Consider the following 109,489-nt stretch of genomic DNA (forward strand, 5'->3'; position numbering starts at 1 on the left):
ACAGAACTGTACAGAACAGCCTTACTTTTACAGAGCAAAATATCTTCTTGAATTATATACGCAGCACCTGGAACCTTACAAAATGACAATATGAGTGGACTCTCTGTGTCTTTACCACAGCAAAAAGACTGATACTGATGAACTGGAAAAATAAAAACGCGGCTCCCTTCTTTGATTGGAATGAAGACTTACACAAACTCGCAACATATGAACAACTTGCATATAAATGCAGGCTTGCCATGGACCAATTCAATTATATTTGGAATCCATTCTTCCAAATACTGTAATAGGTTAAGATCTGGTCAAGTACAATAACAACTTTGTAAAAATATACAGTTTTGGTTTGTTTGTTTTTCCCGTCCCCCCTTTATTTTCCCTTCTGCATGGGTTCTGTTTCTCTTCATATTTTTCTCTCTCACCATGTTTAGTGCATATATAATTATGTACTTTTTGAATTTTCAATAAAGATGTTTTTAAAAAATGGCTAGCAGCCATTGATAGCCTCCTCTTCCATGAATTTGTCTAATCCTCTTTTAAAGCCATCTAAGTTGGTGGCCATCATTGCATCTTGTGGGAGCAAAGTTGTGCTGCATGAAGAAGAGGTTTCTTTTCTCTCTCCTGAATTTTCCAACATTCAGCTTCATTGGCTGTCCCCAAATTCTAGCATTATGGGAGATGGAGGAAAAAACTTTTCTCTGCCGACTTTTTCCATGCCATTCCACTTCTCGGATAAAATGCATACCAAAGCAATGCAAATCTTGTGCAGTTTTTTGTTGTTTTTTAAATTGCAGATTGATGCAGAAAGAGAACAAAACACACCTATAAATGAATAAATGTGTATGACATTGACTACAGACTGGGAACAGACTGATCTACTTTTCCCTTGTCTTTGTTTTCTGCCCTTCTCATCACCTGTGTTGGAGTAAAAGGTTCCTGGCATTGGATTGTGGGTTTTTGCTTCCAGAAGAAATGAAATGGGAAGATTTCACTTCATTACAGTGGAGCATTTTTTTTTCAAAGCTCAGTAATGTTTTGCCAGCACCAATCCCCAGATGTGTTTCTATCCAGATGAGGACATGGATCACAAGTGAATTACAGGCGTCTCCTATCAGCATTGGCCCATGGTGATCAGCTCGTGCATACGAAGCTTATGAGACTAATCTTATTGCTCAGTTCTGGTGCCAACCTAGGTGACTTATTCTGAACACGTCGGATGGCTGAGGAGTCTCAACTGTTATTTTTTTAAAAAAGAGGTGATAAGGTCAGGAAGGCAAAGAGAACCAGGACCCTTTGCAAATTTTATAGGTCAGTAAAAGGGATTTTCGAGCCATATGTTGCTTAACAGGAAAGCCGCATCAAGGGAACATGAGACTGGAGAAATATGATCTTGCAGCTCAAATCATGGTAACAATTCTGGCAGCGGCAGCGTTCGAAACCATCTGCAGCCAGTTTAGCAAACAATCTGGAATGTCACCAGGAACAAATTAAAATAGTCAATCCTGGAAGCAATGAAAGTCTACATGGGGGAAAGCATGTGGCTGGATGGAATGGTGTTCGGGGGATTTCTGGTCTCAAGCAGCCGTGCAGCAGATTTGAAAGCATCGCTAGGATTTTTCACCAGAGCTTTGTTATGAAGATGGAAAGCAAAAGCACCGGGCCAATGAGGGGAGAGGCTGGGAGAAGAGTTCCCGCCGCTTGCCCGCTTGTAAGCCCTGAAAGTCAATCAGCCTCTTACGGCGCTTGTTGACAGTCCCGCCGTTAATGCAGAGAAGCGTATGCCGCCTCCAGCTGACTTTGACCCATCTATTCTCCTGCATTCTGCTCCACATATGGAGCAGGAGCACTTGGAAGGAAGTGTGCTGATAAATCCCACTGCGAGGAAAGTGTGTTTAAAAAACACTGTACAGCGTTAAGGGCATGTGTAACACCTGTAATCCCAAGGCAGAGGGCTGCTGCAAGCATTAAGTCAGAGGTGGGAAAAGGCAGCCCACCAGGTAATTACAGGGTGGAAACTGGGTGTGTGGGTGGATGCATTCATTTATCGCTGTGCAGTAAATGGCTCCAGCGTGGCTGCTGCCTGGAACCGTGTCTTGTACTGGCCATCGGACACAAGGGGTTTTATGCAAGTTGTCAGCATGGGCTTCACATCTATCTGTTGCCTATTCTGACCATGATGAGACAGGTTGCTCATCTTAATCCAACAGGGGAAGCAAAGTGTTGTGTGAAAGAGAGGTTATGCAGGAGTTGTCGGTTCAGCCCCCAGCATCTGCAGATAAGGCTGAGAAACCTTGGGGAGGCACTGCCAGGCAGTGCGAACATTACTGAGCTAGATGGACCAGGAATGAAACAGCTTCCTATGAAATCAGATAAAACATTATGACTGAAATGCCCCATGTCCTGAAAATATGGATTCAGTCAGCAGATAGTGTTGTACAACAGTGTGACAGGACACAAGTCAAATTCAGTAAGCTTCTTCCTCAAAAAAAATCATCACCTTGTAGAGTCTTCACCACTTCATTCATCAACTGGTAGTTGTTGCCGGACTCAGCGCTGGTGTCAGGATGAGGCTGTAGTGCCTGAGAATGAATCTGCAGCCCTGCGTTCTGAAGTCCATTAACAGCCTTACCCCGTATTTTTTCCTTTGTACAAGTGTCTTTGAAAACTACTTTCAAAGGCATCACATTGCACCAAGATAATTGAGATGAAAAAGAGATAAAAATTTTTAAAAGAAAATAACAACAGTACTAGTCCCATGACCCCCCTTTTTCTGAGTAACAACCCATTTCACGTCCGGAAGAAACAAGCAAGAGATGAACATAACATGGAGCTGGATGGTACTGTAGTGATGCATTGGGTCTCTGGGGAAGCTTTGAATTAAAAACCCAAAACCTGCCCTCGGACATGGAGTGCTGCCTGACATCAGAACAACTCTAATTGATTTCAGTGGGAGTTGCATTCATGTATCCAAGGGCAGAATTTAGCATTCTGTGTGGTTAAAATGCAGTGCTCGATGCAATGTAGTGGGTTTTTTAAAAAGAAAGAGAGAAAGAAAAAAGAAAAAGAAAATGAATACGATGACTATAGGAGTCAGGTACAAAAGTGCCTATTGCTTCAGGATATTTTTGTCAAGAGCTAGCTTGATAGAGATGGTGGGTTGCATAATGTTTGGCATTTCTGAGCTAGGGAAAAATATCTTAAATATATATTGGAAATAGAGAACAGAAAGCACTGGAGGTTGATAAATAGGTTTCACTCCAATAAGCCCTGAAGGATGCAAGTATAGGGAACAAATAGCCTGCACCAATTAGGTGGCAAGGACACAGTGAGCTCCAGCCACTTGTCTCCATGCTAGTGATGGGGAAGACATTTGACTGGGTTCACATTTAAAGGCAAATCCATCTAATTTGCACTTTCTGAAACCATACGTAAACTGAAACGCAGCCATTCATTGAAATTTGCACTTTTCTGAATTTTTGCAAAGTAGTTCTCCATCCAATCAATGTGTTTGCAAAAATGCATATACTAGGGTGACACGTGCATAAAAATGCATATATTCCAACCATTCTGTGATTCTATGTTAGGGAACATAATCTGCAATTATTACTAGGCGGACTTGATTGGCAAAAATGTGTGCATTTTGGCAAAATTGCATACCAAAATGGGTATGCATACCAAATATTAGGAGAACAACACACTGAAATGCTGTTGAATGTGCACAATCTAAGATTAGAAAACGGGGGGGAAAGGAGAGAAGCTTAAATTGACAAAATTGTCTATCCTTACTCCAGGCTTGGGACCAGGTGGCCATATGCTGCTAGTAATCAGTGGAGAGATTGTACAGGCTCCTGAGTTGTTCGCTGTGTAGGAGGGGGAGTTTCAAAATATATTCTTCAGAACCTTCCTTGATCATCTTTCATAATGTGTAGGACACATAACTAGGCATTTCCTCAGCTGCAAGCAACATGGCCCATAAGGATGTGAATGATGATTGGGTCCTGATGTTGGGAATTTGTTTTACTTTCAAAGGTTAGGCAATACGCTATATGTGGTTATGTTTATTTTCTTTGATTGGTATCAGATGCTGAGTCAATAGGTACCAAATGCAACAAGAAGTCCTGTTTACTTCCTGTTTACATGCTGCTTTTTAGCATCCCTCGCAGGCAGTAAATTTCAAGCTCGCAAATGCCAGCTGTGAGTTTGGCCCATACAACTGTCTGTTGCTTCTCCTTGTGGTTTTGGCATGTCTGTTGTGCGTTAACTGAATCAAATGACTCACAGCTCCGTTTCCCCCCACAAACCTGTCACAAAAGCCCTTGTTTTATTTTAACTTTTAAGAAAAAAAATTCTGCTGAAAAATCACTTGATGAAAATGCTCAAGCACCTTTGTGGAATGGGATCGAGACTGTTCCATTTGTACTCTGACTATACTCATCAGATGGATTGTCACAGAATCACCTTTGGGCAATAGGAGCATGTAGGTAAGACCTCAAATATATGAATTCAGTTGTTTAACTAAATGGCACTAATGCATTTTGGCAGGACCAGTTGTTAGTGGTTTGTAGCTATGAGGCAGCTCATCTTATGAAAATTTAGAGTTCCTGATAAGTGCCAAGAGTAGGCGAGGGAAAGAAACCATCTCATTCTTTGGTGAACCGCTATTCGTATTCAGAAACATATCCCCAAAAGATTTTTCATCTCCCCAACAGGTAACCATTGACTGAAAGAATCTCAACCTGCATATCAGATTAAAAACAGATGGCCATAGATCTCTTTTTCGGAATAGTCTTCAACCACAAAATAAACTTAAGAGAATGTGAGAGCATGTGATCAGGCACCATTGCAATCAGAATCAGTGAGTGAATGGTTTGGGTTGTTCTTTTGTTCCTTTTCCCCAGCCCACGTTACACGAAATCACTTCTGTTAAAGCATTACGCTTTGAATGAAAATATTGCGTTAACTAAGATAACACATGTGAGGATAATGGAAGGAGGGGACCTTATAGACTGGGCACCGGTTAATATCTTTACTTTCAATGGCCACTATCCAACTAGCTCCATCTGTCCCAGAGAGTCTGGATTTGCATTTCTGGAACAGTAAGATCAGCACATGCTCACATGCCCATTTTGAAACTTGGAGGAGTTTCAGAAGTAGTTCATTACGTGGCAAGGGTGGGTGGCTGTTCAAAGGGTGGGAGGCATTTCAACACCAGATTTGGGGGCACAAAGTCTACCATTGCTCTAGGGCTGGATCTTGACAATGGTTACAAATAAATGGGTGTCAATTGTAAGGATGCAAATTTTCACTAAACGTTAGAGGAAAATCACTAACAGTGGTTTGATAGCAGAACAGACTGCCTCAGGTGCTCCCCTTTGCTGGGGGGGGGTGGACATCCGCCAGGGATCCTTTGTTTGCAAGGTTCCTGTATTCAACAGGGGGTGGACCAGAAGATCTTAAGTTCCTACACATTCCTACACATTTTTGTAGTTACTATTCACAGGACAAAAACAATTCTCTTTTCACTTTGATTGATCACATAAGTTGACAGTTTAACAGATGTAAACAGAGAGAGGGCAGCTAGCTGAGCTGGCCAGTTTCCCAGGTATGGAAAATAACTGGTTCATATACACCAAAACTCCACCCTCATTCCAGCATGCTGGCTGGAACTGATGGGAGTTGTAGTCCAAAACATCTAGAGGGCAGAAAGTTGAGGCAAGGCTGGTATGTAGTATCCCGTTGAGTTCTGTACTAGCAAAAAAAATGGTCCTTGTCTTTCAGCGCTGAAGAGAAGATAGCTTGGAACTGATGAACAGAGCACATAGTTTTTGAACTCTTGTTTAGGAGCTGGACAACAATGAAGGCCTTTCATGGAATCAACGGTTGAGCCAAGTTCACAATGCTTCTTTGATTAGACAAAATGATTTTTGTATGTTATGCCTTGGGATGTTTCTTCAAATTCTTCTCTTCCTTTTCATTCCTCCAGTCTCCCCCTCCACCCCGAAATCCCTTTCTGTTATTTGGCTTCAATAATACCTTATGTGCTGGCTTTTATTTCAAATAATGAATTGTATGGTTTGAATAGATAAAGAGCCTGATAAATATTTGTGACGCTATGGTGCTGAGGCTGGAGGTAGGCACAGCAGCCTGAAGGCTTCATTGATCGTTTCCCCCTCTTTCAACTGTAGAGCGATTCTACATGTCTGTTACGGATAAGGAAATCTCATCATGGAAGGAAATCTTACCAGAATCACCTCCATGTTGTGATACAAACAGCTGGCCACCTCAAAACCCCTCTGCTGAACTCTAACAGTGTTTGATTCTATATTTACTTGCAATGAAAGGTCCCAGAAGAAAATAAGAGGAGCTCTGCTAGATCAAACCCAAGGCTTTTCTGTTGGGTTCTGTTCTTACCATGGCAACCCAGATGCCCACAGGAAGCCTGCAAGCCCAGCATGAGCACAATAACACTCTCCTTCTCGTGAACTCCAGAAACTGGTACTGCCTCTGATACTGAGGTTTGGCAGGTGGGTTGCTCTGCCCACCTGTCAAAATCCCTTGCACTTGCAAAGCTCACCTGCCACTAATCCTTTCAACCTCTAAACCAGGCATAGGCAAACTTGGCCCTCCAGATGTTTTGGGACTACAACTCCCATGATCCCTAGCTAACAGGACCACTGGTCAGGGTTGATGGGAATTGTAGTCCCAAAACATCTGGAGGGCCGAGTTTGCCTATGCGTGCTCCAAACTGAAGATTGAAAGGGTCGGTGCAGGCAGGTTTTCCAAGCCTCAAACACCCCTCTTTTCAAGTTTTGCAGGGAGTCTGCCATGCACTGATCCAGTTTGAAAGCACCAGTGCAGGCTTTCTTCCATTGTTTACTCCAGCAACAGCACTGGGAGGAGGGTGAAGGGGAGAAATAATTATTTCTGCCACTGGTTAACATGCTGAGAGGGAGAGGTTTCCCCCTCCTTGAGTGTTCTCCTACTGTCCATCACATACCCTCCAAGTGTCCTGCTTTTCCAGGGACCATCAGGAATTGTGAAAGCCATCCTGGCTTCTGATTTGATCCCAGAATGTCCCTATTTTCCCCACCAGTGCTGCCAGGGTAAAGCTCAGGGAGGAGGATGAAGTGACACTTGTTTTCCGAGCGATGGCGATGGCAGCTGTGAGAAAGCATCCTGTTCCACATATAAGAGATGAACAAAGGAAGATTCTTAACAGCCAGATAACAGTTCAAGAATTACTAGAGGCAACAAAAAGTTCTAAAAATGGCAAGTCACCAGGCCCAGATGGACTCAAGGCAAAATATTATAAAAAATTAAGCGAACAATTAGTGAACCCACTGAAAGATGTCATGAATGAAATATTGAACACAGGTGAAATTCCAGAAACATGGAAAGAGGCTTACATTACAGTGATTCCAAAACAAGATGCAGATTTGCTGCAAATTAAAACTTACAGGCCTATTTCTCTGTTAAACAATCATTACAAACTGTTTACAAATATATTAGGTAGCAGATTAAAAAATATACTGAATGAGTATATACATCAAGACCAGGAAGGATTCCTTCCAGGTAGACAAATGAAGGAGAATAGAGGGGGGGAATATAAGGGGGGGAGTATTATATAAATTTAATAAATAGAATAAATAAGTAAAAAAGAGAGAGACAGAGAGAAAGCATCCTATTGTATCTCCATGCCGCTGCTGCTGGCCTTCTCCCTTGGGCAGCTCATAGCAGCTGCTGGAGAGCGGACGAGGAGGAGAAGAGGCTACCACAGACACCGTGGCTCAGTCTCACGTGACATGCTGGTTCTGAGGGGCAGGCAGAGGGCAGCGCCATCCTGGGCAGGAATAAAGAAGTGGGTGCAGAGCGCAAGTAGTCTTGTTTTGTTTTGTTTTGTCTTGCTTTGCTTTTTTAATGCTTTGTGCCTTCTTGTCTAATCTTGCCCCCTACTAAAATTTTATTATTGGTGCATTTTTTTTTCCTTTTTGTAAATCTACCGAAGAATAAAATAAAATCAAGATTAAGGAGTTTTCTCAGGACAGTATAGGTGTGCTGTGCCCCACTGGTATAGTGGTGGTGTCCTTCTTCTGATGTGAAATGCTTTGTGGGGTGAAGGACAAAAATGGCAGGCGTCAAGGAGGCTCAGTCAGAAAGGAGTGAGAAATTTCCCTATCCAAGGAATTTTGAAGGGTATGCCATCAGCTGATGCGTGGCTGGGAGAAAGCCTTGTTCCAGCACAAAGGAGAAATCAGGAGTCCATTTTGAGCTTGCATTTGTTCTGTGGATACCCCACCCTTAACTGCCCCATATGTGTATGATGCCAAGTGTGGGGGAGGGTAGGTGGGGCTCCCCAGAACAGCTTCATGGACTAAATGGGGAGGCCTGGCAGGCCATCTTTGGGCCACAGGCTGGAGGTGTCCGACCCCTGATTTAGGGTAAACTTTGTTTTCCTAAGCAAAATGTTTCATAAATTGTGCCTGGGCTAACAGTGCCTGTTGGGGGAAACTTATTCCCTGAGGGGACTGCTAATTATTAGTTTGGAATCCTTTCCCAGTATCAGCTATGGCTTGCAATCTCTGGAGTCAGGAAGTCTGCTCTCACATTTTATGTCACAAACAAGAGTGAGGGTCACAGAGGAGCTAACACCATAATGCAACGTAAGCAAGACGGATGCCTTGAGCCATCAAAACGAACCAAAGAAGAGTCAGGTCAAGAGTTTCCTCACCACACTGTTTCCTAACGATCCCCAGTACAGAATCCTTAGCATGGATTCATAGCCATGGTGTTTACAAGGACAAGTAAAGACAAAAACTGGACTTGCTGCATGGTAAGATCTCAGTTTTCCAGAGTCTGGAAACCTTTGTTGAGTTGAGCAGGCCTCCTTGATATGGGCAGTCACACTGTGCACTAGTTGGAAAGGGCTCAATTAAATTGCCTGCTTTTGATGCCTACATGTTGTTGTTGTTTAGTCATTTAGTGACCCCATGGACCAGAGCACGCCAGGCAGATGCCTGTTGTCTTTGTCCATGGAGTTTTCTTGGCAGGGATACTGGAGTGGCTTGCCAGTTCCTGCTCCAGATGGATCACGTTTGGTCAAAACTCTCCACTATGACCTGTCCATCTTGGGTGGCCTGCACGGCATAGCTCATAGCTTCTCTGAGTTATTCAAGCCCCTTCGCCACGGCAAGGCAGTGATCCATGAAGGGGGATGCCTACATAGGATGACCAAAACAGGGAACGGCCAGATCTCACTGGAGCTGAATTCCGGTTCCTCTTTGGTGGGTGCTATTGCCTTTATAAGAGAATAAGGGAGGCATTCATTGTGAGTTCCAGCACATCTTTTTCTAGAAAAATAGCATTGGGGGGGGGTACTGAATAGGTCACAAATAGGGATAGGCAAATCTGTCAGTTTTGATTCTCTTTGTTTCTCATTTTTCCAAACTTAAATTATGTACCTTTTGCAGCAATTTGCGACTAAAAAAAATAAAATCCTCATAAACATTCATTGCTATTTTGCCTAACATATCTTTAATGCAGTTTTGGCTAATAAACACATTTTTGCAAGCAATTTCCACTAATATAATGTATTTGTGTATGTCATTTTCACAAATTTGTGCATTTCTCCCTAATAATTGTATCTTTCTTTGGTTGGAGAACTGCACTGCAAAATTTGGAAATGTGCGTATTTTGAATGATAGCGGTGATTTGGCTTGCACATTAGTTTAAGAAGAGCAAATTAGGTAGTTTCTCATTACAATTCAAACAGAATTGAATTTCACCTCCATTGCAATACAAGCAACAACCATTGTGGTGGGGTTGTGTTCCTGACCCCTGCACATGTCAGCGGAGCCCCGCTCCAGCCCCTTTTCTGGCCACTTCTGGGTTGTGGCACTGTACCTGGTTGCACATCAATTGGATATGCATATATTGGTCATTGCCTGTATGTGGCTGTTGGTCAGGGTTTCATGCCAAAGGTCACAAATTATGGAAGCCCCAGCTAGGAGGTAGTGAGCCATAATTCTTTCAATCTCAGGATATACACTTTTATGCACAGGAGTTTGATGATGAAAAATCACACATGATTTAATTGTGTTTAGCAGTATGTAGTGCACTTAGGACTGCATGGTGAAGGATGGGCTATAAATGCACAAAAATAAATAACCTTCGGTGACCCTGGGTTCTAGCAATACAAGATGGGGGGAGGGGAACATTCCTCTATCCATTTTTTTCTCAGCATGCATTATCTTACACTCCTCCAGCGGCATAACCTTGTGTGACAAAGACCTGAAAGTATTTTTTTAAATAATGGGGGTTGCTAATTGGTATGCAGCCCAGTATGAATAAGATGGGGTTTAGGACTTGGATGGAAGAAAACATAGAATCAAAATACAGTGGTACCTCGGGTTACATACGCTTCAGGTTACAGACTCCGCTAACCCAGAAATATTGCTTCAGGTTAAGAACTTTGCTTCAGGATGAGAACAGAAATTGTGCTCCGGTGGCACGGCGGCAGCAGGAGGCCCCATTAGTTAAAGTGGTACTTCAGGTTAAGAACATTTACAGGTTAAGTACGGACCTCTGGAACGAATTAAGTACTTAACCCAAGGTACCACTGTTTGTTTATTGAGTGCATGCCCTCTCTGATATGGGTAGCAAGATTAAGACTGTGTGTCTCTCTGCATCTGATGACCACACATTCTTCCTGTTTGATACACCATCTGCCTGCAGGTGGAACTATCCCATTTTGGCCTGGAACTCCCTTCTGGTCATTGGAACAAAATGCAGGGCCTATCCTTAGGCTCACCTTTTCTCTGTGGTACAAAATGCAGCTAAAACTCACGTTAAACAAAAGAGCTGTTAAGCAAACTCAAACGTGGATGCTGAAGTCATACTTGTAGGGTGATGAAAACCTGCAATCTAAATATCTGGCAGGAGGACAGATCACAATTGAAAAGCCCATTGCACTGCCAACTAAGAACACAAAACAACGGCCACTATTTATCTATGATCTCGTATGTTTTATACTCTCTGGAGCCAATCAGCCAGCCGAGAAAACACAAATTAGCTAACAAACCCTGTCCCTGGGGATTTATTGACATCACTGATGATGCAGTCGAACCGAAGACGGAAGTTGGCAAATCAGGACAAATAGAAATCATTAGCTTCGGTGTCACTGAAAACATGGGCTGGATAAAAAGGCTGGACACAGATTTTTTTAAAAAACAAACAAACAAAAACTCCAACGTTTGACAAATGGGAAATGGACAAACACTGGAAAGGGAGAAAAATCTCCTAGATCACTAGTTTTTCAAGCTGTATTCTAGGGAACTGTGGGGTTCTTCAGAAGTTTATTAGGGGTTCCTTATACAAAGTACTAGTCATGCTAGACAATCTTTCCTAAAAGGAAACTTTTCTACCATTATATTTATTATATAAATTACCATTATATTTATAATTTATATTTATATAAATTTATATAAATTATATTTATATAATTTATATTTATAATTTATAAATTTATAAATTTATAAATTTATAAATATAATTACCATTATATTTATATCTTTATTTTGTCATAGAACTGAAGGAAACATATATGAGCCCGTGTGGTGTAGTGGTTAAGAGCGGTAAACTCGTAATCTGGTGAACCGGGTTCACTTCCCCGCTCCTCCACATGCAGCTGCTGGGTGACCTTGGGCTAGTCACACTTCTCTGAAGTCTCTCAGCCCCATTCAACTCACAGAGTGTTTGTTGTGGGGGAGGAAGGGAAAGGAGAATGTTAGCCTCTTTGAGACTCCCTCGGGTAGTGATAAAGCGGGATATCAAATCCAAACTCCTCCTCTTCTTCTTCTCTCACTGTTTCCTATCCAGCTCCTCCTTACCTACTTCAGATCTGCTTAGCCACAGGAAGGTGTCTGTATCATGTGTCCTCAGACTGTGCCCTCAGACCCTTACTACTCAAAACATTAAAATGGCACAGCTTCCGGGTAGTGCTAAGTGTTCTTGGGTCCCCAAACATTGTTGGACTACAATTTCCATCATCCCTGACCATTGGCCATGCTGGCTGGGGCTGATGGGAGTTGCAGTTCAACACCATCTAGGGGGTCAAAAGCTGGGAAATGTTGCCCTAAGGTCTATTCCCAGTTTGGTGAAAACTGTGGTGCAGCCTGACAGACCTGCACAATAGGACCTGTGCTGGTCCCGGGGGGTGTTACCGTGCGGCGTGGTCCATGTCCGTGTCCGGTCCGAGGCTGAAGCGGGGTCCAAGGCAGGGAGTCGGGCGTTGTCAGGAACTCTGGCAGAAAACAGGACAGGGTGCCGGCAGGAACAGGTAACCAATGGTGTTGCTCCTGCAACCTGGGACTGGGCGGGCTGGCCTTTATCTCTTCTGAGGCATAGGGCGACCCCGGTCCACAGGTTCCTCCCCTCTCCTGGCCTGGAGGTGAGCACTCCTCCTGTGAGATCTTAGTTCCCTCCGCCTCTCTGCCCTGAGCCTCTGCAGCTCAGGAGAGGCTGGAGGGTTACTGGACCCAGAGGCAACCTCACCTTCCCTTGACAGGGCTGGGAGAGGAGCACCTGCAGGCAATGGGTCCTTGATCACCTCTGGAGCCAGAGCGGATTCAGCTGGTGTCTGCTCCTGAGGATCCAGCACAGGTGAGGGCCCTTCAGGTTCAAGCCCCTGCCCCGGCTCAGCCGGCCCTGGAGGCGGGGACTCCTGTGCAGGCTGGGATTCCTCAGGTTCAGCCTCTGAATCAGATTCCACAGCACCCAACCTAGACTGAGTGTGGGGCCCACCATAGTTCCCAGAATTCTTGGCAGAAGCTTCCTGAGCCGATGCACTGATGTGAGAACAGTTTGTTGGAAGGGAGGAGAAGGTTCTCAGGGGCTACCAACTCTGATGGGTATGTTCTACCTCTATGGTGAAAGACCATAGGTATGCTTCTGAATACCAGCTGCTGGAAACCACAGGGAGGAAGAGTGCTGTTGAGTGAAGCCTTCTTACAGGCTTCTCACAGGCATCTGATCGTCCACTCAGGCTGCCTCAGTGGCATGGAATGCCTTCCATCAGCTTTGGCTGGTGGCCCAGCTGCGCTCCTATCTAGACAAAGCCTCACTACTGTTGTCTATGCTCTGGTAACCGCTAGGCTAGATTACTGTGACATGAAGGGCTGCCTCTAAATACAGGGGCCATTGGTTTGTTTTGGCTTTCTTCTTGTTTTTGTTATGTATATTGTGTTTTTATCTTGTCTTCTTATGCTGTGAAGCATCCTGAGATCTACTCATCATCATCATCATCAGTAATAAAAATAATGATATAATATACTGAGTCAGGTCAGCTGCGATAGCTCAGTCGGTAGAGCATAAGACTCTTAATCGTAGGGTCGTAGGTCATTCCTCTGTGTAGCTCAGTATTTTCAGTATTGACTCAGTTGATTACAGCGTGGTGCTGATAATGCCAAGGTTGCAGGTTTAATCCCCGTATGGGACAGCTGCATATTCTTGCCTTGTAGGGGTTGGACTAGATGATCCTCAGGGTCCCTTCCAATACTAGGATTCTATTACTCTATTCCATGGGTAGGCAAACTAAGGCCTGGGGGCCAGATCTGGCCCAATCGCCTTCTAAATCCGGCCTGTGAACGGTCCTGGAATCAGCGTGTTTTTTACATGAGTAGAATGTGTCCTTTTATTTAAAATGCATCTCTGGGTTATTTGTGGGGCATAGCAATTCGTTCATTTCCTCCCCAAAAAATATAGTCTGGTCCTCCACAAGGTCTGAGGGACAGTGGACCGGACCCCTGCTGAAAAAGTTTGCTGATTCTGCAAGGAGAGGCAGCAGCTCTCCAGGGTTTTAGACAGGGCTCTTTCCCAGCTCTCCCTGGAAATGTAGGCAATTAATCCTGAGACTTACTCCCTGTAAAGCAGAGGAACAGTCTCTGCATAACCTGTGATTTTGTCTATTGATATTAGGCTGATACCCATGCTATATTATTTTATATGCCTGTGATTTATCCTCCTTCCACTTAGCCTAGCCAAATATGTAATTTAGTCACCTATGTTCATTTTGAAAAGTGTATAGATTTTAATTTGTGGTTTAGTGACAATTACTTTATGTAATTTTAAATAGTTTTGTGGATTTGGGCAGGGGTTTATCTACAAAGTGCAAGTAGATAAATAGGTACCACTCCGGCGGGAAGATAAACAGCATTTCTGTGTACTGTTCTGGTTCGCCAGAAGCGGCTTAGTCATGCTGGCCACATGACCCGGAAGCTGTACGCCAGCTCCCTCGGCCAATAAAGCGAGATGAGCGCCACAACCCCAGAGTCGGTCACGACTGGACCTAATAGTCAGGGGTCCCTTTACCTTTACTTTACTTAACTACAATTTTATTACACACATCATGACCTGCGCAAGCCCACTTTACAACTGAGAGGAGAGCGGGCCTGGATTTCTGACATGAAAAGCCAACCCCCTTGGAGCAATGGGAGTGTTGTATTCCACCATATTGCATTTTGCAGAGAAGTGATCATCATTAAACTTCCATCAGGAATCCTTAGCCTTGCAAATGCCAACTGGAAGACCCCCTCGAAGCGATGGTGAAGGAAGGGCTTCAAGAGATGTGGAATGGATGCTACTTCTTCTGGTTTTTGTTTAAATTTAATTGAGGCAGACGGTATAATACGAAGCTTTCAACTAACGGCAATTTCAGCCTATGGATCTTTGCGATGTGGCTGATCGATCACGGGCAATGGCAGCATATGCTGCTTTCAGGCTCGAGTTTCCGAAATGCCATGAGAAGCATCCTCAATTAGTAACCGAGGCCATTTAACACATTAACTAAACTGCTAACTGGCACACATCAAGGCTCATTGTGTAGACAGAAGACCTACAAAGAAATCAGCACAATTCAGCATGTGGCAGGGAATGACGAAAAGGCAAAATAGTAAGGGTTTTAAAAATATATATATGTAAGAAAATGTGCCTGTGGTTCTCCATTTAAATGTCGAATCGGCATGTTTGTTGTCTGTCTCGCTCTTGCTGGCTTTGCCTTGGAGAACTGAGAGAGGCATTTGGCCTTTTGTGAGTCTGTGTCAGAACTTGTATGTCCTGAGGAGAAAAGTAGCTGTTTTGAGAAACTATAAAGCAGCAATGAACAGACAAATGGTTGGAATGGCTGAGTTAAATTTTATGGAACAGATGTTATGTCCCAGAGCAGCCCCGGGCTTTGTCTGGTGTCAGCCCTTTGGTAAATGGGTTTTCATAATGAATTTAGCTGCTAATTCGCACATAAAAATCTATGTTAAAGTAATGCTAAGGAACTGTTTCTTAAACCTACAAGGATGCATGGCTTCACCTGTCTCTGCAGGGCTCTTTCTTTCTGAAGGCAGGCCAAACACCTCATATATAGGGATGATTTTGGGGGGTATTACAGAATGCATCTTCACCTGTAACGGTAAGATGAGCGAGCGAGCTTAAAGTCATTTTTAACCAACAAAGCTTAAAGCAGTGTTTAAAGCTTCAGTCCACACAATTGTAATGACTAGGGTGTCCTTTTTATTGTGCATTCCTGATCGGTGCACACAATGGTATTGGCGCAGTTATACACAATCCTGCGTTCAGCATACCCCCTGCCAAATGTCCTTATTTTCCAGAGACAGTCCTGGAATTATGAACACCATCTGGGCTTCTGATTTGATCCCAGAATGTACCTATTTCCTCTGCCGCCACCGAGCTCGGGGAGAAGGATGAGCTGGCTCTTTGTCCTGAGCGGCTGTGGCTATGAGAGAGAATCCTGTTGCCTTTCCATGGCTGCCGTTGCTGGCATTCTTCACTGGGCATCTCATAGTGGCTACTGGAGAGGTGAGGAGGGGAAGAGGCTGTCACCCCTAAAAGCCACATGATGCATCATGTCACATGATGCGCCGGCTCTGCAGGACAAGGCTGTCCCCTGTGCAGAAAGAAAGGGGGAGTGGCGTACAAGGAGCCTTGATTATTTTTTTTTTAATGAAAAACATGCTTTGTGTGTCCATGTCTAATCTTGCCCCTTTCTAAAATTCATTTATTGGTGCGTGTTTTTCTTTTAGTAAATCTACCAAAGAATGGAATGGAATAGAATAGGGATAAAGGGATTTTCTCAGGACAGTGAAGGGTGTGTGTGCTGTGACTTCAGATCAAGCTTTGTTGGCAGTAAACAAACCAAATCTAAGCTGCTGGACACAATGGCAAGTCATGGTTTACTAAGTCAGTTGAGTAAACCATAGTCTAGTATTATATGCAAACCAGGCAGGGCTGGATTTAGGTTTGATGAGGCCCTAAGCTACTGAAGGTAATGGGGCCCTTTATATGTCCAGCTGTCCTTTGTCAATAGCAAATTGTCACTGTTTTTTGTGTTGAATGTCTGCTATATGGTAATTTATGGACCTAATAGGTATCTAAAGCCATTTGCACATGTTGCCATGCAACCCGCCCTTGCAGAATGTAGGCACCCTATATATAGAAATGAGAAAACCAGTGATATTTTAGGGAGCAGGCTAGCAGACGGGGCCCATTACTTACATCGTAGGAGCCTATACAACACAAAACATTGTTGCTGTATGTAGGTTTTATTTTATTTGTTTTTTATTTTATATTTTGGAAATGTACATCCAGTTTTTTCCCCTTTAATTTTTTTTGGGGTCCCCAAGAGATTGGGGTCCTAAGCTATAGCTTGTTTAGCTTGTACGTAAATCCAGCACTGGCTGTGACTTCAGCTCAAGCTTTGTCGGCAGTAAACAAACCAAACCTAAGCTGCCGGACACAATGGCAAGCCATGGTTTACTAAGTCATAGTTTAGTAAACCATGGTCTAGTATTATATGCAAACCAGGCCTACATCAACCCAAGTGAACTATATACTTAAAACCATGCTGAGAGTCAACATTCCTTTTTTGTGGAGTGGGTGACAAAGTAGTAGAAGGAATGTTTATACAAGATATGACATCCTAGCCTCTGGATGCAATCCAATGCTTTTATATTGCATCATCACTAAATTGTTAAAAACTCAGGACTGTTTAGCACAGGGCATTATTTTTTTTAGCAGTGAAAGAGAGAACAACCAATTCCTCCTCCAACATAGAAATTATCTACATGCCAGTTTATTTCCATATAAATTTATTGTTACATATGCTAATAACAAACAAGGGAAAACAAACAAAAGAGAAATGCATTGTTAAACATACAGAAACGAGCAGATTGTCCGATCCTTGCTAAAATCCATCAGATGGATGAAAGCACCATTTCACATCCAGTCTGGAAACGAACTTATTTATGAGAAACATTTTATTATTATTATTCTTTTGGCAGACAGAAGGAAGTACTCCTCCCAGGAAGTGCATTCTTTTCTAAACAACTCGTTAGTATTATTTTGCTAGCCAGTAAATGTCAAACAATCTTAACAAATGCTTTTTGGCACATTAAGGTTTTCATTAAACAAGGAAGGTATCTTACACGGTAGATTTATACCATCCAGCTCTGTCCCAGCCTTCAATAAATTATAACAAGGTAGCTAAAGCCAGACTTTGTGGCACTTAATATAGGGATTTAGGGGGAAATAACCTTTAAAAGGGAAAGCACAGGATGAACATTAGGGACATTTAATTTGCATAGCAATGATCCTAGCAAGTCTCCCTTATTATGTATTTATGTCTAATTTATCATTTTCACTAAGTTTCTTTTTAAATACTTTATTGACATTCTCTCTGTGTGTGTGCGCGCACACACACATACAAGAGTTCATAAAAACAGAGGTTGTAGCAGTGCAGGTTTGTACAGTCTGTGCGGCTTAATTTGCAGGACTGCAGAGAATTTATGGGACCCTGGGCAATAATGAATGAGGTCCCCATTAATGTATGTCAGTGTGCTTTTCTCTCCCTGAGCTGATTGGGTGAACTTGTGGGGCTCCCAGCTTGTTTTTGTCACATTTTATGAGTTTTGGAACTCAGGGCATCACTAGGTCCTTATTTTGGCACATCCAAATGCACAACATGTTCCCAATAATTCCAGTCAATCAACACAGAAGCCTGGAGAGCCAGATCTATCCTTAGGAAGCTGATTTGGGGTGCCATGAAAGGTTGATGTTGATCATACTGATCTGGGAGGGATCAAATGGTCTGACTCTGAATAAGGCAACTCCTTATGTTCCTATGCCAAAAATAACTTTGCTGGCCTTGAGTACTCTGGGGTGTATCTTGTGCTAGTCCTACTCAGAGGAGACCTGTTGAAATGAATGAACATGACTAATATAGGCCCATTCATTCCAGTAGGTCTGTCCTAAATTAAGCTTAGCGGGATACAACCCACAGCCACAAAATGCTTGGCCTGACTCTGCACACAGGTATCTTTTTTAGAGCACCAAAAACCTCCAAAATCCTGAAATCCTGAGCTATTGCTTCACTGAGTTCACCAACTTTTGGCACACTGTGCTTAAAAGAAAAGGGTGGGAACCCTCTGGAAAATTCTGCTTAAGGTAAAGAGAATCAATGCCAGCTGCATTGTTCCTATGGCTTCAAAGGTGCATTAAAACAAGGGTTACCAATCTTTTTTGGACCAGTGGTCACATTTTGAATTTTGAGAGTATCCTGGGAGTGCCAGCCACAAAATGACTGCTATAGGGCAGCATGTCATAACACAAAATTAGACAAGACAGCCACCCCTGACAACTGTCGTGGGAATTCAGCTATGTCCTATTAGTCCCAACTATGGAGCTAATTTAATATTGATTTTACGCACACACTGATGCTGTCTAATAGCAACAGGGAGCATTCCTCACAACACTCACTTTCATTTCACAGAAGTCACTTAGAAGTTACCTGCACATTTTGCCTTATAACTTTCTTTCTAGATGGACTAGGGGCTGACTTTTTTAAAAAGGCACCAGGGTGTCCTTTTGGGCACCAGGGTTGGCAACCTCTGTGTTTAAAAAAAAGTTTTTGCCCAAGTGGATTCTTAAAAGTTGTGTGTGTGTGTGTGTGTCCATTTTTTTTTAATGAAACATTCATCACATATTAGTTTGCTCCAGAACAGCTGACTTTTTTCTCCCAAACCCTGATGGCATACACTGAAGATATTCTGCACACCCAATTTTTAGCACAAACATGGGTGCACATCTCTTAAAGTCAGATTTTTTAGGACTGCTGCTAGATTTCCTCAGAGAAGATAGCTTGATTCTCGCCTTAGTCCTGGAGTGGCTACCTTTGTCCACCCACACCCACACCCACCCTCACATCGCTTGCAGCAGGGCCAGTTGCAAGGGATGGTGGGAGTTGTAATTCAGATACATCTGCACAGCCACAAGTTAGTCACCCTTGTTGCCATACCCCCCTTTGCAAGTTATCCTAGCCACACTTTTACTCCAGTTAAAACCCTCTTCCCCACAGTCAACGAAAGCTTGTAGCAGATTGAGACCCAACAGTTTTCCTCCATATTTCTTTTTTAAATACACAAATGTATAATTTAAATGACCCCTTCAAACTTATTGCTTCAAAGATCTGCCAATTTGGAAAGTGAACCCAATGTTCTGCAGACATCATCATAAACAACCAGCATAATCCAACATAACATGAGGCAATTATTTAAGTGTGATTGCTTGGAGCTCTCGGGGCACAGTGCGGATCTCCTGCATTCTTTGCAAATAAGCAAATCATAACCACAATAAGTGCTAGCAGCAGAAAATGGTAACACTGCACATTGCAAAATTATCAACCTAACATGTCCTCCTATTCTACAAAAGTTTGTGAACCATGTGATTTTAATAAAGGATTGCCAGCCATTCATAATTGTTATGGATTGCTTCTATTTATTTTTTTTAGAGCCAAGTCCATAATGTGTAGAAAGCTTGCTCATTTCTTTTGGGGAGGTGGGGGGTGGGGAGAGAGAATAACAATAAATTTTGCATGAATGATGAATTCACCACTTTGATAGAGATGCCATGAATATCAACCCCTGAAGCAAAAATTGTGTACTCGCTGTTTCAGACAAGTGTCCATTGCACATCTGTTTTATGAAAAGCCAATTGTGCATGCAATGTGTAATAACGGTTCAGATCTGCCTTAATTTATATGGCTTTTGAATGCAGATGATGCACAATTAAGGAAATTATGAAATGTGACATGCAAGAATTATTCCAATCCGCACTACTTAGAAAACACAGTTGTACAACTGCATATAATGAGAGGCATGCAACACAATGCAATGATTTAAATCAGCTTTGCAAACACTGCGCACCCACTTTTGTGGATTAGGATCCCAGACTCGCAATGCCAACATGTTGAAAGTCTGCAATATTCACCAAGAGAAAAGTGTCAGATTTTGCACACCCTGCACTTTCAATGTGTCTCCTATCTATACAGTGTAATTTACATCTCCATTGTCCTCCTATCACTAGAATCCATTGTGCCAGATGGAGAAATTTATCTCCTTATTTATTAACTGAAGTAATTAAAACTGTATGATTAGATATTAATAATATTATTTGGGGGGAGGGGGAAAATACAATTCTTAATGTCCTCCAGTTTTTGCCCAAACTTGGTTGTGGTTTGAATTATCTGTAATTAGCAAGCAAAAAAGATTGCAATCCCACTTAAATATCTATGACATTTGTCTAACTTTTGTGCATTGGGTTAGAAACACTTTCAATAAACTGTGCAGAATACTGCTAGTCAAAAACTATTTGAAACAATGGCACTTTTGCTTTCCACTTATCTATGCAGAATCTCCCGATCATTTTTTAGATGTAATACGAAAACATAATTTAGCATCCTATGCACGAACCTGCATCCTTCTCTTTTTTCAGTATGGCCATGAGAAGGAGACCGGCTGTTTAAAGCTAACAAGAGTTTGTTGCTTTGTCTAAACTCAGCACTGTGCTTAGTTTTATCCAAACAAGCCAGGATGAAAAACCACTTGTCCCAAAGTGACAAACGGCTGTTAACTTAAAATACACATGGATGCTATAGCTACATTGAAGGAGAATGTGCAGAAGGGAGAGGATGAGCCTCAGGCTCATGCATGTAGCACTACACTATGGTTTAGTGTTACATCCTAACCCACCCACCCCGCCTTTGTGATTGCAAAATCTGTCTGAGCACTTAGATCTAGAGCCACAAACTGGCCCTCTCTGTATGCAGATGCAGACCGATGTGAGCACATGCCATTCCCTGTAAAATGTGACACAGAATAACCCTCTGTTACAAGACCACCCCCCTGACCACTGTAAATTAGCACCATTCTACTTAATCCAATGGAGCTGTCAGCATAGGTCAAACCTAAGAATTTTACAACAAATGCTAAACCTTTTCACAACGGAAGGGAAAGCAGGGGCTATGTTCATAACTGGAAATATGTTTTTAAAATTCATGAGAAGATACATACGGCAGTGTAGAACATAAGTAACACTCAAAATAGCCAGTGACCTTGGTCGTTTTGATAGAATATCAAAGGGGCATGGTGGGATTGCTCTAATGGGTGCCCTGCGTATTTAAGAAGAAATAATCTGGACATCACAGTTTGTGTTTCCATGTAACAAGCTGTAGATCCTTGGAATTAGATACCAGCGACTGCAGAACAAAATTCAGTAAGGTTGTATTCTCTTGTGCACAAAATGATACAACTAAGTTACAATAGGACAGAGTTAAAAACAATATACACTACTGAAATGTCCTAAATTGCTTTCTAATTATTATTATTTATCTAAATGCATACAAAAATATGTAGCAATCAAATAACAATTTTATTTTTATTTTTATTTTTTTAAAAACTGCCATTGCTGGTAACTCAAAGAGATACCTCCAGGAACGTTTTGACAGTAAACACTGTTGATGTTGGATTTGTTAAATAGACTTGGCATACAATTATCACCATCAAAATCCCATGTTTGAAGATCTGACGAAACACCGGCAAAGTTCTTTCTGTAGGTAAGCGGTTCAATATATCTATATCAGGTCAGCTTCAGACCTCAGTGTGTTCATTAAGCTTGCAGAAATTCTAAAATTGAAAGAAGAAGGAGATTTCACCCTACAGCTAGAGTTTTCTAGAATGCATTAGCATGTAAGTCATTAACAATCCAGGCATTTAACAATGAAAATAGACCCAGGGCGAGAGACCTAGACTGTGAGTAACTGTATTATATCAACATTTCCAGAAGCGCTACATGAGTCTACCACATTTGCAAAGATACCATGATGTGGTCGGTATACAAAATGTCATTAGTATGATATGTAATGTAAAAGAGAATATCTGGACAGAACTGAAATTTGAGAAACCTGTGCAATACAGAATGCCAGGCATCCCATTCTTGATTCATAACCAAACTATCTTAGTAATGATAACAAACCCATTTGCAAAAGTGGAATTAAAGATCTGGCAATCCTAGATGTAGAAATTAACACCCCCTTATCACTATTGATTCCCTTCACATTGCATCACGATTCCCATCCTTTTACAAACCTGATAGAAAACTGATTGGTATGAAAGGAAAGGAAAAGGCTTGTACTGCTTGATTCACTTTTATGAAATTGACACTTCTCTCACAGCAGGGCAGATCATGGAAAGAATGGAGGGGTGCTGGGTGAATTGGCTATCTGTTGATGATGCATTGTGTCTCAAATTCAACAGTTAAATCTCAAGCAAATTAGAACAATGACACCATTTGAACGAATGATTCTGAACATCCAAAAAAATGCTATCAATTTTATATAAAATATTCACTGATCTAGCCATTGGACTATTAACTTGGTTATTAAACAAAATTGGGAAATGGACCTAGCCATAGCAATTGAAGCAGCATATTGGAACAATCTGTGGACAATTAACCCTCTAAAATCAACATCAAACCACATCAGAGATAATTATTTTAAGTTAATACATATGTGGCATTTAACACATGTAAGAGTCAGCTATATAGATAAAACATCCACTTTGGCACATGTGAGAAGCACATATCCTGCTGTTCTAGAAGGTTATTGTAGTATAACACAGGCACCAAAATTCACAAGACCGCCACTGCTAGCAATGCAAACCTGGCGTTTCATGGGAGTGTTATGTTGAGAGGTAATGACTTCTTAGCTTCGTGGAGAAGGACTCGTTTGTCTCACGGAATCCACGTTAAACACACTAGCACACATTAAACATAGACTGTGAGGAATTATGGGAATTGTAGTCCAACAACTTCTGGTGGGTAGTATGCTGGCCACCCGAGCATTAACGCTGACATTTGCCAGAGTTTATATTTGCCCAAGGATTCTGTGAACTGGCACTGTGTCTGCTCACTAGGCTAGGTCTCAAACCTTAGCTTGAGATCTGGAATCCCTGACAATAATGCAGCAGTTTGGATTGCAGGGGCTAATCTGGATGGAGTGCTGAACCCAAGGACTTGGGGGCGTGTTGGCAACTTCCAGCACTAGGATAGAAAGAACCTGCTGCCCCACTGTTTGATCGTTCCTTTGATACTAAGGGAAGCTTCAGAAAATTCATTTTTCACCCAGTTACAGATAGGTAGCCGTGTTGGTCTGCCATGGTCAAAACAAAATAAAAAAATTCCTTCCAGTAGCACCTTAAAGACCAACTGAGTTAGTTAGTTCTAGGTATGAGCTTTCGTGTGCATGCACACTTCTTCAGATACACTGAAACAGAAGTCACCGGATCTTTCTATATAGTGAGAAGGTGGGGAGGGGTATTACTCAGAAGGGTGGTGGGAATGGGTGATTGTCAGATAGCTGCGATGAGCCTGTTGACGACTCTTAACGACTGCAATAGGTCTAACTATGAGTTTACGCTATAAGCTTTTTCCTGTTAGACCTATTGCAGTCGTTAAGAGTCGTCAACAGGCTCATCGCAGCTATCTGACAATCACCCATTCCCACCACCCTTCTGAGTAATACCCCTCCCCACCTTCTCACTTTATAGAAAGATCCGGTGACTTCTGTTTCAGTGTATCTGAAGAAGTGTGCATGCACACGAAAGCTCATACCTAGAACTAACTAACTCAGTTGGTCTTTAAGGTGCTACTGGAAGGAATTTTTCACCCAATGAGTCATGATCTCTAGGGCCACCAAGTGAGAGGAAGCCACTGCAAACAGGTGGTCTGAAACCAAGCCCAGTGTCAGCACTTGCATGGAGGAGCCAATGGGCTTGGAGAGTCCACCACAGCTGACATTGGCTTCCTTATACTTAATTTGTTTTTACTTAAAATGCTTTTTTTTTTTTTACAGCACTCTTAAAAGATGTCCAAAGCCATCTAGAGAAATTAAGATAGTGATGATAGCTACAGCCATTTCCCCCAGCATTTGTTCTCGGCCCAGGGCTGTGTGATACCATCCAATATTTCCTGCTCTTTGGTGCAACCTGGCAAGTTTGTGAATGGGGGGGGGGAGCCCATCAGGGTGTTACTGAGGGGAGCATCTTGCCCAAGGCATCTTTATACCTGGCCACCACACTCTGGGCAAAGCTGTGAGTTGTTTGTTTACTGAAGCCAAGGTGAAGGAGGAACTCTGAGTGTGTGGAACCTACTTGCACACTTTAACTACAACAGCTGTGGGGGGGAAAATTCCCCCCAACACAACTTGCTTGTCCCATAAATATGTAAAAACTAAATCAAAGAGAGCGTAAGTTTCAAATAGCTAAAATACTGCATTTCCCCTGTTCGGCATTTTGCTCGACAAACACCGCCAGTTTTTAGTCAATCAGCCTAAAGCGATGTTGGAAGAAAAGGAGGAAGAAGACTTTTCTAATTGAATTAGCAGAATGTGCCTATTCACGGTAATGGGGGGGGGGTGAAGAAACAGAAAACAACAGCTTATTGACTAGTTTTAACTTTAATCTGTCTTGGAGGGGACTCTGTCTTGGACCCCAGCCAATGCTGTAGTCATGCATAAAACAATGGAAAGCCAAAACTCCATGCGTTGCCTGAACATTTGGTTTAATAAAAGTTACAGTGGAGAATCTTGCATGAGTTTACGCTATAAGCAAGTCTGCGCCCTTTGAAACCAGAAATGTGGAAACAGAGTTTATATAATAACGTTGGTTCCAATCCAAATACCCCTGAGCTGTGTCGTATAATATCGCCTTAACAGAGGCTGCAAGGGTGAGGCTGGACTTAGGCAGGTGTAGGCAGCCATGAATGAATGCAAGCAGGAATGGACAATCACACCACAGTAGATGACCCTCACTGCCGCTGTATATTGTTGCTTCCAACTACCTGCTGTTCCTGTTGTTGCACACACACATGTGCACGCGCTGATTTTAAAATGAAATGGCTACTATATGTTAAACGGGGAGGTCAAGGGGCTGTTTAGCTTAGAAAAGAAGAAAGGAACATAGGAAGCTGCCTTATACTAAATTAAACCACTGGCCCATGTAGCTCAGTATTGTCCACCCTGAGTGACAGCAGCTTTCCAGGATTTTAGGAAGGGTACATTTCAAGACCCATCTAGAGATGCCAGGAATTGAAAGTGGGACTTTCTGCATTCAAAGCAGATGCTCTACCACTGAGCTAAGTCCCTTCTCATATGTCTTTAGGGCTGAGGGGGCATGCTATAGGGTAGGAGTAGTCAACGTGGCACCCTCCAGGTGCTTGTGAACTATATCTCCCATCAGCCGCAATCAGTATTGTCAGAGATCATGGGAATTGTAGTCCAGAACCATATAGAGGGCCCCACTTTATAACCCTATATCAGACTAAGAGTGCAATGGACAGAATAAATAGGAAAAGCATGACTCACCTCTTTCAAGGCATAAGATCTCAGGTTAGCCAGTGAAATTAGCAGGTAAGAAAAACAAAAGGAAATACTTTATGACATAGCCCATAATTTGTGAGATTTTGACCAGCTTCGGCCCATCTGAAGCTGATACAGGCTCGTCTCATCTTGAGCCCAAGCAGAGTAGTCCACACAGCGGAAGGATAAGCAGTATGTGCCACATTCTTAACTGTATTTCCACTCTATGCTGAGAGAATACAAACATGCATCTTGCCTCTGAGAGAGCAGAGAAGCAACACCTCTCGGAAACAAAGAACACCGAGAGAACAGTGAAAAACAGGAAACCAGTGAACGTCACATCCAGTCTCCCATTCCCGTGGGAATCCAACAGTAACTCTGACTGTGGAATGCAAAACAATGTCTTGTGACTGCAGTTGCTGCTCAGTGAGGGAAATAGAAACCAACATCCTCCCCCTTTCTGTGAACATCACTGGGCAGTGTGTTCGTACAATATCAGTACAATATCAGATGCTGGTCTGTGACCGTAATAATCAATTCAATTCAATTCAATATCAGTACAAACCCAACTTCTGCACATAGGTACAGTGTTGATCCCTTGATACAATCTTGGACAATACATCAGCAGGAATTTCATTACCTGGCATATAGGACACCGTTACGAGTCCCTTCTGAACACGTTCCTTAGCATGTTGCAGTTTCAATTGCAAATGCTTCGTGCTTTGCTTACAACCTTCAGAATTCAGCAAAGCCAAACATGCTTTGTTGTCCTGGTAAACCTGGATTGGACATTTGACAGGAATTTTCATGTCTTTGCACAATTGTAACAACCATTCACAATCTTTAAGTGAATAAGACAGTGCATTCAGTTCAGCTTCACAAGTACTTAAGCTAACTGTTGTTTGCTTCTTGCATGACCAATCAAAAAGACCCTGATTGTACATGTAGCAAACTCCAGACGTGCTTTTCCTGTCTGTAGTGTCACTTCCAAAACTTGCATCTGCAAATATCTCAAGACCACCAGACTTCTGATTGTTAAATCTCAGTCTGTAATGCATAGTGCCTTTCAAATAGCGTGCTATGCGTTTCAGTGCTTTCCAATCCTTAACAGTAGGATTGTTGACTTGTCTGCTTAGCAAATTACAGCTAACAGCAATGTCAGGTCTTGAACATCTGGCAATGAAGTTTAGTTTGCCTAGCACACTTCTGTACAGTGTAGTGTCAGAAAATGCTTCTTCAGTGTCATCTACCTGATAACCTGTTGTCATCGGTGTGTCTACAGGGTTAGCATCCATCAGGTTTAGTTTGCTTAACACAGCAATTTTCCGTGACTGGTGTACTAGAATGTTACCGTCTTGATCTCTCTCTATTTCCAGAGATAGGTAGTTGTTTACCTCACCAAGATCTTTCATGTCAAAGTGCTCTTTCAGTTGAGCTAGGGCGTTATTGTACATTGTGACATCTTTCCAAAAGAACAAAATATCATCAACATAAAACAAGCAATACAGCTTCTTTTGCCCCTCCTCTTTGACAAATACACATGGATCAGCTTTCCCTTGCTTAAAACCTAGAGAAAACAATACCTCAGTGAGTTTAGTGTGCCAGCACCATGTACTCTGTTTGAGACCATAAAGGGACTTCTTCAGAGCACAAACAAATCCCTGTTTTACCTGTACGCCATCAGGTGGAAGCATATAAAGAGATTCACCTAGAGATCCATACAAAAATGCTGTATTCACATCGTGGTGACTAACGTGAATATTCTCTTCTGCAACAAGCTTGAGCATAAGCCTAATGCTCTCATACCTCACGGTGGGTGAGTAGGTCTCGTGACAGTCTTCTCCTGGTACCTGTGAAAAACCTCTGGCTACCAATATGACTTTGTGTATGACTATCTTGCCATTTTGATCTGTCTTCGCTTTGAAGACCCATTTGCTTCCAAGCAGTTTCATTCCTGGAACTACTGGAACTAGCTCCCATGTTTTGTTCCTTTCTAAGGAATCAAGCTCAGCCTTCATGGCATTTAACCATGGCTCAGCATCCTTTGAATCCAAATCCTGGATTTCTTGGAATCTTGAAGGTTCAAATACCTTCTTGGCGCTTTTAACAGCTGCTACTGCTGTCTTAGCAAACTCATCAGCAAATCTCTTTGGAGGTCTGCCTTTTGTGGCTCTCTGAGACCTGCGAATTAGCCTTAAGTCTTCAACACTCTCCTCTTCCTTCTTAGGAGAAAAGTGACCTATTGTGAACAATGGTTCCAATGGAGCTTGCAGAGGGTCGCATAGAGGCTTTCACACGCTTGAAATCCTCTGAATCACCCAATTCAGTTTCAGACTCAGAATCAGGACCTTCATCAGTGGGTGTGGGTTGTTGCGGCAGCTGTGGCTGCTGCTGCTGCTGTTGCCTATCCTCAGTTTCATCACTGTCATCAGGATAACATTGGAAAATTCCCACATTCTCCCCCCACTTGGCATTGTACTCAACACTTCTTGTGAGCCTAATTGTCTTAGAGTCAGTCATCATTATTCTGTAAGAACCTTTCTGATAACCTAGAAAGATACCATGCAATCCACGCTTGCCTAACTTGGAGCTTTGTGGTGTGTGAACCCACATGTCAGAACCAAAAATTCTCATGTGTTTGATGTATGGCTTCTTGCTAAACATCTTCTCATAGGGGGTACAACCAATCGCTGAAGATAACCTGCGATTATAACTGTAAACAAAACAAGAGAGAGATTTGGCCCAATAACTCTCTGGAAGATTGGCATCATGCAGCAAGGTTTTCAACCCTTGAAGCAATGTTTGATTTGCCCTCTCACAAAGTCCATTCTGCCATGGCGAGCGAGGACTAGACAAATCGTGTTGAATTCCTTTCTCAGTCAGAAAAGCTTCAAACTGCTGAGAAGTGAATTCCCCCCGCGATCAGTGAAAAGTCTTTATCTTCTTACCATGCACATTTTCCAACCAAGCACAGAATTCCTTGAACCTTGGAAAAGCCTCTGATTTCTGCTCGAGATTGTACACATACCTGGAAAATGCATCAATGAGAACCATGAAGTACCTGTTTCCACCCAAAGAGGGTGATAGTGGACCAACCAAATCAGCATGAACAACCTGGTATGGTTCTGTAGCTTGCCTACTAGACACCTTACCTTTCGCAGCCATTTTCACCTTGTTTGCTGCGCATGCCTTACACTTCATGTGGTACCTGCAGGGTTTAATAGTCATACCTTCAGCCAAGGGAGGCATTTTAGATACTGCCTCAAAATGCAAATGACCAAATTTCCTGTGAAAATCATGAATACATCCTGCATGCAAACTTTTGTTAGAACCTGCAACGCAACAAGTTTCATCCTGCACATCATCATCAAAATACAAAACAAACAAACGATCAACATATTCAGCATGCAATACATAATCGTTTTTCTTTGTGATGGTGCACTTCTTGTTCTTGAAGGAAACGTCAATTTTCCGTTCATTTAGCTGCGCAACGCTGAGTAGATTGTGTGCAGCATCTGGAATGTAGAGAACATCTTGTATCGATAAGTGCAAACTGTGAAGAACAACAGTTCCGTAGCCTTGACTGGGGATCGTGTGGTCATCCGCCTGGTGAATCGCACCTTCCTGCGGTGTAAAAGACACGAACAGTCGCTTGTCGTTGCATAAATGGTGCGTTGCGCCCGAATCCACCTTAAAGAAAGATCTAGACGTCTTCTGGACCTTTGCAACCTTTGGAGTGAAGCGTGAGACCATTGCCTTGTGCTGCGTTGTCCTGGCCTTTGCCTTTGCCTTTTCCACGCGATGAGCTTTCGGTGCGCTGCTCTGTCTTGGCCCTGGGAAATCTGCATTCCCTCTTCATATTGCCTAGACGTTGACACGAGTAGCATTTCACTGCCTTCAAAGCTTTGGCGCCATCTGGTGGTTCCACTGCATTCTGGGATGACGTCTGTGAAGACTCCCCCTTACCCATGCAACTAGCACCTTGCCTGTCTGCTTCATTCAGAATCATGGCAGTAACATGTGCTACTGTGATCTGAGCAGTTGGCTGAACAGCAATCTGAGTGGCAACGGACTCCCAACTTGAACACAAAGAATGTAGTATCACAGCCTCTGGAAAGGTGAGTCCTCTCTGTTGCAGCTCATGTCTCAGATTCTGCATCTCCATCAGATGTGTACGGACATCTGCACCTTCAGCAAGTGCCATATCATGCAGCTTGGCATAGTAGAACAAAGATGCACCAGCTTCTGTCCTCAACTGAGCCTCTCTCAAAGTGTCCCAAATCTCTCTGGCTGAGGTCTTATCACGCAATAGACAGAACTCTTCTGGGGAGACTATCAATGTAAGAGTTCCCCTTGCTTTGGAATCCTTAACTGCCCATTCATCTGATATTGGAGCTGGGGGGGTGTCTGTAATAACATTAAACAGACATTCTTTACGCAGAAGAGCCTCTGCGTACAGTACCCACTCCGCATAATTCTTCTTATTGAGCTTTGGAATCCCGAAAGCATCCCGAAGGGCCGCCATGACTCTGGCACTAGCCTTCTGCGTCATTAATCAAGCTGCGTCTGAGTACAGCTGCTTCCAAAAGCACTTGTAAAAGTACTTTCGGTTTTCAAGCCTCCCAAGCCTGTGAGCCTGTGCAGCGGCAAACAGCTTTAAAAGTTCAAAGTCCAGCCTTATAACCATTAATTAGGAGCTGGCAGGCTGCCCGGAGCATGAGCACATACCTCTCATCAATCTTCTTGACGCACAGAGCAGATAACGTCCGATCCGTCCCTCTGCCTCTGCCGGCATTCCGATCCTCTGTTTCTTTGTTCCTCTGCCAGCAGCCATTAGTTCAGTCCGATTCCGTTTTCCTGGGCCCGGAACCAAAAATGTGAGATTTTGACCAGCTTCGGCCCATCTGAAGCTGATACAGGCTCGTCTCATCTTGAGCCCAAGCAGAGTAGTCCACACAGCAGAAGGATAAGCAGTATGTGCCACATTCCTAACTTTATTTCCACTCTATGCTGAGAGAATACAAACATGCATCTTGCCTCTGTGAGAGCAGAGAAGCAACACCTCTCGGAAACAAAGAACACCGAGAGAACAGTGAAAAACAGGAAACCAGTGAACGTCACATCCAGTCTCCCATTCCCGTGAGAATCCAACAGTAACTCTGACTGTGGAATGCAAAACAATGTCTTGTGACTGCAGTTGCTGCTCAGTGAGGGAAATAGAAACCAACATAATTCACCTATGAACGTCATTGCTGCTGGTTACTGTGACTGGCTTTTTTTTTTTAAAAAAAAAAAAGAGGCATAGAGGAATAATATTCACTGGGGTAGTGAACAGCAAGTGCCAGAAATGCAGAAATAAGTACCCCTCCTGACTGCTGGATGCTGAAGATGAAGAATAAGGTACAGAGATAACCATCTCACCCTGTTTGTGAATTTCCCACAGACATTTGATTGGCCACTTTGCAGAGGGAACTTGAGTGAGGTAGAAAATCATGATAGCTCTCTTATCTTCTTCTGTTCTCGTGCAGTGAGACTCACCTTGTTCAACTGAATGGCACCAACAGCTGATGACACCGATTCAAAGAAGACGGCATTCTCGGATTCCAGCTTTCCGCTGAGCTTCAACGCCTTTATCAAGGAAGCTGTAGTAAGACAGGAATGTGCGCACTTTAAAAGAGAGGAACGACACCCGGGAAAGTTAATTTTTAAAATTTATGCTCACCAAAAACTGATACTTGCCTTTGCAATTTGCCAGTAAAACATCAATGTTTCTTTTTTTAGATTCCGTGTAGATCTGAAAGAATCCAAATATTTAAACTACCTTACTAAAGATGCTGAAGTATCACATTCAGATGAAACGATGCTCCCCCTCCTTCTTCTCTGTTTTAGATTTTGACACCTGGTTGTTGTTGCTTTCATTATTTCATATAAATGAATTTAACACAAATTAGCAAGGCCCACTTTTGGCTCAGGAAAGATGTCATTCAGTAAGAAACAGGTAGGGTACATACACCCCATATCTTTAAAACATGTTTAAAGCTCATTCCCCTCCAAATAAGTTGGGAATTGTGATTTATCCCTTGCAGAGCTATGGTTCTCAGTACCCATAACAAGTTGCAGTTCCCAGGATTCTTGGGGGGTGGGGGTTGCTTTAAATGAATTATGTGTGCCCAGCCTAAGTAATATTTAGCAAAAAAACATACATGCTAAATTGCAAGTGTCCAGCAGAGGGAACTGTTCCATAATATAAACATCCCCCTAAAAGCTAAAATCCATTAAGGTTTTGTGGTATGAAATGGTAAGCCTCAATGCCACATTGTAAGGACAAACACTGCTGTGATCCAGGAAGATTCTGCTTAAGTTCCATCTAGTCCAGTATTATGTTCCCCTCAAAGACTGGCCAGTTGCCTCCAGGAAGGCCACAAGCATGGCAAGAAGGCAATGCAACTGGTCTGAGCTTATTTTGACCAATGATGCAATTACAAAGAGAGCACAGACCAGAGCTTATATTTCATAGAATCATAGAACTGTAGAGTTGGAAGGGACCCTGAGGATCATCTAGTCCAACCCCCTGCAATGCAGGAATAGTCAGCTGGTCCATACAGGGATCGAACCTGCAACCTTGGTGTTATCAGCACCATGGTCTAACCAACTGAGCTATCCAGGCTCATCCATTGATGCATCTCCTGCCCTCTTCCCTTAGTCCATGACACATGCAGCACAGGGCAAGCTCACATGCACTTTGCTATGTCACGTGGATAAAGGGTCCTAACAGTAACACTGTGGTTTCATCGTTTCTTTCCTTAAAACGTAATGCAAATATTAAACCTATGTCAGTCACAACATCAGTACGGTTTTTAAGCATTGAATGTACAGTGCCCCAAGTCTGCATTCATTCCTAAAGAAAAAGCCTGTTTTCCAACTGGCGTGTAGCAGCTAGAGATTAAGGTTTCTAAAACCTTTTAGTGCCACTGGATCTCAAGGAAGCAGCTTTTGGTCTTTGCCCCTCCGTGAAGCCCTAATACAAAAGAAGCATATGGCATCTGCTTTCTTCTAACTAATCTTAAAAAGCAATGTGAAATGATCTATTTGATCTAGGACTAAAGGCATGTGATGTTATTCATGTGGTTTGAGTGCAATATTTTTCTTTCACAAATAGCCAACACACACACAAAAAACTAAGCAGGGCTGGGGGTGTCAGGGGATGCTTAAATCTTTTGCCCCATTTGATTCCTATCTGGATAGATCTAACCCTGTGTCTATTTGCACAGGCAGGTTTTTTCCATGCACATAGCAGGCACAGGGGGGTATCTGGATTGGGAACACAGGAGCAAACGTCTAAAGTCCCTCTCCCCTCCCAATCCAGCTCGCCTCCACCCACTCACTGGCTGTTGTGAAAGAAAAATTGAATAGTTCCAGTGGGATAATACTTCAAAGGAGATTGGCAAGTGGGTGATGCCACCCATTTGCCCAAGTTGGCCCACTGAGGTGGGAGAACATAAAGATCTGTCCCAATGGGCCAAAAAGATTACCCACCCTGGCTTAAGGGCAAATCCTGGCAGTCCCACCTGGTCAATGATTTCTATTAAGTTTGGTGAGTGCAATGTCCACAAAAGCAATGTCCAGTCACATATGCTGTGACTGGTCTGGTTCTCTGACCCTTTTCTCTCTTGTAATAATACTTGCATGTTTGACTCATGACTTCTGAACACTTGTTTTGCTACTCCGTAAAGTATCCGATTGTTAACAGAGAAGGACAGCCAAAGGCTTTGGATAGGATGGTCATTTCTATGGGGAAGGAGGGGCAGTTTCCGGGAAAAGGTGAAAAAAGAAGCAATCTGCATTTGGTCAAAAGGGGGGGGGGGGACTTGTCTGAGAGGAAACTTCCTAGGAAAAAAAGGGACAACTAGAAAGTGAGCATAGGACCCTATAGGAAAAGATATGGGAGACAAATAGTTTCCAAGCTGGGATCTGATTCCCATGTATGTGTAGGTCAGTTAATTTCACAAGATGATTTACAGTTTGGAGATTACTCCATTGGGAAGTATTGTATTTGAAGTGACAAAGGAGTGGAATTAGATGGTGTTTGACCTCTGAGGGCTTATAACCCACATGCTAGTCATCACTTGATGCTGCAGCCATCAAGTGACAAGTGTGGATGTATGAATTTGGTCAAAAAAACTGAAGAAGTGTGCATGCACACGAAAGCTCATACCAAGAACTGACTTAGTTGGTCTTTAAGGTGCTACTGGAAGGAATTTGTTTTGTTTGGTCAAAAAAAAATTTTTTTTAAAGGAACAGCACAAAGATTCGTGCCCATTCTGCAACCATCAATGCATTCTGCATTAGACGGTTGTGATATTCTTGAAGGAGGAATGAATGTTTAGGAGGCCGCCTGCTATCCTAGATTATGCCAACAGTATATACTTGTTGGAACATGTAACTGAGAGTAAAATGAGTAGGAGATTCACCCACAGAGCACACACACACAGGTAGGTGTATAGAATCATATAACTGTATAGTTGGAGGGATCTCCAAGGGTCCTGCTACAATGCAGGAATCACAGCTAAAGACCCCTGACAGATGGCCATCCAACCTCTGTTCAAAAAATTCCGATGAAGGAGAGTTCACCACCTTCCAAGGTAGTCTGTTCCTGCGTCACACAGGTCTTCTTAATGTTTTGTCAGAATCCCTTTCTTATAATCTGAATTCATTGGTTTGGGTCCTACCCTCTGGAGCAGCAGGAAACTGCCTTGCTCCATCTTCCATGTGACAGCCCTTCAAATATTTAAAGATGGCTATCATATCACCTTTGTCTTATCCTCTCCAGGCTAAACACACCCAACTTCCTCAATCCTTCCTCATAAAGCTTCTTGGTCTCCCTCCTCTGTGCACAGTCCAGCTTGTCAATATCCTTATTAATAGTTCTACCTAGAATTGGGCACAGTACTCTAGGTGGGGGTCTGACCAAGGCAGAATACAGTGACACTATAGAATAGTGTGGGATACAATAAAATGAACGTGGTGAATCATAAATACCTGAGTAAGCACAGAGATGCCAGTGTAGTCAAAGAAAGTCAGGCCACTGCAGTCAAGTATTAGGGAATGCCTTTCGCTGGGCCATTGCTGTAACGATGATTCACCTGTATGGTTAGTTAAAAGGTCTGTTATTTATTTATTTTATTTGTGGGCTACAGATAGATGCGATATCAATCTGAAATAAGTGGGGATTTCTATGTGGAATCATAGAATTGTAGACTTGGGAAGCCCAGAGGTCATCTCAACCAATCCCCTGCAATGCAGGAATCACAACTAAAGAATCCCTGGCAGATTGCTATCCAAGCTCTGCTGAAAAATCTCCACCAACTTCCAAGATAGTCCATTCCAGTGTTGAAGAGTTCTTACTGTGAGAAAGTTCTTCCTAATGTTAGTCAGAATCTCCTTGTCATTGGAACCCACTGGTTCGGGTCCTAGCCTCTGGAGTAGTACCTTTACTATGTTATCATGTTTGTACTCTAAGATTCCAGGCACATCTTCTGGAATATTATACAGAAGTATAATATTGTTTATTTTAACTCGCCTGTGGAAACAACTCAGAGGCTATTAAGAAGAAAAAGGATAACATCAAGAAGATTGGAAGATGGGACTGGTGAACATTAAAAGCAGCACAAATATGACCCTACTGAACTCGAAGCACGGGAACCCCCAACAAAATTTATAATTTGGCAAAATATTCGGATTTTAAGATTTGTATTGGTATAATTTGGAATAATTAATGTGATATGATTGGATTGTTTAATGGAAAACTTAATAAAAATTATTATAAAAAAGGAGTAGTACCAGAAAACAAGCTTGCTCCATCTTCCACATGACAACCCTTTAGACAGTTGAAGATGGTTATCATATCACTTTTCAGTCTTCTCTTCTCCAGGCTAACCATACCCAACTCCCTCACATGCTCTGTGTGCTGAAGGCCCCAGATTCAATCCCTAGCATCTCCAGGTAAGACGAAGAGGCTCCTGCCTGAAGTTCTGGAGAACTACTGCCACTCCATGTTGACATGAATGAGCAAGATGCACTATTGGTCTGATCTGGGATGAGACACCTTCCTGTGTTCCTAGACATGACTGGAGAGAAGCTGAGAAGACCAGAAATGAAGCCCCGTGCCCTCCCTATGGTGGTTTGATAGTATATTTTATTGTTTCCGTTCTTTATCAGATTCCCAGAGAGCTTTAAGGAAAAGCCTTACTAGTTCCTTAAAATAAATAATAATTCCACTTTTAGTGAAGTTCTTTAGTAAAGGTAAAGGGGCCCCTGACCATTAGGTCCAGTCATGACCAACTCTGGGGTTGCCTCGCTTATCTCGCTTCCGGGTCATGTGGCCAGCATGACTAAGCCGCTTCTGGTGAACCAGAGCAGCGCACGGAAATGCCATTTACCTTCCCGCCAGAGTGGTACCTATTTATCTACTTGCACTTGACGTGCTTTCGAACTGCTAGGTTGGCAGGAGCAGGGACCGAACGGGAGCTCACCATGTTGCGGGGATTCGAACCACCGACCTTCTGATTGGCAATTCCTAGGCTCTGTGGTTTAACCCACAGCGCCACCCGCCTCCGTAGAAGTTCTTTAGCTTCCTTCAAAATTCCTCACATGTTTTGCTCAGGAGGACCTCCTGGATTTTGATTCAATTTCTGTCGGCACTTACCACCCAAATTTTCTATTAGGGGAACTGATGGCAAGTTTGAGCGCAACATGGAATGTAAAGGAAACAGCTTCATAGATGCTTTCCAATAGGCAAACTTAGAATCATAGAATCTTAGAGCTGGAGGGGATCCAAGGGTCATCTAGTCCAACCCCCGGCAATGCAGGAATCTCGGCTAAAGCATCCATAAAGCATCCACTTCACTAGGTAGTTGCTCAATTCAGTTAGCAGGTGGTTAACCACTAAGTATCTTTAAACACTTGATGCTTCTCATAATAATGTGAGCTTTCTAAAAACATATGCTGAAGTTACTGCTTCTAAAAAGGTTCCATAGCAACCCCAAAGAACCAGATTCACAGGCAGTGCTAAATAACCATCCCATGAGCACAAGGATTTCCACTTGCAAGGCAGAACTTCTCCCCTCTTCCTTCCTGCAGCACAAAGTCTGCCCCCTCCTCAAATCTGCTCCAGATGGTTGGAGGAAACCCCAGAAAAGATTGAGGGGGTGTATGGTGGGGAGTCCTGCTGCAGAAGTCGAAATCCTTACACTGATAGGATAGTAACTTTGCACTGCCCGAGTTACAAACCACAGTATTTGCTTTCCACCCCATTACGGGGATCTGACCTACGGGACACAAGTATCATTTGCTTTCTTCTGTTAAATATTGGAAGAGAACTAACCTTCTAAGTTATAAACTACAAAGCACCAAACAAAAGGATGGAGATACAAAATGAAACGGTTTAAACTAAATAGTTTTGACAAAGAATATAAAGGGCTCAGAAATTCTTCAAGGGACTTAGGTGCTAACAATGTATGGATTTACATTGGCACTAAATCCTCTCAATGAGTAGCCAAAGATTTGGTGCTTTTTTTTTCTGTTTGCAGTTCTTGAGGTTTATTGGATTATTTAATTGTATATGCATAATGTTTTCCAAATAGAGCAAAAGAGAAATTAATATCAAAGAAAGTAAACTCCAGCCAGACAGTAACTAAAAATAGATTCAAGAGAGCTGCTAGGCCTTTAATGCAATCCTCTCCACAGCCCATACAAAAATACAAAAATGTCAAAGAAAATCTTTGCCCCAGAGAGATAATGAAAGATCAGGAATTATGGGAGAATACATCAAAAGCTTGGAAAGTTCTCCAGTATTTGTTTTACCTTGTAGTTACTGATTTACCTGAATAGAAAAAAAACATTGCTGGCATTTCAACGTCTCCAGGTGGTCACATTGCCCCACAATATACAGTACTTTTCCGTGTATAAGACTATGTTTTTTTTACTCTAAAATAATGTTCAAAATCTGGGCTGGTCTTATACACGGATAGTATCTCCCCCCATTTTCTTAAATTGGGGTCCCCAAAAATAGGGGGCATTTTATACATGGGGGAGACTTACAGGTTTATTAATAGGTTTTTTATATCATATAAAGTTCACAATGTTTGTATCTTTGTTGCAAAATACAATCTTTGGACATGGATTTCAATGGGGAGTGAGTTAAAGGATTCTTTTGTATTTAAAAAGCCTCCTGGCCCCCACCTTAGCATCACAATTAAATGAGAAAGTCAAGACATGGAACAAGAGATGGGGAAGAATTTGTTGAGTTTGCATTTTCATGAAAACTACTTAATTTGCACTTTCCCCAAATAATATGCAAGCTCAAATGCGGATACTTCTTCAACTTTTAAAATTCAGTTCTCCAACCAAATAATGTGTGTAGAAATGTGTATATAACATGCATATATTAGAGAAGATAACATTCAAAATGCAGTATTGTAGGAGAAAGTGGTTGAAGAAATGTGTTTATCAGGTAAAAATGCATATAAAATGTAAATTGGGAGGAATGAGCAGTAAAATGAGACTTTTTTTATAAACCGCTTTAAGTTTTGCTTTGTTTTTACAATCAAGTGGAATACACATTTTATAAAATAAACAAAATACTGATTAATTTAAGTGAAGCCTTTTTTTTAAAAAAAGAAAAAGAAACAGAAAACTGATGCAGAATAGTGGAGATGAGAACATAAGACTATAAAAATGAGAAACTGAAACAGACAGATTCTTCCAGGCCCATCTAAGAGACAGCCTGCTCTGCCAAGCTAAGGTTCCATTTGCACTATACATTTAAATCAGTATACCAATTTAAACAGTCCTGGCTTCCCCCAAAGAATCCTGGGAACTATGGTTTGCTAAGGGTCCTGAGGGTTGTTAGAAGACACCCCCGCCCGGGGGGGGGGGTGCAACATAGCAGGCTGTTCTGAGTCTCTTGTCCAGAGATGAAGGGGGGCGGCAGTATGAAGACCAGGACTGATTCCTGCATTGCAGAGGGTTGGACTAGATTACCCTTGGATCCCTTTCAACTCTACAGTTCTGTGATTCCCCTCACAGAGCTGCCAAGGTGGTTTAACAATCAGTCCCTCCTCCCAAGGAACTTTGGGAACTGGAGCTCTGTAAGGAGAAAGGGGGGGGTCTCCTAAGAGCTCTCAGTACAGTGGTACCCTCAGGGTTAAGTACTTAATTCGTTCTGGAGGTCCGTTCTTAACCTGAAACTGTTCTTAACTTGAAGCACCACTTTAGCTAATGGGGCCTCCTGCTGCCGCCGCGCTGCCGGAGCACGATTTCTGTTCTCATCCTGAAGCAAAGTTCTTAACCCAAGGTACTATTTCTGGGTTAGCGGAGTGTGTAACCTGAAGCGTCTGTAACCTGAAGTGTCTGTAACCTGAGGTACCACTGTACCTTTAACAAACTTTGCTTCCCAGGATTCTTGGCGGTGGGGGGAACCATGATTGTACCATAAAAGTAGCCATAAAAGAACCATGATTGAACCATAAAAGTAGCTAGTCACTTTGAATGTATGGCATAGATGGGAGCTAAATGTGCTGGTTCTTGAAGAAGAAGAGAAGAAGAAGAAGAAGAAGAAGAAGAAGAAGAAGAAGAAGAAGAAGAAGAAGAAGAAGAATAGTTTGGATTTGATATCCCGCTTTATCACTACCCTAAGGAGTCTCAAAGCGGCTAATATTCTCCTTTCCCTTCCTCCCCCACAACAAACACACTGTGAGTTGAGTGGGGCTGAGAGACTTCAAAGAAGTGTGACTAGCCCAAGGTCACCCAGCAGCTGCATGTGGAGGAGCGGAGACACGAAACCGGTTCCCCAGATTACGAGTCTACCGCTCTTAACCACTACACCACACTGGCTCTCACCATACTTGAGCTTCAGGAAAGTCATCTTCGACCCTTTTAACCACCCTTTGGCCAGTTAGGCATCAGGAAAGCTCTTCCCTTTCACCTCCTCGCTGGCAGCCATTTGTATACATCCTACAGAACTCATGCCTGCCTGCCTCTAGCCTTTTGGGTGATTCTAAGTGACATCACATCATGCTCCTTGCCTGGACATGTAAGCATCAGGCACATTCATGCTACCTTCTCTATTGCCATCTCTTAGGACATACACTCAAGAGAAGCCCTGCATGTAATGGGAAGCTCTTGCTTTGGTTTCGGGTCCTGGGTCTTGCAGTCACAGCACACACAAACAGCTCTCTGCGACTGGCATGCGGAAAATTGAGAACAAAGCTCTCAACGAAGGCACAACACCACAATTTGGAGCTTTTGTAGTGGAAAGGTGCAATGCCGACAGGCAAGTATATTCATTTGAACTTTAGATTCTAAAGCAATAAAGAACCAGGGGGGAGAAATATGACCCAATCATATAATTTTATGGTATTCCACTGATCTCCAAAGTGGTGCAAACCTGGAAATCTAGATCACCTACGTTTGGTAACTGTCCCACATGTTTATTTTACAACACATTTCGAACACCTAGTTAAATCAACACACTCATTCCAATACATTCACAATCTTCAGACCCTTCACCTCCTGCCATGTCAAAGGGAAGGTATGTGGGGCAGTGAGATAAGTTTGATTCCTGATCAAACTTTAACTGACATGGGTCCTGGAATATGATGGGGGTAATCTAAAGGCCCGTCAAGTGTTTATGTCTTAAATGATAAACTCACCATGGCAATTTCCATTGGATAATGGGCTGAGCAATGTGTTCTGTTCATACTGTAAGAAATAGAAAAAGGAAGTGATGAGAGAAAGAATTGTCCCTTGTTTCGCTGCCTTAAAAGTTTTGCAAATCCACCGTACGCAAAGGTAACTGAAGTTACATTGTATTAAGCTCTGTGTTTCTTTACTGGGCCTGGAGACTCAGTGCTTTTTGTGAGGCAACTACAACCCAGCCTCAGCAGCAATAACATCCACACTTTAAAAGGGGTGTGATGTAAAGATTAAACAATATATAAATATTCCTTAATACGGTACATTTATACTCAAACTCTCCATTAAAAATGCCCAAGGTGGCTAACAGTAATACCCACAATAGAAAATAGCTAAACCATATTTTTTAAATAAAAAAAACCATACACAGTATTACAATAAACCTAGGGATGGCCCTAAATTTGCCTCAAACTACAGAGGGAGAGGCTCAAGCACACGAGGGGAAGGCATAGGGAGAGAAGAGAGTACATGAGCCCAGAAGGTGTTTGAGCTGAGGACACATTTATTGTACTGCCATAGCATGGTTTGGCTAGCAATGACTCAACAGAATAGCAAGATGAGGGAAAGTGCAGCGGTGGTGGCAGCAGCAGCATATATACTAAAGCCACGTTATATGAGCCATAAAATAACTTTGGTCAGCTTAGAATCATAGAATCATAGAATCATAGAGTTGGAAGAGACCACAAGGGGCATCGAGTCCAACCCCCTGCCAAGCAGGAAACACCATCAGAGCACTCCTGACATATGGTTGTCAAGCCTCTGCTTAAAGACCTCCAAAGAAGGAGACTCCACCACACTCCTTGCCAGCAAATTCCACTGTCGAACAGCTCTTACTGTCAGGAAGTTCTTCCTAATGTTTAGGTGGAATTTTTTTTCTTGTAGTTTGGAACCATTGCTCCGTGTCCACTTCTCTGGAGCAGCAGAAAACAACCTTTCTCCCTCCTCTATGTGACATCCTTTTATATATTTGAACATGGCTATCATATCACCCCTTAACCTCCTCTTCTCCAGGCTAAACATGCCCAGCTCCCTTAGCCATTCTTCATAAGGCATCGTTTCCAGGCCTTTGACCATTTTGGCTTCATTTATGCATACATTTGCCTCTGTATCTTAAGAACATTAAGAATGCTGCTGGGATAGACTTAAGATCCTGGTCCAGAATCCTATTTCCCATAATGGCCAGTTAGATGCTGTCAGAAAGCCCAGAACCCAGGCATAAAGGCAATATCTTTTTCTCTGAATACTGCTTCTGAACATGGAAGCTCTATTTATCCATGATTGCTAATAGCCATTCATAGATCTCTGTTACATGAATTTGGCTAATCCTCTTCTATGCTCGCTGAACTGACACCACACACACACACACAAGCCCACATCACACTTGTAGAATCCTTCATTTACTGTGCACAACTCATTTTCTATTTTTGTTTGGTTTAAGTAGCAAGCAGTGTGTCTGTGTGTGCGTGTCGAGCATCAGAGCTACCTGGCATAACTAGTTGGCACACGGTCTACCCTGGATCCAAGCACTGGCTTTTGGATTGCTAGCTCTGACTAGGTCACTGTTTTCTTAGGCGTGCTTTGAGTCATGCTCCTAGGTTTCTAATCTGGATCAACTCCATAGCTTCGAATGCTGATTTGGTGGAGGGGCAGGGGAAGTGGCCAGGCACGGAGTATTCATATAAACAAAGTCTTTGTTAAGAGTGATGGATGGACCACTGTTCTGAAAAATTAAGCTTTTGCTTTCTCAATCATATCTAACCAAAATCAACAGAAGGACTCCACCACTGTAGCGCTGGAAATTGGCTTCTGTGTTGCCATATCACACAGCCTCACTAAGCGGGAAGGGGGAATAAATAATGTTGTGCTTTCAATTTCTTCAGCTATGGAAGGTCCCAGTGTAGCTTTGCATGGTCAGTTTGCTTGAGAGAAGTGGGAGTCCTGGAGACAGCTGGTGGTTCTGTAATATCCAGTATTGGCTTGCAAGACTCACCAGAGCAATCTGAGGAGGGAAATCAGTCATTACCAGAAACATTCAGGAGTTTGCGAGAGAGGCAGAGGCTGTCTCATTCAGCACCATAGTGACATATTAGCTAGGAACCCCAGGCGCAGAATGCTGACATTGGTGGGGGCTGCCAGTCAGCCAGCAACCATGCACTTGCATATAGGTGACTGAGACACCTCCTGCCTTCACTGCTGCCTCTCAAATGTCTCAGGTAATGAGACAATTTTCCTTTCTGCAGCCACCACCAATGGTGCAAGCGAACCACAACACTGGCCTATACAGACAATATCTTCTCATAAGCAAATACATTGATTGAGCAGGTTAAGAGGACAAAAGGCAATGAGATATCCAAATTATCATTGCCCTCCCGCCCCCTGCAATTTAGTATCAATAGCTGATTTCTCTGGCAAATTCAAAACTGCCTTCCTCCCCCTGTTGCTGCCCAGACTCCACATTCAGACAAGTTAAGCCAGTTTCACTGCTTCTTCTCACTCTGCAGGTGGGTGTCAGCTAATTATCAAAATAGCTGAGTTGACCTGCTGCCTTGATCATCCACAATAAATTACACGTGGAGTAGCACATGTGGCAAATGCCTGTAAAACGAACTTAAAACCTTCTTTGTTGTTGAACTCTTTTACCTGCAGAGCATATTTGCAGGTGGTTCAATGCCCACATTTAAAGAAACCACATGGGGGACCAGACAACATACATTGTATGGGTGCTGATTTTAAATCTGTATGCACCAATATATCTTTTAGTGACTTGGTGCGTCATTTGGCAAAAAGGGGGGTATTATCACACCCAGGGATATCCTTAAGAATATGTCAATGACTTTCATTCAAAGTGAAGACGATCAATTGTTTAAGGAAGATATGCTGTTACTTAGTTTGTCAAAACAAAAAGTACGTTTAGAAATGCACGCAGCAGCGTTAACTGGATATGTAAAAAATAATGTAATCCCTAAGAACACTGCCGGTTACGTCTCATGTGTTTACTGAGTATGCTTTACGTGACCATAGGTTTGTTTGTTGTTGTTTTGCTTTGATCATCCATGCATGGTCAGCATTCATGGTTAAGCAGCCATGGCTAAAGGGATGCTCTGAAGATTAAGACAAAGTGGCTGCTATTAATAATCCTGAAATTTGCTGCTGCATATTTGCTGTAAGGTTCCTCCATCCAGCCATAAAGGAATGGATTGTCAACTTTGATGGTCAGTAGCAAGGTAAGTGCTTTTCCCCCCCAGTCAGAGCACACCAAAGCCCCTCTCAGGTGGGTGTCATTGTGGGCCAGTGCTCCCCCAGCAAAACGAACATTTCAAGCCAAAACAGAAGCTGGCCAGCATGTGAGAGTCTACACTTTTATTTAGATCTATGACTCCACCTGGCTACTAGCTGCTACATGGTGGAGCCAAGTCCTCTCCTTCCTTTTCCTCAACCCGTCTCCTGTGTAGCTACAGCAGGCTTTAAGCTTTCCAGCCAGGCCTCTACTGTTGCAGACATACATGTTTGTGTGAGGGCCCTTCCGACCTGCCCTAGCCACCTACCTGAAACTAAGAGAACAAGGCGGGGAGGGAGGCACATTTACTTGACCTGTACCAGAACCAGGGGAGACTCCCACACCAGTTAGGGAGACAGCCTGCCATAGTTTTTAGACCTCCGCGGGTGGTGAATGCAGCTGTTGTCAGAAGTGGCATTTGTTCAGGGCTGCCCTTAGTCACTCAGTGACTTACTGTGACAACTTTGTGATGAGTTCTGGAACCAATTTTTCTAGGGGGGAAAGTGCCAAGCAAGATCCAGATCCTGTTTCCCAGTTAAGAAATTTATGTCTCAAGCAACAAAAGGTTTTATTCTGCTTATTTTAATTCTTTTGACTAGATTTGCCAGAGACCAAACCTGACAGCTCTGTAATAGAGAAAGCACATGATTTGCCTAGAGAATGACCCAGGACCCAATCCTTGTATAAAGCCTATGAAGAGCCACTGACAGTCAATGTAGACTGCTGAGTTAGATGTGCCAACAGTCTTACTGGGGATAAAGCAGCTATCTCTGTTCTAAAGTGTGTTTTCTACCCCTGAGGCGTTTCCTCTTGGCAACAACACAAAGTGCAATCACCATGCTTTGAATCTGCAGTACAGTTTGAATTTTCTCTTTGCAATACGAGCGGGTGGAATGAAAATGTGAACCAAAAGTACAGAAAAACACAAGCAACCCTCTCTCCGTGAAGAAACATGCCTTACCTTGTTCATATCTTCAGGTAGCTGCTGTGCACACGTGCTTTCCTTCTGGATTATTTTTAATATGTCCATGTGAAACTTCTTAGCATTCAGAAAGACGAGTGGGTTATTCACTGAGACAATTTTTACTGGTTGTAAGGACTCCTTTGAATTAAAATTAAAAACAGTTTAGCAAATATAGTAATGCTTGTTAACCAGCAGACATAGCATTCTTTACAATAGACTAATGGAGTTGAGAGTTGCAAACTCTATAAAGGCCATTTGAGTTCTAAGAACTTCCTGCTCAATGCAATGCAAGATCTACAATGCAGCCACCCAGCCTCTAGTAAAATACCTTGACCAAGAGAAAGCCTACCACATACTGCCCCACAAGCAGTGTGCATAAGTTTCTCCTCATGTTTAAGTGAACTCTGCTTTCCTGCAATTTTCCGCCTTTTGGTTCTCGTTCTGCCCGCTGGAGCAGTATCTTCTTCATGGCAGTCCTTCAGATATCTGAAGACAGCCATGCCTCCCCTTAACCGTTTCTTCAGGTGAAACATACTTAGCTCTTTCAACCACTCCTCAAAAGACTTGGTTTCCAGGCTCCTCTGCAAAATCAGGTGGCACCAGGAGTCATCCTTCAGGCTGAGCCTTCTAGTAGGCCCCACAGCGGACAGGAAATAAATGTATGGAAACTGAGAAGTCTGAAATGTCTCCCAACGTTTTTTAATGCCACTTAAAGCATTCTGCACCCTAGACTCCTGAATGCCAAGATGATGCCAGGTTCTCGTTAGGTTGTGTGCAACAGGAATAAGATCAGGTCCCTCCTGCTACACCCCTCCCCTGCTGCTATAGGTATAAGCAGTTTCCACATACACTCTGAGGAAGTTGAAATGGACACGTGTCCAGCAAGGACAAAGCACAGAGGAGGAGGAAGAGGGCAGGGATTCCCCCATGCTGAAATATAACTCCCTTTGAATGAAGAGAGAATAAGAAGACTAGGCTTACAGAATCTGCTTCTGTTTTGAATCTGCATTCCACTTCTTTCATATGTTTCAGGCTCAGAGTCGTTGCTCTATAACAGATATGTGAAAGCAGCATATATAAGAGTGCACACTGTGACTGTAAATGCCAAACAAGCTTTTGAAAAGTGAACATTTTCCAGGTGGTATCTGGCTATTCACATGTTCCAGATTCTGCAAATTACTTACTTCATACATTGGACAACCTGTGTTTGTTGATGGGTGCTAAAATAGAAAGGGTTCTATAGCTACTTGCTCTCCTACTTTTAAAAAAAGTCAGGCTCAATCAGCGGCATAGTGTGAGGGGGCCCGGGGGGGCATGGCCCCAGGTGCACATTTTTGAGCCGCGGCAGCTGAGGCGCGGCAGCAAGCAGGTTGGTCTAGTGGTCAGGTGGATGGAGGCAGCAGGCGAGCAGCCTGTTGGAGGTGGGTTCCGTTCACTCTCCACATGGACTCCACACATGCCCTTCCCCTGTATGAACCCCCACCCCAGCTGCCCAGTTCACTGGGGGGGGTGCAACACTTGCCCCGCCCCAGGTGATGGCAACCCTCGCTACGCCACTGGGCTCAATAGTTAAATTAAATTAACAGGATTCGTTCACCTATATGTAGACAAACAAAAAAGACATTGGACAGTTTTTCCAGACACATTTGCAAGGCAGCAAAAATGAGCAGAAGACAGGAATTAACCCATCCCCAACTACCAACTGGCTCCTGCTAACAACATCCTCAGACCCCATATTCGTTTTACAATGGAAACATAGGATTGGGAATCCCGTTTTCCCCTTACATCATGCTTATTTTAATCCTGAAATTGGTTGCATAATCATAGCCTATGCTCTGAGCATTCTGTGACATGGGCTAGGAATTTGAACCTTCAACAGACTACAATTCCCATGATTCCTGGGAGGTAGGAATGACAGCTGAACTGACATATAACCTATGTAAGTTTGCAATGTATTTTTGCCCTAAATGCAATAGAATGATATATTTCACTGTTGTGGATACAAAATTCTTTGCCTCTGAGAACACTGTAGGAATGTCTCACCTTGGGAAACGGAAAACCACTATAAGTATTGTGCAGACTACGCCGTACAGCAATCCCACATTAGCAGCAAAACAAATTGTAAATATGTAAGTGCTAACCCATATACTCTGTAAGGAGAAGAAGAGAAGACAAAAAGGAATTAGTTATACAAACTTAGCAAAAAAAAGTGTGTGGGAAGAAAGGTTATTAACCCTTTCCCTGCAAGCTGATTTTTGTCCAAAATATCCCTTCCCCATAGGGATCACCCTATAATATTTTTCTTCTTTGGGATAAATAAGTACACATTTATTGTAGCACACTGGTCACACTACTGGGAGCCAGCATAGGCTTTTCCTAGGCCCTGGTCAAAGGACTAGAGAAACATTCAGAACCAATATGACCACAGCAGTGGCAGGACAAGGGGGGAAAGAGAAAAAGAAAGAAAATCAGTACCATGGACAGTTACAGATTTATCCTACCACATGCAGTGGTGTTGTGCTTCCTGTATAACAAAAGTCATGCTTCTTGTATGATACAATAGAAGTCAAGCAATGCACACCTGTGATTACATTTTGATAGTCCAAGAAACCATGACTAATAAATGGTTGGATTTGGTACACAATATAGCCTAAAAGATCTCAAGCCCTGACAACGAGCTTAGTGAGCTATTTTACATGTTGCTGTTTACAGGGGCTGTTATAGCATTGTGAGAGATCTGTGTATTTAAGTGCACTGGTACAGTGTATGGAGATCATCATCAGTGGGAGTGACTTTTAAAAGATATAAAACACTTATCAAGATGGTGACACCTGATGGTAGGACTCCAAGCTTGCGGATCTGTATCACACACACGTTTAAAGAGAAGTGTTATATTTTATTGATCACGTTTCTTTCTTAACATGCATACAAGGATCACAGAGAAGTATATAAGAGGTTCCCCATTTTATTCTTACCAAAAAAAAAGCCTTTGATGTAGGTTATGCTAAGAGATAGTGACTGATCTGAGACAACCCAGAAAGTTTCATGGTTGAAACTCAGTTGCTGCTCTGTCCCATGTTGTAACCAAAGGATTTCTGCAAAAATCTACAATCTGTAGCAGAGCAATCACTCTCAAGTCTATACACATATACAAACTTAAAAACCTAATCCAAAATATAGTAATTTTATATTCAGCTTCAGTGCTAGCACTGAAATCTCATAACATTCTGATATCTCATTGACTTCTACTGGTTTGAACCAGAATACTGACGTATGGAGGGGGCAAGGGGGAGAATGATTGCAAAAGGTTTCCTTTTACAAAATTTGAAATTAAAATCTGTTCATCTTTGCATTTGTGTAAAAAGATCTGGCTGCTTCTTAATTTTACTGAATGTCGTTCTCTTGCTTATTATTTCTAAGCATGGTCCAATGCTGAAGTTTTGCTCCTCAAAAAAAGTAAGATTTATAGTGCAAATTGAGAAGAGAACAACGAGTAAAATATTAAACCCAAACCAGCAAAATGTATATGTATGTACAGGGAAGAAAACAGAAGGGGGGGGCAGGATTCAGGACTGGGGAGTTGCTTTGTAAGAAGACGGATGAAAAGGTCTTTTTCATCTCTATCATGTTGGTTGTAAAGAAAGCCAAAATGATGGAAAATTATCCCCCGATGACTAATTGGTACCTGGCTGAAGCAATTTGATTACGGTATTTCAAGTTCCTTCCATAGTGGTTGTGTTGCTACATAAATCATACCACAATTCACATCCCTTAGAACAAATTAGCCAAACTGAAATTACAATCTCGTTTGGAATGAAATGGTTTCTTTGTAATAGCATTGAAGCACACAGCCTGGGAAAACTGCTAGCTCAGCACTTGCTTTTGAAAACGATGACTCTGAATTCCAAGGAGAAGGCAAGGGGGAAAGAAAGAAACGGGCAGGACAATGCTTTATACAAATCTTGAAGAGCAGGAAACAAAGGTAGGTGGTGAGAGGAATACTTTGGATCCAAGGAGAATTTTACCACCCAGACAAAGAAGATCTTCTCTAAACAATGAGTGTGAACTCCAAAACATTTCTGGGAGAGCACTGTTCTCAAACCAAACCCCTAATCCTAAGAGGCCAATGATCTCACTTGCATCAAAGTGCCCATCTGGCTGCAGCAACTACGGGCTTGATAGCTGCTACAGCCAGCCAAAGAGCTTCCCACCTGCCTGCCTTCTTAGGGTCTACACTTCCTCTTATCCCATGCTGAGAAAGCAAGGATCTGAGCAGTTTTCTGCTTGTCCCGTGCTCTCTAGGCATGGGTCTGAGCGGTTTTCCATTTGCCCTGCCACTTTCCCTTGGAAAACCCACTCTTCACCCCAGAATTGGAGTGAACATCAATCCATGGGAAACCCAACTGAGGTTTGCTCCGATTCAGCAGTAAAGAATGGGTTTTCCCAGGGGGGAGCAGTCCCAATGGGCAACAAGACCTGCTATCCCTCACAGCAGTGTCTTTCTGTTGCTGTAGAAGAAAAGTAAGCAAGTAGAGGTGGCAATAGCAGTGGCTGTAATAGGGCTCTCCAGACACCATAGCAACTATTACAGGCAAGTAGAGGTTTCTCAACACACAAGGGCTAAACCGCAAGCTCCTTATAACTGACGTATTTGCTTCTACATAATAAGATTTGGCATGTGACAAAGAATCATATGTAACTGTTTCTATTTCCTGAATTCATTCTTGTTCTATTGATGTTCCACTGAGAGTCCTATGGAGTTTTAAACATCCAACCTAGAATGCAATTGTAAGTATAAAACCAATATTTATTTCAAGAAGGCTCCTCCTTTGGCAATGGGACATCTTCACTTCAATCATAATACAAGGCACTAATGCCTGGGAAAGGCTGGCCAAGACAACCATATCCCCACCTGTCAGTTACCCTTTCAGAGGTTTGCTATGGCTCTCTGTCAGAACTCTTGTTAATAAGGACGTCAATATGCCACCCTGACACAGAGTGAAGCAGGTTTTCTTTTTATCTTCCAGCTTTTAAAGGAAAATCATAGACAGGAACAAAGTTCGGTAAAGACATTACAGAATATACAAAGAGTACTTTGGCAAAGTATTTTTATAAAGACAAGTAAGGCAACTAATAGAAATCAATACATCATCAGCTCGTCAAATAACACATTTAACCATCACCCAACTTAATTATTTGTTCTAGGACCTTTTCTGGTCCTAGAACATCAAATGAGAAGGTGGATTCTTGAGAGCACATGACAGAAGAGAAAGGTGCTTTGTTAGCAGGGAAAAAAGAGTAAGGGAAAGAAACAGTGGCAAAACTTTAATTCATATGTAAAAGAATGGATCTTCCTCTCAGTAAATTCCTACACAGTTGGCTGAGGGACAGCAACAAAAGGGAAGACTTGGTAGTGGGGGCATTTAGGACATTATCCCATACATTGAAAGGCCTGGAGGAGGGGAATCCTTAGATTCAATTTCACTTACCCAGTCTATTTTATCCACATTCCAATACTTTTTTAAGTCACGGAACTGCACCAGCATCCCCTTCAGCCCCACCACAATGATACTTGCTAGAACACACTGCAATGAAAGAATCCTTTGTCAGAAAGTGAATTCAGCATTTTTCCCCCAAACATGCAGGGAAATAGATTTTGGCAAGTTAACTGGCAAATTCCCAGGAAGCCTGAAGACACCTCTTCACTACAGTTATCAACGCCTCCAAATATAAATAATGCCAAAGAGAAAATATCTTACATGTGCCTTTTGTGGATTCTGAAATTGCAATGCACTATACATTTGGGTGGCAACTAGAAGGATAAATTCAAAGAGTCTTTGAGATACCAGGCATTTTTAAATCCAAAAAATAATAAACACGGAGCAATGGTTCCAAACTACAAGAAAAAAGATTCCACCTAAACATTAGGAAGAACTTCCTGACAGTAAGAGCTGTTCGACAGTGGAATTTGCTGCCAAGGAGTGTGGTGGAGTCTCCTTCTTTGGAGGTCTTTAAGCAGAGGCTTGACAACCATATGTCAGGAGTGCTCTGATGGTGTTTCCTGCTTGGCAGGGGGTTGGATTCTATGATTCTATAACCAGGGACAAGAACAGGCTGTGAGTGAATATGCCACTTTCATTTCTTCAGACAGTAGAAAGGCCTCTTTCCTTGCGTGGAGAATAAGGGTTTTCCCCCTTACTCATGGGAAGAAGAGGGTAAATTATCCCTTAGCACTGGTGCTAGAAGCCCTGGCTCCAGTCCTATGACCTAGTGCAAAATTATACCCTAGGTGCAAAGATTCAAAACTTCTGCAATAAGTTCCATCGAAAACAGGCAACCCAGTTCATATCCAAGCAAAACAGAAAGAAAGACTCCCCACTCCCTATTTGTTCTTGGCACATGAAACTGGTGTGTTCTCTCCCTTCTATGAGAGCATTAATAATCATGGAATCATAATGAAAGGCGGTGCAGTCATTTTCAGAAAGAATAGTTTAGTCTATGAAAATCATATGATCGCAAATAATAGTAATTAAAAAAAGAACTGTACCATGGGCAGCCAGTATAGCATTGGTCCTACTGCATAGATGACCACAAGCACCAATATGCAAGATATTAGGCAAGCCACCTAAAAACAATGGGAAAGGAGAAGCATAAATAATCACATTATTCAAATTCTAAAGCATGTCTAAAATGAAATGAAAGTGCTTGGTTTGCCGAAGTTGCTGAGCATAACAAAACACTGCAGACACATAAAAATTCTAGGAGCCAGGAAAGGGGATTTTGGCTCTCACATGGTCTGCAGATTGGAAGCATCTGAGTATAATTCAAGATTTGACCTGTTGTGGTTACCCTTAGCCCACCTAAAGAACAAATACATGTATCAAATACCAATATACACAATATACAAAAGGGGTGTTACTGTTTGATCCCAAATATGCAGGCAGAAACCACTGAGCTTCTGGAAAATGTACTTTTGTGCCTGTATTTATTACACAATGGTTGCAAACCAAAGAAATTCATCCACACCCAAGTCACACTGATTTCTATGAGATTTAGGGTGGGACTACGTGCCATCCACATACCTGTTGGTTGGCAGCTTCTCCTAAGGGGGAACTGTGGCAAGGAAGTGGTAGCTGGGGAAATGTTTAGGCACTTTGTTCCATCACTTGTCTCCTCCCAAGTTCCTCTCAAACCTGATTGCTTTATTTATCCCAACTTTCCTCTAAGGATCTCAGAGTGGCATACATGGCTGGCTTCTCTTCACAACAATCCTATGAAACCAGTTTGGCTGAGAGCAACTGGCAGAAGGTCACCCAGTCACTGGGAATTTGAACACAAGGCTCCAGCATCCAACAGTGGAGAACAAGCAAGCATGCATGGATTGCTGGCTCTTTCTGAATCTTTTGCATTTCATTATGAAAGTTGCCCATTGCAGTTTTTTTCCCCATTCTACATGGAGGGATCTCTAAGAAGCCTTTCTTTTGTCCTCAGGGATCTAATACTGCAATTACACATTACAAAACATGCAGGACTGACACTAAAAACAGCAGTGCTCCCAACTCTCCACCTCAATCTCTTCCTTTTCTTGCATATAAATGAGAATGTGTGACACCACACCTCTAGTTTTTGCACTAATAAAGCGGCACAAGTGCAGAAAAACTTGAAACATGGTACCATTGTGTCATTCATTCTGTTTTACTGCACAGCGGGAGGAAGAGAAGGAGAAGAGGTGCAGAGAAGCTACTTTCAGCAATAGCCACACATCTCTCATAAGACATTGTTCCAGTCTAATGGAGAATTGCCGCAGGATTTGTTTGCGTGGAGACCAATTTGTGGGGAGTGATTGGATCTGTTTCTTAGCCAAACCACGACCTGCATGATTTTTAAATATTCTCTATTTTGTACGTATTACTCTCCTGATTGGACCTGTGATTCTTCTTGGGTGGGAACTTTTTTTGTCTGTATTTGTTGCTTTGCTTTGCTTATTTTATGTCAGTCTGATGACCAGACTTGGCTTGAGATAGGAATGTAATAGTTCAGTTTTGTTTCCCAAAATGAAGGACTGTTTGGTTTGTCAGGGACTTTTGTGTGTGTGTTTAGTGTCTGTGTCTAGTCTCTAAAATCACTATTGTCATTTGCTTTTGTCTCCGTTGATATTTTCTATGGATAGCTCCAGCGGCTGATCATACACCCTTACGTATTCGCTGGTCGGTACAAATGGGTAAGAGTTTTGGTTTGGTTTTCTTTGGCCGTCATCAAGAGAAGGAAGACATCAGCTGCTTGGGTCTAGGGATACTTTCCAAATGAGCACAGACAGTGTCTCAGGAAAGGGCAAGTACTATTTCCCTTCCCCCACGGAACATGACAACCTCACTTCAGAAACTTCCAGTTTGGTAGTGTGGGCAGGCTGTTTTATCACCTTTTACTGCTGTTTGAAGGGATCACAGCACTTATTCCACACATGTTCTAACTGAATGGCTATTTTTGCATTTCATTTTCATCTGATGTCACTCCTTACAAATCCCATTATCCCCTATGTATCATACACCTGCAACTGAAGATTACACCATGCATCTGATCAAACGGACTCAAGTCCACAAAAGCTTATTCCATAATAAAAATGGTTAGGGTTTCAAAGCACCACACAACTTCTTGTGGACTGTAGGCAGAGACAATCAATACAATTGGAGGCAGGCTCTTACTGCCCAGCAGTTATTAGTCTGATTTTCTTAAGGTGAAACCAACACTCTGACTGTTAACCTTAATGTTATATTTATATCTTTGCTAGGTATTGTAAGATAGTTTAAACATTACTGTTTTTTCCATTGGGAAATGTAGAAAAGAACATGTGCTAAAGGTAAGGTGAAGATCCCAGGTTCATCTGCTGGCATTTTCACTAAGAGGGTCAAAGGCAGAAGAGCTGGGAGAGACTTTTTGCCAGGAGACCTGCTGCTGGTTAGGATAGGGCAGCCTTCCCCAGCCTGGTATCCCATAAACTCCCATCAGCCCACACCAGCACAGCCAATGATAAGAGATTATAGGAGTTGCAGTACAAAATATCTGGAGGCCATCAGGTAAGGGAAGGCTAGATAGCCCTATTGACCTAGACAGTCCATTGCATCAGTTCAGTGTAGGCAGCTTTTAATATATTTTCATTCTGGGATCATTGCCCCTGTATTTGATTGGTCGGTATTACTTTTCTGAAGCATCTTAGGAGAGTTAAGCTCGCTTCCTTTCCCTTTTCTTCTGCCAATGTAGCAGGCACCTGTGCCTACAACATTCCCTTGAATGGTTATGAAGGATCTCACACCTCATTTTCAGCATTAATTACACTGTAGTGCAGGAGATGCGAGTAAAACGGCCAATATTTCTATTCTGCCCTGACAACACAAATAGAGTTACCTGTGTTTTTGCTCCAGTGCTGAATAGGAGAGCAGTACGGCCCATGGCTGCTGCGCTGGGTATGCAGAAGAAAAAGGATGGGATCACGTTGCTGAGGCCGTGAGCCAAGAACTCCTGGAAAGTTTTGGGGGGAAAGAGCATAAGAACCAAAGTAGAGTCCTGCTAGATTGGATCATCTCAACAAGCATCCTGTATCCCAACAGTGGCCCACCATATGCTTCTGTGAAGCCCACCAGCAGGGATTAAAGGCAACAGCCCTTGGCAAGTGGTATTCCACCAGCTATATTGGAGGTTCCATATAGCTGTGTTGGCTAATAGCTAATGATAGGGCTGCCCTTCATGAATTTCTTTGTCTAATCCCCTTTTAAAGCTGTGTAAACCAGTGGCCTTCACTGGGGCCATGCTTAACTGGCATCTCATTCCTACAATTACTGTGGGCTACCAGGAAGGGACAGCAGCTGCTAGGTTGGTGTAGTGCAAACATACCAGTGGGAAAGCCAGATTGGACTCACCGGTTGGCTAGCACGGCACCAGCCTCACGGCCACCGCACCTTTCTCTGTCTCTCTCCTGGCAAGCCACAGCAACAGTGGTGATGGGAGGTCAGATGAGCCCTGACACCCTGCCAGCTGCTACTGTGATTTACGCAAGTTAATCATGCATTGTGTGGATAAATTGTTTTGCCTGTTCTAAGCTCACTGCCCATCAGTCTCACTGGGTGACCTACCCAAGCTCAAGTGTTGCAGAAGAAGGAGAAAAAAGAAATGCTCTCTATCCACTGTCTTCTATCCACTACTACTAAGACAAAAGAACTCCAGAAGCAGCCCTATCGCCCAGGCCTGGATATTATCTGACCCATTTCCAAATTTGGTCTTGTGAGCTCAGTGGGTAGAGCATGAGACTCTTAATCTTAGGGTCATAGGAGCATCTGACAAATTTGAGGTGGGGGTTGCTTTCCAAAACCAGAATCTGCGTAACTATCCAGTGTAAAGTGAGGAAGTCTGTTCTCTTGTTCAGCGGTGGAAGATCTACATGGAAAAGCCCACACGTGCTCTGATTGTAAGCGAATTTGCTTAAACCTGTTTGCAAGCTACTTTTCGCTATGCAAATGGCTTTGAGAACATTTTGCCAAAAGCTGGAAAACATTCTAAATCAATAAACAATGCCATGCAATAATTTTACAAATCCTTCCCCTTCCTCCCATTGCCTGCATACCCTTATTGTTTCTTCACTGGTAGTTTAGAGGTTCCCTTGGGATACCAAACAAATGCAAGAGTGATCAATAGCCCTTTAATATAATATTGTAAATTCGCATGACTTTGGAGCTGAAGGTCTTGAGAATGGACATTGGCCTATCTCCGTGGCCTACAGGAAGCACAACAGTTTATCCAGAGTGGGTAGAGATAGCAGGAGGGACATGGTAAGGTGTAAAGCAGTGGTTCTCAACCTTGGGTCCCCAGATGTTTTTGGCCTACAACTCCCATCATCCCTAGCTAACAGGACCAGTGGTCAGGGGTGATGGGAGTTGTAGGCCAAAAACATCTGGGGACCCAAGGTTGAGAAAGGCTGGTGTAAAGTCACTAGCTGTGTGGAAATGAGGTCATCACTGCAGCAGGGTTTATAGGCTTCCTGGCGTGCCTAGCGTAACCCAAGGACCTAGTCTGGAAAAAAATGTCATAGTTTGAACCAACTTTCTCAATTATTCCGAAGTCCTTTTGCAAATTAATCAAAGGACTCTCACTTGCTTTTGGAGAATTTCAACCAGCTCTAGCAGAATCATGGCAGTAAAATTGCACCCTTAAGACTAATTGTAAGCATGTCATGATCCTGGTAGGTTTCTACTTGGAGCATGTTCACCAAAACTTCATCAGCAGAAAACAGTGTACAAACATTTACCTGGTTATCATCCACAGAGTAGTTGAACTTCTTAGCAGAGGCCTGGGCGAGGGCTAGTGAAGCTACATAGCCAACCAATGCCACTCCAAATGCCTCTGTGATGACTTCAGGGAGGATATTCATGGGTGGAGACCTTGGCAGTGGTATGCTGTAAAAGTAAGGACAATCCTATGTGGTGGAGGGTGTTATGCATTAGAAGGCAAATGTGCCAGTATCAGATCAAAACTGTGAATTAAAAAGTTCCCATTAATTCAGGGTAGGCACAGAAATCTCAATTCTGATGGAATTTCCTCATTTTATAGCCGCAACATCACAGTCTATTCCAGCTTTTCAACTTTAAGTTTAGTTTGAGAAGGGTCACTTTTAGGAAGGATTTGCATTCTTCAGTGCTACAAAGTCTGCCAAATACCAAAATGTGCTGTCTGGCCTGCTGTTATTTAACAAAGCTGCACTGATGTACTGAAATGATACATATTGGAGGTCTTTACCTCAGATAGCTTATCAAAGCTTCTTCTCAATATCTCTACATTTCACATAAATAGAACCAGTGCATTTCTTCCAGGGGGAAAAAGGTGCCTGTACTCACCATGAAGTTGTTTCAGTAAGTGTCACACTTTTAACCAGTGCTTTTATTCTAGAAAAAATGGCGCCAGTGCTGCGGGCCCTTGAGTACCCTTGGAAAACAAGCACTAATGCCAACCAGCTGTAGCCCTTATTCAGAGGGTTAGCAAAAATCTCAAACATGTGAGCAGGAGGAGGCATCATGGCCACTATTCTGGATCTCCACACATGGCCAATTTGTTTGTGAACAGATATGCATATGCAAATTGTATGTGTATAGGTTGCCTCCTTAGTAGGATTCTCAAATCACATGGTATGAGCTTAAGTTCATACAACTTAAATACTTAACCTCTGATTTCAAAGGAGTGGCTGCTTACGGAGGTTGATGCTAGGACCAAAGACACCCTTCCCCTCTTTAAATCCACAAGTTTAGTATTTTCAGATTTCGATCATCTGAAAAATGACTACATGTAGTCTCACAAGCCCAGGCATAAAAAGAGGCTGGACATTCAGTTTGTAAAAACCAGTCAACATAAAAATAGATGTGTCAATTTAGTCTTCAGTAGCAGCTTTAGAAAGAAATAGGGGACAAAATCAGACAACAAAGGACTTGTGGTTCTTATTCTACAAAATAAAGCAGCATTCATATTCATCAGAAGAACTGGACCTACATTACCTACACAGTGTTCTCAGTCTGCTAGCAAGTGGATGAGTTTAATGTTGTGCAACACAGGACTCCAATATAACAGTTGCGCTAGCAGAAGCTTGTTGCGCAACAGATTCCATAACCTGTTGTGCAAAAAAGTTACCAGCAACCTGCTTGTGCATTCTCTTATGCAGCTATGTTCCACTGGTGCAAAACATTTCACCAGCAGAACAAGAGTATAGTGCTAAGGGATTTTAACTTGGCACTTCGTTGGATACGACCCACAGATCCCCAGTATCTGATGTCTGGTTCTATATAGGTTCCCTATTCAGTAAATCAGCCTTCTGAAAACCAACTTTGTTCTTATCATCCTTATTAAGGCAGAATTCATGGTTTCATTTTCATTTTTCATCTGCTGACCATTTTATTGCACAGGATGAGGGTATGCAAACAATGATTTTAAAATGCAAAAATCCAAAACATACTGAATATACATATTTATGTATCAATACATACAAGCATATAAAGAACACGTTACCCTTCTGGAATATGTCCCACAACTTCCATGCCATAGCTGTGCTCCATATCAGCATAGTAGCAGGCAGCAGAGGTAGCAACTATCTATTGGTCAAGCAACAACAAAGACTTAGAGGAGGAAGGCAATAAACACTTCACACTTTTTAAAGAAATCTTTATGTTTCTTTTGGCACTGGGCTCACTACTTCAGAGAACAATATGAGTGGAACCAATGGAATAGAAGAAATATTGTTAAGTTACAGAGATGAGACCATTGGGTCAGCTTCTTCTCAGATGGGGATTGCCTAGGTTCACGTATAGTTGGGTTTACATGATAGCATATAGCTACACAGAAGCTATGTGAATATTGGCTCTTCTACACACCCTCAATTTATCTACGGTTATTACATTGAATTAACAGTTGAGAAGCATGGAATATATTGAAAAGGAAGGGGATGCAATTTCCCTACATTAAGAGAGTATGTGTTCCCACACATCTCAGGTGTATTGAAATGAAGGTGAGGAGCACCCTTCAAACATACCTCTGTATCCTCCATCTAGATAAGTATGAAGATTATCAGCATCCAAGGACACATTTCAGTCGGGCAACGGCATTTGGGGTGCAAAGCAGAGCCAGTAAGGGTGTGGCCTGGGGAGAGCTCCAAGGGCAGATAGAGAGGCCTGGAGTGCCCAACTTGGCCCCCAGGCCGGGGGTTCCTCACCCCTGCCCTATATGTTTTCATCTGGCACATGTACACATCCAGATTCAGAGTCCTAAGTGTGTACTCCTATGCACACAAGGCATTCATGTGTCTATAAGCAGACCCTATTGATACAGAAATACGCAATCAGCTCACATTAAGGTGTGCTAATGAGGCCTCATCCATTGAGATTAATTGGGGGGGGGGGGGTTGAGATCTTGAATCAAGCTCCCACACCTGTAAGGCTTCTTTGCATCACAGCCACAGTATGCATTTACAAAGCACAATCCCAGAATTCTTTACTATAAAGACAGTAGGCCAATATACCTCATTACTACACCATTTTGAAAAACAGCTGGGCATTACAAAAACTAAACATCACAGCTGAGACACCAGAAGCTTGCATGGCTACAATTAATGAGCCCAAACAATGTTTTTAAACCTCACAACTGAAGCCAGTCTGTTGCCATTTTCCTTTGTGCGGTATTTGCTTGATATTATACTTCTATCAAACTTTTCCGAGAAACAGTACACCTGAATTTATCTAAACTGGTCACACCATTATCTAAATGGCAAAACCATAAATATTTGCCCTGCATTGCATTAACAATGAGACCACCGGCTGCAGCAGATTAAGTAGTGCAAAACAGTCCTTGTGTTTATACTTACCAAAACCAAATCAATAGGAAGAACCACCTTGATTTTCCCTTTAAACTTTTCGTTCAGTTCTTTAACAAGAACGAGAATCACAATGCTCATAACAGAGAGCAGCAAAGCTTCCAACTGAATGGACTTGATGTTTTCAAAGATGTAGGCATAAATCTATAGTGGAAAGAAAATCAGAAGGTCAGTTGAATATCAAGGGTGTAAGTGCTCAAAGAAGCAGGTCCACAGTTTTGGAACTTATTGCTGAATACAGTGGATTGTATCTAGACATGCCTTTCAGCAAACGCAAGAGCTGCTTCCATGATATATATTCCATTTATATTCCAGGAGAATATAAACTAGTTCTTTTCTGAACTCAAAAGTCACCATCAGAACATTTATATCTGCTGTTTTCTTACACAGAATGGTAACAAAAAATGTTGACTATGTACATGCAAAAAGTTACAGAGCAAGTTATGATCCCACTGTCCTAGAAAGCCACAATGCCACAACTAAGGTCATCATGACCTAGTCTAGATTATTTCACTGGCGGACATTTGTCACAAAAACAGGGATGCAGCTTTTCCAGGCTTCATCTAAGATTGTGGGGGGGGGGGGCACATTTTGTACATGAGTCAGACATTTGGAAGGATGGGCAATGAAACCACAACCTTGACCCACATGTTGTCCTTATATAATCAAACAATGAAGATGTTATACTAGAGGGCTTGGGATTTGGCAACTAGAAAGCCATGCCTATCCAGAAATGTGCGTTGAAGACAGCATGTGGCTTTGGCTCAGCGCCCCACCAGGAGCCAAGACTGACTAGGACAAAAGACAGAAACTTGGAATGCCATGTCAGGATGTCAGCACAGTGAGCAGCACAGGCTCAGAAGCTACCCAAAGCCAGATCCAAAGAGCAGCCAGCAAGCAAAATGAAGAGCTGGACTAAATCCCACCATCAACTATTTAAATATGACATACACAAAGACTTGCAAATTTTATTTCAAACATCTGTCTTTTGTTGAACATAGGCTGTGTTTGCCAACCCATTCTGATACACTATGCTGTTAAGGCTTTATTCTGAAATAACAGGAATTGATTCGGGAACTCGCAGACAGTCATTTTTGTGGATCATCACTACCCAGTTTGGTTTTGTTAGCCATGGATTACCATGACCCATTTTGCTGTGGTGTGCTACTTGTTTTCCCATAGCAACACACATGGAGACCAAACTACTTGTCTGAAGGGCCTAGTCAGGGGCATACCCAGGGATTGGCCAGGTTGGCCCCTGCCAAGGGCAAAGGCCCAGGGAGACACAAAAATCGTGCCTCTCCACTCTGGCTCCAGGTGGCTAGGAGCTCGCCTGCCTATCAGCAGGCTCCCTGGGACACTCCCCTGTTGCTCTGGCCAGCCACATCTCTTTGCCAAGGGTGCAAGGGAGGGACAGGGGGCACAAGGGGGCTTAGGTACATCTCTGGGCCTAGTAGAACCTTGTGTCCTCCAGATGTTGTTGAACAACAGCTCCCATCACCTTTGAGTCAGCATGGTGGAACAGTATTTGTACCACCAAACATTCATGCTACATAGTAGCATTTTTCTGAGATATACTTTTCACTTCACTGCCAGTTTATTACTGGCTTAACTGGCTGTGGCAAATCTACTCCCAAGGCACAGTTCAAGAAGTTCTCCCGAACTGTACTCAGAACTCTATGGAACTGATAAATGTTACATTCCATATCTCTAGAAGGACCAATGGGATTAGATAGATAGGAAAGAATGGATATAATATGCACTGCTATAATATTAATAGTCTTGCATTTTAGTAGATGTTTATCAGACAATGAACACTAGGAATTACCAACTCAATCACTTAATCTAGCATACCATGTATTAAAGGTGCAGGCTCTGAAAGAAATTTCAGGGGCTCAATGAAACCAACCTCAAAAACTCTTCCCTAATTCAGATTTTGATCTAAGCTGGAGTAGACTGCTCCCCTCCCAAGCACTCTCCTCCATCCCCAGCCTCTCTTCAAGCACACTACCCTACTCTGGGATCTCGTGGATCAAAGCTGCTGCACTCAGTCCCTCTGGGGGGATGTAAAGAGGCCACAGGAGGAAATTTGGGGATTGAGGTGAGGAATGCATGTGGGGTGGAATCTACCCTTGGTGTGAGCCCCATCAACTTCTCCCCATGGGACCTCTTCATTAGGGTTTACTGGGGTTGGCTGAAGATATCATAAGGGCAAAGTAGGGTTGGGAGAGGCCAAGTCTCACATTCTTAAACCAATTTCAGTTTCCAAACAGTTCTCACATAAGAGGGCGTTTGAATCATTTTATTTTAAGGTTTCAAGAGTATCAGGGTAGCCAAATGGCCAATTCTCATGAGCCCTTAATCAACTTTCATTTACAGGAGTATAAAAAAATATTGGGTGACACAAGTTCATTGCCTGATCGTTATATGCACATCTAAGTGAAAGGCTGCCAAAAACCTCTGATGCACTTTTGAGATAGAACATACATTTTAAGAACCTCAATTTACCAAGATTTCTTGGAAAACGTGAATACAATTTTCTGATTAAAGTTTTCCCAAAAGACGTGCACCTTCATCCGGTGACTCCATGGCACCCATGAGGTTTTCTGGTGTCATGGAACTCTTCGCAAGCTGCATCCTCTTTGGTGATAAAACAGGGATGGCACAGAAAGAACACTCTCGGGCAGAAAATGGGACTCTCATCCACTACTGACATATAAACTTGAGAAAGTACATTGGACTGCCAGATTGCAGCCATATAATGCAATGGTGCAAAGGACAGACGTGCTGATACATCAGTAAGTTAATATGTCAGCAAGTATAACTGTAAAGGTAAACGATTAAGGCTAGAGTTCCAAACAGGCACAGCTATTAAAATACACAAATTAGTCAAAATACTAGAGTATGTTCTAGGATCAATCCAATTTTACAGGCAAGAAGTCTCTATTAAACTGCTGAAAAGTGCTTCTTTCCAACAATTGGCTGCCAAATGCAACACGAATTGGGAATAAAGTTGCTTTACAAAAACAATTCAAATCTAATACCTGGACCATTTAGTTAGGAAACTTGTTCATAAAAATTAAGAGACCCAGATTCTAAACAAGAACATTTAGTTTTGCTTTCTTATTTTCTCTCTTTTTCAGAAAACTTACCACATGGCATTCCAACCCTCAGGTGGCATCTTGCCACCCCTTGTTCTGAAAAGTAGGTTTGGAAGCCGGAGGGTTTTTTTTTAATACTCTATTTGCTGCATTCTTCAAGGATACGCAGGGAGCTGAGTACAGTTTGAGGTAGCCAGTTTGAAAAATACATGTGGCATGATCCTTCCATGTGTGGGTGAAACACCAACACACGAAGGGATCGCCAGAAGGAATAACAGAGCCCTATATATACATGGGCACTCAGAACACCAGGCCATTGTGGGAATATGCTGAACTTCATCAAGGAATACGAGCTCCAAACTTTAATGGAGTGGAGGAAGTGAGCTAAATGAGATGGGGGGAATGCACGGGGGTGGGGAGGAATGGGGATGGGAGAAGAAACTAGCCATCTTGTAACTCTGCAGTACCATAGGTACATGGATGGTAGAGGAAGAAATCTAAGAGGCTGTCATATACCAAGTCAACTACTGAATTTGGGATCTTCAGGCTGTTTGTTTCCTTACTGCAAGTTGTACAAGGGAGTTGGGGGGGGGGAGTCCCTGAAATGTAATAGTTGTACAAAAGAGCAAGTATTTTACCAGGCACAATTGATTGTGCTAGGGTGAAAAATGCTATAGCTGCCAAAATTCCAATTCTACACCCCTGTGAAAAATACAGAACTCCCCCCTTTCCTTCCATCCTCACATAGTTATCACTTCAGGCCCATCTTGTAATGGGGAGCCAAGCAATAGCCAGCAGGAATTCCCTATCTGAGATCACACATCTACTACAAAATTCCGAGTAATAATTGACATTGTTAATAATGCCAATAAAATTAATTTTTTAAAACCCCAGTACTGAAGGCAGAGTTAGTGGAGAGGAGATAGCCATGTCAGGAGCTTGTCCTATTCTCGAGTAGTACCCTGGCAGAGACACATGCCTGACTGGCATGTTCTCTCCCTCCTGGTCGTTCGTTCGGGAGCTTCAAAAACTTCCTTCAGCTGAAACATCACAGCGACCGATGCCAACAGACACCGGCACACTTAGGGATCCGCAGAGTGTACACAGTTTGCTTAACAGTCCTCAGCAACTCAGTATTTTGGCTAATCTACTTTATTTACATATAAACGCACACGAAGCACTGCAACATGGCTCCCCCTCCCTCTAGCATCAGACAGAAAAGAGAAAAAACAAAGGACAATAGTCCCACTTCACGGAACACAGTAGCACAAACATCCTGTCTCCGTCACTTCCCACTCTGTGGAGTCAAAACATACACCATCATGTGACAGATAACAATCCCATGACTGCAATCATGGAACAGGAATTCTAAAAAGCCATACCATCAGGCAGAGTGAGGTTGCAGTCTTAGGTGGCAGATTTGGGGGGACAGGGCAATAGTGGCAGCCCTCAGCTGCTCTTCTGAAGGTGCCCACCTGTTCCCCTCTGTTGAAGAACCCCTTATTGCCCTCAGATGCTTGGAAGGAAACTGTTCTATCCTCAATGTCGAATTAAGTGTTAACTGCTAGTTAAGTTGGCCCCTGTGCATGCAGTGCAGCTGGTCTTGTCCTCAGACAGAAAATTGCCTTGGTCTGGTGGTATTGTGTGGGTTCTCCCAGCCTACATACTGTTCCTTTCTGCTAACTTATGAAGTACCTTAACTAGTGAGAGGGTCATACTTCAGTGGAAAACACATGCGTTGCTTGAGGAAGGTCTTTGTTTCAGTTCCTGGCAACTACAGGGAAGACTAGGAAATATTTCTGTCTGAAATTCCTGGAGAGATGCTGTCAATCAGCACAGATAATACTAACTTGCCATGTGGCAGCTTCTTATGTTCTCCCAGTTTCATCCAACAGTGAATGCGGCATACGATGCCCTGGGAGAGGCATCACTTGTGCAGCAGGCTAAATGTGTGGTTAGAGGAGCAGAAGGGCAGAACTTTTTGCGTGGCTCTCTACCCATGTGGGAGCAACCACAGAAGAGGTGGCAACCACACTGAGCATTTATAACAAGTCTTATATTTAGGGAAACCTTGATTGGACAAAATTCTGGCTTCATATAAATTGCAAGCTGTAACGCTTTTGTGATAATTATGTATCTCATGGGATCCTCAAAGTAGGTTGGTTCTCTCATTTGCTCATACTGAATTATGATCTCATTCTATAAAAGAAAATGTTTCATTGGCTTGTTTCCTTATGACTCTCTTACTCCACTTTATTAGCAGACTGGACTCCTGCATTGCTCCACTCACCCCTGCCCTGGGTGTCGAAGCCAAAAAAAGAGAGAACTGAGTAAGTTGAGGTTGTGAAAAAGAATATAAAATGAGGAAGAATTAGGCAACAGGCTAAACTTACAAAGGTAAACGTTTTAAAAGAAAAAAACAAAACAGACCAATGAAGTGGCTGCCAAATTTGCCTTTTGCAGTGCAGTTGTGCCTGCTGAGCAGTGCACAATTACTTAATTCTATTTTTTTTCATATAAAACTACTACCATGGCAACACAAATGATCAAAGTTATTGCATGGTGACACTGGCCCCTCTTCAAAGCAACCCATGTGTGGAGACATGCACATGGATTTTTTGTCTAATTTTTAAACAGCCCCTTTAAGAGGGAGGGATCTTCTCTAATAAAAATTAAGCCACCATTTTAAACAAAGATGTCAAATATAATGCTCCGTAATATGTCAGTGTGGTTTTTAAATGTTATGTTTGGAGGGGGAATGCAAGGTGCATTGACTGTTTTTGAATCTTTTTGCAAACTTAAAAAAGAATCAACTAGGATGCAGCGGTTTGCAAATTGCATTCTGGCAAACTTGTTGGGGTTCCTCAGCGAGAACATCAGGAATGGTGCTTTGCTTCTCCAAATTATAGCTTGTCCATCACTACTCATTTTCTCCTGCAATGTTGGGTGTGCTATTGGTCAAATTCTTGGTTCAAGTGAGGCTTAAGATGGTGTTGCATGCAAACCGTGCGTGCAACACATAATATTCCCGTGTTGCCTGGTGGATACGTTAATGTGGAAATGACTCCCCAAATGTAAAGTATATGAAAACCATTGGATGAATGTGGAAAAATCACTATCTATCTGCAACCGTTCTAGCAAATAACATAAGTCTGAAGAAGAAGGAAAAGAAGAGAGGAGCTGCTGTCAAATAGAGAGCCTGGGTCGATTGCTATAGAGTCTCGATTTTCTATAATATAGAAAATTAGCAGATGACATAAAACAAGGAGGCTGAAAGTATTAGGAGCCAATGGCACTCACAAGAAATGTTAGAATACAGGCAAGTCTGGGTTAGAGAGATGAAGGAATGTGGGGCAATACATACATATCATTTTTAGCATATCATGCAATCTAGGGTTCCTTGGCTGCTGCATTTAAATATCAGTATCAACCGCCAGATGGCATTGCCTATTTCCTTGTAATTTATATGGAAGGAATGGTTTACAGGTGATAAAGGTTTACAGTACACTGAAGTAAGTTAATATGCAATTAATAATATTAAGAGAGAACAATGTATTAGTAAAACATTACTGGGTCTTGAGATCATGCTTTCTATGTATCTGTTTGGAGTACTAATGAAGACCATTTTAAGGCTGCAATTCTATACAGTATATTCTTACTTAGGTATAAGTGCCATTGAACTCAACATTTTTATGCTAAGATGTTTTTACCCTGCCATAGGCCACAGAATTTAACTTACTGTCAAAAGCCCAGACAAACTGGACAGACCTATCTTTTAGATAAACAAGGCCTTTATCTTTTAGAAGCTATTGATGCTGATGCCTGAAAAATTTGACAATACGATAGCCACCACAAGAAAGGCTCTCTTTCAAGCAGCTACCCACCTAACTTCCAAAAGTTGAAGCACCCAGAGAAGGGCCGTAGATGAAAATCATAACTAGAGGGTAGTTTAATATGGGAACAGCTTGTTCTCCAGATTCTCTGTCCCTGGACCAGTCAAAGTACATCAAGTGCACCACAACAGCACTTCACACTAGTCACATTACAGGTTGTGTAAGGAGGTTGGGAATTAATTGCTGAATAACCATGATATACTTGCCCCACCACCCCAGTCAGTCACAGGTAGTAAAGATGGGAAAGGACAAGAAAGAGAGGGAGATACAACTGGATTGGTTCTGAAAAGTGAAGGACAATGGAGTTTCCAGAGCCAGAGTTGCAGTTGGACTACGGGAGATTGTAGGAAAGTAACTGCATTTCAGTCTAACATACCCCACAATATTGTTTTGAGGATTAAAATGGGGTAATTGCATGCATTTATTTATAGACTGAGACACAGCAATAAAAAACTAACTTTAAAGGACCGTTTAAAAAAACAGTATTAAACAATTCTAGCACTGGGTATCATTAAATGCAGCCAAGTCCCTCATTTTCTCAGTTCAGATTGAAGCTGATTCGAACCAAAACACATCAAAATGAGGTATTTGCTAACGAAGAACAGGATAAATTCAGGACAGATATGAACTGTGGCTAACATCATGTGTACACCACTTCCCAAACCAGTGGCGAGAATGCACTGGATGCAATGGGATTGTGTACATAGCCTATGTCAGAAGATGTTAAAAGCTTGTGAAAGTAAAAAGATCTTTGCTTAGCACTAAAATACATGAGTATATGGACGAGGCATGAGTCCGATAGGAGGGTGTATTCCACAAACAAGGCACCACAACAACAAAAAAGCCCTCTTTCTCATCACTGCTGGCTTCATCTCAAATGCCAGGATACAGAGATGGTAGCTGTGCATGGATGGATTGATGGAGGGAGATGTAGCCTTAGGTACTCAACTCCCAAGTCACATTGAGGTTTCAAAGGTAAGCTAAGCACCAGCACTTTGAATTGTGCTTGGAAATGGACTGGGGACCAGTGGAGCTACTTAAGCACTGGAAATATGTCTCTGGCAGCTCTGCAGGTACATTACGTGCAGTCTTCAAAGGCTGCCCCACATATAATGCATTGCAGCAGTCTAGCCTGGAGGTTATCAGTACAAGGATAACCATGGACAGGCTCTCTGTATCTGGGAAGGGTCTCAGTGGGTGAAAGGCACTTTGTCCCACAGACGACATTGGGGCCTATGATAGCAAAGCAGATTTGATAAGGATCCCCAGACTGTGTACCTGCTGCTCCTTTGATGGGAATGACCTGCATCCAGAGTTGGATTTAGATATACATTGGATTTAGATATACAAGTTGGATATACATAGACCCAAACCCCACCAGGACACCACAGTGCCTAGGCCTGGGCCTGCATCTTGAGCGAAAATGCAAACTGTGAGCAACACGGCCGAGCCAATTTTCAAGAATGAACTTACATAAAAGAACCCCAGGGGTCCCGATATATACGGCATTTTCATTCCCAAGAGGTACTTGACTTGTGAAGTTACGACGTGCGTAGCTGCTCCCGTCGTCATTGCGCTTATCACCGGCTCCGTGAGCAAGAAGGTGGCACTGCCCAAGTGCAGCACAAACATTGCTACCTGAGAAACCAAAGATATATTAACAGCGATTACATGTGAATATGGGTACCAAGGCTAATGTAAGGAAAAGATATGCCCACCCTTTTAACATAAAAGGGACAAGATAACACCACGAGCTAATCAAACAGTGAGGGTTTTTTTTAATTATGCATTGCATACCATGAATAAACTTTCGACACATGTCCACTTTCATACATTCATTATATGTTATCTCTCCCCTATCACTGGTTTACCAGGCTCTGGGTTAAGATTAGCTATAATAACAGCTGGCTCTGCCAATGTGTATTTAGTACGGTGACTTTTCTGAAGCATTGGCTCGAATGTTGTTGTTTATCAGTTACTCCAATATATAGGCACAATAAGCTCTGCAGGGCTTGCGGGGGGGGATTAAGCCACGAAAGTCTGGCTGAAGCTACTTTTAAAAAACCATTCCATTCATACCGTTCTCTGTACAGTGTCTGACAGATTTAAAGTCACAAATGGCCAGGATTTTAGGCCCCACAGGTTTAAGTGGAAGGAGCTATGCCTCTCAACCACGTTTCTATTCCTTTGAGATATACACCGCCTGGCCTAAGCAGACAGAACTAAACAGGCAAAATAAAGTTGTTATGTCCTCAGCTTTGTACTGACACCAAAATCTTTGATGGCTATCTGAGGGCAGTCTTCTGTTTCCCCTATTATATGCAGCTTTGTACCCATTATTTGGTTTGAGAACTGTATCACAAAATTCAAAGACTAGCTGTGTTTTGGTTTGTGTTGGTTTAAGAAGTGTGCATTGCAAACTGTCTCCTGCCCACTTCTTAATCTGTGACTCTCCTCTTATTCCATAGCTGCTAATGTTTCTCAGGTGTCTTTGGTGAGAAACTTTGTAAAACTTTTCAGAAAATCAATGCATACAATGTCAACTGGATCACCTATATCTATCTGTTTGTTGACACTTTCAAATAACTTCCAGAGTCCTGGATACTCCTTCAGATATATAACTCCCTGCACAAAGGAAACTAAATCAGGAATATGGGTTCTAGCCAAGCCTCATTCCTGATATGCCTGTTCTCTGTATGTAACCATGCCAGTTCCCACAGGGAGTATTCCATAATGAAAACCCTCAAAAGCAGTCAGGTGCAATGAAACATGGTTATTGTCTCATCTACTGTTTTGTCATAAGTAGGCTGTAGGCCCTGCTAAGGAACAACCTCATATGGTGTGAAACTAAGCAGGATATTGACACCCATGTTCCCAAAACGGCTTTGTGAAATAAAGTTAAGTTGATACCTTGACAGGGGGTTGAGCTCAGACCAGGTCCATAATGGAGCCAGAGGGCAAAACTCAGGTTTTTCAGAAGGGCTCAGCAGTATGAAGTCAATAGCTCAAGGTTTTTGAGTGGAACTTTGGGCGAAAGACGTCTATTCATATAAAAGTGTGTTGCTGGAGAAAAGAAAAATGGCTAAACAGATGAAAACCACCCTTTCCTTTGTTTGTTTTTTGACCATGCCTACAAAGAAACAAGAAACAGCCATCTCTTTTCCTGAGGGAATGGCAACTCCAACTGGAGAAGCCCTCCTAGGAGATGTGGAGTGTTGTTATGGAAACCATGAACCTGTTTTCTAGCCACCATCTGGTTTGTATGGTTAAACTTGACCCACTGGGCCTCTCCAGTTTTCTATTTCCTTAGTAGGTACACCTGTGCCCCTTTCACATACTGACAGCACCAGAGAGCAAACATGAATCCGCTGGCACTCCCAAAAAATACAATGAAGTTCAAGAACACTGTGACACTGAATCATAAAAATATCTTTGCCACAGTCACTGGTTTACTTCAATGGCCAAGGCAAGAAACCAACTCTCAAAGGCATTCCTAACTGAAACCATCACCAGGATGATACAATTTGTGCAATTTATGCAATTTATGGTAGGGACATTGATGCTGTTTTCTGATCACAGCCAGGATATCCTGAAGAATAAACACTTCCAATGTCTATTATTTAGAGTATAACGGCTAATTGGATTTTCAATTTTATTGAACTATTAGCCTGAACAACATATCCTGCTGCAAATAGCTTCAGAGAACGTATGCTGAATAAAGACAAACTTGCTTTTACTAGCCCAGTCTTTTTGCCTTACATTGACTGTGCTGAACGTGCATTATTTTGCCGTTCTTTAACTGTGACAAAGACTTTTAAAAAACATTTCTATCTGTGTTCTTAAATTTGCTCTGCAGTTAATTACTTGTTGCGCTGCAATCTAGATAACATTTTGTATCCCAAGTCATTCAGCACCGTCAACAAAGTGTTGCTCCTGACCTACTTTTACTTATTTCAGTTACAGTTTCACTATTCTAGTGACTGGAACAAAACTTGTGTCTATTTTCAGTGTCCTGTACTGACTACAAGTCCCAGCCCATAACTTTCATAACTGTAAAAATAATCAAAGTTTAAATGTTAAAACTAGGGCTGATTTGAATGCTTCAAAAACATGGATTAATGCTTTCATTTTTTTGTGTGTAACACATGAAAAGGCAACCCATACATTTCTTCCAGAGACCAACATGTGGGCTCATGTAATTCTCTATGGGGGAGCTATGGAAGCGGTTTACACAAGAAACAGTTTCTACACTGGAAACCATCCCCTTCCCCACATACTGCAGCTAATAGTGGAAGGAATATTCCAAATGAGAGAACAGTGCAGGTAGATCTCAAAATGCAGGATGAAATGTGTATACAAACAGACCCTCTTTGACCAAGAAGACAGAGGGACATAAAGACATGCACATTTAATTCTGCATTTTGAGATCCAAAGGTGACAGTCCTCTGTCTTTACAAGCATGCCATATTTATCAAGGAGACGCATATAACTAGATACAGTTGGTCTTTATTGCAGTTGATTTTAACATGCCATTGTAGCAATGGTAGGCAGAAACCTTCCACACGCTGGCGTTCCTGAATATGTGGGGCAATCAGCAAGACCACAGCCTAGCCAGGATTGTATAGAGACAAACATATCGAAGGAGAGTGCAATGAGGGATACATCCCATAACATGATAAATGGGTGCGCACAAAAGTATAATTATATTCATCAGTGGAGCCACTGGCCACAATCCAACACAATAGTTGCCAAAGCCCCTTGGAATTAAGCATGGTTAACTCTGTTGAACTCCAGGCATCTCGCAGCAATATGTAGCCAAAGGTGAAACCACTTTAGCACGGCTACAGCCACAAAAAGGGAAAGATTGTGAAATAAAAAGGAACAAGTCCAAGGACAAATGGACATGGGAAACGCACAATGTCCTTCCAACATCAGCAGTGTGAAATAGAAATGATTTGTTAAGATGAATATCTGGCCAAGAGCCATCCTGAAAAGGAAAGGGCAGGGCTAATTATTCGAAAATATGCTATATTCTACTAGGGCGTCACTCACTTTGACAAGCCTGTTCAATAACATTGGTCTTTGAATGGCCTGAGATATGCTCTTAAATTGACACTACTTAATGAGGGTCAGGAGATAAGACAGAAGTCACATCTTGGACATTACTGTTATCTGGGTGGAGACGATTTTGGCTATGTTAAATGATGCACAGAACTGCATCAGTCTGTATTATGAGAACTCTCTTTCCAGCAGCAAGTTCCTTTAAATATATTTAAAGGAATGCAATTGGATCAGTCGGAAGGAATCAACTTTACTAGTTAATGTTTATACCATAATAATGTTTCATAGTTTTAAGGAGTCACAAGACACTTGTCTGATTTTGCTGCATCAGGCTAGCATGGCCATCTCTCTGGAAGTGGAGTAGGAATGTGGTACTAGTGGGTGGGTGGGTGTTTTCTTGTGCCATTTGCCCAAACTAGGGACATTTATGATACCTGTATGTTTTGCCAAGCAAGTCAGACAAGAACTTTGCAAGGGTTTCATTGATCTCCTGCATTCCAAACAGTTTGGCCCTTGGAGAGGACGTTTTCCAATGTCAGATTAAAACAAACAAACAAACAAGAACTGGTAGGCAAATTCATTATTTTGTTGGGGGTGGAGGTCTTAAAGGAAAAAGCAAAGTAGTGGAAAGGCAGAACAATGTCCAGAGTTGGAGGCTAGCAATTAAACATAGAAAAGGTTATTTACCTATTTACTGTCTTTTGTGGAAAGAAGCCTAAAGTGGAGCACTAACTAATGGAGACAACACAAGGAACTGAAGAATGGAGTGCACTAGCAACTTAAGGTACAAATCACACAAAACTAAACATGCTAAAGATATAGCCCAGGCATAGGCAAATTCGGCCCTCCATATTATTTGGGACTACAACTCCCATCATCCCTGACCACTGTCCCAAAACATCTGGTGGGCCGAGTTTACCTATGCCTGATATAGCCAATTCATAATGGAACGTTCTGCTGGGTAGGGGAAGGTTAGGGTCAGGGTGTCACCTTCATTTGATTTGCTGTGATTTAATGTGAATTGCCTGGAGCTGGTGGAGAAAAAAGAGGTGGGGGGAAGGGGGAGAAAATATGACAAAAAATATTAAAAAGTGAAATCCTGCCTCTGTTGAAAAACCGAATAAAACAAAGCTTTGAAGAGGAAAGACACAAGATTTTCCACAGTTCAGTAGCTATTGTGTGTTGGTTCAAAAGCATTCCTTACCTCTCCATTAGATAAATAGTGATTACAATAGAATAGCCTGATTAGCTTTTGTTGCCATGCTAAAGGAGAACAAAAGATGTTTTCTTTCTGATAGTGTCCATTGGCAACTAATAACAAGATCTGTCAAGCATATGACTGTTTACAAAAGACAGCATCGAAAAGTATTTTTTTAAAAAAAGTTACATGATTGTAACATAACTCAGGGGCAAATGTATATGCCATGGGTCCTGACAACCACATAATACAACATCAATTGCAAGAATCCAACATGCAGTTCATCAGGCATGGGATGCATGCCCATCACTCTTGTCACACGTGCAAATGCCCTGAATCATGAACTCTCTCCTGTGTACATGTAACAAAACAGACACATGTGCAATTGGGACTTAGGTCTCAAATAACTGAAAGCCCACATTCTTCCCTACAGATGCTCTTTGAGTGTTAAGGGCAGCAGCTGGAGCCATGTTGGTAGTTCCACTGTCCTCAGAAATTCAGAGGGTAGTGGCCCAGGAAAGGGCACTCTCTGTGGCAGCCCTTCAGTTGTCAAACTTCCTCCTTACACAGCTGTGCTTGGCACCTTCTTTATACAGCTTTTGTCATATGCGTATCATCACCCTGGTCTTGGACACCTGAAATATATATTTCTAGTGACTGTAATTTGTTTTAATATGTTTTTAATAGTTTTTAATGGTAGGCCAACATTTCGGGGGGGGGGCACCGAGTTGGAGGAGGCTACACTATGGTCTTAAATGTCTGGGGTACACCAATATCCAGTTTCCACAATGACAAGAAAACTAAGGCATGTACCTCACCACAGAAATGCCCCAAAGCATGCAGTAACATAAGCATCATATAATAAGGGTACATTTACAGCAATGTACCTGAGTGCAATAACTGACTGATGGTAAGGAATTCTGAATACTCTAGTTAATAGCTGATTCTCAGTATAGGCCATATTTCAGTTCAAATTCAGTTTTGTGGATTCAGCTATTAGCCATAACAACAACAGTCTACAATGACAATGAACACTGGTTTGGCACATGCTCCAAAAGATAGCACTTGACAAAGCACGCATAAGCTTTGGCCAAAGCAAAAGCTAGAGAGGTTATTTTACGAGTAGCAGCCATATTCCAAATGGCAAGAAGGAAATCTGTCTTTGGGAGTTTTGCCAGGTATCATTTAAAAATATAAATCAAAATAAGTGTATCCACTGGGCACTGAAACAACAAAAGAAATACTGATTTGAAAAAACCAAACACCTCAATTTGGATGTTTCCACAGACAAAAAAAAAAGCAAATTATTATGATGATGATGATTATATGGAATTGCATGCAGCACTTAGATATCTACCCACTAATACAGAAGCAGTCATTAACTGAAATGTGATCGCAATAAAGAATTTTGTTTGCAGTTCCCTCCACTTCTTTTTTAAAAAATCGTTTTACGTAATTCCTATGCACAAAATACCATATACAATCATTCCATCTATGGGCTCCTTATAAATTTTGAACAGTTAAAGGTACGTCTCATAAACAAATACATTATAAAGAGTACATGCATAATAGGGGAAAAAAATAAGATATCACATTTTTTCATCTCCGCCAAGCTAAGCAGTTGGCTCCTTACCTCTCTCGCCCTGACCTAGCCACTGTGATCCACGCGACGGTCACCTCCAGACTGGATTATTGTAACTCGCTCTACGTGGGGCTGCCCTTGAGACTGACCCAGAAACTCCAACGGGTGCAGAATGCCGCAGCGAGACTCCTTACGGGGTCTTCGCTTAGAGATCACATTCATCCGGTGCTATACAAGCTGCACTGGCTCCCGGTGGAGTACAGGATCAGGTTTAAGGTGCTGGTTTTAACCTTCAAAGCCCTATACGGCCTAGGGCCCTCGTACCTACGGGACCGCCTCTCCTGGTATGCCCCACAGAGGAACTTACGGTCTTCAAATAAAAACACCTTGAAGGTCCCAAGCCACAGAGAGGTTAGGCTGGCCTCAACCAGAGCCAGGGCTTTTTCGGCTGCGGCTCCAACCTGGTGGAACGCTCTGTCACAAGAGACAAGGGCCCTGCAGGACTTGACATCTTTCCGCAGGGCCTGCAAGACAGAGCTGTTCCACCTGGCCTTTTGTTAGGGCGCAGCCTGACTCCCTCCTTTGGCAATCTTTTCAAGACTTTAGCTTATGGTTGCCATTAATTTTGTTTTTAACTCATTTTTATAATGTTTTATAATGTTGTATTGTTTTAGTGTTGTTAGCCGCCCTGAGCCCGGCTTCGGCTGGGGAGGGCGGGATATAAATAAAATTTATTATTATTATTATTATCTTTCCTTATTATTACTTTTCACTTGTATTACAGTAGCATGAGGTTTGCTCCAATCCCAGCTACCTCAAGTTCTTTTCTTCTGTATTGCACTACCAGCCTCCAATCTTTTGGCCTTTCTTTATTATCCCTTATTACAAATAGATGTATAGCTGCCCAGTGAGAGTAATGTCTTGCATCTTATGAAGTCCACAAAAGCTTACACCTTAATAAATGTGTTACACTTTAAAGTGTCACAAGTTCCCATGGCTATTACAGACTGTAAGTCTTTTTGAAGATCTTACAAGCTGAAAAAGCAGGAGACAAATGTTTCCAATAGATAAATTAATAAAATACAGTCTGCCCTCTGCCAAAATTCTGCAAAGCAGAACAGGGTGGTTCCATCTATCCATTGCCACTGGACTTTCAGTTTGCCCCTTTTAAAAATTAGTTGCCGCTGGTGTTCCAGGGCATGCTCTCAGTTTGCATGCAGCCTGTTGGGCATATCAGCTGTGCTATGTAAACTGAGAGTGCCAACATGAACATACCTGGGACTCCGCTTAAAGTGCATTAATAATCAGATTTAAAAGAGTGGTGGAACCAGCTTTCTTGGTTTAACCTGAAAAGCGGCAGGTAAACTTAGACGGGTATGTTGAAGCCAGAGCAAGCGATGTCATGTAACTTTGCACCAAACCTGCCAGCAGCTTTCTTAAGGATAAGGAAACAATTGCCTGTGCTACATGAAACTCCAGCTTCCTCTCTGGCCCAGATCAACTTCATTTGCAAGCTGAAAACAGTCACAGTGGAACTGCTTGCCATATGACTAGATGCTGGGAGATGCAAGAGAAGGGATGCTGGGAAATGGTCACTTGAAGACTAGTTCCAATGTTGTTATGCCATGTACACCATTGTCCCCCAAATGGCTTCTTTATAAGGATTCATCATGTAGGATGGGGAGCCCGTGGTCCTCCAGAAGTTGCTGGACTCCAACTCCCATCAGTCCCAGCCAGCATGGACAATGATCCAAGATGGTGGGAACTGTAGTCCAGGAACATCTGGAGGGCTACGTTAGCCACCCCTGATGGAAGCGACTATAACATTTACGTGTCAATTAGCATGTGATTTGGCCCACCCACAGGCCCATGAAAGTAGGCCTAAACACATGGTAAGCCACTCATTTTTCAGCAGACTCCCATCTTGATTTGGCAGAATTAGCTCCCAGTTTTTATTTCATGGAGCAGATAGGAACCCTGGTGGATAAAAGGGAACATTTCCCCTTATAGATAGGTAGCCGTGTTGGTCTGCCATAGTCAAAACAAAACAAATTCCTTCCAGTAGCACCTTAAAGACCAACTAAGTCAGTTCTTGGTATGAGCTTTCGTGTGCATGCACAAGTTCCCATGTGTATCTGAAGAAGTGTGTGTATCTGAAGAAGTGTGCATGCACACGAAAGCTCATACCAAGAACTGACTTAGTTGGTCTTTAAGGTGCTACTGGAAGGAATTTGTTTTATTTCCCCTTATATTCAGTAAGCAGCAGCTTAGCTGAAATACTGATCATGTTTTACATAAACCTCAGCATGTTATGAAATGTATATTTCATTTTTAAAGATCGTGTACAACTGGCAGCTCCCTCTGATCTTGCTTTTGAGGCATCAACACTACAGCAGTGGGGTGTCTTCCATGCTACTTAGGCCACATCAAACTCCAGAGCATATGGGAGGACTCCATGCTATGGCTCCATCACAATCGAGTTTTGCTTCTTCTAGGGGCTCTGGATGCATTATGGTTTACTGCTAATCTGATTTTCTATATGTATTGGCTATTAAGGGATACCTACTTGAATGAGTCCTCCTAATAATGAAACTGCTGCAGCAACTCCAATCCTCTGCATCTCAAACTCAGATAATCCCAAGAACGTGGAGTTATTGTTTGCTGTGAAGTTGCTGCTCATGGGAGGAACAAGACGCTCGACAGCATTAGCTGATATCAAGGAGGTCAAAGCAAAGGTTCCTGCAAAAGAAGAGACAGTTCAGTTTCTGTTCGGTAGAGTTCCAGTTTGTTTTGCACTGTGCTTAAAACGAAGAAAGCGCTATTGAAATCTATTGACTGGGTGCAGACTAAGTCATATTTCAAGCAGAAACCAATGAGTCAAGTAAGTCATGACGAACTATGGACGTAGCCAAGGGGGGTGGGGGCAGCTGCCCACCCTAGATCAAGTAAAACAACAGAAATACTTAACTAACTGAACAACCATGGCATTTCTGCCCCCCCCCACGCCTGCCCCCCTAACAAAAATTGTGGCTATGCCCATGTGACGAACTTAAGTATTATTGATTTTCAATGGGATTAAATTGTGAACAACTTAGCTGGGATCCAAACCTATGAGTGTTGTGTCCAAATGATTGTGCTTAAAATGTGCTGAAAGTTGCCTTGCTGGCTCTGTATTCAGATAGTCCAACTACATGTCTGTTCTCCATGTGTTGTTTTCTGCACACACCAATTTTAGGCATCACCTCTTACCAGGAAAATGTATTTCTCTATTATTCGCTCATCTGGGGCACAGCGGCTGGTCCTGGGAGGCCACCATCTTCCTGTGTAGTCAGGGGAGGGGGACTGCTACCTGGTGCCACCCACCTCTGGTCATGCTGGACCTTCCAGTTGAGGTGAGTCTTACCCGCAAGGTCAATTGGGGCAGAGGCATGGGGGCTGTGCCCTGCCTGTTCCTGGTGTATTTAAGAGGGCTGCCAAGCACAGGCCACCCTCTTTGCTGACCGCAGTGGGATTTTCCACCCATCTAGTCTGTTGGGGGTCTGCCTAGTGGGGGAGCGGGAAAGTTAGAGTATGGACCTTGCTATATTCAGGGCCAGGAAGGAATTTTCTCCTGCAAGCTGGCTTGCCAGTTTTCACCTACCTCATAGCAACTGTCACAACTTTGGTGGATAAGGATTTGGGCTGGATACTGAGTGGTGCAGATACCCTGTTAAAGGGGTGCAGGAGGGATGAGATTGTCCAGGAGTCCACATAGGGACTGATGGTCCAATACACCTCTCCCAATGGCGGGCTGTGCAGGGTTGTGGCACTCGATCCATGTTGGGGGATGACTCCCCAGCACAGGGTCGACCCCACTGAGTTCTTATCAGGCAGCATGTGAGCTGTCTGATGCTGGATACATGCCCAATGCCTTAGCCAAACATACTCTTTCCTGTTACAGATAGGTAGCCGTGTTGGTCTGCCATGGTCAAAACAAAATAAAAATTTTTTTCTTTCCAGTAGCACCTTAAAGACCAACTGAGTTAGTTCTAGGTATGAGCTTTCGTGTGCATGCACACTTCTTCAGACTCTGAAGAAGTGTGCATGCACACGAAAGCTCATACCTAGAACTAACTCAGTTGGTCTTTAAGGTGCTACTGGAAAGAAAAAATTATTTATTTTGTTTATACTCTTTCCTGTAATCAATAAAGCTCTGGCCTAATTTGACCCAATACCAGGCTTCTGTGTCCATTCCTTCGGCCCTTCCCACACCAACCACAAACATCATGTGCGTGCGGCAGCAATCAAAGTTACATTTGTGTGTTATTGAAATGATAAACAAAGGCTGTTTATTCAACTCCTGCTTTGTGTGTATATATGTGAGTCATCCTGCTAAATGTACATGGGATCCTTACATAAATGCTTGAGTGAAATATATATGAAATGTTGTTAATGGATGTTGTGATAGTCACCAACCCATTGGAGAGATCTGCAGCAAAGGAGTAACTTGTACAGTTAGGGGAAATATAAATTGTATGTCTTGGATCCTAAGGTGTACTTTAACATTTATACTTCTCTTTAAGGTAAATGTTATAAGAAATATTTGGGGGGTATTAATAGCATTATTGGAGGCATTATAGAATCCTTTCAAAACTATAAATTCACCCAGATCTATAAAAGATTACAAATACTGATCACAGAAAGAAGATACTTTACAATAACTACAAAGCGTTTTTTTAAAAAAATGAACGCCAAATTTCTCCACTGATCAAAATTTTCTAACCAAACACTCTACGCCTTCATTCTGGAAATCTTGTTTCATCTAAAAGCAACATGAATAGCACAGAACGTGCATCAATTACGCTGCTCAGATATCCCAAACCCTTTAAATATATCAAACTGCATCCAACATTTATTCAAATTACCAGATGTCCTAAATGCTTTGCTTGAAGAAACCAATAGTCCAGCTTGTCCCTGTTGGGCAATTACTACACTTTAAATGAAGTAACTACGTAATGTCTACTTTGCTGACTCAAGAGTTATGATCGCTTCCAAGGAACTTGCCACAAGATGCAAATCCAACTTGCCAGTAAGTTGCAAGGGGCCTTTGACAATAGGCTTTGCATACGTCCTGATGCAAATTCTATGTACTTTGGACGGAATGCTGCTTTCCCAGCAGACCACATGGCTGCTACAGAGCTGTTAAATGTAGCACTGAAAGCACATTTTGGCACAAAGACCATTTCCAAAAAACCACGCAATTACTCAAAAGACAATGATTGCTCCTTAGAAAGCATAATAACAACCAAAGGGAATGTGCATATACTTGGGCTTTTCAAACCCCGAGGGGATAGCTTTGTGTGTGGTTCCACGCAATTCAGAATTTCCCCTCCCCTATATCTGAAAGGCTCCCATAGCTCTTTCCCTTCCTCCATCCTTTCCAACCCGTATTATCTAAAGGGAGGCCATGACCCCCGTACCCAGCTCCATTGTTTTCTGCAACCGGGACCAGATGTTCTCTGTAAAAACCCTGCTTCTCATTTTGAGAGATCAGTTCTCAAATTAATATCTTAGGCGGACCCCTTCTTTGGTTCTGAGTAAGCATCACTGAGATGCCCATATGAGCTTGAAAATTACCTAAGACCGGGCTGGGCAACTGGTGGGTTCCCAGATTCCCATCAGCCCTAGCCAGAATAGCCAATAGTCAGGGATGATGGGAGCTGGACTTTCTAGATACAATCACCTCTGCAGCAGGAGGAGGAGGAGGGGAAGGAGCCAGCTACTGGAGTTGTGCCATGGTCGGCTCCACACTTTTCCTCCGTGATTTGTGGGGTGGGGGCCCAGTCTTACCCCCAAAATGTAGGGACCCCCAAAAGGACTCAGCCCCCTGGAGCTGGCACTCTGGAGCATGATCATGATCCCCCCAAACTTGTATTCTACACGTACTGTCAAAGAGGAAAGCAGACTCTGGTGTTTACAGAGTGAAGTTTTAAAAATTTTGCTCACCATCTAATTAAATAATAACAATAGAGCAATTTTTTAAAAAATAAAATCATCAGTAAGCACAGGAGTCTGCTCTCCTCTCTTTGAGTCGATGTTTTCTGCACATTCAAAGCATTTAGCCTTAGATACTGGAGGAAATATAGCTATCCTGACTAACAGACATTGATGCTGTTGTCTGTAAGCTCTTGTTATTTTTAAAGCACTGTCACAATTGAGTGAATCAAGTGCTTGAGGTGAGGCAGTAGAATGCGCACTGACGCCATCCTGACTAAAACCCGGCCAGGAATTGCTTAGTATGAGAGTTGGGCTCCAGCGCCCTTTGTAAGGGATGAATGATTTGGATGATACAGTGCAGCTGCCTAGAAGAATGGCAAAATGTCTGATGCAGGATTGCCCTTTCTTGCTTAACTATTCTTCTGTTGTACATAATATGGATTTATATGTTTACATCCATACATAAAAAAGACCTTTATGTGTATGTGTGAGAGAGAGAGAGCCAGGCAGGGGACACACAGGGGGGAGGGAAGACAGATTATCTGGATATGAGTCAGCCAAACGATAACAACAATCTCTTCTGGTTTAAAAGCAAGCGAACATTGTGCAGCTCTTGTTTTTTGTTTCTGGAAATAAGCAAATAAACTGTCTTTGGCTGAGCTCTCCCAGGTGAAAGTTTCATCTTAGAGCAAATTTTATAGAGCATTATATATAATGGTATAATGTATTTATTTTGTTTATTTTTGAAACTTAAGAGCCTGCACTTCATCAAAAGACCCCAGGGAAGATTATAGCAATGAAACAATAAAACAAACAAGAGAATACAAACAAAACAATACAATACAACACAGTTAACTAAAACTACACCATCCATTCAAAGGCCAAAGGCCAAACCTTAGCATCCAAAGGCCTTCTGAAAGACACAGACCTTTAGCAGGCACCAGCCAGGTCTCGAAGTGGAGAGTCCTTATGGAGATAGTGTTGGCACAATATTAATGATGCAGATACAGTTCCAGATTGATCTTCATCATGCTTCCCCCACCCCCAAATAGTTTTATTACACAGGAAAAAAATGTAGTTGTAAAAGAAATGCACCAAAAAAATACCAAATTCATTTCTGGAGGGTGATTTCTATCTTCTCCAAGCTGCAAGAGTTCAGAATAGTCCAAGTACTGAAGTCCACAAAACTATTGCCGAATTTGAGTGTCACAGAGAGCACAACCCATCAAGCGCTGCTGTTACCCAAATTCCATTTACTTCCGCGGAATTTACATGGGGTTCCTACAAATGAATGGAGTCTGAAAAGTTGCAGAGCTTTGTGCATTGACCCTCGGGGACTCTTTGATTTTCAGAGAAGCCAAATGGAAGCTAATTCTGCATTCTGACCTTCCATGCAAAAACAGCTTGTTTAATTTTTATTCATTGTACACTGCAAGCTATACAAAACACTAACCTCAAAGGCAGCATTAAGAGAGAGTCAGCCAACAGACCTGTTGAGTTCTTGGAACTGGTCCTCAAGGATCCAGAAGCACTTACCTGTGGCAACGTGGCGTCCCATTCCAAATATGGCATAAATAATAGCAGGGAAGAGAGATCCGTATAAGCCAAACACAGGATGCACTGAAGAGAGAACAGCAAAGGCAAGCCCTGTAGAAGAGGTAGATGGAAATTATGAAATAAATCAGGTTACGTTCTGAAGGACTTTAAAAAGGGATTAGAAAGGTTCATGGAGCTATCAGTGGCTATTAGCCATGATGACAACATTCTACCTATGCCTCTGAATACCAGTTTCTGCAAATCATGAGCAGGAAGAATGCTGTTGTGCTCAGGTCCTGCTTGTGGCCTTCTCACAGGTATCCAGTTGGCCACTGCGACAACAGAATGCTGGAGTAGGTGGGCCATTAGCCTGATCCATCAGGCTCTTCTTATGTTCTTAATATCAATCTGTAATCAGAATCTCATTCTTTGACCATTTTTAGAGGTGGGGTAGCAAGATACATAAGAACACAGGAAGCTGCCCTATGCTGAGCCAGGCTACTTGCACTCCTGGCCCACTGATTTCTAATCATACCAAGACAGGCTATGCCCATGTTCCCAGGATGTTGAATCTATGAAGCACATTTTGTTACACTGTAGTCTGTATAAAGGGACGCGGGTGGCGCTGTGGGTTAAACCACAGAGCCTAGGGCTTGCCGATCGGAAGGTCGCCGGTTCGAATCCCTGCGACGGGGTGAGCTCCCATTGCTCAGTCCCAGCTCCTGCCAACCTAGCAGTTCGAAAGCACATCAAGTGCAAGTAGATAAATAGGTACCGCTCCGGCGGGAAGGTAAACGGCGTTTCCGTGTGCTGCTCTGGTTCGCCAGAAGCGGCTTAGTCATGCTAGCCACATGACCTGGAAGCTGTATGCCGGCTCCCTCGGCCAATAAAGCAAGATGAGTGCTGCAACACCAGAGTTGGTCACGACTGTACCTAATAGTCAGGAGCCCCATTACCTTTAGTCTGTATAAACAGGTTAGACAGCACTTAATCAATTCAATATTAGCAGAGCACCCTGGAATGGCTGACTCTTCTCATATCGAGGCTCTCCTTGAGGATAAGCTTGATACTATTATACTGGCTGTAGCAAAATTCAGTATGTACAAGCTAAAGCTCCTCTGTTGGCTAACAAGGCCAATCTTACACCTGGATAACTGAGATATACTATTGTACCGTGTCCTTTTGGTCTATGGACCGCAATAAAGCTGTGTGTGTGCTTTCTAATCTACCAAGCATCAGCTCTGCAACGGAGGACTTTCCCATCTTCTTCAACCTGATCCTTTTATAGATGGAGATGCCAGAGATTGAACCAGCAACCCTCTGCACACAAAGCAGACTCTCTACCGCTGAGCCACAGTCCCTTCCCTATGGGAATTCCATCTTAGCCACTGTACTATGAGGAAGTCTCTGGTTTGAATCCTTCATCATCACAACTGCCAATTAGTGGCCAAAGACCTGTCCAAACAAAAAAAGCTTTTGCCTGCTGGTGAAAGGAAAGCAGAGGGGCTTTCCCTAGTCTCCCATGGGAGTAAGTTCCAGAACTTGGGGGTAGCCACCAAGGAGGTAATCTCACAGGTCCTCCTTGCCAAACATTTCCTTAAAAGTGGTGAGACTGAGAGAAGGTCCATCCCTGAAGATCTCAAAACCTAGGCAGGTTCAAATAGGAAGATACAGTCCTTTTAAATGGGTGTACTGCATTTAAAATTTAGTTAACTACTCAGTCTATTCCAGGTGCAGAATCTGGAAGTCTCAGATATTTCACATCACCAGCTACCTGGTTCTTTTTTAAACCAACAAACAAATCTAGAAATGGCAAAGCAGGAGCCCGGGACCTTCTGCATGCAGTGCATGTGTGCTATCAGTTAGCTGCTGTTTCTCCCATAGAGAGTTTACAGATTGTTCCTGCTGGACAAATCTACAAATCTCAAAAACACAGGTCTTATTCACACCTGACTTTTAAATAGGATCAAGAGGAACGTAAGATAATTTTCTTGCCACAATCTTTCCTAAAGTCAATACAACACAAGGGAAAACAAGTAAATCATTAACAAGAAGTAACAGCCTTCACATTAAGGTCACAATCCAGTCAAAGCTAAAAACTTTGAAATCCCATTGGTTTCCATTGGTGAGATGCGCTTGTCTTGAAATAAATGGGACTTGAAAATGCATTACTTTGGCTGGATCATACATTCTATCATTAATGTCCGTAGTGCCTTACAGAGTAATAATGAACCCTGAGCTGTAACATGAGCTCTGAGTGGAAGAGCAGAGTTCTGTTAAGGTGCTAACTATTCTTCAGTGTGAAGACCAAAGTCAAGTTAATCATTTTGCCAGATTTAGAATGCATGAGTGGACAAATTACATAATATGGCAAACGTATGCGACGGGGGGGGGGGAGAGAGAAGGTGGTGATGGAAAACAGATTAGATTAGGCAGTTTTTGTAAACTTTCTGTACCTAAAGCTCAGTTTCAGTGTTCTTTGGTGTCTAGCTACAAAACCTGCCATAGTCTAAACTGTGAGATAAAGATGCATGATCAAAGTGATTACTTTTACCGGTAAATGTGTTTTTTTTAATGTATGACTTATAGCCCTCCAAACTCACTGCAAAAGTCAAGGCATTTGAGCACTGAATGAAGTATGAAAAGATTAATCCTCAGTTATTGCCTCTTTTTCTCATTAGCACCACTGTCCATCAAGCCATTCTCTCAAGTAGTTTTGTCTAAGAGCCCTTGTTGAGAATTGATTTATATTTATTATACTTCTCCCACATCTTTTCAATGGAACCAGAAATGGGTCACCAAATGGGATATAATATTCCAAATGCGAACCTATCAGAGTTATATAATAGCATCATAGTTGGCAGCCTCAGGATGTTTCAGGTGAATGAAGCCTTATGTAAAGCACCTGCAAAGTCTAGGCAAGAATGTAGTCAGAGAGCACTGTGTACAGTCACAGGAAGAATTTTTATTCTTGGCTCCGTCCAACGATCCCATAACACCAGGCACGATCGTTGCTAAGCTTGAAGGACTACATAGTTAGCCTTCTTACCTGCGCGTTTTTTTACTCTGTGTGAGAGAATTCGTATTTTCAATTTCATTGTTCTGCATGGGACAATGACAATAAAGATATTGTATATTGTATATCGTACTTAAAGCAGGAAATCCTATTCAAAGCCAAGCTGATTTATTTTACCTTTTAAAATAAACAACTTTTTTTATTTAACAATAAGAACATTGTTGTTCTTAAAGATGAATGCTGACAGGAGTGGAAGGGCTGCTTTAAATAAGAGTCCACCCCTTGTGTAGATGAGGGCCAGTGTGGCATGGCAGTTCAAGTGCTGAATGAGAGCTGAGGAGACCCAGGTTTGAATCCCCTCTCAGCCCCAAAGAACTCAATGAATCACCATTAAGCCAAATTAGCCACTATGTCTCAGCCTAATCTACTTTACAGGGCTGTTGTTATGAGGGTCAAATGTAGAGGGGAGGGATCATATATAACAGAAATCCTTGAAGGAAAGACAGGTTATAAATTAAATGAATGAATGAAATGGGAGTGCTTATAATAAATAAGCGTGCACAAAGAAAAGGGAAGATAACTTTAGCAGTTTTGGTATCTGGCCACAAAATCATTGACCCAAACATCCATTTTGTAACTGGTGCAGAATTCAGCAGCCAGATTGCTGACCAGTGCAGGATGGTCCGAACGTACAAAACAAATTCTGGCATGAAGGTACTAGCTACAAATTAGTTTCCAGGCTCAGTTCAAAGTACTGGCTTTGATCTATAAAGCCTTATGCTGTTCAGGACCTCAATACTTCAGGGACCACTTCTTCCCACATAAACCGATGTGGAGCCAGCAATCATCATCTTGACCTTCTTATTGAGCCCCCTCCATGGAGGTCCAAAGGGTGGCAACATGAGAACAATCCTTTTCAGTGGTTCAAACTGGGTTGAAGAACACACTTAGGCTGCAATCCTATACACACATTTACCTACGAGAAAGTCCACCTGAACTCACCTGGGGGTAATTCATTCTTGGTAGGCATGCATAGGATTATGCTGTTAAGCATATAAACATAACCAATTTCAGAGAAATGTAAGCATTCTGGGTGATGTACCATGGGACAAAGAAGCCAGCATATTTAACAGGAGTGCTTGCATCTACCAAGAATGTTCCTCTGCATCTTTCAAGTTTAACTGATATCCTTAGCCTTCTGGAGTTTCAGAAGTTGCTGGATGGAAGACTCATTGAGACACATGATCCGTCTTTCTGGTTTTTAAGTACAAGTTTCAATCATGTACACCAGCAGCCTAAGAAAGACTGCCAATTTTTAGGTTTTTTGCCAGCTCATGAAGTCTTAAGTTTCTTGGCTTTCTGAGAAACCCACAAGCCAAGTACAAAATTTAGAACTACCTTAGGTAATACATGGGCTTTGTCCCACAGCCCATGGCTCTAATCCTTTGCAAGCTAGCTTTGTTTTAAGAGCAATGATTCCTCTTGTTCTTCTGTTTAATTATAACTCCACAGTTCAAGTTTAACGGCCATTTTTATGTGAGGCAAATGAGTTAGTAAAAACTACATAAATCGTCAGCCTCATGGGAAACCAAGGATTAAAAGCAACTTCTCTACCTGGCACTTGTGGCCAAAGTCTTGGAGACGGTGGTAGTGATATAAGTAGAATAAAACATGGGAAGCGTGGGACGCTATAAAATCTCTGTCCTCAAGCCAGAACATCTGGCTAGATCCTTGGAGAAATTTGAGCTATTAATTTGTAATTAATTAATAAGCCTGTAATCGCAGATTGATAAGTGATGCCAAGGCAAAGGATATGAATCTTTTGAAGGATGTGCAACCATATAAGCAAAAGAGACATCTCCCTTTGCCAAATAGGATGAAAATCATGAAATGAGTCCTTCCAATGTGTATTCAAAGCTATTTCAGAACACTGAGCTGCCTAGCAGTTCTTCTTCATCCATTCTCTCGTAGTTCCATGGCCAGTGGTGAGACCTTCTCAACACCATCCAGGCTTTTAAGAGCTAGCCATACTGTCAGAGCTCCTTGGTTTTCCTTCTCTGACTCTAAGGACCAGCCATTAGAACCTAATAGAGACTTATCATATTTCTAAGCTCTCTAATCCAGCAATGGACTCACTAGATTCCTCCTATGTTTCCTTCCACTGCTAGGAATCTTTGCTTGCTACTTTCCCTCTCTACTTTCATTTGACCTCCCATCTTCCTTTTATTTTATTCCTCCATCCCCTGAGCAAATTTATCCAATTATTCAACCACAGCAGTGGTAAAATCCCCCACTCTATTCCAATAAACCCTCATCCAGAAACAAACTGGTGCTACAAAGACCAGGCCATGCAAAAGCATAGAAGGTCTCAAATGCTGCTAAGAGGTCCAGGGAAAGCAATGGGATTAAATTTCCCTGTCTGCCCCACTGAGCTATGAAAGCTGTTTCCATAATATAACCAGGCCTGAAAACAGATTAATATGGGTCTACATGATCCCTTTCATCCAAATGGAAGGTCCACATAGCGGTCATGAGTAAATAGCCTTTGGTCGATTTATCTTCTATGAATTTGTCTAATCCATTTTTTAAAAAGCTATCTAAGCTAATATATACCTCTGTCTATTTATAGTGTCAGGTAACAGAGCTCTGTTCTCTTCAGGGAATACAAAAAGAAAACACGCATCAGTGTTGCATCATCCATCAGTTCAAATACAAACAACAAATTAGTCTTGCAATTATTATTCCTCCTACAGTGCTTATGAAACCAATTGAAGGATGGATTTCTATGTTTCTTAAAATAAAGTTTAGGGCACTGGAGTAGGGGGATTAAAATGGATGAGAAATTGTGTTAGGAAAAAGTCTCTCCAGATCCAGTCTAAGCATGCACTAAACAAATATGGCATTCCTTTGAGAATTGCACCATTTCAGATGTTCACGTACAACCCCAATGAAGCAGGAATGAGGATGGGTAATGGCTAATAAATTTAAATTCAGTACAGGTAAACTGTCACTTATTCATCCACATCAGTGACTGAATTCCCCCACATTCTGACCAATCCTCAAGTAGTTCTGCCACAGCTGGACCCATAAATGTACTACCATGTGATCACTTTAACAATGTGGCTCTCTGAATTGGTTTTAAATTCAATGAAACCTTTTGTACAGGCAAGACATACAAGTAGATTGAGAGGCATGAGCCATATGAGCATCAGAAAGAGTAGGGGTGAGGAACCTTTTCAGTCCAAGGACCACATTTCTTTCTGGTCCATTTTCCAAGGGCCATGTGCCAGTCATGGCCTGGGCCAGAGCAAGGGGCCAGAGCAACAAATGTATATTTTGCCTTTGTACAGTAGGCTAGTTTCTTGACATGGACTGGTTGGATGCAGAGGAAAGGTGGAAGGAACCGGCTGGGGAACCCCCAAGAGAAGAAGGCTCAGAGTCCAGGGAGTGGTGGTGGGATGAAAATGAGGGGTAAGAGGGAGAATAGGGAGAAGACTAGGAAAAGGAGGTGTCAGAAGCTGAAGGGGTTAACAGGGCTCAGTGAGCTGTGACAGTCTATGGCAGAGAGAAGTTTGGAATCAGAGGCAGAAGCTGAAGCAGAGGAGGAAAGAAGCCAAGAGGCCTGCTGTGACAAGCTCCCCTCCCCTCTGGTCTCCCAGGACCAGGAAGGGCTTGAAAGGGGTGGAGGAGGGATTGGTAACGTGAAGACGCAGTCTCTGATTGCTTGGGGGGGGGACCCCAGAAAGGAGGGGACTTAGGCAGCTGTGAGGAGGTGGATACCATTATTATTATTATTATTATTATTATTATTATTATTTTAACTACTTATACCCCACACATTTCACTGGGCTGCTCAGCAACTGCTTCATGGGGACAAGGCCAACCAGTGATGAGTTGCTCTGTTCATTAGGCTTGACACTCCTGTGTGGATCAGGTTTTTGCTAATAAAGAGTTAATTCCAACTTGAACAGTGCGATGTACTGCTGGCTCACCTCTGACATTTCTACATTCTCACACTCCTCTCTATTCTCCATTCAGACAAGCAAGAGGCATTAGCAGGGCTCAAGAACATATTCTAGCCACGCAAAAATATCAGGGGTGTGAAACAGAAGCTGTGAAGGGTGTGGGCTGGAGAAATTTCCAAAGGCCAGAGTGAGAGCCTGGAGGACTGCATTTGACCCCTGGCCTGAGGTTTCACACCTCCGAGCTGGACTGTAAACCTCCTGCCTTCAAAGTTTCTATGGCAGACTATGGCACTCTTAGCTCACTCCACATAAATTACTGACCCATCTGAATAGCTAGGAAGCAAAAGGATTCGCCTATCAACAGCGCCCATTACTACAATATCTTAAACATCAAACTCTTTGCCATCCTTTTATATTAGCAGCACAAGCATCAAAAAGGACAGAGAGTGCACTATTGGCTATATGCTGACACGAATCCAAGAGAGATAGGAAGCAGTTGTCTGTAGCCAATGGACGAGATGTTTAGGTGCCATGATTGGTGAAGATAGCTGCTTTGGAGTATAAGAGGATTTTGGAGGGCAAGCAGTGGTATGTGGACTTAATGGCACTTCCACATGGCAGTTTTGGTGCTGCTCAAACATTCAATTTTTTTGCCGTGTTCACACAATGCCATCCTCATCAAAATGATATCCTACAACATCTCCTCATTTAATCCAGACCATTTTCATAGGTTTTGCTTTCTTATCAGATTTTCTGCGTAAATCATGGTTAAATAGGAAAATAACACAGGGCAGCATTTTGATGAAGACAACGTTCTATGGATGCTGAGCAAAACTTGCATGCAAAACAGTGCAGAGTCCATAACAAACTGCAGGATGGAAGCACTCTAAATGATAGGAGACTTAGAATTGCAAGGAGGTCTTAAGGTCTGGGTGGAAACTGGTGATTAGGAGCAGCAGCAGTGTTGATGAAAGGTTTTTTTTGCACATTGGGATTGGATGGTAACGCGTGTACTTAGTAATTAACTACTGGTCCTTTTATTGCCTCCCACACCCCAAATCAAATACTGAAAACTGAGTGCAGCCCTTGGACATCTTCTGAATGAAGAGTTTAGACTCCAGTTTGACACCCCTTCTTTGTGTGTCTGCTATGGGATTAACATCCATGCTATCTGATTCTGTCCCCCTCTCAACTTTTTGAATCAAATCTCTCATTAGCATTTAGATATTGCACAAGTTTTTAAAGAACAAAATCATCCTGTGCCAGGGCAGAATGAACTGTAAAGCTTGACAGAATGGCATCTGAACATTCCATAAAGGTAATGATCCGAAGTCAAAAGGTGGAAGGAAACGCTTGGGCAAAACCTGTTTGGTTAACAGAATAATTCCATGGCTCAGACAGCCATTTATCCTGCAGATTCCAGCAAATATCAAAGCAGATGTAGGCTGCAGATACCAAGATAGTGCTTCCTTCTCAGAGAACAGTTACCAATGGAATAAGTTGCTTAGGGAATTGTAGAATCTCCTTTAAATGGAAGCTTAATTGGAATCTGCTTTATATTAAAGCCTCGCCCTCTTGTATGATCCTCATGATTTCCTGCGGTTCCTTTCTACATCATGATGATATCATGATAAGCTCCTAGCCACATAGGAAAAGCTAGATTTGGGTACCCAAATGCTATGTTATCCTGTAAACTACGACAACATGGGATTTTGCTACATGACCTAGGGCTTCTGACATTCTCTGATTGGCACAGGAAGCAGCCACACTGCAATGGCCACCGTGCCACAAGCAGAAGTGGGGCCAAGAATAGACTGGGTGAGAATAAATATATATAAATATATAGATATACACACACACACACACACACACACACACACACACATTCCCATCCTCCTTGACCACTGGCCTTGCTGGCTGAGGCTGATCACAGTTGGAGTCCAACAACGTCCTGAGCTAGAGAATGCTGCTGTACTAATTTTTTAGAAGACTAAATGAAATACTGTGCTGACAGCCATTAGCTTAGGCAGCTTTAAAAGAAGTTACCCAAATTCAATGAGAGCTATCAGTACCATTAGCATAAGGTTACCAGACGTCCCCGTTTCCCAGGGATAGTCCCCGGATTTACAAATCAGTCCACATACAAAATCAATTGAAAAGTGCCCCTGGATTCATTGAAAAAAATCTGGTAACCTTACATTAGCAATAACAGCCAGGTAGAATCACTATGCTCCAAAATAGAATACCTTTGCATTCACAGGTGCTGAGATTCAAAGACTAGAGAATGCCGTTACCTTCATCCCCTGCTTGTAAACTCTTCTTGAGCATCTGATGGCCTCTGGTGGAAAGAGAATAATGCACAGGACAGACCTTCGGTATAATCTAGTGGGTTTTTCTTATGTACTTATATTTGTTTTATTAAAATAATCAAGGCCATAGCTTCATGGCAGAGCACCTATTTTAGATCTCTGGCATCTCTACTATATTAGATATGATGGATAGCAGGTGATGGGGGAAAGTCCTCTGCCTGAGTCCTTGGGGAGCCACTGCTGACGGGAAAATATTGGGCTCACTGGATCAATGGTCTCACCTGATGTAAAGGCAGCTTCTTATGTAATGGAAATGGTAGTTTTCTTTAGCATCACCTGTGTATTCTAAGCTGTAGACAATAAAGTCCAAGAACTCTTTTGTGGAAATCTAAAAAAGAAGGCTGGAGAAAAGTACTACCTACTCTTGCCTGCCTCTTAATTCAGTATTTTGGTTGGCTTCAAACGCGCCATTGTTAGCTGTGTTTTAATTGCAATTGTTGTCTATGAGTGTACCAGTGAAACAAGATCCTTTACAGTACTACAGTATTAAGGTCTTTAAAGTTAAATCATGCCAGCGCAGATGTTCCTAATTACTCCAAAAGCATAAATACTTACACAAACCGGTTGGTTCCAGCTGCAGAATAATTCAATTAAAGGAGCACTTATAATTTTCAATGCATGAATGAGGACTAAGGCTAGCTGTTAGGAAATCTGTAAAAGAACAGCTATGACAAAATGTTTGCCTCTGAATGATCTTTCAGCTGTTTTCACAATACACTGAATGGAGGATTTTTCTGAAATATCATACGTAACATGACAGAAACCTTAATTTCTCCAAAAACTATTTAAGCAGTTTTGTACTTTTCACATCTGTCGTCCCCCCCCAGGTATCAGCCAGGGGGAGATTTCTTCGCACCTATGGCAACCAAACTAAATTGGAGCTCCCCCCTTATTTTTATTACAGCTTTCAATGGTAATTTGCAGTACATCTCAGAAGACAAACATGCCTGCAAAAGGCCACAGTTTTGGCTACCATGAGAAACATGTAACAAGGTACTATTTTATGTGCTAAACTCTTTGTGGCTTGTTGGCTGTTGCTGTCAAGGAAGTGGCAGGCAACACTAGTGGGTAATGCTAATGTTTGTCTGTCTCTTCACTGTTTCTCTCATATGAGCAGGGGAAGAGAAAGATGCTACTTTCAAGGTGAATTGCTAGATTTTTCATAGAATAATTATAATAATACTTAGCATTTACGTTTCAGTTTATGGCATTCAAAATACTTCACAACCATTATCTTGGTAAGCAGTAACCCTCACAAGAACCCTGTAAGGTAGGTCAGTATAAGTGTGTTGTTCTCATTGCAAACATTGTGCAATAAAGCACAGCAACAACCAACAAAGGAGGGTAAAAGCAGATTAGTAAAGGGTTAATGCTACAATCCTACTATACATCCCACTGAACAGAGTGGGATGTACTTCTGCATCAGCATGCATAGATCTGTACTGTGAATTTCACTTCATAATTAAAGGGTTGTGCTGTGAGTAGCAGTAAACCTCTCTGCACAGGTATAATTATTTTTTAAAGGAGACAAGCAAGAATCGCTCTTATATATGCCATCGGATGGCACCCAATTTATATGCCATATGTACATGCACACACAAATTCTGCCAAACATATATTGCTATTGTTGTGTGCTTGCATGTTCAAGGCGAGAAATGCCCATTGATTTCAGCAAGGTTAAGGCACATTTAATCTGCGAGCAAGCCCCCTCGAGCACAGCGGAATTTACTTCCACGTAAACACACGTAGGCGTCCGCTGTAAGTTACACCAAATGGGGCAAGGATAAGGAAAGGGGATGGGGGAAATCAGTTCTGGTAGGAGACAAGCACAGGCTTGAGCAGTTAAACCTGTACACTAAACAGCTATCGGAGCCCGTTTCCAGCACAGTACCTTGAGTCACCTGCTGAACAGCCAGCATCATCCCAGAAATTGTGTCAGGAAGCAGGTCTGCTTTCCAGTTGTAGTTTGGCGCCCACTCCAGAACAGGGAGCCTCCTTACACACCACAGTTTGAAGTCTTCGTAGCGAAGTGCATGGATCTTTCTCCAGATGGCATTTTTCCTTTTTCGCTTGGCCCCTGCCATGCTGTGTTCCCAACTACCCCTTTCCTTCACAATGTTCCTTCTTCTGTAGCAGAAGAAAATAATAATAGAAAAGGGGGGGAGAAAACACTGCCTCTGTTGAACTGCACCCAGTTGGTATGAAATTCGCTTATTCTTCTGTCAGGTTATACTTTCAGATCTGTGAAAGAAACACCCGTTCTTTTATCTCCCTCCCTTCCTTTCTTCCAGTGTCAGAACCTTGCTGAGTATGTTTTGCTTTCAACCATGCAAACTATCTAAAAGGCTGTTCATGTTCAGCACAATATTTTTTCTGCCCTAGCCAGAGATGTGGTCTAGCCTTATGACAGTTTATGGTTCTCTTTGCAGTCATTCTCCTCCTTATATTCAGTGTAGTGCTTGTACGTTTGGCCTGGGTCCAGCATTAAAATGAGGTAGTGCTGGGCGTTTGTTCGATGTGGGTTGGGCTATGCTAATGAAAGCAGGAAGTGCCCAGGCAGACAGGAGTCTCCTTGCCAACCACTTAAAAAAAAAGAGAGAGAGAGAGAAGCAGCAATTTGTCTTTTTTTGCGAGGGAAACACTACACAGAACTTCTCTCCCTCCCTTTCTAGCCAGAGGAAAAACTCATCAGTGCATTAAAAAGTTGCTCCGAATCTCTGGTGCTGGCAAACATGCTCAGTGAATTTAGCTAGACCTCTTGCAACATGACACTTTAATTAAAACATTCTCTTTGGAACAGCAGCTCATGGATTAGACTGCCCACACGTCTTGGCACAGTTGATACCAGCCGAAAACAAACAGGGAGACCTTTTCAGGTAAGCTTGCAAGCTTACCAATTGGCTATGCACAACCTCCCTGATTTAGCCTGTTCCTTCCCCTTTAAGAAGGGTTTTGATATGCAGAAATGATCAGGTGAAGCTTTTTATAGCCAGTATGGTCTACATTTTGTGACTAGGAGCTAAATGTGATCCCCACCTGCAATTGCTGCAGATTAAATCGCTGTTAAAGGAACAGCTAGGGAGGCTGCATCAGAAACTGGCCATCATGGGAACATTGGGAGCTGCCGTCTATTTGGCCCCAGTACTGCCTATGACTGGCAGTGGCTCTCCAGGTCTCAGACAAAATACCTGCTATGAACCTCTTTAATGCAGATGCCAAGGACTGAACCTGGGACCTTCTGCAGTCAAAGCATGTGCTCTGCCACTCAGCTATGCATGCCTTCTAAGGGGTTCTACACACATTACATTTCTGAGGTGTGACACATAGGGTTTTTACAATAGATGCCTAGAAACATAATGTGTGGATGTGGCAAAGTGGTATGTGAACACACAAGCATCACACAAATGCAGTCTTCAGAGCACCATGCTGACTGCCTTCTTCTCCCTCTTCGATGTATCACAGGCAGCAAACCCAGGTTGCTGCTGGGTAATGTAAGCTCCCAGTGTGGTGTGTAAAACAAAAGTTGCAGGGCATCCTCAAAGAACCAAGGTGCTGACCAGGTGCTTGCCCTCCAAGTGGAAACATGGGCAGTGCACACTCACACCCCATTTCCCCAGTAAATTCATATGCCTGGTATGAGTTACAGGGAGATTGAAAGAAACCCAACGAGACTGTTCTCATCACAATGGAAAAATTGGGATCTACATGCCACCATAATGTAGCTAATTGCAGCGCTGCACTAGATGGTATGGTGGTTTATCTAGTTCTGATAAGTACAGCTAGATATCTATTCAATTCCTAATATGCAGTTTGTGCTCACCATCCACATTTTACAGCTGTTTAATCTGCTCTCTCCTATTGCTGCTGTTGGCAGTTTATACAGCTAATATGCTCTCTATGGAGACTAGTCTCTAAATATTTGTAATGCCTAGTGATTTCTTATTGTTCCTGTACTCATATTTCTTTTTCCAGGTGCTCAGATGCTACCCTACTGAATATATTACTGTTATAAATGCCTAGGTATTTAAATATCACACATTTTATAATGGCATCAAAGAAACGGGGAAATAATGCGGGGGTTTTTTCTGTTATAAGTATATATTCTGCATTTATGAGTCATGGAAACCATTAGGCAACAAGGTGCTAGTCCACAGTGGATATAAAGCATTATGAATTCCCCCCTGCCTCGGCCCCAGAGAGTAATGAGTAACATTCAAGCTAATCTCCGCTGCATAACGGAGCCATTCATCTCTTTGTAACATGGGGTTTCTAATTTTGAAACCCGAACATCAACTTATACACTGCAACAAGAAAAAGGCTTCAATGAAGGGAGAGAGATGCCCACTAGAGAGATGGATCCCACCACTTCATCCGCCATATACAATTTTTACTGGGTATTCATAATTAAGGATATATACCAGTGATATACACAGACCCTATGCATTAAAAAAAACCCCAACAATCTGTGTCTGAGTCACTTTGTGCTTTCTCTCCACTTTGAACTGTGTTTCGAGTTCTGAGCCACTCTGTATACAGCAAAGCACTGTGTTTCCCCACTAAGTATAATGCAAAGTCTAAAAATGGCTATGGGTTGGTTTTTTGTTTTTTTTTTTGGCCAAAGCTGATAAAATTTACAGGCACAGGAAACACTCCAGAGTGGACTGAGTCTGCCAAATTGCAGATAAATAGGTCCAGGGGTTTTTTGTTGTGAGTTAAAAGGAATTAGCTTTTCTCCATTATATCTTATTAAGGGGTATCACTTTCTTAAGGTAAAGGTAAAGGGACCCCTGACCATTAGGTCCAGTCATGACCGACTCTGGAGTTGCAGCGCTCATCTTGCTTTATTGGTCAAGGGAGCCGGCGTACAGCTTCTGGGTCATGTGGCCAGCATGACTAAGCCGCTTCTGGCTAAACCAGAGCAGTGCACGAAAATGCCGTTTACCTTCCCGCCGGAGCGGAACCTATTTATCTACTTGCACTTTGGTGTGCTTTTGAACTGCTTGGTTGGCAGGAGCAGGGACCGAGCAACGGGAGCTCACCCCGTCACGGAAATTCGAACCGCCAACCTTCTGATTGGCAAGTCCTAGGCTCTGTGGTTTAACCCACAGCGCCACCCACGTCCCTATCACTTTCTTAGCTTAAGATAATTAAGAGGTGGCTGAATGGTGGTGTGTATTTCTTTATAGTACTTTTTAAAAAATAATAATAAATTTAAAGCCTTTCTTCTGGTGGTTGTTTGAGTCCTCAGATAGGTCTTTATAGGTCTCAGATATCATACTGCTGTTATACACATTATGGTGTGACCGCATTTGAATACTGTGTACATTTCTGGTCACATCACCTTAAAAGGGATATTGTAAAACAGGGTGAGGTTGCAGCATATGGGGATTTTTAGTCTAGAAAAAAGGCATAATCTAACTTGATAGATTATGAATGACAGGGAGAAAGTAGATAAAGGTTTTTCCCCTCTCTCGTAACACTAGGACTGATGAAGCTGAATACTGGAAGATTCAGTACAGAAATTTTTTTTTAGAAGTATTTTTACACAGCACATAAACTATGGAACTCTCTTCCACAGGAGGCAGCGATGGCCATCAACTCCGGTGATTTTAAAAGAAGACTGAACAAATTCATGGAGAGAGCTGTCAATGGCTACTAGCCATGATGGCATTGTTCTGCCTCCACAGCTGGAGACAATGATGCTTTTGAATACCAGCTGCTGGAAACCACAAGAAGAAATAATGCTATTGTGCTTGAATCCTGCTTGCATGTTTCCCACAAGCATCTGAGTAACCACTGTGAGAACAGGATGCTGGACTAGATGGGCCACTGGCTTAATCCAACAGGGCTCTTGTGTTCTTATGTTCAGATGTTTATTGTGTTTTCTTATTGCAAGTTCCCATCAGTAAGGGTTTGTTGATGCTACTCTTGATCAGTGCAGCATTGAGTGGTTATTTGCATGGGTGGAACAGCTACCACAGATCAAACCCAACATACAGAACTCAGCTTTCCTGTTTCCTCACATCATCCCAACCACAGTGCTTTCCAGTGGTGTCTGTTCATGAAGGCAAGTCATCCAAACCCTCTACAAAAGTCCAATCTGTGTAGGATGAATGTGTGTTGGGAGTGCAGGGATGGCTAGGCATAGGCAGGCGCTGCCCCAAATGCATGCATGCTTGTTTGAACTCAAAAGAGAACCTACATGCATAGGCTCCCTTCAGATCTTCAATTATTGTGGTGAGGGCTCAAGCTTTCTGCTTCGGTTCCTTCCCTCTCACATCTGCATGTTGTTGTTGTTGTTTAGTTGTTTAGTCGTGTCCGGCTCTTCGTGACCCCATGGACCAGAGCATGCCAGGCACTCCTGTCTTCCACTGCCTCCCGCAGTTTGGGCAAACCCATGTTAGTAGCTTTGAGAACACTGTCCAACTATCTCATCCTCTGTCGTCCCCTTCTCCTTGTGCCCTCCATCTTTCCCAACATCAGGGTCTTTTCCAGGGAGTCTTCTCTTATCGTGAGGTGGCCAAAGTATTGGAGCCTCAGCTTCAGGATCTGTTCTTCCAGTGAGCACTCAGGGCTGATTTCCTTAAGAATGGATAGGTTTGATCTTCTTGCAGTCCATGGGACTCTCAAGAGTCTCCTCCAGCACCATAATTCAAAAGCATCAATTCTTCAGCGATCAGCCTTCTTGATGGTCCAGCTCTCACTTTCATACTGGGAAAACCATAGCTTTAACTATACGGACCTTTGTTCTATTCAGACTGAACATTTGTAAAAGGCTCAAGCACTGAGCAATCAAAGGATCAGAAATCATGTGTGAAATGGTTTGAATCCCACCATAACTAAAAGCATACATGAATGTTTGTGAGAAAACAAGGACTTAGGTTCTGTAGCTGAACCAACGCTTAGAAAATGTTCTGAATGTCAGTCCCAGTACTTTATAATAAAGAGTGTCTCTGAGCCGGTGCAGTGTGAATTTATTTCCATCCTAAGTGAGCCTAGTACATCTTCACTCTTCTTAAGGTGAGGGAGGCAGAGTTAGCAAGTTAGATGCGGATGCTTCTAAGCTTAAGGGGGAAAAGCTCTCTGAAGAAATTAAGCACTGCAACCCATGCTAGTTAACTTTTGCAATCCAGACTGATCACAAAAAGGTGGTTAACATCAATGGAAATTAATTCCCATATGAAGCAAGTTTTACTTGTTTCAGCAGGAAATGTTTTACTTGCTGCAGCAGGAAATGTTTTGTGGCTATGTTTTAGTTGTTGGATCTTTAAAAGTCCCTGCAATCATTTTATGGATAATGTGATTGAGTATCTCTACAGAAGAGCTAGCAACAGGGGGCACCAAAGCATTAAAGATTCTGCAGCATCCACTACTGATGACATAAGTGCTACAAGAGCAGAAGGAGATGCTGAAAGAAAAGAAAAGGCCCAATGGAGTCAAGAACAAAAATACATCTCCCAGCCCAAAAGCAAACAGGAAGGTGGCAATTTTTCATGACTGCTAATGCATGAATTCTGCTGGCTTTCCAAAAGAACGTTGGAATGATTACCAATCAAAATCCCAAATGCACAGGAGCTTATGTGCTTGTCACTGGAGTTAAAAGGGCTTTATGAGCATCTTTTCAGGACTCGGGGTTTCTATAAAATCTATTATAACTAGAAAGGCAGTTGTGTAATGGGTCATGAAAGTCGTCACCTTTGCAAAGTCTATTGATCTTTCTCTTGATGCAGGATCAAGGCCCTCGTTAGCCACATGGATGCAGCTCCCTTTCTGGAAAACACCCCAGGTCTGCAGAAATGTATGCATTAGAAGATGATGATGATAATAATGATGATAATAATAATAATAATAATAATAATAATAATAATAATGCACAAACAGAGCCCAATGTGGCCTCCAGGAGCCAAGGAATATTAAGTGTCAGTTGGCGGGGGAAGGAAAGGGAAGATGGAGAGAATTGGCTTGATTCTTCTCCTAGTAACATGCAGATTCACTTCACATGGAATGCTAATGCATAACATAAGAAATAAAAGCAGCTATAAAATACAATTAAAAATTATAAAGCATGTAGCATAGTACATTACTATTGCTACAACAGAAAAATCATTAAGGGTTGGATGTGGGAAAAGCCTTTGATATGATTGACTGGCCCTTTTGAGCAAGATCCTTTCAAGAAACGAATCTTGGTGGCAGATTTAAAGAAGAGATTGCCCTCTTATATAAGGACCCAATGAAAAACGATTTTGTTAACAATCACCTGTCAAAGCCACTAAGGCTTCAGTGTGCCTTCAACACCTTATTGTTTGTCGTGGTTTCCAATCTTTTTTCAACCATTAGCAATTTTGATAGGAATCAACCAAATGATCCATAGAATTACCTTTGGCTTGTAAGAATTCAAAATTTTCCTGTATGTGGTTGAAGGGCCTGAGCTCAACAGCGCTCTCCTCATTTGCAATTCCCAGAAACTAATATACAATGGCACACTGTCTCTGACAGTGAAGATAGCCAACATAGCCAGGCTACCAGAACTTTACATAATATTCCAGATCTGATCTCACCATTTGTATACTGGCATTATGATATTTGCAGGGAGTTTTTCAATCCCTTTCCCATGATCCCTAACATTTAATTTGACTTTTTCACTGCTGCCTCTGGGGCCATCTGAGTATCCACTATGACCCCAAAGTCTTATTCCTGGTCAGTCACTGCCAGTTCAGATCTCATTAGTGTATTTGTGAAATTACGATATATATTTTTCTGTTGCCCTAATGCATCTCATTTCACACTTGCTTAATTTGAATTGCATTTTCCATTTTACTGCCAATTCACCCAGTTGAGAAAAATCACTTTGTAGGTCACCACAATCTCTTTAACCACATTGAACAACTGAGTGTCACCAGCAAACCTGGTTACCTATTGCTCACCCATAACTCTACATCATATGAACAAGTAAAAAAGCACAGGTTCCAACAACAGTCACTGAGGGACTCAGAAGATGAGTTAGTTTCCTTCCTCGGCTTGGCCTCTTCAACAGTTTATCATGGATCCAGCTTCACTCTTCCTCTTGGAAGAAAATGGGAGACAATTCAGCGTTTGTAGAACTCAAGCCCCACCTTGGTTTCATCAACATTCTGTGGGCTGTTTTAAGATGCTCACTCAGAACAGTATGAAATGAAGACATCACTCCTAACTGCATTTCTTAGAACCGGGCAGTGCTTCCAAATTAGCATGATGTGCTAATTTGCTACGCCACAGTCACTTCCTAGAACCTAGCTGCTAGGATAAGCCTACTGTATTACTGCAAATCATGACAAAACTATTGCTCCTATCGTAGGCTTGTCCCAAAGTCTGTTTCACGTGAGTTATCGTGAAAAACACTGGGAGGAAATGCAAATATGTTTTAAAATATATTAAAAGTTCTAGCAATTTTTTTCTTATTGGAACAAGAGATGAGTGGAGCTAACTGATTAATGGCAGCTCAAGTTGTGGACCATTTTGGTTTAACAATCCATAGCGACACTGTGCTCTACTTCTCTATCTCCCTTCCTCCTCCACTCACCCACAAAAGAACCTTTTGTACAAGTTACAGATCCTGGTTCATCTATGGTTGAAGATGGCCAAGTTCTTGGTGAGTTTGCTCTGTCGGTCTACAAATTGCATACTACTGTCACTCAGGACTCTGTTTATGGCCTTTATTGCATACTGTATGTTCAGGGCATGCCATTTACCAGGAATAAGGGCCACTCTTCTGTAGTTATTAACACTGCATAACCTATCCCATATGGCACTTCCATTTGTTGTTGTTTAGTCGTTTAGTCGTGTCCGACTCTTCGTGACCCCATGGACCAGAGGAAGCCAGGCACCTCTGTCCTCCACTGCCTCCCGCAGTTTGGTCAAACTCATGCTGGTAACCTCGAAAACACTATCCAACCATCTCATCCTCTGTCGTCCCCTTCTCCTTGTGCCCTCCATCTTTCCCAACATCAGGGTCTTCTCCAGGGAGTCTTCTCTTCTCAGGAGGTGGCCAAAGTGCTGGAGCCTCAGCTTCAGGATCTGTCCTTCCAGTGAGCACTCAGGGCTGATTTCCTTAAGAATGGATACATTTGATCTTCTTGCAGTCCATGGGACTCTCAAGAGTCTCCTCCAGCACCATAATTCAAAAGCATCAATTCTTCAGCGATCAGCGTTCTTTATGGTCCAGCTCTCACTTTCATACTGGGAAAACCATAGCTTTAACTATACGGACCTTTGTTGGCACATAACTATTCATAGAAAGAAGAAAGTACCCTGTGCCATACAAACAGGAAAACATTTCATTTCTATAACAAAACAAATTCCTTCCAGTAGCACCTTAAAGACCAACTAAGTCAGTTCTTGGTATGAGCTTTCGTGTGCATGCACACTTCTTCAGATACACTGAAACAGAAGTTTCCAGACCCTTCTATATAGTGAGAAGGTGGGGAGGGGTATTACTCAGAAGGGTGGTGGGAATGGGTGATTGGCAGATAGCTGTGATGAGCCTGTTGACGACTCTTAACGACTGCAATAGGTCTTACAGGAAAAAGCAAGGGGTGAAAAGGTGAAAAATGGCTTTGTCATGTATAATGAGATAAGAATCCAAGGTCTTTGTTCAGACCAGGTTTCTCCATGGTTTTAAGTTTGGTGATAAGTTGTAATTCAGCACAATGGAATTGTTTTGTTTTGACTATGGCAGACCAACACGGCTACCTATCTGTAACATTTCATTTCTATGAGTTCCAAACAACAGAGGCGTCACAATGGAATTTAATTAAACAGGATGCCTCTCTGCATCTTTGCAAATACAGTTCTCTGCAACACAGGCCAAGCAACTTGCACTTCTGTGCCATTACTTTGTGTTATATCTCACAGATGACCTTACCAAAATACCAACAAAAGGCTTCAAGTCTGAAAACAAAACTATGAAAACTTCCACATCCCACCTTTAATCACAAAAACTTACCAAACACTTCTACTAAATGCACACACCGTTGTCATGTGCTCTTTTCACAGACAACCAAGTCACAGTGCAAGCACTGGCTATCTGCATATGGCATGAAAGCGTACCTAGCGTGTTCGGTGAATGCTTTAAATTTTATCACAAGGACACACAATCTGTGCATAGCAATCTCTCAAAATTATTTGTTCAACTAATCAGGGAAACTTGTTTCTGATAACAAAGCAATATTTTGTATATAGCTCTGAGGAAGCTTAATAGCTCTAATAAAACTCTCTCCAGAATTCTGAATCTAACACAAAATTGCATGGCTTGTAACCCAAGCTGAAAACAGTGGAAACTAAATGGAGCATACTCCCACATATAGAGCAATATATGTGGTTCACCTTTGACTTAAACTTCTAGCTAAAAGAAATGTTTTCTCCATTCTGGTACTAAGCTAACTTCATTTCACAAGAGGCATACAAAGCAACAGTGACATCCAGTGGCTTCCATAGGTAAACTGCTAGTCATTTGTCCTTGGATCACAATGGGTAGCATCCTGCTTTCTCCATCAGTAAGATTCTCCGACCTTGACATCACCCTCCAACTACACAATGTACCATCACAGATTGATACTGGAGTTTCATGGATAAAACGGAGAGGTTGATTACTCATGCTTTTGTTACACAGCCAGTCAAGAGAAACTTTAAGTGACTCCAAGAAAATAGGAGATTATGCAAGAGGCCCTTGGAGGGTGTAAGCAAGAAATTTGAAGTTCTGACGCCCTTTAGTATTACAATAAGCCCACAACCTATGTGGGGGTTACATTCTGGGAGTCGAACCTAAAGCCAAAATCACGTATAGTGGTACCTTGGGTTACGTACGCTTCAGGTTACATACGCTTCAGGTTACAGACTCCGCTAACCCAGAAATATTACCTCGGGTAAAGAACTTTGCTTCAGGATGAGAACAGAAATTGTGCTCCGGCAGCGCAGCAGCAGCAGGAGGCCCCATTAGCTAAAGTGGTGCTTCAGGTTAAGAATAGTTTCAGGTTAAGTACGGACCTCCAGAACGAATTAAGTACTTAACCCGAGGTGCCACTGTAAAGAACTCTGGGAGCTTTGTATATTCCCCCAGCTGTTTCTGGGTTAGCGGAGTCTGTAACCTGAAGCGTATGTAACCTGAAGCGTATGTAACCTGAAGCGTATGTAACCTGAGGTACCACTGTATTGTGGATTCTGGGATTACTTGTGGATGGTGTTTGAAATACCAGCTTACTTGGGTGGAACACCTACACACGTGTTAAAAACGTTGCGAAAATACTTTTTTAACCAAAAAAATTAAAAACCCTTTTGAAAAATGCATTGAATTTGCTATAGCTCACAGTTGCCGTCTAGTGTCACAACTGTATATTGCACTTTTTACAACACATTCAGAACATTTTATCTGCAGCTGAGTCCTTGGTACCTCTTTCTCTCCCCCCTCACCCACTAAGTCCCAATCTCTATATTCAAAATAATCACACCGCAAGCAGGGGCCTGCATTTTTGAACGGTCCTCCTTGAGTGCAAACTCCCTACAAAGAGAAAAGTAGCACCTCAAGGAAGTGACTGTGGAAGAACCCGAGTGGCCCAGTATAAATTGGTAGCAAAGGCCTGCCCTCCCTCTCATTCCCTTGTTTTGAAAAACTGAAAACAAAGGCCTTGTTCATTTTTTAAATTAGGATGCTTGGTTGAGGCAAGGCATGCGTGTGTCTCTCTCTCTCTCAAACCCAGGCCTCTAGCAGACGGTCTCCCCCTCCCCCATCTTACCTTCCTCCACAAACAGCATCCTGAATCCTCAGCAGGCCAGACAACTAAACTCTGTGGACCAAGGTTGCCTTCCAGGCTCCTCTAGTAGCCTGGATACTGTCAGCTGACCCACAGAAGCCAATCAGAACCCACCAGGCCCTATAAAATCAAAGTCGGTGCCTCAGTAGGAGTAATAGGACATCAGGGGATGATGCTCAACTTGGAAGCCAGTTCACTCCAAGCTTCCCAGATGCTTGTCTACTTACCCTTGATCCTAAACACGGGCCCGTTTTAAACTTTGCAGCCTGCTTCTTGCCCTTTGGGCCTCAGCCTCCCTGCATCAGAACTAGGCCACCAGAACTGTGACCTTTCCCTGAGCTTGGCTAAAGCCTGACAATTGTTTCCCTAAGAAAACTTATTTTAAACAGCAATCTTTTTTTGTTTTGAAATAAATTAAATAAATAAATAATAAACAACTTATTTTAATCTTCTTTTTTTGCACTCGTATCCCTCCGTTCTTTGGTCATGGGACCCAAGATAGCATACATGTGGCTTCCAGGCAATCACACATCCGGGCAGACCCAGATATTATTAGCTTCTGCAAGCCGCTGGCCTCATTTGCCTCCAGGCCATACTCTGGGGTTGTTTCCTTCTTTATAAGTGCCTTACGTTTTTGGCTGTCTTGATTTGCGCTTACCGGCGGAAATGCATGGCAGCAGGGCCTGTATGCATATATTAATTAGACATAAATGACACATTCGTTTTAGACACTGTTCCTTATTCCCAGTGTATCACATCAAATTCTCCTGTGCTTTCTGTAGGCCAGAGGCCTGATTCACTTGGATATATTTCAGCCAGTCACTTTCTCTCAGCCTAACCAACCTTCCAGGATTGTTCTAAAGAGGAAAGTACTGCTTACATCACCGTGAACTATTTGAAAGAAAGGCAGAACAAAAAATGTGGCTAGATCAACCTTTTCAGATCTGCAAATCAAGTGGCAAAATTTCGTTTTCTTTGCTGTATTTCTGTATTTTGGGCTGTCAGGATCATGATGGTGCCCATATGTTAACTGTTTTAGTTTATACTGATGCTTAAAAGGATCTTATCTAACTCTTCTGTGCTTCTTTAAAATGTGGGTTTTGTATTGTATTTTACATTTATTTGTGGTCATTTTTACAAATTTTGTAAACCACTTAAGAGATTCCCTCGATCTATGAAGCAGTATGTAAATTGCCTAAATAAATAAATACATGTGCAGATAACTCTAAGAGTGTAAGTTTTATGCCTTTAGGAGACAAGGAAATTTATGACACCATTACCACTGCATCTTACACATTTTCATCTTCATGGCCCCTCGGTTCTCACAGTCCTGATTGTTTTTAACAAATGTCCCTGAATCCGTCAACCTGTACCTCTCAGAAAACTCTGGTTTGCAATGCTAATAGAAGGTACTGTGCCCAGACCCACAGATCAGCTTGTCTTTCTTCTACCTCTACCTGTTGATTTCATTTTATTTTTCTTCCTTTTATACCAGGGCCTCCATACTTCATTTGCCTCCACTTTTGCTGATCAGAAGAAGCACATAAGAACCGGGGGACAGACTTAAAAGGTCATATAAATCCAAAATTCCACACATTTCCAGGATCCAGAGTCAACTTTTTGAATTCCAGACATGATCAAAATCTGCTTTGAAGAATTAAATTTGGGTTTACTTAAATAAATTCTAGTTCATACATTTTATGGCAATAATGTTATGTACTAACTTGCTGTATCAGTGTTTTTATGGTGTGTGTATTATTTAACTATTCTAAAATCCAGCAATATGTAATATATTACTGATAAATTAGTTTTACCCCTTACATCAACTCTGCTGGCATGCTATCATAAAGCAGCCATGAACTAAGCTTATTAGTCTCTTAACACAGTACTATAAAGTAGCCACTACTTAGTAAACATAGCAAAACATTGTTACTTGCTTTACTACAACAAAATAATTTCTTTACTAACACTACTTTTTGCAAACAGCCAAACATTTAATCATTTATGCTTTGGTCTGGATCTCCCTGTGTAAAGCCCCTCCAGAGCTACTTAGTCCCTTGTCTCTGCTTCCACCTCCACATTCCACACATCCTGCAAGAGAGGCACCAAACAGCCGTCCTACAGAATAAATTAACAGGAATAATTTGCTGACAGTTCATTTATCAATACCTAGAAATGGGTGTGAGTGGAGCATCTTCTTCCAACAAGTCACAGCCCATTTCTGAGCAGCAAATCTAGCTTTGACATTTACTGCAGGCATAGGCAAACTCGGCCCCCCAGATGTTTTGAGACTACAACTCCCATCATCCCTAACTAACAGGACCAGTGGTCAGGGATGATGGGAATTGTAGTGCCAAAACATCTGGAGGGCTGAGTTTGCCTATGCCTGATTTACTGCCTTTCCTAAAATGTGTTGTTCTCTCTTCTGTGACAGTTTTGATGGCCAATTATCTTATCAAAATAAAAATACAAGGGACTCTTGTTTCTTTAAAATTCTGGTTAGACTATCTTTCTAAGAAGTTCTAGAAGATTAGTCATATCAATCAGTAGGGAGATAAGAGATATAGCACCTTAAAGTAAAGGGACCCCTGACCATTAGGTCCAGTTGTGGCCGACTCTGGGGTTGTGGCGCTCATCTCCCTTTATTGGCCAAGGGAGCCGGCATACAGCTTCCGGGTCATGTGGCCAGCATGACTGAGCCGCTTCTGGCGAACCAGCACACAGAAACGCCATTTACCTTCCCGCCAGAGCAGTACCTATTTATCTACTTGCACTTTTGATGTGCTTTCGAACTGCTAGGTTGGCAGGAAGAGGGACCGAGCAACAGGAGCTCACACCGTCGCAGGGATTCAAACCGCTGACCTTCTGATAGGCAAGTCCTAGGCTCTGTGGTTTAACCCACAGCGCCACCCGCATCCCCTATATAGCACTATATACACATATACAGTTGGCAATATTTTGCTAGGCAAACAAATAGTGTTCTTCTCACGTACAACAATATACAAAATAGGTTGTTACTAAGGTGCTATATAACAACCTATTTTGTATATTGTTGTACGTGAGAAGAACACTATTTGTTTGCCTAGCAAAATATTGCCAACTTCGACTGGAGGAAGATCTGCTCTCTGCCCTTTTAACTATTAGATGTTGGGGCATCGTGTGCTTGCAAAATGTGTGCTTGCAATTGATCAGTGGTCCCTCCATAGGCAACAATCCTCTATAGAAGACAGTCCAGTTTATTAGTAGTATGACAGAATACCTGTGTGGTATTCTAGGCCATGGTTGGGCAAAACATACATGGAGATCTATTTAGTTTCTTTCTTTCTTTGGACAATTTATATGCCACTTACATTTAAACAAAGCTCTAACAAAGTAGTTTAAAACTTTCTGAAATAAACAACTACAAAAAAATGCCAGAGTATTTCTACCTTCTATAAACAAAATGAACAACTGGAAGATCCTCTTCAGCATCCCAACAAACATTACAGTACACTTAAAATCGGCTACAAAAATACAAAGGAAAATTTACATAAAACAGCCAAACAACAGGAAGTAAAATATTATAAATGCATATCAACTAAAAAGTATATATTCTACAATTTTAAATAACACAATTGACCAAAATAAAAAATCAACACTCTATCCAGCCAACATACATGAATCAATTACTGTATCATTAAATAAATAAATCCAGTTAAATGTCCAGCCCCCTATACAGCAATAAACACAATTTAATCTAACTGCAGATAAAAATACATGCATACCTACAGGTAGAGGATCCTTTGGTGGTTTACAGTGTATTGGCAAGGCAGTGTATTGGCAAGACTCTGTTTAACAACAGCAACAACAAAATGTCCCGCCCCACAAAAAAAGCTACCAGAATTACTGATCCATTACAATCCAGATTATGGATAGGAAAACTAAGGCCCAGGGGCCAGATCTGGCCCAATCGCCTTCTAAATCCGGCCCACAGACGGTCCAGGAATCAGCATGTTTTTACATGAGTAGAATGTGTCCTTTTATTTAAAATGCATCTTTGGGTTATTTGTGGGGCATAGGAATTCGTTCTTTTTTTTTCTTTCCAAAATATAGTCCGGCCCCCTACAAGGTCTGAGGGATAGTGGACCAGCCCCCTGCTGAAAAAGTTTGCTGACCCCTGATGTCGATACAGATTTGTACATGCAGATGAAGATAGTCTGTCACCATTTTGAATTTGGCTTGGCTCCCAAGCCATTATTTCACACCTGGCTTGGTTGGTGGGTGGGGTTGTAGTAAAAAATGAAGTAGATAGCACAAGTGTGGTCTAACCAAGCTTGCATGTTCAATTCATAAGACTTGGCCAACAATCTGTGGGAACTGAGATTGCACCTGAAGCCATATCCCAGAATTCTTTGCAGCACATCAGATTACTATGCCATATGCTCAGGGCACATTGCTTTGGCAAGCACAACAATGTGGAAAATGATCTCTGGAGTTAGAAAGTTGCAAAAGCCCAGCTGTATGCGGGAATAACAAGTCAATAAAGCCAAGAACTAAAGGTAACAGGATTACAAAGCATGTTTTGATTACTGTAGCTCCAAATATAAAGCTGATATGCAATACCTGGTGGAAGAGTCATCTTCTTCTCAGACACCATCCTGCTATGTCCACGACAAGCCACATTTGAATGTGTTTTCAAAGGAAAACAGCAAGGGGGAGGGGGAATTCCCTCTAAGTACACCTAAGCTCATGAGTGTGTCTTAAGTGGCTCTTTGGATCCTGGCCACAACACACATAAATACACAGTCAAATGTGTATTTACTTTTTCATTAGCCGGATCAGTCATAGCCATTGTCTGAGTCGTGAAAAGCACGTCAGGACTCGTCTAGGTAAAAAAGAAAAAGGTAAAGGACCCCTGGATGGTTAAGTCCAGTAAAAGGCAACTATGGGGCACAGCTGTCATCTCACTTTCAGGCCAAGGGAGGTGGCGTTTGTCCACAGACAGCTTTTCCGGGTCATGTGGCCAGCATGACTAAACTGCTTCTGGCACAACGGAACACCGTGATGGAAATCAGAGCCCACGCTTACCTTCCCACCACAGCGGTACCTATTTATCTACTTGCACTGGCGTGCTTTTGAACTGCTAGGTAGGCAGGAGCTGGGACAGAGCAACGGGAGCTCACCCCATTGTGTGGATTCAAACGGGGCTGAGTGTTTTCTCCTTTGTCTTGTGCTTGTCCGAGAGTTTTTGCCTTTGCCCTTCCACTTCACCCTGGAAAACCCACTATTTAGCACTAAATCGGAACCAACGACAATCCACTGAAAATCCGATTGCCGTTTGTTCCAATTCAGCACTAAACCACAGGTTTCCCCAGGAGAAAGTGATGGGGTAAATGGAAGTATTTCTTCCAAGTCTTCCAGTCCTTTATAGGGGGAAGGCACCTTTACTTCAACAACACTCGTTCAGTACTTTGAAAACAGCATTCTCACTGCCACTGCAGTTGTTGTTTCTCTCATTGCATTAGGAATGAAAGCAATCCAGTATGTTCTGTAACTTTGAAAACACAGAGTCAAGCTGCCAAATATTTAATTTTTCATAAAAATAAAATTGACCCATGAAAGAATTAAGCCTGGACAAGAAAAGAGTCATTTTCTAGTGATATCTCATAATGGTATTTCATTTTCTTTATAAATGCTTGGATAATATATTTGTTGCAATTTATGCTACACTAATTTAGTTTCCGTTAAGAATGATTACGTAAGAGAGCCACTGAAAAACTCAAGTAAATGTAAACAAATGTGAAAGTTCTTCTCAAGTTGTTTCAAAAGGGTGGATTAAAAAAACACAAGCACTGCTCCCTATTGTAACTGAAAGGGATGTCATGCGCTTT

At 42.3% G+C, this 109,489-nt stretch overlaps 1 protein-coding gene across 5 annotated transcripts; it reads right to left on the bottom strand.

The window, feature by feature from the left end:
* Nucleotides 1-18,340: 18,340 nt before the first annotated feature.
* Nucleotides 18,341-104,697, bottom strand: SLC26A7 (solute carrier family 26 member 7). Of its 5 annotated transcripts, XM_081874300.1 has the most exons (20): nt 104,058-104,696; nt 103,602-103,994; nt 92,726-92,961; nt 81,485-81,595; nt 76,535-76,711; nt 67,605-67,765; nt 59,129-59,281; nt 57,781-57,863; nt 56,036-56,183; nt 54,142-54,255; nt 51,287-51,364; nt 50,229-50,324; nt 46,783-46,889; nt 45,721-45,787; nt 44,737-44,877; nt 40,456-40,504; nt 34,784-34,887; nt 31,484-31,538; nt 31,283-31,386; nt 18,341-22,016 (listed from the first exon to the last, which is right to left on the bottom strand). In XM_081874300.1, the coding sequence occupies exons 3-20, from the start codon at nt 92,916-92,918 to the stop codon at nt 21,981-21,983; spliced, it is 1,977 nt and encodes a 658-aa protein (XP_081730426.1). In that variant the 5' UTR covers nt 92,919-92,961; nt 103,602-103,994; nt 104,058-104,696; the 3' UTR covers nt 18,341-21,980. The 5 variants fall into 5 exon arrangements, with proteins under 5 accessions (XP_081730426.1, XP_081730429.1, XP_081730427.1 ...); XM_081874303.1 differs by lacking the exon at nt 92,726-92,961 and having other exon boundaries at nt 104,058-104,697; XM_081874301.1 differs by lacking the exons at nt 103,602-103,994; nt 104,058-104,696 and adding an exon at nt 98,530-98,568.
* Between the last annotated feature and the right edge of the window lie 4,792 nt (nt 104,698-109,489).

Source organism: Podarcis erhardii (genome assembly GCF_964252035.2).
Source record: "Podarcis erhardii genome assembly, chromosome: 8".
Classification (NCBI taxonomy): Eukaryota; Metazoa; Chordata; class Lepidosauria; order Squamata; family Lacertidae; genus Podarcis; species Podarcis erhardii.

Coding starts and splice junctions, on each gene's coding strand:
- SLC26A7 (XM_081874300.1), bottom strand. CDS start 92,918: ATGGCAGGGGCCAAGCGAAAAAGGAAAAATGCCATCTGGAGAAAGATC. Junction 57,864..59,128: donor TTCCTATTGATTTGGTTTTG/GTAAGTATAAAC, acceptor CTTGACCAATAG/ATAGTTGCTACCTCTGCTGC. Junction 44,878..45,720: donor TCAAAACAGAAGCAGATTCT/GTAAGCCTAGTC, acceptor TTTAATTCAAAG/GAGTCCTTACAACCAGTAAA.